This window comes from Caretta caretta, chromosome 28, assembly GCF_965140235.1.
Source record: "Caretta caretta isolate rCarCar2 chromosome 28, rCarCar1.hap1, whole genome shotgun sequence".
Taxonomy (NCBI): domain Eukaryota; kingdom Metazoa; phylum Chordata; order Testudines; family Cheloniidae; genus Caretta; species Caretta caretta.
In genome coordinates this window covers 1,390,100-1,522,052 of record NC_134233.1, presented here as the reverse complement: position 1 = coordinate 1,522,052, position 131,953 = coordinate 1,390,100, and the positions used below count along the sequence as shown (strand labels likewise).

General features: G+C 67.5%; 9 protein-coding genes across 18 annotated transcripts in view; 5 read left to right on the top strand and 4 right to left on the bottom strand.

Moving 5' to 3' along the window:
- EPHB4 (EPH receptor B4) overlaps positions 1–708 on the top strand; it is a 22,772-nt gene extending 22,064 nt beyond the window's left edge. Inside the window, exon 18 of the mRNA XM_048833604.2 lies at positions 1–708. This exon is cut by the window's left edge and continues 516 nt beyond it. The gene's annotated coding sequence lies outside the window, so the exon portion shown is untranslated.
- A 26,267-nt stretch (positions 709–26,975) lies between these two features.
- ACTL6B (actin like 6B) lies at positions 26,976–36,123 on the bottom strand. 3 transcript variants are annotated; one of them, XM_075124061.1, is made up of 15 exons: positions 35,751–35,922; positions 35,475–35,522; positions 35,015–35,091; positions 34,723–34,888; positions 33,774–33,874; positions 32,750–32,847; positions 32,298–32,392; positions 31,766–31,872; positions 31,479–31,568; positions 31,178–31,239; positions 30,861–30,975; positions 30,353–30,433; positions 29,981–30,076; positions 28,123–28,209; positions 26,976–27,743 (listed from the first exon to the last, which is right to left on the bottom strand). In XM_075124061.1, exons 1-15 carry the CDS (start codon positions 35,905–35,907, stop codon positions 27,663–27,665), a joined length of 1,461 nt encoding a protein of 486 aa, XP_074980162.1. In that variant the 5' UTR covers positions 35,908–35,922; the 3' UTR covers positions 26,976–27,662. The 3 variants fall into 3 exon arrangements, with proteins under 3 accessions (XP_074980162.1, XP_048689587.1, XP_074980163.1); XM_048833630.2 differs by lacking the exons at positions 35,475–35,522; positions 35,751–35,922 and adding an exon at positions 35,968–36,123; XM_075124062.1 differs by lacking the exon at positions 35,475–35,522.
- Positions 36,124–38,376: 2,253 nt separating this feature from the next.
- GNB2 (G protein subunit beta 2) lies at positions 38,377–44,573 on the top strand. Of its 2 annotated transcripts, XM_048833628.2 has the most exons (10): positions 38,377–38,754; positions 39,362–39,434; positions 40,004–40,042; positions 40,152–40,258; positions 40,663–40,726; positions 42,054–42,216; positions 42,374–42,440; positions 42,631–42,832; positions 43,298–43,514; positions 44,331–44,573. In XM_048833628.2, the coding sequence occupies exons 2-10, from the start codon at positions 39,378–39,380 to the stop codon at positions 44,435–44,437; spliced, it is 1,023 nt and encodes a 340-aa protein (XP_048689585.1). In that variant the 5' UTR covers positions 38,377–38,754; positions 39,362–39,377; the 3' UTR covers positions 44,438–44,573. The 2 variants fall into 2 exon arrangements, with proteins under 2 accessions (XP_048689585.1, XP_048689586.1); XM_048833629.2 differs by lacking the exon at positions 39,362–39,434 and having other exon boundaries at positions 38,382–38,754.
- Positions 44,574–46,199: 1,626 nt separating this feature from the next.
- Positions 46,200–71,801, bottom strand: GIGYF1 (GRB10 interacting GYF protein 1). Its single transcript, XM_075124057.1, is given in 29 exon segments — positions 46,200–49,688; positions 50,114–50,255; positions 50,335–50,498; positions 50,714–50,871; positions 51,070–51,221; positions 51,549–51,704; positions 52,112–52,240; positions 52,959–53,041; positions 53,120–53,220; positions 53,466–53,570; positions 53,946–54,061; positions 54,558–54,724; positions 55,981–56,140; positions 56,614–56,759; positions 57,423–57,570; positions 57,572–57,618; positions 57,727–57,850; positions 58,391–58,612; positions 58,932–58,973; positions 58,975–59,143; positions 59,534–59,581; positions 59,675–59,783; positions 59,998–60,109; positions 60,412–60,507; positions 61,916–62,045; positions 62,442–62,521; positions 62,636–62,692; positions 63,101–63,275; positions 71,741–71,801. Coding segments are annotated over 26 exon segments (3,114 nt in total). The 5' UTR covers positions 62,477–62,521; positions 62,636–62,692; positions 63,101–63,275; positions 71,741–71,801; the 3' UTR covers positions 46,200–49,635.
- A 1,747-nt stretch (positions 71,802–73,548) lies between these two features.
- LOC125628562 (chloride channel protein ClC-Kb) lies at positions 73,549–87,803 on the bottom strand. The gene is given in 22 exon segments (XM_075124045.1): positions 73,549–73,636; positions 74,923–75,027; positions 76,220–76,267; positions 76,525–76,577; positions 76,728–76,773; positions 78,008–78,136; positions 78,273–78,406; positions 78,924–79,033; positions 79,035–79,138; positions 79,693–79,803; positions 80,247–80,316; positions 80,533–80,712; positions 81,386–81,470; positions 82,057–82,137; positions 82,377–82,461; positions 83,371–83,496; positions 83,874–83,952; positions 84,083–84,160; positions 84,434–84,573; positions 85,720–85,848; positions 86,098–86,226; positions 86,585–87,803. Coding segments are annotated over 19 exon segments (2,013 nt in total). The 5' UTR covers positions 86,760–87,803; the 3' UTR covers positions 73,549–73,636; positions 74,923–75,027; positions 76,220–76,267; positions 76,525–76,555.
- Positions 87,804–88,497: 694 nt separating this feature from the next.
- On the top strand, positions 88,498–90,987 carry POP7 (POP7 ribonuclease P/MRP subunit). Its single transcript, XM_048833643.2, has 2 exons — positions 88,498–88,606; positions 89,273–90,987. The coding sequence occupies exons 1-2, from the start codon at positions 88,530–88,532 to the stop codon at positions 89,667–89,669; spliced, it is 474 nt and encodes a 157-aa protein (XP_048689600.1). The 5' UTR covers positions 88,498–88,529; the 3' UTR covers positions 89,670–90,987.
- A 2,063-nt stretch (positions 90,988–93,050) lies between these two features.
- On the top strand, positions 93,051–100,439 carry EPO (erythropoietin). 2 transcript variants are annotated; one of them, XM_075124044.1, is made up of 5 exons: positions 93,051–93,810; positions 97,130–97,260; positions 97,525–97,611; positions 97,760–97,924; positions 99,161–100,439. In XM_075124044.1, exons 1-5 carry the CDS (start codon positions 93,798–93,800, stop codon positions 99,299–99,301), a joined length of 537 nt encoding a protein of 178 aa, XP_074980145.1. In that variant the 5' UTR covers positions 93,051–93,797; the 3' UTR covers positions 99,302–100,439. The 2 variants fall into 2 exon arrangements, with proteins under 2 accessions (XP_074980145.1, XP_048689597.2); XM_048833640.2 differs by lacking the exon at positions 93,051–93,810 and having other exon boundaries at positions 95,285–97,260.
- Positions 100,440–103,248: 2,809 nt separating this feature from the next.
- On the top strand, positions 103,249–118,267 carry TFR2 (transferrin receptor 2). Of its 4 annotated transcripts, XM_048833605.2 has the most exons (19): positions 103,249–103,504; positions 106,386–106,435; positions 106,605–106,818; positions 107,176–107,371; positions 107,808–107,948; positions 108,088–108,199; positions 108,672–108,794; positions 109,556–109,672; positions 110,198–110,337; positions 110,543–110,715; positions 110,999–111,118; positions 111,454–111,536; positions 111,934–111,997; positions 113,103–113,170; positions 113,427–113,503; positions 115,990–116,074; positions 116,175–116,402; positions 117,091–117,231; positions 117,406–118,267. In XM_048833605.2, the coding sequence occupies exons 1-19, from the start codon at positions 103,264–103,266 to the stop codon at positions 117,646–117,648; spliced, it is 2,616 nt and encodes an 871-aa protein (XP_048689562.1). In that variant the 5' UTR covers positions 103,249–103,263; the 3' UTR covers positions 117,649–118,267. The 4 variants fall into 4 exon arrangements, with proteins under 4 accessions (XP_048689562.1, XP_048689563.1, XP_048689564.1 ...); XM_048833606.2 differs by lacking the exon at positions 117,091–117,231; XM_048833607.2 differs by lacking the exon at positions 106,386–106,435 and having other exon boundaries at positions 103,442–103,504.
- Positions 118,268–119,135: 868 nt separating this feature from the next.
- LOC125628531 (phosphatidylinositol 4,5-bisphosphate 3-kinase catalytic subunit alpha isoform) overlaps positions 119,136–131,953 on the bottom strand; it is a 20,694-nt gene continuing 7,876 nt past the window's right edge. The window contains exons 6-22 of one of the 3 annotated variants that reach the window (XM_075124042.1): positions 131,544–131,786; positions 131,241–131,326; positions 130,984–131,089; positions 130,603–130,706; positions 129,291–129,425; positions 128,996–129,120; positions 128,438–128,519; positions 128,124–128,288; positions 127,824–127,927; positions 127,531–127,702; positions 122,700–122,806; positions 122,390–122,511; positions 121,188–121,266; positions 120,822–120,992; positions 120,570–120,687; positions 120,294–120,445; positions 119,136–119,640 (exon numbers count right to left, since the gene is read on the bottom strand). In XM_075124042.1, coding sequence (XP_074980143.1) covers positions 119,355–119,640; positions 120,294–120,445; positions 120,570–120,687; positions 120,822–120,992; positions 121,188–121,266; positions 122,390–122,511; positions 122,700–122,806; positions 127,531–127,702; positions 127,824–127,927; positions 128,124–128,288; positions 128,438–128,519; positions 128,996–129,120; positions 129,291–129,425; positions 130,603–130,706; positions 130,984–131,089; positions 131,241–131,326; positions 131,544–131,786 — 2,357 coding nt within the window. In that variant the 3' untranslated portion in view covers positions 119,136–119,354. Of the gene's footprint in view, positions 119,641–120,293; positions 120,446–120,569; positions 120,688–120,821; positions 120,993–121,187; positions 121,267–122,389; positions 122,512–122,699; positions 122,807–127,530; positions 127,703–127,823; positions 127,928–128,123; positions 128,289–128,437; positions 128,520–128,995; positions 129,121–129,290; positions 129,426–130,602; positions 130,756–130,983; positions 131,090–131,240; positions 131,327–131,543; positions 131,787–131,953 lie in introns of all 3 variants that reach the window. The other 2 variants (XM_075124041.1, XM_075124043.1) reach the window with 2 other exon arrangements.

The window sequence follows — 131,953 nt, the reverse complement described above, 5'->3', positions numbered from 1 at the left end:
GGGTGACCAAGATGGCTGGTCTCCAAAGCCAGGCAACCAAGAATCCAAGATGTCTGCTCTATGGTCGGTCTCCAAGATGGCCGCCCCAGGAGCAAGATGACCGCCCTTTCGCCGGAAGCGCCCCCCCCCAACCCCCGGCACCTACTTGAATCTCTAGGCCCCTCCCCCACCATTGGGGGGCCTATAAACTTGGGATGGCCCCCCCCATTAAGCCAAAGAGTGACTATGGACAACGGTGATGTCATGGCTGCCCAGTGATGTCATAGACTGGGGACGGCCAGAACGGCGGGTGATGTCATCTCCCCAGGGACTGCCTCGTGATGTCATCAGGAGCGGCTCTGATGTCACAGTCAGGATCCTGCCGGGCGATGTTATCGATCTGCATCGGGAGCCCGGTGATGTCATCGTTTGGGGGCCCGTGAGGTCATCGCCGCAGGACATTGAGGGACGCTGGGGGGGGGCTGCTTTGTGAGGTCATCACTGGGCGCCGGGCTTTCACCTTCATATTGAAGGCGAATTTAACGGGGGGCGGGGGATTGTTGTGATTCGCTGTTGAACCAAAGTTCGGGGTGGGGGGAAATTGGGGGGGTAGGTAATTTCCAGGCTCCCTCCCACAGAGCTGGGACAGTGTGTGGGGTATCGGAATCCCACCCGCCCGAGCTGACGTGGATTTGGGGTCCCCACCCAAAATAAAGTGGGATTCACTCAGCTCTCTAAGGAAGTGGAATGAGGTAACACCTGGGGGGGGGGTCTATTTCACGTGGGGGCGGGGCTTCAGAGGGGGCGGGGCCTGGTCCAGCCCCGCCCTCTCGCGTGGGGCTGCTGGGTTTTAGGCGTGGATTGGTTCGGGGGCCACAGTGCGATCGGCGAGACACTAAACTCCGCCTCTGGGAGCCAGGACTCCTGGGTTCTCTCCCTGGCTCTGGGAGGAGAGTGGGGGCTGGTGGGTCAGAGCAGGGGGACTGGGAGCCAGGACTCCTGGGTTCTATCCACGGCTCTGGGAGGAGAGTGGGGGCTGGTGGGTCAGAGCAAGGGAGACTGGGAGCCAGGACTCCTGGGTTCTATCCACGGCTCTGGGAGGAGAGTGGGGGTGGTGGGTCAGAGCAGGGGGGGCTGGGAGCCAGGACTCCTGGGTTCTCTCCCTGGCTCTGGGAGGAGAGTGGGGTGGTGGGTCAGAGCAGGGGGGGCTGGGAGCCAGGACTCCTGGGTTCTATCCACGGCTCTGGGAGGAGAGTGGGGGCTGGTGGGTCAGAGCAGGGGGGGCTGGGAGCCAGGACTCCTGGGTTCTATCCACGGCTCTGGGAGGAGAATGGGGGTGGTGGGTGAGAGCAGGGGGGCTGGGAGCCAGGACTCCTGGGTTCTCTCCCCAGCTCTGGGAGGGGAGTGGGGACTGGTGGGTTAGAGCAGGGGGGGCTGGGAGCCAGGACTCCTGGGTTCTCTCCCCAGCTCTGGGAGGGCAGTGGGGGCCGGTGGGTCAGATCGGGGGGGCTGGGAGCCAGGACTCCTGGGTTCTCTCCCCGGCTCTGGGAGGGGGGTGGGGTTTTTTCACCAGCTGCTGTTTATGTGACCCCCAGCAGCCAGGGCAGGAACAGGAAACGGGGGGGGGGGGGGGAAGGTGCCACCCAGGCCAAGCCCCACCCTGTGGACAATGGACAATCTGACCCATGGACTCACCCCTGCCAGAGCCGGGGAGAGAACCCAGGAGTCCTGGCTCCCAGCCCTCCCCCGCCCCTGCCTGCTGTATTCATTCCTTACGGAGTCCGTGCCAGATGTTCCCCCATTTGCAGATTTGGGGGGCGGGGGGGGCGGGGAGTTCATCTTTAAAAGGGAAAGTTTGTGGAGTTGTAGCTAAGAATGTAAATAGAGGGGCCCAGCTAGCAGGGGGCTGCTGGTCGGGAGGGGGGGCGCCGGCAGAGCTGGGGGGGCAGGGGGCTGGGGGTCGGGAGTGAGGGGCGCCGGCGGAGCTGGGGGGGCAGGGCTGGGCTGGCAGGGGCAGGGGCTGCTGGTCGGGAGGGGGGGGGCCGGCAGAGCTGGGGGGGCAGGGCTGGGCTGGCAGGGGCAGGGGCTGCTGGTCGGGAGGGGGGGGGGCCGGCAGAGCTGGGGGGGCAGGGGGCTGGGGGTCGGGAGTGAGGGGCGCCGGCGGAGCTGTGGGGGCGGGGCTGGGGGGGCAGGGGGCTGGGGGTCGGGAGTGAGGGGCGCCGGCGAAGCTGAGGGGGCCGGGGGTCGGGAGTTAGGGGCGCTGGGGGGGCGGGGCTGGGGGTCGGGAGTGAGGGGCGCCGGCGGAGCTGGGGGGCGGGGCTGGGGGTCGGGAGTGAGGGGCGCCGGACCCCATCCGTTGCCCCGTCCCAGAAGAGGGGCCCGCTACCTTTGACCCGCCCTGGTTTGGCACCGACCCCCCCAGATACCCCAGTACCCCCCCCGCCCCCTTTCCCGGAGCCGCAGCCCCGCCTTCCAGGGGAGAGTCCCCGCTGCTGAGCCCCCACCCTGCTCCCTGCCCCACAGTACCCCCTAGCGCCACCCTGGGGTGCCATCAGCTTCTCCCCCTTCGGGGGCCCCTGCCAGCGGGGCCCCCCCCCCGACTCTGGACAACAGCCCCGGCTCCACCCCGTCCCATCCCCCCTCCTGTACATTGTCACTGCCTCAGTTTCCCCACCCCCAGGGGCAGCCTCAGGGCACTCTGAGCTCCCCGCCCTGCCCCAGAGCATGGAACCCCACCAGCTCCCCCGGGCTCCGGCTGCCCCTGTCCCCCCTACCCGAACTTTCCCATCTCGGGGTGTCTCCAAGACCCCCCCCCCGCTCCCCGCTCGAGGTCTCTGTGGATTTAGGGCCTGGCCCCAGCTGCTGAGGGCCCTGCTAGGACTGGGCTAACTGCGGGGAGAGTTTGGCTACCACCGGCCAGCCTGGGTTCCCTCCATGGCTCTGGGAGGGGAGTGGGGGCTGGGGGGTTAGAGTGGGGGGGGGGCTGGAAGCCAGGACGCCTGGGTTCTCTCCCCGGCTCTGGGAGGGGAGTGGGGGCTGGGGGGTTAGAGCAGAGGGGGCTGGGAGCCAGGACTCCTGGGTTCTCTCCCCGGCTCAGGGAGGGGAGTAGGGGCTGGTGGTTAGAGCGGGGGGGGGGGGGCTGGGAGCCAGGACGCCTGGGTTCTCTCCCCGGCTCCGGGAGGGCAGTGGGGGCTGGGGGTGAGAGCAGGGGGGGCCCCCCCTGCTCTAACCCCCCAGCCCCCCCCTCCCCTCCCAGAGCCGGGGAGAGAACCCAGGCGTCCGAAGCAGGGAACTCTGGGGCTGGGGTAACGGGGGTTGTGGGTTGCCCCCCATCCCGTAGCACAGCGCCCCCTAGCGCCGCCCTGGGGCCAGCCCCGCCTGCCTCCCTGAAATAGAGCAACAGCGCCGCCTGGTGGCCCTTCTCTGGTACTGCACATAAATGGTTCAACAACCGAGTGGGGCCAGGAGCCAGGACTCCTGGGTTCTCTCCCCGGCTCTGGGAGGGGAGTGGGGGCCGGTGGGTGAGAGCGGGGGGGCTGGGAGTCAGGACTCCTGGGTTCTCTCCCTGGCTCCGGAAAGGGACTGGGGGCTCGTGGTTTAATGCGGGGGGGGGGCTGGGAACCAGGACGCCTGGGTTCTCTCTCTGGCGGTTTCTCTCCCAGAACTAAAAGCCCCTTTAATATAAATGAAGGAAAATCCACATTTTGGGGGGGGGGGTATTTATTAGTTTTAGGTGCGAATCAGAGATGCGGCAGGAACCTCTCGCTTGGTGGCTGAGGGGTCCCCTTGTCTCTACGTTCCCCAAGTCGGGGTGGGGGTGGGGGATAGACCAGGAATTCTTGGCCCCCCCCTCAAAAACCAGAGCTGGCGGGGGGGCTGTGTTACAAATCCAGGCATGTCGCCTTCAGGACCGGGCCCTGGTGTCGCTTCAATGGGCTGCGTTGGGCCGGGGGGGTGGAAACCTAGGAGAGAAGGCGAAGAGATGTGGGGGTGAGTTCGTGGGGTATGGGGGGGTGAAGTTACAGGGTGGGGGGGCAGCATCCCTAACTGGCGGAGAAACAGCTGAGCAAAGCTACACTTCAGTGTCAGGATACCATTAACCTGTGGAACTACCAGCCACTTGATTCTGTGGGCTAGGAGAGGCTGAGATTGGACGGGTGAGGTGATGGGGCTGAGGGTGGCATTATAGGGGGATAAGGGCTTGCCGTGCCCCCCCCCATAAGAGAGCAACTAGCTGAGCATAGCTAAAGTCAAGTCAAAGCTAGGGCGTCATTAACCTGTGGAACTAGCCGCCACCGGGGACAGACGGGCTGGTGAATCGGTGGAACTACCCGCCACCAGGCGCGGCCGGCCTGGCATTAACCTATGGAATTACCCACCACCGGGCGCAGCTGGGCTGGTGTTAACCTGTGAAACTACCTGCCATCGGGTGTGGCTGGGCTGGCATTAACCTGTGGAATGCCATGCCTCTGGATTCCACAGGGATGACACCGTCTCGGAAGGGGTGAGTAGGAAAAGGTGAGGTTGGGGGCTATGGGGAGATGGAGGGGAGTTATAGGAGGGTCTTGGGGGCAGAGCTTCCAGGCGTACAGCCGTCGTTACAGGCCACTCACTGGCCAGGCAGTGTCAACCTGTGGAACTCCCCGCCACTAGATGCCGCAGTCTCCTACCTCGGGCATTAGCACCCCAGCCCGCTGAGGGTCCCGATTCGCTCCAGCTTCATCCCGAAGCAGCCCTGGGGCGCCGGCGCCTTCTTGGTCCGGCCCCGAAACTTCCTCTGGCCGTTCATGAAGTCGGCAAAGAAGCGGGCCCAGGCGGGGTTGAGGGAGGGGGGCTCGGGGCTGTCGTGCAGGGGGCGGATCCCCGCCTGGGGGAAGTGGGGACTGGGGGGTACAGGGACGTCGGCAGAGAGCGGGCGGGGGAGGGCTTCGCCCCCGAAGTCACCCAGAGTCTGGGGGTGAAGAAATAGGGGACCCCATTAAAGAAACATGGCACAGACACAGGGCCCCCCCCATTATATCCCAGCCCCCAGGTGCCCCGGCACAGAGACATGGCCCGAGCTCTGGGAGGGGAGTGGGGGCTAGTGGTTAGAGGAGTGGGGGCTGGGAGCCAGGACTCCTGGGTTCCCTCCCCGGCTCTGGGAGGAGAGTCGGGGGCTGGGGGGTGAGAGCGGGGCGGGGGCTGTGAGCCAGGACTCCTGGGTTCTCTCCCCGGCTCTGGGAGGGGAGCGGGGGCTGGTGGGTGGCTTAGATCAGGGGGGGCTGGGAGACAGGACTCCTGGGTTCTCTCCCGGCTCTGGGAGGGGAGTGGGGGCTAGTGGTTAGAGGAGTGGGGGCTGGGAGCCAGGACTCCTGGGTTCCCTCCCCGGCTCTGGGAGGGGAGTGGGGGCTGGTGGGTTAGAGCAGGGCAGCTGGGAGCCAGGACTCCTGGGTTCTCTCCCCGGCTCTGGGAGGGCAGTGGGGGCTGGTGGTTAGAGAATGGGGGGCCAGAAGCCAGGACTCCTCCCTAGCCCGGTACCTACCTTGGGGTGCCAGAGGGGGGCCGGTGAGGCGAACCGGGGGAGGAGGAGGAGGAAGAGCAGGGTGGATGAAGGCTGCATGGTCCCCACGGTGTGTGAAGGGGGGCGTCGAACCCTGGGCCGTCCCTGCGAGTGGTGGGGCTGGGGGGTCCGGCCGGGTGTCTGGGTCCCACTGGCTTCTCCTCCTCCCCGGCCCCGAGTGTATAAGGGGCCCCGAGGTGGTGACGTGCCCCCCCGGCCACTCCCTCCTGGGATACATCACCCGGGGCAACAGATCCTGGCCCCCGCTGGAGCAGGAGGGGGCGGTGGGAATGGGGGACGCAGGCCGGGGGGCTTTTGTGCAGGGTTGTCGGGGTGACGAGTTACTGGGGGGGGGAGAGTGGGACTCTGGAAACAGACAGATGCCCCTCACTTCCGACTCGCAGCCCCTGCCCCCCAGCCCTGCCCCCCACCAGCCCTGCCAGTGCCCCCCACTCCCAACCCGCAGCCCCTTGCCAGCCCAGCCCTGCTGGTGCCCCTCACTCCCGACCCGCAGCCCCTGCCCCCCCAGCCCTGGGCTGCCCCCCATCCCCCTGTGTATTATTTCCCATCTTCTCCAAGCCAAGACGGTTTCGTGACCTTTTGCCCGGAGCCCTGGGCTCCTCGCCCCCCCATCCCCCCCTTTAAATCCATCACACGGGGTAACCTGGTGTGGGGCCGGAAAACATCCGGGGGGCAGAACAGGGCCAGACCCGGCGTCACTCCGCCAGCAGGTTGCCCCAGAGACCAGCCGGTGGCCCGCAGGGAATGCGGCTTCCAGCCGCTCTGGGCTGGGACGGGTTGGGGGGCTGGCTGGCTCGGGGGTGGGGGGCAGGGAATGGAGTACGGGGCCTGTCCCCTGTTGTGGGGGTGCTGGCCTCTAACAGGATGTTAGAGATCAGGCTTGGAGTTCGAGACAGGAAGTGGTTCTGGGAGTTGTCCTAAAATCCTCCCCCCCCCCCGCCACCTGGCTCTTAATTAATGGCCTAATCCTTGGATTAACGAGCCCAGGGGGCTAATTAAGACACGGGGGGGATTAGGGCTGCTCAGGCCAGGTCCAGAGCCTGCAGCCCAGCTGGGGACGAGCTGGGCCATTGTGTGGGGGGCAGCTGTGGGGGGGTCCAGGGGCTGCTTCCTCCCAGCAGGAGGCCCCGCTGAGCCAAGACCAGCAGGGAAGGGTGGCTGCCATGGGCTGGGAAGGGGGTGGAAGCACAGCTGAGCCTCGGAGAAATGGGGGGGGGGCAAGGAGAGCCCCACATGGGGAGCTGCGAGCCAGGACTCCTGGGTTCTCTCCCCAGCCCTGGGAGGGGAGCGGGGGCTGGTGAGTTAGAGCAGTGGGGGCTGGGAGCCAGGACTCCTGGGTTCTCTCCCTGGCTCGGGCAGGGGAATGGGGTGCAGAGGGAGGCAGGGGGAAGCCCGGACTCCAGGGTTCCTGCGCCCGGCGAGCCAACGGGACGTGAGGTGCTGACGGAGGCAGCTGGCGAAGGCGCTGGGAGGCCGCGACCCGTCCCCCCCACCCCCAAACAGGCTAAAATAAAAACACTCCTGCCCCCCACTCCACCCCATGACCGAGCTGGGGGGGGGGCGACGCAGGGAGACAAAGAAGCGAAGATTCCTGCCCCCCGCGCGGGGTTCCCCGGCCAACCCCCTATTCACCAGCCACCAGGCTGACGTCAGAGGGGAAAGGCTCCGGGGCTGGCACCCCCCCCCAGAGATGGCCATTCGGGGCTGGCTCCGGGCCTGACCCACTGCTCAGCCCTGATTTAGGGCCGATGCTTGCTGGAAAGAGCGTTGGAGAAAGATGGGAGACAAAGGGACCTCCCCCCCTCCCGATTTAACCCACCAGCCCCCACGTCCCTCCCAGCGTCAGGGAGAAAACCCAGGAGTCTTGGCTCCCAGCCCCCCTGCTCTAACCCACCAGCCCCCACTCCCCTCCCGGAGCCGGGGAGAGAACCCAGGAGTCCTGGCTCGCAGTGGGGTGTCTGGAGTCGAGAGGGGGGCGGACACAAGAATCGATCCCAGCCAGTTGAAGTGTAAATTTATTCTCCTGCCTTGAACATGGCCCAGCCCTCAGGACAGACGGGGCCGGGGGACCCCGGGGAAAGAACCCAGGAGTCCGGTCTCAGGAGGTGCCCGTCGCCACTGGCGGGGAGGGGGGCGGGAAACAAGTAGCGGGCGGGGGCAGGGGGCCGGGGGAGGGCTGTGGCGTGCAGAGAAAACGACACAGGATCGTTTCCGGGGACAAGACAAGACCCCACGTTCGTTATCATGACGTAATTTGATTTATGACCGATAACTAATACCTGTGTGTGTAGCCCCCCCCCCACAGCCCCCCGCCCACCCACCCCCCAAATATTCTGCAGCTGTTGTATAGTTACCAGCCCTGCCTGGAGCTTGGGGGGGTCGGAGCTTATGGTGGGGACCCGGCCAGGAAAGCCGGACACGAGGAAGGGGCCCTGGTGGGCGTGCACCGGTGCCCTGCCATGTTGGCAGCAGAATGTTACTGTGACGGAGCGGGACTGTTCTTAGAGTTTCCTCTGAATAGTGTGGGGGTGCCTCAGTTTCCCCTAGGCAGTTCTTAAGTCTCTAGGGTGTGTGATCCTTGCAGAGCCCTAGAGGGCAGGTGTGTGCAGGGGTCTGGACACAGAGAATGGCCGACACCCTGTTTCCTGGCCAGGGATGGCCTGGGCCCTTCCCCCCTGCAAGGTGAGAGCTAAAGGGTTGGAGAACAAAGGAATCAGGTGACCTCCTGGCCGGGGACAGGGACAAAGCCCAGGGGAGGGGGGGCTGGGGGGAGTTTCAGTTTGGGGCTGGCTGGGACATGGAGTGAAGGGCAGACGTGGTTGTCTGGCTCACTGCCCCCAAAATGGACCCGGCTGAGGGGTCCCGGTCTCTGCACCTACAAGCTCTGTGTTAGACCATGTCCCTGTCGCCTAATAAACCTTCTGTGTTACTGGCTGGCTGAGAGTCACGTCTGACTGCGGAGTTGGGGGGCAGGACCCTCTGGCTTCCCCAGGACCCCGCCTGGGTGGACTCGCTGGGGGAAGCGCACGGAGAGGCAGAGGAGGCTGGAGGCTCCGGGGTCAGACCCAGGAAGGTGGAGCCGGGGGATCTGTGTGTCCTGCAGACAGGCTGCTCACAGAAAGGCGACTGCCCCAGAGTCCTGCCTGGCTTCATGGGGAGCAGGTCCAGAGCATCGCCCACGGACGCCGTGACAGTTACCCCCCCCCCAAAAAATCTGCCTTCGCACACCCCCCCCTTCCTGTCAGCGCTGGGTCTTTGCTGTGTCATGGGTTCGGCGGGACTGATCCCCCCTCCAGGGCGGACCTGGCTTCCAGCCGGGGTGTGACGAAGTGGGACTGTTCTTAATGTTTCCTCTGAATAGTGTGGGGGTGCCTCAGTTTCCCCCAGGCAGTTCTTAAGTATCTAGGGGGTGGAGTAAGGGTGTATGATCATTGCAGAGCCCTAGAGGGCATGTGTGTGCAGGAGTCTGGACACAGAGAATGGCCGACACCCTGTTTCCTGGCCACGGATGGCCTGGGCCCTTCCCCCCCTGCAAGGTGAGAGCTGAAGGGTTGGAGAACAAAGGAATCAGGTGACCACCTGGCCCGGGAAAGGAACAAAGCCCAGAGGAGGAGGGGCTGGAGGGAGTTTCAGTTTGGGGCTGGCTGGGACATGGAGTGAAGTGCAGACGTGGTTGTCTGGCTCACTACCCCCCAAAATGGACCCAGCTGAGGGGTCCCGTTCTCTGCACCTGCAAGCTCTGTGTTAGACCATGTTCCTGTCGTCTAATAAACCTTCTGTTTTACTGGCTGGCTGAGAGTCACGTCTGACTGCGAAGTTGGGGTGCAGGACCCTCTGGCTTCCCCAGGAGCCCCGCCTGAGCGGACTCGCTGTGGGAAGCGCACGGAGGGGCAGAGGATGCTGAATGCTCCGAGGTCAGACCCAGGAAGGTGGAAGCTGTGTGAGCTGTGTGTCCTGAAGACAGGCTGCTCACAGAAAGGCGACTGCCCCAGAGTCCTGACTGGCTTCATGGGGAGCAGTTCCAGAGCATCGCCCAGGGACTCCGTGACAACTGGTGGCAGCGGTGGGATGTACTGCACCCCGTGGATGGCGCTTCCTGCAGTAAGTGACTGGGGAGCAGTAACACGAAGGGGGATTGCCGAGGACTAGGCCTGCTGAAGGCTCAGAGAGGAGCGGTTTCGGGGGGCGGTTAACCCCTGGGAGTGTGTGACCAGCGAGAAGGACTGTGCAGTAGCAGGGTTCCCCTGGGGATTGCAGCAAGCAGTCCAAGGGGCGGAGGAGTCTGCAGCTCGACCCTGGCAAAGAGGTGGTGACCTCGAGAAGGGCTGGCACACTAGGGGTTCTCCCTGGAAACCGTGGGGAGCTGAGAACACACGGGCCTGTGAGTCCACAACAACTTGGGAGGAGCGGAGTGATGGCCTGTCACCGTCTCCTTAAGAAGGACATTGTAACCCTGTGCAAAAAGAGAGGGTTGAGCGTTGGAAAGTTCACCAAAGCAGAGTTAATCGTGCAGCTGGAGGAGGATGACCGCTCTAAGGAACAGATTCCTGACCCCAACTGGGGCTATAGCAGGATCTGGGAGCAGCTGGAGTGGGAGCCAGGCATCGCCAAGACTCCTGTCCCCGACCAGACGAGGGTCTTCACGATCGGGTTCCCCATCGGGGGATCGAGACGGACGGGATTGGAGCGGAGTCTGAGAGAGCAAGAGGACCGTGGGAGACAGCGAGAGCCCGAGAAAGAGCTGCAGAAGCAGCAGCAGCATGAACTGGCGGTGGTGGGGCGGAGAGGCCGAGGGGACCTCCCCGGGGTGAGTGGGGATAGATCCCGGGGGGCCAGTTCCGCAGGGAACCTCGAGACTAAATTGCTGCCCCTAGTTAAGGGGGGGGGGTGTGGATGCCCACCTCACTGCCTTTGAGCAGGCTGGAGATCTGAACCAGGGGGACCCTGCGGAAAACCCCGGTGTCTAGCTCCCTTGCTGGGTCCCAAGGCCACAGACTCCATCAGCCAGATGGTTGGGGATGTGGACAGGCTCCCACTCCTGACCCCAACCTATATGTCTGTGTGGAGTCTCCTGGGGTCGGGCCCCTCAGACCCCCAGTGGGAGCGGAAGGGGATGGTCAATGGGGAGACATTCCTGGGGTGGCGAGATCCTGGGACAGAGAGAACTGGTGTCAGGCCCTGGGTGGTGCAGCCTCAGAGGCTGAGGGCCTGTGTGAGCTGGGTGAGGGTCCCAGGGACGAAGCCCCTCGCCCTGCCTATGGCCCAGATCCCTGTGCAGACCCAGGAGGGGTGGGGCTGGCTGGTCGTTGGGGTGCCCCAGGACACCAGCTGCGAGACCCTGTTGTGGGGTGACTGTGTCTCTTTGGGACAGGATCCAGGCCCTGTTCCTGTAACTGCCGAGGGTTTGAATTTGAATCCAGGGAACCAATCGGTGGAGAGGGAAATGGTCAGTGAAAATGCAGATGACCTGGCTGGCAGCAGGGAGGAGCCGCTAGGCTCAGGCTACCTGCCTGCCTGTAACCAGACCCCTGGGGCTGGGTGGGACAGAGAGATGCTCCCCGCCCCCTTGCACACCGGAGAGGGGGGCTCAGGGGGCTCAGGCTGGTGCTGATGCAGTGAGGAAAGCAGCGAGCTCGCTGCCTACCCCCACTTGGACAGCAAGGGCAGCGCTGAGCACAGTGGGAGCTGAGACCCCAGCTGAGTGGGGGGAGACACAGGCAGGGCAGGGGATCTGTGGGGAGTGGCAAGGTGCTTGGTAAGGGAAGTTTGGATGAGCCTAGGCAGCCTTGTGAGCTGATGGCTGTGTCCAGTCAGCAGGGTGGGAAGGCGAGGAGAGTGGAAGATGAGTGTCCCTGGACCTTACCTGTTAGCTGGGTGGAGAATTGGGACAGTGAAGGAAATGGGTCTCTGTCTGTCAGGGGTATTGACTTGCCTATGGAGGGAGCTACCCTGATCTCCAAGCAGTTGTCTGTGACCAGCCTTGTGTGCTGGGACAAGGGGAAAGAGATCCCAAGCTGTGTGTCTGGTAAAGGAGAAAGTGTGTCCGGCTCTTCTTGGTCTGTGGAGCAGACAGAAGGGGCCTTTCAGCCTGTGATGGTTGAGGGTCATGCAGTTGTCTCAGAGCTGGTTCTGGACTCAGCTAAAGCCCAGGAAGGGAAGGGTCCTAAGTTTCTGTCTGCTCGGGAGAATGGCCCTGTAACTAGGTCGCATCCAGTTAGGGTCTATGTAAAATCCCAGAGCCCAGACAATTCTGGTGCTTGTATTTTGCCTGTTGCTCCTGTGTTGTTGGAAAGGGTGGAGCAACTCTGTCTAATCAGGGTGAGATCCTAGCCAGGGCACAAGGAGAGCAGAAAGGTGATTTGATCGTGTTACCTACTGAGGGTGTGGAAACCTGTAGCAAGGAGGAAAAGATTCCTGAACTTGTGTGTGGCAAAGGGAAGGAGAATGCTTCTAACCTTTTATCTAGGAAGTCTGTAAGTTTGCCTGAAAGGGGATTGTGTAGGAATCCGCCTGATGGGCCAGAGGTGATTCTGGATGTAAGGGAGACCCAGAAAGAGTCTGTTGTTGCTCAGGAAAGTGCTCCCCTAGAGCAAGCCCTAGGTAAAGAGGGTAAGAGCAGAATTTCTGTGAAGGGTGAATTGTTGCATAGAAAAGCCCTTGGGAAAGGAATCCTCATGGAGTCTTTGCAAGCAGTTTACTGCAACTGAAGGGTGTGAAAGTGATTTAATCAAGAAAGTTTCAGTTCCTAACAGCCAGAAATTTTCTGTTGTGAATGGATCCACTGACTTTGCTGTTGAAAGATCCAGTGTGGAGAGCTTTGAGAAGGTCTCAGATGGAGTGCAAGCTGTTAAGAAAGGTATACCGTCCTATAACCAAGTGGCTGTGTTTGGCCAGCTTGTTGGGGAGACAAGGTTGTTGAGAAAGGTATGTCTCCATGCTAGTTCTGTAAGTGAACAGTATGTGGCCCAGGTCAAGATGGTGGCCCTTAACCAAGAGAGCCCGAATTGCAGCCCTCCAGACTGGAGCTCTGGGAGAAAACCCAATCCCAGTTTGACCCCCTGGGTTTTTGGGGTGGCCAAAGGGCATGGGCTGCAGAAACCTTCCCACATGCAGCCTGCTAGTGCTATCGACCACCCCCGACCTAAGGGAGGGCGTGAAACTGGAAGGGCCTGGTGTAACTCCTACCAAGGAATGGGAGAGATGCTGGGGCATCCATGGGAACGTTGGTGGCTTCGAACTTCCCCAGGTCACCGGGTAAAGTGACCCCGCTCAGTTCGATCTCGAAGGAGGGAGAGATGTGACGAAGTGGGACTGTTCTTAATGTTTCCTCTGAATAGTGTGGGGGTGCCTCAGTTTCCCCCAGGCAGTTCTTAAGTATCTAGGGGGTGGAGTAAGGGTGTATGATCATTGCAGAGCCCTAGAGGGCATGTGTGTGCAGGGGTCTGGACACAGAGAATGGCCGACACCCTGTTTCCTGGCCACGGATGGCCTGGGCCCTTCCCCCCCTGCAAGGTGAGAGCTGAAGGGTTGGAGAACAAAGGAATCAGGTGACCACCTGGCCCGGGAAAGGAACAAAGCCCAGAGGAGGAGGGGCTGGAGGGAGTTTCAGTTTGGGGCTGGCTGGGACATGGAGTGAAGGGCAGACGGGGTTGTCTGGCTCACTACCCCCCAAAATGGACCCAGCTGAGGGGTCCCGTTCTCTGCACCTGCAAGCTCTGTGTTAGACCATGTTCCTGTCGTCTAATAAACCTTCTGTTTTACTGGCTGGCTGAGAGTCACGTCTGACTGCGAAGTTGGGGTGCAGGACCCTCTGGCTTCCCCAGGAGCCCCGCCTGAGCGGACTCGCTGTGGGAAGCGCACGGAGGGGCAGAGGATGCTGAATGCTCCGAGGTCAGACCCAGGAAGGTGGAAGCTGTGTGAGCTGTGTGTCCTGAAGACAGGCTGCTCACAGAAAGGCGACTGCCCCAGAGTCCTGACTGGCTTCATGGGGAGCAGTTCCAGAGCATCGCCCAGGGACTCCGTGACACGGGGACCCAGCCTTGAGGGGGCTTCAATTGCACTTTTGTGCTTTCCGGGGTGGACTTGATTTCATCCGGCCGGGCTGGGGCTGGTGGGTGATGCCGTCCTCCAGACGGGGCCTCGTTCACACCCCTCACCCACCCGACGCCAGTTACCGCAGGGCTTGCAAAGCGGGGTGAGCCTGTTAAAATGGGGTTTGAGCTGCCCTGCGGAGAAGGGCGGGGACCGGCACCCGGGGACCAGACATTGCAATGGTGAAACAGTGCCCGGGTCCTCGATTTAAGCAGCAAATTGCCAGTGAAACTCAATTACCCAGTACCCGGGCGTACCCCGTTTTATGAATGAATGCGGTTTCATTCATAAACTTAACTTAGGAAGTTTATGAATAAAGTGAACAATGAAAAACAATTTCGTGGATCGGCAACCGGGGACTAGACGTTGCAATGGTGAAACAGTGCCCGGGTCAGCGATTTAAGCAGCAATCGGATTGCCAGTGAAACTCATTTAGCCAGATCTCGGGGTACCCGGTTTTATGAATGAATGCAGTTTCATTCATAACTTTACTTGGGAAGTTTTATGAATAAAGTGAACAATGAAAAACAATTTTGTGGATCGGCTCTGCAAGAACCCAGGCGTCTGGCCTCAGGAGGGGCCCCTCGCCCCTGGGGGGAAATGAGTGGCCATGGGGGCTGCAGATCTCGGGTGCCGCCAGCCCCGCGCCGGCCCCTCATCACGGGGGTATCGGGCTGAGGCGTCACGGGACAGGGGCAGGCCTCAGAACCGGGTGATTTGATCCTTAGTGCCGCAGTTCGCGGGGTCCCCCTGGCCTAGAGGAGCGAGAGAGAAACAGAGTCACTGACAGACCCCTCGCCCGGCGCTGAGATGCGGCCACCTCCGGGGCGGAGCGGCTGGTGACCCGGGGACCCCTCGCCCGGCGCTGAGATGCGCCCACCTCTGGGGCAGGGCGGCTGGTGACCCGGGGACCCCTCGCCCAGCGCTGAGATGCGCCCACCTCTGGGGCGGGGCGGCTGCTGACCCAGGGACCCCACCCCCATGGATATAGCCAGGACTTTCCCACACAGATCATCAGCCAGAGCCCCAAACTTTTTGGTCTGGGAATTTCCTTAGTTTTTATTCTGGAAATTGAACCCAGGCACCCGGGCTCCCAGGCCCCACTCACCTCCCAGAGATGGAGAGAGAACCCAGGAGTCCTGGCTCCCTGCGCCCCCTGCTCTGACCCACCAGCCCCTGCTCCCCTCCCAGAGCCCGGGAGAGAACCCAGGAGTCCGGGCTCCCAGCGCCCCCTGTTCTAACCCGTCAGCCCCCCACTCCTCTCCCAGAGCTGGGGGGAGAACCCAGGTGTCCTGGCTCCCAGCCCCGCCCCCCGGCTCTAACCCACCAGCCCCCCCTCCCAGAGCCGGGGAGAGAACCCAGGAGTCCTGGCCCCCCGTCTCTGCCCCACTCACCCGGGGCTGCTGGCCGAGGTGCCGTTGGGCGTGAGATTCTCGTCAGCGCTCTGTCCGTTGTAGTTCCCTGGAAGGGGAGGTAGGACGGAGGCATGAGGCCGGGATGGGACCCAGGCATCCGGGTGCCATTGGGGGGCACCAGGGGACCCAGGCATCCGGGGACCGGGGGAGCCAGGCATCTGAGCGCGATGGGGGAGAACCCGGGGACTCAGGCGTCCGAGCGGGACGGGGTGCACCAGGGGACCCAGGCATCAGGGGACCCAGGCATCCGGGCCGCACTCACTGCAGAGCCCGTAGAGCCGCCCGGCGTAGGATGAAGGCACCTGCACCTCAACCCGCCGGGTCCCGTCGTGCCGAACCCGCAGCCCGACGTCCGTCTGCAGCAGGGCGTAGGCACCGTTCACCCGCACCCCGAGCCGGCCCCCGGCCAGGGCCACCGGCAGGGTCACCCGCTGCCCGTCCACCTAGGGAGAGAGAGAGGGGCCGGGGCGGGAGTGAGGGGCACCGGCAGAGCTGGGGGGAGCCCACGGGGATGTGGGGCGGGACCGGGGGGGGATCTCACCGTCACTCAGCGCCCCTTGAGCAGCGCCACCCGGTGGCCGAACACCTCCACAGCCGCAGCGCGGACATAGGAGACCCGGGTGCTGGCCCCCCGGTGCTCGTTGGTGGCCTCGACGGAGAAGCCGGGGAGCCCGGTGCTGGCGTTGCACGTCTGGGTCAGGGTGTAGCTGCAGGTGCCCATGAAGTGGAAGAGCCGCCCATCGAAGGTGGTGTCGTGAGGGTCCCCCGCCGCCACGCAGACCCCCCAGCCTGCGGGAACCAGCTGTTACTTGCAGCGGCCACAGCCCCCCCACCCCAGAAGTGGCTGCATCTCGGCGCCGGGCAAGGGGTCCCCATGTCACCAGCCGCCCTGCCCCAGAGGTGGCTCCATCTTAGCACCAGGCGAGGGGTCCCCATGTCACCAGCCGCCCCGCCCCAGAGGTGGCCGCATCTCGGCGCTGGGCGAGGGGTCCCCATATAACCAGCTGCCCCGCCCCAGAGGTGGCCGCATCTCGGCGCTGGGCGAGGGGTCCCCATATAACCAGCTGCCCCGCCCCAGAGGTGGCCGCATCTCGGCGCTGGGCGAGGGGTCCCCATATAACCAGCTGCCCCGCCCCAGAGGTGGCCGCATCTCGGCGCTGGGCGAGGGGTCCCCATATAACCAGCTGCCCCGCCCCAGAGGTGGCCGCATCTCGGCGCTGGGCGAGGGGTCCCCATATAACCAGCTGCCCCGCCCCAGAGGTGGCCGCATCTCGGCACCGGGCGAGGGGTCCCCGTGTCACCAGTTGTGACGTTATGAGTGCAATAAACCATCTCATTGAAAGGTGACAGGACCAGAAAGAGTTAATGGACTCACAGATTGATGTGACCCGTGGCCCGCACTGTAAAGACTAATTAGGCTAATTAGGAAGGGATGTAAAGAAACCGGGAAAAATGCAGCCGGCATTGTCAGAGAGAGAAGGGGCGTTGTGTGGGGAGCGAACGAGTGGTGTCTATTCCTAACGCATCTAGTGTCTAGTCCCATGGCTCGGATTCAGAGACCACAAAAGGAAGATGAACATTTTGGGACTGTGGTCTCTCGGTCTCGCTGGAGGTCGTGGTCACCGGGATCTGAACTGTTAATGGATCAATGACCCTGTGCTAATTGCCAGGACGGAGCGGATCGTTTTCTCAGGCCAAGAGGCCGCTGGGCCCGTCTAAAAACCACCGGGGCGCGACCCGTCTTCCTCTCCGATGGGCTTTGGGTCTCCAGAAGGGGAAACCCGGAGCCGTAAGGATGGAGATGCCGGGAATCACCCCGAATATGGACCGGGACGTCGCACGCGAGGTGAATCTGTCGTCACCGGGACATGCGTCACGCGGAAAGGTCTCTTGCAGGGTGTGCTGAGCGTGGTCATCGCAGTTGTCTACATGTCTTGGAGCCGAATCTGGGGTCGTAAACTATAAAAATGGGCCATTAATGGTGGCTTGGGAGCTTGATGGCTCCCGTTAACCGGGACAATGGGTTGCAAATGGTTCTGTTCACTCACAAGGCCTCCTGTGAGCCAGGCCGGGAAGATCGGGGGGGTGGGGGGTCCTCCCAGGACACGTGACCAATGCGGTCCTAAGTGCAGGACCCTGCACTATTCCTTCCCCACCCCCACCTTCCCCTCCCCCCACCCAGCCTCCACCCCCACCTTCCCCTCCTCCACCCAGCCTCCATCCTCCCACCCCCACCTTCCCCTCCCCCACCCAACCCCCTTGCCCCACCCTCACCTTCCTCACCCCATCCAGCCTCCACCCCTCTCCACCCCCTTCCCCTCCCCACCCAGCCCACCTTCCCCCCTGCAGCCCCCACCACGCAGCCCCCCAGGCCACATGCATCAGGGTTAGGTGCTGGATGGAATATGCCCCCCCTGCTCACCTTAAAGGGCTGCTCGGGGGGGGGGGGCGCTCAGGGTGACGGCCCCCCTCAGCCAGGCCGAGCTCTGCAGTCCCGTCCGGTTCCACTGGGGGGCGCCGTAGCCGGCGGGGCCCCGGGGCAGCACCGCGAGCCAGGACCCCGCGACATCCCCGTACATAGTAGAGGAACTCCAGGCAGACGACCGAGGCCCCCGCCAGCTCCGGACTGCGCAGCTCCACCGCCCCCGGGGCCCGGGCCACCGGGGTGACATAAAACCCTGCTGGGGTGGGGCGAGAAACTCCTCTTAGCCAGGGACCCCTCGCCCGGCACCGAGATGCGGCCACCTCTGGGGCGGGGCGGCTGGTGACACAGGGACCCCTCGCCCGGCGCTGAGATGCGGCCACCTCTGGGGCGGGGCGGCTGGTGACACAGGGACCCCTCGCCCGGCGCTGAGATGCGGCCACCTCTGGGGCGGGGCAGCTGGTGACACAGGGACCCCCCCGCCCGGCACCGAGACGCGGCCGCCTCTGGGGCGGGGCGGCCGGTTAGGCAGGTCTCCCACCAGCCCCACCTTTCTTACCTCTCTCGGGGGTCCCTCCCGGGGGCCCGGGGCTCTCCCCTGGAGCCAGGCCCTGGGTTCTCATCCAGTCTCCGGCATCGGGCCGGGTCCAGCGGCAGAAGGGGTGTCCGTTGTCATCAAAATCGCACTGTACCAGCTCGCCTGGCCGGGGGGTGAGGAGAGGGATGTGAGACCCACACGGACCTCCGGCCTCCCTCTGCCACCCACCAGGGCCCTGGGGAACAGACCCCCCCCCCACCATCTACTTATGGACAGAGAGGGAGGCTAAAAGCCAGAGGTTATGGGTTTGGGCAGGTGACGGGGCTTAGGGGGTGATGGGGGGCGGGCCAGGCTGGATGGCGGCCCGTGGGTCTGACACTCACCGACTCCAGCTGGAGGGTCGCGGGACGAATCCACCCTGCACAAAACACATGGGAATGGGGTACAGAACTGGGCCCTCCTAACCCCCTGAGCCGGGGGGAGAACCCAGGAGTGCTGGCTCCCAGCCCCCCCTGCTCTGACCACCAGCCCCAACTCCCCTCCCAGAGCCAGGGAGAGAACCCAGGAGTCCTGGCTCCCTGCCCCCGCCCCAGCTGTACCCCACCAAACCCTCCAGGCCAGATCTGAGGAGAAACCCTCCAAGGAAAGAAAGTGCCATGAAAAACCCCCAGCGTCGATCGGGCCCAATTTTCTCCCTGCTACTCTCCCAGGCATGGGGTGGGACTGACCCCCCCCACGGCAGGGTGACCAGGTGTCAAGTGTGAAACACGGGGGCTGTTTCTTCCCCTGGGGGGGTCGCGGTTGAGTCGCGGACCCAAGACCAAGCCCCTAAGAGCGGGCCGGTCCCTGTAACAACTGGACATCTGGTCCGGGACTGGGAAATGCTCCAGAAGCCGGAGAGGCCAGAAAAAAAGAGAAACCCCGAAAATAATGGGGGGGGGGGGTTGAACCCTCCCTGCGTTGACTGGTATGAAGGGAACATTTCTAGGCCCCGGTCACGGCTCCTTCTCGGCCAATATCTTGCATCACTCCTAAGCGGGGCGCCCCAGGGAGCTGGGCCGAGAGGCAAATGCGGCCGGACCACCCGCGCGGGGGAGAAAAAACACCCCCCGAAGAGCTCCCCGCGGGAGCATCGGCGGGCGGAAAAAAGGGGAAGGGCGCGGAAGAAGGAGGCAGCCATCGAACGTCAGGGCGGCGGGAGAGAAATGCCTGCAAACGGCAAGGCGCCGGTTCAAAAACCGCCCCGAAGAGAGGCTCAGATTCAGGGGCACACTTTGGGAGGCCCAGAAGCAACTAGGAAAAGACACAAAAGCTAACGGCAAAAGTAACCCCCCCTCTTCACACACACCCCAATTTGTGTGTCCTCTGCAAATTGTATCACTCCCACTCCCCTCCCTCTCTCTCCCAGAGAGAACCCAGGCATCCTGGCTCCCAGCCCTCCTGCTCTGACCCACCAGCCCCCACTGCCCTCCCAGAGCCGGGGAGAGAACCCAGGAGTCCGGGCTCTCAGAACTCACCATGCCACAGCAGCGCCCCCCAGGGCCCAGGAGGAGGCAGAGCCGGTACCTGCCCCCCAGGCTCATGGTGGATGGATTCACGGACGTTTAGGCTGAACCAGTGGTTCCCACGGGCATACCCCTGCCCCCCGCCTGCCCCTTTTCTGCCCCACCCTGCACCCCACCCCTGCCCCGTGCCTCACCCCACCCCACCAGGGATCCACGCACTTATCTTTGTTATGCAACTGGTTTTCATTACCCCTCTGCCCCACACGCCCTGGAGACGTCGACTGACCTTGCACTGCCCCCTCCCTCGCACTCACCTCGAGTCGTGTCCCAGGACTCCTGGGTTCTCTCCCCAGCTTGGGGAGGGGAGTGGGGGCTGGTGGGTTAGAGGGGGGGGCTCGGAGCCAGGACTCCTGGGTTCTCTCCCTGGCTCTGGGAGGGGAGTAGGGGCTAGTGGTTAGAGCAGGGGGGAGCTGGGAGCCAGGACTCCTGGGTTCTCTCCTGGGCTCTGGGAGGGGAGTGGGGGCTAGTGATCAGGACTACTGGGTTCTCTCCCCGAATGATTTAGCCGTTGGTGTTAATTTTTAATGAAGGGGAATTTGCCCGCTCTGGGGCGGCAGCCAGATGCGTGCGGCTGACAGGATGTGCAGAGTTCAGGGCGGCTGGCAGGGTTCCCCGGGTGAATGGAAGCAGGACTCTCCCCCGACTCCCCTGGGGCCTGCGGGACTCCCTGCCACTGGACCTCCTGGCTTGTGGTCTTCGTTACTTCTACTGCCCTGACGGCCAGCAGCCATAGTCCCCTTTCCAGCCAGGTAGATCGGGACCCCGACGTGCCACCGGCCCCTGCTCCGCAGCCATGCCATAGACCAAGGGCAGGAAGGGAAACTGAGGCACGGGGGCAGGGGAGAGGAGATCCTACAGGGGTCAAGCTGAGTCATGGAACCCAGGCGTCCGGAAAGCCAGCCCCGGGGATGTCACAAACGTTAATGCCCTTCTGCCCCGGGTGTTTTGATTCTGTTGTCATAGCAGCCCTGGCTGCCGGCATCAAACGAAGCTGATAATGAGCTAGGGACCTAGGCCATAAAGCGAGCTCCAGCCATGCCGGGTCCTGGGGCCCCGGCCCGAAGCCGCGTGGAGACGCTGCCGGAGTCTGCAGAGAGCCTGAGCCGGTCGCTCGGAGAGGTGTGAACCGCCCTGGGGGTCACCGGCGGGGAGACGCTGCCGGAGTCTGCAGAGAGCCTGAGCCGGTCGCTCGGAGAGGTGTGAACCGCCCTGGGGGTCACCGGTGCGGAGACGCTGCCGGAGTCTGCAGAGAGCCTGAGCCGGTCGCTCGGAGAGGTGTGAACCGCCCTGGGGGTCACCGGCGGGGAGACGCTGCCGGAGTCTGCAGGGAGCCTGAGCCGGTCGCTCGGAGAGGTGTGAACCGCCCTGGGGGTCACCGGCGGGGAGACGCTGCCGGAGTCTGCAGGGAGCCTGAGCCGGTCGCTCGGAGAGGTGTGAACCGCCCTGGGGGTCACCGGCGGGGAGACGCTGCCGGAGTCTGCAGGGAGCCTGAGCCGGTCGCTCGGAGAGGTGTGAACCGCCCTGGGGGTCACCGGCGGGGAGACGCTGCCGGAGTCTGCAGGGAGCCTGAGCCGGTCGCTCGGAGAGGTGTGAACCGCCCTGGGGGTCACCGGCGGGGAGACGCTGCCGGAGTCTGCAGAGAGCCTGAGCCGTTCGCTCAGAGAGGTGTGAACCGCCCTGGGGGTCACCGGCGGGGAGACGCTGCCGGAGTCTGCAGAGAGCCTGAGCCGGTCGCTCGGAGAGGTGTGAACCGCCCTGGGGGTCACCGGCGGGGAGACGCTGCCGGAGTCGGCAGAGAGCCTGAGCCGGTCGCTCGGAGAGGTGTGAACCGCCCTGGGGGTCACCGGTGGGGAGACGCTGCCGGAGGCTGCAGAGAGCCTGAGCCGGTCGCTCGGAGAGGTGTGAACCGCCCTGGGGGTCACCGGCGGGAAGACGCTGCCGGAGTCTGCAGAGAGCCTGAGCCGGTCGCTCGGAGAGGTGTGAACCGCCCTGGGGGTCACCGGTGCGGAGACGCTGCCGGAGTCTGCAGAGAGCCTGAGCCGGTCGCTCGGAGAGGTGTGAACCGCCCTGGGGGTCACCGGCGGGGAGACGCTGCCGGAGTCTGCAAAGAGCCTGAGCCGGTCGCTCGGAGAGGTGTGAACTGCCCTGGGGGTCACTGGCGGGGAGACGCTGCCGGAGTCTGCAGGGAGCCTGAGCCGGTCGCTCGGAGAGGTGTGAACCGCCCTGGGGGTCACCGGCGGGGAGACGCTGCCGGAGTCTGCAGGGAGCCTGAGCCGGTCGCTCGGAGAGGTGTGAACCGCCCTGGGGGTCACCGGTGCGGAGACGCTGCCGGACTCTGCAGAGAGCCTGAGCCGGTCGCTCGGAGAGGTGTGAACCGCCCTGGGGGTCACCGGCGGGGAGACGCTGCCGGACTCTGCAGAGAGCCTGAGCCGGTCGCTCGGAGAGGTGTGAACCGCCCTGGGGGTCACCGGCGGGGAGACGCTGCCGGAGTCTGCAGGGAGCCTGAGCCGGTCGCTCGGAGAGGTGTGAACCGCCCTGGGGGTCACCGGTGCGGAGACGCTGCCGGAGTCTGCAGAGAGCCTGAGCCGGTCGCTCGGAGAGGTGTGAACCGCCCTGGGGGTCACCGGCAGGGAGACGCTGCCGGAGTCTGCAGGGAGCCTGAGCCGGTCGCTCGGAGAGGTGTGAACCACCCTGGGGGTCACCGGCGGGGAGACGCTGCCGGAGTCTGCAGGGAGCCTGAGCCGGTCGCTCGGAGAGGTGTGAACCGCCCTGGGGGTCACCGGCGGGGAGACGCTGCCGGAGGCTGCAGAGAGCCTGAGCCGGTCGCTCGGAGAGGTGTGAACCGCCCTGGGGGTCACCGGCGGGGAGACGCTGCCGGAGTCTGCAGGGAGCCTGAGCCGGTTGCTCGGAGAGGTGTGTACTGCCCTGGGGGTCACCGGCGGGGAGACGCTGCCGGAGTCTGCAGAGAGCCTGAGCCGGTCGCTCGGAGAGGTGTGAACCGCCCTGGGGGTCACCGGCGGGGAGACGCTGCCGGAGTCTGCAGAGAGCCTGAGCCGGTCGCTCGGAGAGGTGTGAACCGCCCTGGGGGTCACCGGCGGGGAGACGCTGCCGGAGTCTGCAGAGAGCCTGAGCCGGTCGCTCGGAGAGGTGTGAACCGCCCTGGGGGTCACCGGCGGGGAGACGCTGCCAGAGTCTGCAGAGAGCCTGAGCCGGTCGCTCGGAGAGGTGTGAACCGCCCTGGGGGTCACCGGCGGGGAGACGCTGCCGGAGTCTGCAGGGACCCTGAGCCGGTCGCTCGGAGAGGTGTGAACCGCCCTGGGGGTCACCGGCGGGGAGACGCTGCCGGAGTCTGCAGAGAGCCTGAGCCGGTCGCTCGGAGAGGTGTGAACCGCCCTGGGGGTCACCGGCGGGGAGACGCTGCCGGAGTCTGCAGGGACCCTGAGCCGGTCGCTCGGAGAGGTGTGAACCGCCCTGGGGGTCACCGGCGGGGAGACGCTGCCGGAGTCTGCAGGGAGCCTGAGCCGGTCGCTCGGAGAGGTGTGAACCGCCCTGGGGGTCACCGGCGGGGAGACGCTGCCGGAGTCTGCAGGGACCCTGAGCCGGTCGCTCGGAGAGGTGTGAACCGCCCTGGGGGTCACCGGCGGGGAGACGCTGCCGGAGTCTGCAGAGAGCCTGAGCCGGTCGCTCGGAGAGGTGTGAACCGCCCTGGGGGTCACCGGCGGGGAGACGCTGCCGGAGTCTGCAGAGAGCCTGAGCCGGTCGCTCGGAGAGGTGTGAACCGCCCTGGGGGTCACCGGCGGGGAGACGCTGCCGGAGTCTGCAGGGAGCCTGAGCCGGTCGCTCGGAGAGGTGTGAACCGCCCTGGGGGTCACCGGCGGGGAGACGCTGCCGGAGTCTGCAGGGAGCCTGAGCCGGTCGCTCGGAGAGGTGTGAACCGCCCTGGGGGTCACCGGCGGGGAGACGCTGCCGGAGTCTGCAGGGAGCCTGAGCCGGTCGCTCGGAGAGGTGTGAACCGCCCTGGGGGTCACCGGCGGGGAGACGCTGCCGGAGTCTGCAGGGACCCTGAGCCGGTCGCTCGGAGAGGTGTGAACCGCCCTGGGGGTCACCGGCGGGGAGACGCTGCCGGAGTCTGCAGGGAGCCTGAGCCGGTCGCTCGGAGAGGTGTGAACCGCCCTGGGGGTCACCGGCGGGGAGACGCTGCCGGAGTCTGCAGGGAGCCTGAGCCGGTTGCTCGGAGAGGTGTGTACTGCCCTGGGGGTCACCGGCGGGGAGACGCTGCCGGAGTCTGCAGGGAGCCTGAGCCGGTCGCTCGGAGAGGTGTGAACCGCCCTGGGGGTCACCGGCGGGAAGACGCTTCCGGAGTCTGCAGAGAGCCTGAGCCGGTCGCTCGGAGAGGTGTGAACCGCCCTGGGGGTCACCGGCGGGGAGACGCTGCCGGAGTCTGCAGGGAGCCTGAGCCGTTCGCTCGGAGAGGTGTGAACCGCCCTGGGGGTCACCGGCGGGGAGACGCTGCCGGAGTCTGCAGGGAGCCTGAGCCGGTCGCTCGGAGAGGTGTGAACCGCCCTGGGGGTCACCGGCGGGGAGACGCTGCCGGAGTCTGCAGAGAGCCTGAGCCGGTCGCTCGGAGAGGTGTGAACCGCCCTGGGGGTCACCGGCGGGAAGACGCTGCCGGAGTCTGCAGGGAGCCTGAGCCGGTCGCTCGGAGAGGTGTGAACCGCCCTGGGGGTCACCGGCGGGGAGACGCTGCCGGAGTCTGCAGGGACCCTGAGCCGGTCGCTCGGAGAGGTGTGAACCGCCCTGGGGGTCACCGGCGGGAAGACGCTTCCGGAGTCTGCAGAGAGCCTGAGCCGGTCGCTCGGAGAGGTGTGAACCGCCCTGGGGGTCACCGGCGGGGAGACGCTGCCGGAGTCTGCAGGGAGCCTGAGCCGTTCGCTCGGAGAGGTGTGAACCGCCCTGGGGGTCACCGGCGGGGAGACGCTGCCGGAGTCTGCAGGGAGCCTGAGCCGGTCGCTCGGAGAGGTGTGAACCGCCCTGGGGGTCACCGGCGGGGAGACGCTGCCGGAGTCTGCAGAGAGCCTGAGCCGGTCGCTCGGAGAGGTGTGAACCGCCCTGGGGGTCACCGGCGGGAAGACGCTGCCGGAGTCTGCAGGGAGCCTGAGCCGGTCGCTCGGAGAGGTGTGAACCGCCCTGGGGGTCACCAGCGGGGAGACGCTGCCGGAGTCTGCAGGGACCCTGAGCCGGTCGCTCGGAGAGGTGTGAACCGCCCTGGGGGTCACCGGCGGGAAGACGCTGCCGGAGTCTGCAGAGAGCCTGAGCCGGTCGCTCGGAGAGGTGTGAACCGCCCTGGGGGTCACCGGCGGGAAGACGCTGCCGGAGTCTGCAGGGAGCCTGAGCCGGTCGCTCGGAGAGGTGTGAACCGCCCTGGGGGTCACCAGCGGGGAGACGCTGCCGGAGTCTGCAGAGAGCCTGAGCCGGTCGCTCGGAGAGGTGTGAACCGCCCTGGGGGTCACCGGCGGGAAGACGCTGCCGGAGTCTGCAGAGAGCCTGAGCCGGTCGCTCGGAGAGGTGTGAACCGCCCTGGGGGTCACCGGCGGGGAGACGCTGCCGGAGTCTGCAGAGAGCCTGAGCCGGTCGCTCGGAGAGGTGTGAACCGCCCTGGGGGTCACCGGCGGGGAGACGCTGCCGGAGTCTGCAGGGAGCCTGAGCCGGTCGCTCGGAGAGGTGTGAACCGCCCTGGGGGTCACCGGCGGGGAGACGCTGCCGGAGTCTGCAGAGAGCCTGAGCCGGTCGCTCGGAGAGGTGTGTACTGCCCTGGGGGTCACCGGCGGGGAGACGCTTCCGGAGTCTGCAGGGAGCCTGAGCCGGTCGCTCGGAGAGGTGTGAACCGCCCTGGGGGTCACCGGCGGGGAGACGCTGCCGGAGTCTGCAGGGAGCCTGAGCCGGTCGCTCGGAGAGGTGTGAACCGCCCTGGGGGTCACCGGTGCGGAGACGCTGCCGGAGTCTGCAGAGAGCCTGAGCCGGTCGCTCGGAGAGGTGTGAACCGCCCTGGGGGTCACCGGCAGGGAGACGCTGCCGGAGTCTGCAGGGAGCCTGAGCCGGTCGCTCGGAGAGGTGTGAACCACCCTGGGGGTCACCGGCGGGGAGACGCTGCCGGAGTCTGCAGGGAGCCTGAGCCGGTCGCTCGGAGAGGTGTGAACCGCCCTGGGGGTCACCGGCGGGGAGACGCTGCCGGAGGCTGCAGAGAGCCTGAGCCGGTCGCTCGGAGAGGTGTGAACCGCCCTGGGGGTCACCGGCGGGGAGACGCTGCCGGAGGCTGCAGAGAGCCTGAGCCGGTCGCTCGGAGAGGTGTGAACCGCCCTGGGGGTCACCGGCGGGGAGACGCTGCCGGAGTCTGCAGGGAGCCTGAGCCGGTTGCTCGGAGAGGTGTGAACCGCCCTGGGGGTCACCGGCGGGGAGACGCTGCCGGAGTCTGCAGAGAGCCTGAGCCGGTCGCTCGGAGAGGTGTGAACCGCCCTGGGGGTCACCGGCGGGGAGACGCTGCCGGAGTCTGCAGGGAGCCTGAGCCGGTCGCTCGGAGAGGTGTGAACCGCCCTGGGGGTCACCGGCGGGGAGACGCTGCCGGAGTCTGCAGAGAGCCTGAGCCGGTCGCTCGGAGAGGTGTGAACCGCCCTGGGGGTCACCGGCGGGGAGACGCTGCCGGAGTCTGCAGGGAGCCTGAGCCGGTCGCTCAGTGAATACCCGACATCCTGCACCCCAGCTTGGGGGGCTACCCAAGTGGGGTAGGGGCTGTGTGTGGGTCAGGGAGCAAAGAGCTCAACCCCATGGGGCGGAGGCGGGCGAGGTGAATCCTTGGAAAGGGGCAGGCAGGTTAATGGCCCCCCGCCGGGGTGGGGCAGGCGAATATGTCCGCTCTGCAGGGTGAATGTCCGGGGAACCCCCGGCAGGAGATAAGCTGGGTGGGGACGGTGGGGCGGGGGAGCCAGGGCAGGGCGAACCCGCCCCACCCAGACCCAAAGGTCAGAGCCACCCGTGGGGCAGAAAGTGCAAACCCAGCACCTAGCAACAGCCCCCGCCAGCCCCATCTGGGCTAGTGCCCCAAAGAGGGGAAAGCCCCGGGGGTCATTCCCTGCCCCAAGCAAGCCAGACCCCCACCCTGGGGCCGGATTGGATGCTCTCCACAGACTGGGAGGGGAGTGGGGGCTGGCGGGTTAGAGCAGGGGGGGCTAGGAGCCAGGACTCCTGGGTTCTCTCCACAGCACTGGGAGTGGAGTGGGGGCTGGTGGGTTAGAGCAGGGGGGCTGGGAGCCAGGACTCCTGGGTTCTCTCCACAGCACTGGGAGGGGATTGGGGTCTGGGAGCCCGGACGCCTGGGTTCCTTTCCCAGCATTACGAAGACACTGGACGGTTTTCTCCTTTTCGGACGTTTATTGCGGGCCGTTGTCTAGACGCCACGTTCGCACCCATGAAAATGAACCAAGCCAATTAACGAAGCACGTAATGAGCTAGCGATGGGCACCGGGGGGGGGGGGGGACATGGCACAGCGAATGGGGGGCTGTGACTCGGAGAGGAGGGGAGCAGGGAAAGAATTGTGGGGGACTCTGTTCTCCCTCTGACCCACAGGGGGCGCCCCCTGTCATGGGCCACCCCAGAGTCTGAACTCAAGCCCCTCTGCCACTAACAGCCCCCCCCACCCCACACCCACCCCATCCCTGTGCTTTGCTTTAGCCCCTGCATATAAGGGAATTAGAAAAGGGGGGGGAGGGGGGGAGCCCGGACTCCTGGGTTCTCTCCCTGGCTCTGGGAGGGGAGCGGGGGCTGGTGGGTTAGAGCAGGGGGGCTGGGATCCAGGACTCCTGGGTTCTTTCCCCGGCTCTGGGAGGGGAGCGGAGGGGGTAATGATGAAAAGACATGGGATAAGGACGGGGGGGGGGGGGCTTGGACCCTCCCCCAGCTTCCCCCAGCCAAAGGTCTTGTGACCATAATGGTGAGAGCTTGGGGACAGGAAGAAGGGTGGGGTGGGGTGGGGGAGGGGACCCTGGGGGCAGGTGCCCGCGGGAACCCCAGCCCCACTGCCAGGGGGCGCCGGCTGCATCAGGGGCATTTCCGCTCCACGCACTGCTTCCCGCCCTCCTCGTACTCCTGCTTGGAGATCCACATCTGCTGGAAGGTGCCCTGGGGAGAAGAGACCAGGATAGAACCCAGGCGTCCGGGCTCCCAGCCCCCACCCCCTGCTCTGACCCACCAGCCCCTGCTCCCCTCCCAGAGCTGGGGAGAGAACCCAGGCATCCTGGCTCCCAGCCCCCACCCCCTGCTCTGACCCACCAGCCCCCACTCCCCTCCCGGAGCCGGGGAGAGAACCCAGGCATCCGGGCTCCCAGCTCCCCCCCCCCTGTTCTGACCCACCAGCCCCCCCTGCCCTCCCAGAGCCGGGGAGAGAACCCAGGCATCCTGGCTCCCAGCCCCCCCCCCCACTCTGAGCCACCAGCCCCCCCTCCCCTCCCGGAGCTGGGGAGAGAACCCAGGCGTCCTGCCCCCCCGCGGGATCACTCACTAGCGAGGCGAGGATGGACCCCCCGATCCAGGGGCTGAATCTCCGCTCCATGGTGCTGTTGCTGGCGATGAGTTTGAGGCGCATGCTCTGGGGGGACAGAGGGGGGCGGTGGGGAGCGGCCCCCGTGGGACCGGCCAGTAGGGGGCAGCGTTGTGCACACCCCCCTCCCCCCACAACCCCTCCACACACCCCCCACAGACCCAAACAGCCCCTCCGCACACACCCCCCACAGACCCCCAACAGCCCTTCCACACAGACACCCCACAGCCCCTCTACACCCCCGCACAGCCCCCCACAACCCCTCCGCACACACCCCCACAGCCCCCACAACCCCTCTACACAGACACCCCACAGCCCCTCTACACCCCCCCACAGCCCCCCACAACCCCTCTGCACACACACCCACAGCCCCCCACAACCCCTCCACACAGACACCCCACAGCCCCTCTACACCCCCCCACAGCCCCCCACAACCCCTCCGCACACACCCCCACAGCCCCCCACAACCCCTCCACACAGACACCCCACAGCCCCTCTACACCCCCCCACAGCCCCCCACAACCCCTCCGCACACCCCCCCCACAGCCCCTCCACACAGACACCCCACAGCCCCTCTACACCCCCCCACAGCCCCCCACAACCCCTCCGCACACACCCCCACAGCCCCCCACAACCCCTCCACACAGACACCCCACAGCCCCTCTACACCCCCCCACAGCCCCCCACAACCCCTCCGCACACACCCCCACAGCCCCCCACAACCCCTCCACACAGACACCCCACAGCCCCTCTACACCCCCCCCACACCCCCCCACAACCCCTCCGCACACACCCCCCACAACCCCTCCACACAGACACCCCACAGCCCCTCTACACCCCCGCACAGCCCCCCACAACCCCTTCGCATACACCCCCCACAACCCCTCCACACAGACACCCCACAGCCCCTCTACACTCCCCCACAGTCCCCCACAACCCCTCCGCACACACACCCCACAACCCCCCTGTGACGAAGTGGGACTGTTCTTAATGTTTCCTCTGAATAGTGTGGGGGTGCCTCAGTTTCCCCTAGGCAGTTCGTAAGTATCTAGGGGGTGGGATAAGGGTGTATGATCCTTGCAGAGCCCTAGAGGGCAGGTGTGTGCAGGGGTCTGGACACAGACAATGGCCGACACCCTGTTTCCTGGCCACGGATGGCCTGGGCCCTTCCCCCCTGCAAGGTGAGAGCTGAAGGGTTGGAGAACAAAGGAATCCGGTGACCACCTGGCCCGGGAAAGGGACAAAGCCCAGAGGAGGGGGGGGCTGGAGGGGTTTTCAGTTTGGGGCTGGCTGGGACATGGAGTGAAGGGCAGACGGGGTTGTCTGGCTCACTGCCCCCCAAAATGGACCTGGCTGAGGGGTCCTGTTCTCTGCACCTGCAAGCTCTGTGTCAGACCATGTTCCTGTCGTCTAATAAACCTTCTGTGTTACTGAGAGTGGCTTACTGTGGCTTACTTACTGTGGCTGAGAGTCCCGTCTGACTGCGGAGTTGGGGGGCAGGACCCTCTGGCTTCCCCAGGAGCCCACCTGGGCGGACTCGCTGGGGGAAGCGCACGGAGGGGCAGGGGGGCTGGAGGCTCCGGGGTCAGACCCAGGAAGGTGGAGCCGGGGGAGCTGTGTGTCCTGCAGACAGGCTGCTCCCCGAGAGGAGACTCCCCCAGAGTCCTGCCTGGCTTCATGGGGAGCAGGTCCAGAGCATCGCCCGGGGACCCCGGGACACCCCCACAACCCCTCCACACACACACACAGACCACAACCCCAAGAATCCCTGTACACACACACAGAGCGGAGGGAGCATTGCACACGTGCACACACTCACGGGGGGCGTTTTCTGCGACAGCTCGCGGTTCAGCCGGTCGGTGAATCCCTGGAGCAGGGTGTTGCCCCCGGTCACAATGACGCTGCCGTAGAGACCCTGAGAATCACCGGGAGACGGTTAGTCCCGGGCCCCCCTCGTCCTTGGGCCCCCCTCGCCCCTGCGCCCCCCTCACCCGGCGTCCCCCACCACGGGCCCATCTACCCCGGCGTCCCCCACCACGGGCCCATCTACCCCGGCGTCCTGCCTGCTGACCAGATCACCCTCCCCACAGGCCCAGCCAAGGGACTCCAGTTGCAGGGAGTCCCACAGGGCCCAAGGGCCCAGCCCCACACCCCACGGGGTGGGAGGAAGAGCGAGGGGGGGGCCACGCACCGGCCTGATGTCGATATCACACATGCCGATGCTGGTGGTCACCACGTGCCCGACGCCCAGCATGGTGTTACCAGAGAGACCCTGGAGAAGGGGACAGAATCGGGGGAGGGGCAAGCATTAATGGGGGGCCCTTCTGCCCTGCCCCCGGACTCCCCCTTCCCGCAATATCACACCACCATCTCCTCCCAACCCCCAGCCTCACCCTGGACAAAGTGGGGAAACTGAGGCAAGGAACGATTAAAAAAAGACAGGGGTTCTGGGAATGGGGGCTGGTGGGTTAGAGCAGGGGGGCTGGGAGCCAGGACTCCTGGGTTCCCTCCCCGGCTCCGGGAGGGGAGTGGGGGCTGGGGGGTCAGACGTGGGGGGGCTGGGAGCCAGGACTCCTGGGTTCTCTCCCCAGCTCTGGAAAGGGAGTGGGGGCTGCGGGGTCGGAATGGGGGAGCTGGGAGCCAGGACTCCTGGGTTCCCTCCTGGCTCTGGCTGGGGCGGGACTGGGGGGGTGACCCACCTTGACGTTGGAGGGGTCGAAGAGCCCCTCGGGGATGCGCAGCCGCTCAGCCCCGTAGTCCGTGTTGTACCCGTTGGGCATCTCGTAGTGTACGGTGGGCATCTGGGCAGCCACCCTGCGGGGGGGGGGCAGAGGAGGGGCAGTGTCCCCCGCCACTTTCAGGGGGGAGGGGGCTTCCCCCCATGGCCCCACTCCAACAGACTCCCCCCACCCTGAGTGCCCAGCCCCCCTCCCTCTGGCAAAGCCCTGCCCCCCCTCCTCCCACCACCGTGCCAGCAGCTTCCCCCCCAGTGCGCCCCCCACCCCGCAGCACTCACTGCTCGTCATATGGGGAGTCAGAGACCTGTAGCACTGAGGCCTGAAAATCCTGGATCACCTCCTGGGGGGGGGGAAGAGTATATGGGGGTCAGTGATTTGGGGAGAGAACCCAGGAGTCCAGGCTCCCAGCCCCCCCTGCTCTGACTCACCAGCCCCCACTCCCCTCCCAGAGCCGGGGAGAGAACCCAGGCGTCCTGGCTCCCAGCCCCCCCTGCTCTAACCCACCAGCCCCCACTGCCCTGCCAGAGACAGGGAGAGAACCCAGGCGCCCGGCCCCCAGCCCCGCCCCCCCCAGCTCACATTGCAGGTGTAGTTGTGCCAGGACTTGGAGACCTGGGGCAGCTTCTCCTTCTTCTTCCAGTTGGGGGGGGCCCCCTCACGCACGGGGTCCTGGGGGGGCGGCAGAAAGATGGGGCAGGGGGGAGCCGTGAACCATTCCCCTCCCAGACCCCCTCCCTCCCCCCAATTCCCCCCAGCCCCTCCCGCATCAACCCCCGCCTCCCCTCACCTCCCCCCCCTTCCTGGATTCCTGTTTTCCCCCCCAGCCCGCCGTCCCCCCCCCACAAGGGACCCCCCCCCCTCCGCACCTTGGCAGCGATCATGTAGGGGGGCACGATCTCAATGTTCATCTCCTGGAAGAGCTCCCGGCACTGCATGGAGATGAAATCCCCGGCCAGCGGCGACTTCACAATCCCTGGAACCCCCCCCCCCAGAGCCGGGAATGAACCCAGGAGTCCTGGCTCCCAGCCCCCCCTGCTCTAACCTACCCGCCCCCACTGCCCTACCAGAGCCGGGGAGAGAACCCAGGCGTCCTGGCTCCCAGCGCCCCCTGCTCTAACCCACCAGCCCCCACTGCCCTACCAGAGCCGGGGAGAGAACCCAGGAGTCCTGGCTCCCAGGCCCCCCTGCTCTAACCCACCAGCCCCCACTCCCCTCCCAGAGCCGGGGAGAGAACCCAGGAGTCCTGGCTCCCAACCCCCCCTGCTCTAACCTACCCGCCCCCACTGCCCTACCAGAGCCAGGGAGAGAACGCAGGAGTCCTGGCTCCTAGCCCCCCCGACTCTAACCCACCAGCCCCGTGAGCCGGGCAGAGGACCCAGACGTCCGGGCGGTGCCCACCTTGCTGCAGGATGTACCCGTCGTGCACGGGGATGGCCGTGGTGTGGGTGGCCCCGCTGTCCAGCACCAGCCCCGTGCTGCGCCCATTGGCAAAGCTGGCAGGGGGGGTCAAGGGGGCAAGATTGTTCCTGGCTCTGTGGAACTCCCTGCCGCAGGAGCAGGGCGACCGCCTCGGAGCGGCTCTCTGCCCCCCTCCCCGCTGCCTGTGCCCTACACGGCCCAAGGTGCCCGCGGCCGGACCCCATGCCAGGATCCCCCCTTTTCCTCCCAGCCCCCCAAATCTTCCCTACAGCCCCCCAGTCCCTGCCCAGCTCCCCCCATCGCAGCCCCCGACATGTCCTCTCCAGCCTGCCAGCCCCATCCCAGCCCCCCAGATCCTTCCCAGCCCTCCCCCACATGTCCTTTCCACTTCTCCAGCCCCCCAGATCCCTGCCCCGGCCCGCCCAGGATACGCGGTGAGCACGGCGGTCTTGCAGAGGAAGAAGGCCGGGATGGCGTAATGCTCGAACATCAGCTCGGTCAGCTTCTCCCGCTTGGCCCGGGTGTTCCACTGCGGGGAGAGAGACCGGCGGTGGGGGCGCTGGGGGGCCAGGGCGGGATATCGGGGGGCAAGGGGGGGATGTAATGGCAGGGGGCAGGGGGGTGATGTGATGCCGGGGGGCATGGGGTGGATCGGGGTGATGGTGTGCAGGGGGGGTGAGATGATGTCGGGGGGGCGCGGGGTGGATCAGGGTGATGGGGTGCAGGGGGGTGGATGGGGGGTGATGTTGGGGGTGTGGGGGGTGATGTGATGTCAGGGTGCAAGGGAGTGGATCGGGGTGATGTCAGGGTGCAGGGGGGTGACATGATGTCTGGGGGCATGGGGTGGATCAGGGTGATGTCGGGGTGCAGGGGGGTGATGTGATGTCAGGGGGTGCAGGGTGGATCGGGATGATGTCGGGGTGCGGGTGGTGATGTGATGCTGGGGTGCAAGGGAGTGGATCAGGGTGATGTCGGGGTGCAGGGGGATGGATCAGGGTGATGTCGGGGTGCAGGGGGTGACGTGATGTCGGGGGCATGGGGTGGATCAGGGGGATGTCAGGGTGCAGGGGGGTGACATGATGTTGGGGCATACGGGGTGGATCAGAGGTGATGGGGTGCAGGGGGTGACCTGATGGGGGACACGGGGTGGACCAGAGGTGATGTCGGGGTGCAGGGGGTGACGTGAGGGGGCACAGGGGGTGGATCAGGGCTGATGTCCGGGTGCAGGGGGCGGATCGGGGGGGATGTGATGACACAGGGGGGTGATGTGATGTCAGGGGCATGGGGTGGACCAGAGGTGATGTCGGGGTGCAGGGGGTGACGTGATGGGGCACAGGGGGTGGATCAGGGTTGATGTCCGGATGCAGGAGGATGTCGGGGCACAGGGGGCGGATCGGGGGGATGTGACAGCACGGGGGGGGTGACGTGATATTGGGGGGCATGTGGGGGACCTACCGGTGCCTCGGACATGAGCACGGGGTGCAGGCCGGGCTCCGACTTGACGTGTTTGCCATAGGTGTGGTCCAGGATGGCCTGGAAACAATCCCAGTCCTCGACTGGGGGGACAGCAGCGTGGGGGGGGGGGCGAGGGTACAACACGGGGAGGGGGAGGGAGAGATATGGGGGTGGGGCTCGGTTAAGGTGGCACCAACCTGCTTCCCTCCAGCTCCCCTGCACCACGTGGGGCCACCCGTGGGGGTGGGGAAGCCATTGGGGGGGTGCTCATGGCAGGGGGTCCAGAAGCCATGGAGGGGCATGGCGGGGGGCAGGGTGGGGTCCCGTGGTGGGGGATCCTGTGGCAGAGAGGTAGCAGGGACCTGTGACGGGGGGGCCGTGGCACGGGGGTAGCAGGGGCCCGTGACAGGGGGGACCGTGGCACGGGGGTAGCGGGGGGTCATGACGGGGGGGCCGTGGCACGGGGGTAGCGGGGGGTCATGAAAGGGCGGACCGTGGCACGGGGGTAGCGGGGGCCCGTGACGGGGGGGGCGTGGCACGGGCGTAGCGGGGGGTCATGACGGGGGGGCATGGCACGGGGGTAGCGGGGGCCTGTGGCAGGGGGTCCAGAAGCCATGGAGGGGCATGGCGGGGGGCAGGGTGGGGTCCCGTGGTGGGGGATCCTGTGGCAGGGAGGTAGCAGGGACCCGTGACGGGGCGGACCGTGGCAAGGGGGTAGCGGGGGCCCGTGGCGGGGGGTAGTGGGGGGTCGGGACGGGGGGCCCGTGGCGGGGGGGCAGCAGGGGCCCATGGCAGGGTGGGCCGTGGCAGCGGGGGTCGTGACGGGGTAGGCCGTGGCGGAGGGGCAGCGGGGGCCCGTGGCGGGGGGTAGTGGGGGGTCGGGACGGGGGGCAGCGGGGGCCCGGGGCGGGGGGCACGGGGGGGGGGGCCCCGGGGGCCAGACCCTCACTCATGCCGTTCTTCAGGGGCGACAGGACCTCGGTGTTCTCCCGCGGGACGTGCAGCGAGTTGGTGTCGATGTAATAAACCTTCCCCGGCTTCTTCTCCTTCTCCCCGTCCAGCTCCAGCGCCGCGTCCTCGGGGGCCAGCAGCCCCACCGTGGTGGGGAAATCCGCCTGCAACGGGGGCGGGGGGTGAGCCAGGGGGGCTGTCCCCTCCGGGGGGCCCCGGCTCCCACCCGGCCCCGGGGCAGGTTGAGGGGGCTTCCAGGGACCCCCAGCGTGGGGGGCCTCCGGACGTACCTTGGGGCAGTCTTCTCCGGCGTAGCCAGCTCGGACCGAGAACGAGCCGATGTCAAAGACGAGCGCCCCCACCTCATCTGGGACAGAGAGAGAGACACTCGGCACCCGCCACCGGTGCGCCCACCTCTGGGGGACCCCTCGCCCGGCGCCGAGACGCGCCCACCTCTGGGGTGGGGCAGCCGGGGACCCGGGGACCCCTCGCCCGGCGCCGAGACGCGCCCACCTCTGGGGGACCCCTCGCCCGGCGCCGAGACGCGCCCACCTCTGGGGTGGGGCAGCCGGGGACCTGGGGACCCCTCGCCCGGCGCCGAGACGCGCCCACCTCTGGGGGACCCCTCGCCCGGCGCCGAGACGCGCCCACCTCTGGGGTGGGGCAGCCGGGGACCTGGGGACCCCTCGCCCGGCGCCGAGACGCGCCCACCTCTGGGGGACCCCTCGCCCGGCGCCGAGACGCGCCCACCTCTGGGGTGACCCGGGGACCCCTCGCCCGGCGCCGAGACGCGCCCACCTCTGGGGTGACACGGGGACCCCTCGCCCGGCGCCGAGATGCGCCCACCTCTGGGGTGGGGCAGCCGGGGACCCGGGGACCCCTCGCCCGGCGCCGAGATGCGGCCACCTCTGGGGCGGGGCGGCCGGGGACCTGGGGACCCCTCGCCCGGCGCCGAGACGCGCCCACCTCTGGGGCGGGGCGGCCGGGGACCCGGGGACCCCTCGCCCGGCGCCGAGACGCGCCCACCTCTGGGGCGGGGCAGCCGGGGACCCGGGGACCCCTCGCCCGGCGCCGAGATGCGGCCACCTCTGGGGCGGGGCGGCTGCAAGTGTTCGATGACCCAGATCCAGCTGACCCCCCCCAACCCCTCCCCCTGCAGCACGGCGCCCCCTGGGGGCTGCATGCTGCTGCTGTGATTTATGCCTGGAAATAAAGGGGGGGGACATTAAAGGGGGCCCCTTACCTCCTCCATAGACCCCCCCACTCATCCTGCCTCCGCTGCGCCCCCTGCCCCGTGCGGCTCCTGCGGGGGGAGGGTCCCGGGTGCCGGGGCGGAGGGGGTGTGGGGGGGGAGGGGCGATTCAGCACCCAGGCGGCGGGACAGCGACCGTGGATGGGGGGGGCCCGATCTGTAGAGAGGGGGTGAGGGGGAGCTTTCGTCCCCGCCAATCAGAGGCCTCACCCCCCTCCCCAAGCAGCCCCTGATTGGTCAATCGCAGAGACAATAAGTGACAATCTGGGGCTTTCTTAAAGGGGCAGGGATGGACGGCGGGCGGGAGGGGGGCGGAGAATTAGTGTCGGGGGAGGGATTTTTTTAGCGTGGGGGGTCGGGTCTCAGGTAACAATCTCCCCCTGCTATGGGTTTGCCCTTCCCCTCCCAGAGCCGGGGAGAGAACCCAGGCGTCCGGGCTCCCAGCCCCCCTGCTCTAACTCACCAGCCCCCACTCCCCTCCCAGAGCCAGGGAAAGAACCCAGGAGTCCTGGCTCACAGCCCCCCTGCTATAACCCACCAGCCCCCTCCTTCTATTCATTAAAATTATCTAAACATCCCTCCCCAACCCCCTCTATCCATCCCCCATCCCACCCCCCACACCCCTCTATCCATCCCCCTCCATCCGCCCGTCCCGTCCCCCACCCCCCGTCTATGCGTTCCCCTCTGTCCGCCCATCCCACCCCCTCTATCTCCCGAGCCCTTTATACCCCCCCCCCACTTTTCATACCTGTCTCCCTATTCAGTCCTACCTCCTCTCCCCCCACTTCCATACCCTGGATTATTTCAAACCAGAAAAATCCTAAATTCCTCTAGACGGGGGGCAGATACCGAGCTGGTGGGTGTAGGAATTTAACAGTGGGAGCCAGGACTCCTGGGTTCTCTCCCTGGCTCTGGGAGGGGAGTGGGGGCTGGTGGGTGAGAGCAGGGGGAGCTGGGAGCCAGGACTCCTGGGTTCTCTCTAGATCTGTCCCTGTGGTTTGCACTGTCAGTGTCAGCCCCGGGGGGGGGGGGGTGTATGTGCGGGAGAATTGACCAGGGACATGCCCCCCCCCCCCACATTTGGTAGCAGCAGCAGCTGGCGGTGGATGGGCAGGGGAGGGGTCCCCCAATTCCCCCCCCCCGCCATTGGCTGCGATCACCGCGCGGTCACCCAGCTGCACCGGGCTGCTGCTCCGGCTCCGTCCGCCCCCACCCCGCCCTGCCACCGCGCGGGGAGTAACGGGGGGGCTACTCCCCCCGGCCAGCAGGAGCTGCTGCGACCCCCCCCCAGGACCCCAGTGTGTGTGGGGGGGACTGCACCAGGTAACCCGCCCCTTCTCTTGCTGGGGAGATAGATGTGAGATGCTTGCTAGGATGGGGGGAGCGTGGGTGGAGTCGGGTGAGGGGCTGGGAGCCAGGACTCCTGGGTTCTCCCCCCAGTTCAGAGAGGGGAGCGGGGTCTGGGGGGTTAGAGCAGGGGGGCTGGGAGCCAGGACTCCTGGGTTCTCTCCCCAGTTCAGAGAGGGGAGCGGAGGCTGGGGGGTTAGAGCAGGGGGGGCTGGGAGCCAGGACTCCTGGGTTCTCTCCCTGGCCCTGGGATGTGGAAAGTTCCTTGGTGAAAAGGTGCCCAAGTGAGTGGCTGGGACGCGAGCATTTCAGGGACTTGGTATAGCCCAGCTCCCCCTGCCGTTTTCGATGGTGTAGTCGGAGCCCACGCACGCCCCCTTCGCCGTTGGTACAACCCACTTTCCGGGATGGTATCTTCCATCCATCCTTACCCTCCCCCGCTTTTTGGAGTTGGTCTCACCCTGCCCACCCCCGGAAGTGAATTGGTATCTCCCTTGTCTACTTCCTTCCCTCCGCACCTCTGCAAGATGGTCTCTCCCTTCCCCCCAGGAAAAGAGATGTCTCCTATCCATGGTACCCCCCCCCCCCACGTCTGTGAGATAATCCTGCCCTGCCCGCTCAGAAAGCGACTTAGTATCTCCCACCCTTAGGTTTCCCTCGCACCACCCTATCTGTGAGATCTCACCCCGTTTCCCCAGAGAGTTGGTATCTGCCATTGTCTGCCTTCCCCCATTTGGGCATTGGTATCACCCTGCACCCCCAGGAATTGAGTTGGTTTCTCCTATTCCTAGCCATCCCCCCCCGCTAAATGGTCTTGCCTCTGCTCCCCGGAAATTAGTTGGTATCTACCAAAGCAAGCCCCGCCCCTTATTGTATCCCCCCCTTCCCAGGAAGTGACTTGGTATCTGCCATTGCAAGCCTCGCTCAACCCAAGGAGTGAGTTGGTATCTCCCATGGCAAGCTCCACCCTGTATGGTAGATGGTTGTCACCCTGTCCCCGGGAAGTGTGTTGGTATGTGCCATTGAGAGGCCCCGCCCATATGGTGGCTTATGTCACCCTCACCCCCGCAAGTGAGTTGGTATCTCCCATCGGAACCCTGGGTAGCTGGTCTCACTCGGCCTTGGAGGAAGTGACTTGGTATCGCCCATCGCAAGGTCCAGATGGTATCGTCTTAGCCCCCCAGGAAGTGAGGTGGTCCCGCCCACACAGTGATTCCCCCCGCACGCGGGGCACTTGGTCTGTCCCGGGCTCTGGGCGCGGTCGCCGGCAGCCGCATCACCGGGGCGGGCAGGCGGCGAACGGGCGGGGGGGGTGGATCCCTCCGCCGCTGAGTTCCGGCCCGCGCAGCGAGACCAGGCCCGAGCGGATCCTTCCGCCCAGGGGAGCGGCCCGGAAACGAGTCCCCCGGCCCCGGAACGAGGCTGCGCCAGGTACGGGGGGGGGGGACCCCCCAGCCCAGCGGTGCCCCGCACTCCCGACCTGCAGCCCCTGCGAGCGCAGCTGGGGGGGGGCTCGGACGCCTGGGTTCTCTGCCCGGCTTCGGGGGGGGGGCTCGGACGCCTGGGTTCTCTGCCCGGCTTCGGGGGGGGGGCTCGGACGCCTGGGTTCTCTGCCCGGCTTCGGGGGGGGGGCTCGGACGCCTGGGTTCTCTGCCCGGATTCTGGGGAGGGGGGGGACCTCGGACGCCTGGGTTCTCTGCCCGGATTCTGGGGGGGGGGGGGGGGGGAGACCTCGGACGCCTGGGTTCTCTGCCCGGCTTCGGGGGGGGGCCTCGGACGCCTGGGTTCTCTGCCCGGCTTCGGGGGGGGGCCTCGGACGCCTGGGTTCTCTGCCCGGCTTCGGGGGGGGGCCTCGGACGCCTGGGTTCTCTGCCCGGCTTCGGGGGGGGCCTCGGACGCCTGGGTTCTCTGCCCGGCTTCGGGGGGGGCCTCGGACGCCTGGGTTCTCTGCCCGGCTTCGGGGGGGGGGGGAACCTCGGACGCCTGGGTTCTCTGCCCGGCAGGTCCGGGCTCCTGCTAACCCCCCCACCCCCCGCAGGGTCCCGGCCGCGGCCATGAGCGAGCTGGAGCAGCTGCGGCAGGAGGCGGAGCAGCTGCGCATCCAGATCCGGGTGAGTGGGGGGGGGCAGAGCCCCCCCCGAGCGCGGAACCCAGGAGTCCTGGCCCCCAGCCCCTCCCCCGCCCCCTCTCCCCTGCGCTTGTGGCTGTTTGTGTTGGTGGCAGGGCTGGGGGGGGGGGACAGCGCCCCTTGCTGTCTGCATGGGGGGGGAGCCAGGACGCCTGGGTTCTCCCCCCCCCCCGGCTCGGGGAGGGGGGGGGCTGGGAGCCAGGACGCCTGGGTTCTCCCCCCCCCCCCCGGCTCGGGGAGGGGAGGGGGGGGCTGGGAGCCAGGACGCCTGGGTTCTCCCTCTCCCCCCGGCTCGGGGAGGGGGGGGGGGGGGCTGGGAGCCAGGATGCCTGGGTTCTCCCCCCCCCCCGGCTCGGGGAGGGGAGGGGAGGGGGCTGGGAGCCAGGATGCCTGGGTTCTCCCTCTCCCCCCGGCTCGGGGAGGGGAGGGGAGGGGAGGGGGGGGGGCTGGGAGCCAGGATGCCTGGGTTCTCTCCCCCCCCCCCCCCCCGGCTCGGGGAGGGGAGTGGGTTTGGGCGGTTCGGATTTTAACCCGATGTCCGTCCCCCCCCAGGACGCGAGGAAGGCATGTGGCGACTCCACTCTGAGCCAGGTGAGCCGTGCTGGGCTGTGGCCTCGGCCCCCTTGCTGGGGTCCCTCCCTGCCCCTCCCCCGTCACTCCGCCCCTCACCTGTCTCCCCCCCCCCCCCCCCCCCCCCCAGATCACGGCCGGGATGGACCCCGTGGGGCGGATCCAGATGCGGACGCGACGTACCCTCCGCGGCCACCTGGCGAAAATCTACGCCATGCACTGGGGCACCGACTCCAGGTGAGAGCTCGCCCGGACGCGGCCACCTCTGGGGCGGGGCGGCCGGGGACCCCGGGGCCCCCCCGCCCGGACGCGGCCACCTCTGGGGCGGGCTTCAGTTGTTTTAGGCCCTCAAGCAATCGAGGATCTTTTATCCCATTGGCCGGGATCAGCTTTGGTTTTGATTGGCCCGGACTCCGGGGTTCCCATCCCATTCCTGGGCCTGGGGAAGGCTGGAAGTGGAGTCTCCTAAATTAGAAGCATCTGGGTTCATATCTGCTCAGGGGGACCAGCCCTGCCGGGGCGGGGGGAAGAACCCCCCTGCTGAGCCCCCACAGCACCCCCTGGGGCAGTGGGGCCAGCCTGCCTGCGGGGGGGCAGGCCTCTGGGCCCCGCTGCGCTCACATGGGGTCTCTCCCCCCTAGGCTGCTGGTGAGCGCCTCGCAGGATGGGAAACTCATCATCTGGGACAGTTACACCACGAATAAGGTGAGGGGGGGGCAGGCCGGACCCCCCGGGAGAGGGGGGGAGGGGGCTCAGGGGGGGCAGCCGCTCGTTCACTCACCGGCACGGCACCTCCTGCTGGCCGGTCCGGGAGTCCGATCGAGTCCAGAACTTGAAGCCTCCTGCTGGCCGGTGTCTCGCCTGCCCCAGGGCCCCTTTCCATGGGGTGCTGCCCCAGTAGGACCCCCCCCCCGGATCTCCCCTCCCAGGGGAACCCCCAAAGCCCACCTTGCTTCAGTGGCGACGGCCGGTGGTCCTCCAGCCCCCTTTCCGTGGGGCAGACGCAGACTGTGATGGCCACTCATCACTGGCAAGGGGGTCAGACCAGCTGCCTCTGCCTATCCCCGGGCTGCCCCTCTGCGCCCCCAGAACCCCCCTTAGGCCTTAAACAAGGCCTGAGCCAGGCCAGGCCAGAGCCTCCCTTTGCCCTTCCCCAGCCAGGCCCTTCCCGCTCCTTGGCTGGAGTGAGCCGCACCCGGCTCCTCCCCGAGCCCCTTTCACTAGGGCCAGGTGTGGCCTGGTTAGGGCGTGGCCCCACCTATGGGTACTTCCCCCAATCAGCCCAGCCGTCCTCCACCGGGGCAGATGGGCCCGGGGGGAGGGGAGGGAAGCTGGACGGATGGCGGGGTGCTGGGGCAGATGGGCTGGGGTGGGGGAGCTGGACGGATGGCGGGGTGCCGGGGCAGATGGGCTGGGGTGGGGGGAGCTGGACGGATGGCGGGGTGCCGGGGCAGATGGGCTGGGGTGGGGGAGCTGGACGGATGGCGGGGTGCCGGGGCAGATGGGCTGGGGTGGGGGGAGCTGGACGGATGGCGGGGTGCCGGGGCAGATGGGCTGGGGTGGGGGGAGCTGGACGGATGGCGGGGTGCCGGGGCAGATGGGCTGGGGTGGGGGGAGCTGGACGGATGGCGGGGTGCCGGGGCAGATGGGCTGGGGTGGGGGAGCTGGACGGATGGCGGGGTGCCGGGGCAGATGGGCTGGGGTGTGGGGAGCTGGACGGATGGCGGGATGCCGGGGCTGATGGGCTGGGGTGGGGGGAGCTGGACGGATGGCGGGGTGCCGGGGCAGATGGGCTGGGGTGGGGGAGCTGGACGGATGGCGGGGTGCCGGGGCAGATGGGCTGGGGTGGGGGGGAGCTGGACGGATGGCGGGGTGCCGGGGCAGATGGGCTGGGGTGGGGGGAGCTGGACGGATGGCGGGATGCCGGGGCAGATGGGCCCGGCGGGGGGCAGCCGGGATGCCGGGGCAGATGGGCCCGGCGGGGGGCAGCCGGGATGCCGGGGCAGATGGGCCCACCTTTCCCTCCCCCCAGGTCCACGCCATCCCGCTGCGCTCCTCCTGGGTCATGACCTGCGCCTACGCCCCGTCGGGGAACTACGTGGCTTGCGGGGGCCTGGACAACATCTGCTCCATCTACAGCCTGAAAACCCGGGAGGGGAACGTGCGTGTGAGCCGGGAGCTGCCGGGCCACACGGGTGAGCGCCCGGGCGCCGGGGTGTACTCCCGCCTGGGGGAGGGGACGTGGGGTCTGGTGGTTACAGCGCGGGGGCTGGGAGCCCGGACGCCTGGGTTCCCGGCCCGGCCGGCGCCCCGGCCCCGAGCTGATCAGCATCTTGCCGTCCCCCCCGAAAGGTTACCTGTCCTGCTGCCGATTCCTTGATGACAATCAGATCATCACCAGCTCCGGGGACACGACCTGGTGAGTGCCCCCCTGAGCTGTGGGCCCCCTCCCTCCTCTGGGGAAGGGTGGGGCTGGTATAGGGGGCAGGGCTCGGGGGGGGGGGCCCAGAGGGTTGTGGAGTGGGGGGCGGAGCCAGTGGGATGGGGCGGGGCTGGGGCCCGGAGGGGCGGGGCCAGCGGCCGTCCCAGCCTCTCCCCCGCCCCCCCAGCGCGCTGTGGGACATCGAGACGGGGCAGCAGACGACGACGTTCGGGGGGCACAGCGGGGACGTGATGAGCCTGTCGCTGGCCCCCGACGCCCGGAGCTTCGTGTCCGGAGCCTGCGACGCTTCCATCAAGCTGTGGGACGTGCGGGACAGTATGTGCCGGCAGACGTTCACCGGGCACGAGTCGGACATCAACGCCGTGTGTGTGAGTGCCGGGGCCCCCCCGCGGGCCCCCCGACCCCCCTCCACCACCTCCCCCCGCACGCGGACGTTCACGGGGCACGAGTCGACATCAACGCCGTGTGTGTGTGTGTCCATGGGACCCCTCAGACCCCCCAGTGTGTGTGTGTGACCCCTGCTCCCCCAGCCCCCCCCATATGCACCGAGCTTCACATAACCCCCCCCAGCGCCCCCCATGGGACGCACACCCCCCCCCGCAGCATCCCACCCAATTTAGAAATCCCACCCATCTCGGGGGAGATGGTCTCCTGGGTTCTCTCCCCAGCTCTGGGAGGGGAAGGGGGGCTGGTGGTTAGAGCAGGGGGGGCTGGGAGCCCGGACGCCTGGGTTCTCTCCCCGGCTCTGGGAGGGGAACGGGGGCTGGTGGTTAGAGCAGGGGGGGCTGGGAGCCCGGACGCCTGGGTTCCCTGACGCCCCCCTCCCCGCCCAGTTCTTCCCCAACGGGAACGCCTTCACCACGGGCTCGGACGACGCCACCTGCCGGCTCTTCGACCTGCGGGCCGACCAGGAGCTCATGCTCTACTCCCACGACAACATCATCTGCGGCATCACCTCGGTGGCGTTCTCCAAGAGCGGGCGCCTCCTGCTGGCCGGCTACGACGACTTCAACTGCAACATCTGGGACGCCATGAAGGGCGACCGCGCAGGTCAGCGCTGGCAGGCAGGACGCCTGGGTTCTCTCCCTGGCCACTGGGAGGGGAGTGGGGGCTGGTGGGTTAGAGCAGGGGGGGCTGGGAGCCCGGACGCCTGGGTTCTCTCCCTGGCTCTGGGAGGGGAGTGGGGGCTGGTGGTTAGAGCAGGGGGGCTGGGAGCCGGGACGCCTGGGTTCTCTCCCCGGCTCTGGGAGGGGAGTGGGGGCTGGTGGTTAGAGCAGGGGGGGCTGGGAGCCAGGACTCCTGGGTTCTCTCCCTGGCTCTGGGAGGGGAGTGGGGGCTGGTGGTTAGAGCAGGGGGGCTGGGAGCCGGGACGCCTGGGTTCTCTCCCCAGCCACTGGGAGGGGAGTGGGGGCTGGTGGTTAGAGCAGGGGGGGCTGGGAGGCGGGACGCCTGGGTTCTCTCCCCGGCTCTGGGAGGGGAGTGGGGGCTGGTGGTTAGAGCAGGGGGGCTGGGAGCCGGGACGCCTGGGTTCTCTCCCCAGCCACTGGGAGGGGAGTGGGGGCTGGTGGTTAGAGCAGGGGGGGCTGGGAGCCGGGACGCCTGGGTTCTCTCCCCAGCCACTGGGAGGGGAGTGGGGGCTGGTGGTTAGAGCAGGGGGGGCTGGGAGGCGGGACGCCTGGGTTCTCTCCCTGGCTCTGGGAGGGGAGTGGGGGCTGGTGGTTAGAGCAGGGGGGCTGGGAGCCGGGATGCCTGGGTTCTCTCCCCAGCCACTGGGAGGGGGGGGGCTGGGGGGTGAGAGTAGGGCGGGCTGGGAGCCAGGATGCCTGGGTTCTCAGGGGCTGGCCTCACCCCTGTCTCCTCCCGCAGGGGTCCTGGCCGGCCACGACAACCGCGTGAGCTGCCTGGGGGTGACGGATGACGGGATGGCCGTAGCCACCGGCTCCTGGGACAGCTTCCTGAAAATCTGGAACTAGCCCCTTTCTGCCCCACACCCTGGGGGCGTGTCTGCCACTGGCCCCACCCACAGCAGGGAGTGGGCGTGGCTTTAGCCCCTCTGGGCCCCTCCCCTTTTAATTTCTGCCAATTTTTTTTTCTTCTTCTGATTGAAAGGAAGGAAAAACGGCCTGCTGAGTGGGCGGGGCCTGTGTCCAGCAGTGACCTTTGACCTGGGGGTGGGGCATGAGATGATTGACAGCTGGGGCAGGGTCCTGTCTGCTGTAGGGCAGAGGAGGGGAGGGTTACACCCCATTTATCCTGCCCCCTCGTACACCCTCCCCCATGTTCCCAAGGCTCTCCGGGGGAGGAGTGGCTGATCTGCCCTGCCCACTGTGCGTGGCTCCTCCCCCAGATGGGGGGGTGCACCCCAGGCTCCTGTAGCCCCTCCCACCCACCTGGGTGGGGGTGGGGGGAGAGAGCAGGCTACCGGGGTAGATGGGCCCTTGACTCTGAGTCTAAGGAGGGGCAAAGTTAGACATGGTGGGGCCTCCTGTCCTGCCCCCCTAGGGCCTTCTCTCTCACCCTGTTGGCTGGGGAGGGGGGGCGGGGGCTGTTCTTCGCTGGGGTGTTTGTAGCCGGCTCCCGGCACCGTGTAAAACCGTAAACCGACCAAAACCAACAACCTGCCTCCCTGTTGTTACTGGGGGTCGGGGCGGAGGGTTAGAGCAGGGGGGGCTGGGAGCCAGGACGCCTGGGTTCTCTCCATGGCTTGGGGGGAGAACAACTGTGGGGTTAAATGCCCCTAGTCACCTTGCACCCCCCTGCCCTGAAAGGGGTGGGGCTTGTAACTCTCCACTCCCCTCCCCCTTTCCCTGTTCTTTAGGGGGAGGTCCCTGCTCCTGCCCCAGAGATCATTATATTATGGGGTGGGGTTGCCAGGTGTCCAGTCAGCTGCAGTAACTGGCCTCTGCCACTGGGGGGAGGCACGAGCAGAGTGGCTGCCCCCCAGTCCCCCCACAGCAACTCGCATTAAGGGGGAGGGAATCACCAGCCCAGCGGCTTGGTGCTGGGGAAAGAACCCAGGAGTCCGGGTCCCTGGAGCCTGGTGTCCTTGCCCAGCTGGGGGCGGGGGAGACCCCAGGCGTATGGCTGTGTGGGGGCAGGGAATGAACCCAGGCATCCTGATTTCAGCCCCTCCCCCTCCCCCGCTGGCAAAGCACATTCAGGGATGGGCCGGTGGCTACCCTGTGCCCCCCAAGTCCTTGGGGTGGGGGGGTTTACACCGCACTACGCCTGCCTGCCAGAGACCAGTGGAAATCTGTACCCAGTTTGTCACTAAGAGCATTGGGGGGCGGGGGGGGAAGAACCCCGGAGTCCTGGCTGTCAGCCCCCTCTGGAGAGGGGCTAGGGAAAGCCCCCCATCCTCCTACTAATACTTAGCAAGGGAGGCAGACATAGTGGCAGCCACTCTAGCACCTGGGGAAACTGAGGCAGGCTCCCCCTTTCCTGCTGTGGACCTCGCTCCCTTAAATACCAGCACAGTTGGGGTGGTGTAAACAGATTTCAGAGATGCTCATGCCACCATCGGGGCGGGGCCAGACAGCCCCCCACTTCAGGGGGGTCCCCTTCAAGGCACCGGTGCATATGCAGCCCTTGCCTCCATCCCCTGGGCACTGGTTTTTGCTGGCAAAGGCTTCCCCCCCGCCTTTCTTGGGGGGGGGGTTAAATACCCCTCCAAGTTTCTGTACCCCCCCCAAACCGGGGGTGGAGACGGCAGAAGAAAGAGACCGGCTCGCGGGGGCAGGGGCGGGGAATATCTACAAACTTTAATTCCACGCGGGCGAGACACACACACAAGAACCAGGGGGTTCCTCCCCCTGGCTTGACCCCGCCGGGCGGCTTGAGAAATCCCCGGGGGGGGGGTCCCCGCGAGTCCAGCGGGCGGATGCACGTTGGCACAGCTCGCCGCCCGGCCCCCCCCCCCCGGCGGGTGGAAAGCGACCGAGTTCAGTTCGTTATTGCTAGATAGAAAACCCACGTCCGGCCCGGCCCGGGGGCTGGCCACCGGGCTAATACTGCCCCGGCCTCAGTTTCCCTTTTCTTCGGAAAAAAACCCCAAACACCCAATGTGGAGATAAGGCAAATTTTGCAGGAACCCGTGCGGTTGGGGAAACGCCCCCGCGGTGGATAGAAAACGTCCTGCCGGCGGCCGGTCTCCACCGTGGGGCCAGAGGAGACGGTTCAGCTCGACCCCTGTAGAGTCAGATTGCTCGGGGGTTGGGGGGGTGTAAATGCCCCCCCACCCTGCTGGATAGCCGGGGGAGAAGCGAACCAAGGAGACAGCCCTTAGCTGGAAAGGTCCGAGAGCGACGAATCACCGAATACATTCTTGTGGCAAATTCAAACACGACCGGGGGCGCGGTGAGAGCTGGTCGCCCCCCACCTGAGCCCAGTCCAGGGGGGCGGCCCAGGACTGAGGTTAGCCGGAGATCCCGGGGCGTCAGATTGTCCCCCGCTGCCCCATGTGTCCCAAGGGGTGCTCCCAGCCGGATCCGGGAAACCATCAGCTCATTGGTTCCCCCCGGGACCCTCGCTGGCCCGAGGTGGAGATTCAGTCGCCCCCCCGGCGCCGCGGGGGCTCTGTGACACAGCAAACAGGGGTGGGGGGTAAATCCTTTGCCGGCCTATTGCACGCTGACCGCGCGGAGGCCACTACAGGCCAATACTGACTGAAGGGGGCAAAGGGGGTGAAAAACCAGATCAGGTCACATCCAAATCTTGTGTCCTTTGATCCATTGACCGAGCGAAGGAGAGGTGGGGGAAGGAGGCAGGGTGACCCCCTATTCCCGCTAACACAGTAACCATGGAACCTCACAGTATTTGTTGTAGGGCCTACCAAAACCAAGGAGGTCCCGGACCAAAAAGAAAAAAGAAACCAACCCCAACTTTCGACATACATCTCAAAAATAAAAAAAACAAGTGTCTTTGCCATTTGGTCGATTGAAAAATTCATAAACCACAAACGTTAAAAAACAAACGGAAACCCAATGGGCTGGGGGGGGGGGTAACCCCAAAAGCTGCACTGGTTTGAAAAAAAACAAAACAACACAACACCAACAATCCAGAGGCGGGGGGAGGAAGAACACCCGTCAGAAACTGTAAGTCTGGCCGTTCGGCGGGACGTCTTCCACGCGGGGTTCCTGGCTCGCCGCAAACGGGGAAAAGCTTCATGGCGTCTCGCGCAAAGGCTGGGAGAACGTCCCTCCTCCCGCACACTGATTTCCAACGGGATGACTTGTGAGGGGCGGGGGGGGAAGGGGGAATAAAATAAAAACGTCTCCTTGGGAAGATTTCAACGACTCTGAAAGGTACCCTGTGTAGTGGCAACCGTCCCGTGAGACACGAGGCCCCAGAGACGGGCTGTAAACAAAGAAACAACAGATCCATACGCGCAATTAAAAAAAAAAAAAAAAAAAATATTCAAGCCCAAATAAAAAACGAGAAAACAAACGAACCAACAGTTTCTCCCTCCCCTCCAAAATCTGTACAGCTGCATTATTGAGAGAGAAATGTCTCACCTCTCCGGGTGGGGATCGGTCACAGAAAACCCAACTGTGTCTCCGTTTTTAAAAAATATCTCTCTCTCTCTCTCTACCTCGAGAGAGCGTGACCGGAGCTTTATTTACTTGGGTCTAAGCCGCAGCCCCAGCCGGGTGCTGGGAGGGGCTGGCGGATTTCGTCTTTCCAATTCTTGTCCAAAGATACATTCATCAATGAGTGTGGGGCGGGGTCAAGCCCCCCCAGCCGCCGCACGCACAAAAATGCTCCTCCGTCAAAAAACAAACAAAAAAAACAAAAAGAAAACCAAACCAACCAACAAACCCCTGCCCCAACCAAGGGCCATTGGGATGGGGGCGCACATCTAACGGGGCGCGGGAAAGGCTAAATAAACGAGATGCCCAGAGAGCTTAATAAAAAAAAAGGGGCCTCGCAACCCCCCCAAAAAACAATGGGCAGAAGAAATCATCTTCCTATCAGCTGGGCAGCGTAATGCCCAGCGGGGTAGAGGGGAGGCTGGCTTCATGGGGCGGAGCTTGTGGGGAAAAATCCAGCTGGGGAGGCGGAGCTTGTAGAAGAAATCCAGCCAGGGAGGCGGAGCTTGATGCAGGGAGGTTGCAGGGCCTGGAAGCTTGCAGGAAGCGAGGCGAGGCGTCCGGGCGGCCCGTAACGGGGGAGCTCCGAGGCGTCCGGGCGGCCCGTAACAGGGGAGCTCCGAGGCGTCCGGGCGGCCCGTAACAGGGGAGCTCCGAGGCGTCCGGGCGGCCCGTAACAGGGGACAGGAACTGGCAGGAAGCCAGGAGAGCTTTGCCGGTTAGAAGCTCGCCCTGAGCCAGGTGAGTGGCGGGAGCTCGCGGGAAGAGCACCCGGCTCCAGGGACCGGAGTCGGCTGCCGTCATTAGCGTTGCCGTTCTGCCCCACTCCTCCCGGGCACCACGAGGGAACCAACGGGAGGGGCAAGTCGGTTGTTTCACGGTTGTGCAACTTTCAAAAAAAGAAACAAACAAAAAAAAACGCAAGGTCTCTTCCAAAAAGAGAAAAACGAACATGGCGAGAGCAAACCTCCCGTGTCAAGCTGTGTATATAGCGATATTTACATCCGGCCCCGCAGCGCGAGACACCAGGCCAGCTCGCGACAAGCGGGCCGGGCAGTAAGTGCATTTCTTCAAGTTTTGCTATTTTTGTGGGTTTTTTTGTTTTGTGTTTTTTTTAAATGAAATCTTCTCTTTTCCCCTTCTCGAATTTTCACGTCTCTCCTCGTCCTGTGTGAAAATAACAGTGTTTCCTAGAGCGATTTTTGTTTTGTTTTTAAAGTTTCTTTATAAAAATTTCCTCCAGAATCAACAAAAAAATCCATTTTTTTCCTTTTTTTTTTTATCAGTTCTTTGTAAAAAGTCTCGATAAAGTGCATCAGCGGGTTGCATTTTAAGGTGCTTCGTGTGTTGGAGAAAGAAGTGCTCACACATACTCCTCGTCCGAAGGCGGGTCGCCGGCGCCCCCTGATCCGAGCGCGCGCGCCGCCCCACCCCCCCCGCCAGCCCCAGTGCCCCCCGCTCGCCAGGGGGCGGGGCGGAGGAAAGGGGAGGGCGCAGCACGGCCGCCTCGTCCTTTCGCAGTGCACATTCAGGTAAGACTGAATCGGTTAAGAAGGCAGCAGAGTTCCTATTGCTACGAGACCTCAGTAGTCGTCAATGCTTTCCACCTCGCCTGACGGGCCGTGCAGCGAATAGCCTGGGGGCAGAGCGGGGCACGAAGGGTTAATCGGCTGCGCAGCCCCCCCGGCTCTCACCCACCAGGCCCCCGCCCCTCCCAGAGCCGGGGAGAGAACCCAGGAGTCCTGGCTCCCAGCCCCCCCTGCTCTCACCCACCAGCCCCCACCCCCCTTCCCAAGCCAGAGAGAGAACCCAGGAGTCCTGGCTCCCAGCCCCCCCTGCTCTCACCCACCAGCCCCCACCCCCCTTCCCAAGCCAGGGAGAGAACCCAGGAGTCCTGGCTCCCAGCCCCCGCTGCTCTCACCCACCAGCCCCCACCCCCCTTCCCAAGCCAGGGAGAGAACCCAGGAGTCCTGGCTCCCAGCCCCCCCTGCTCTCACCCACCAGCCCCCACTCCCCTCCCAGAGCCGGGGAGAGAACCCAGGCGTCCAGGCCCCACCCTACCCAGGATGCTGGGGTCAGCGTGCAGCATGACCGGTCTCCTCTTGATCTTCACCGGCTGGCTGCCCTCGAAGGGCGGCTGTTTGGTGCCGTGGTTGGCCGGGAACGGGGAGGGCAGGTTGCTGGAGCTGAGCCAGGAGGCTTCCTGGTGGGAAGGGGGGAGGGATTAGTGCGGCGCCCCGCCCCTTGCCCCTCCCCCCCAGCAAGGGGAGAGCGCCCCCTACCTGCTGCTGCTGGCGTTGCTGGCTGGCTTTCTGCTTGGCGCGGCGCTCCAGGAACTGCTTGGCAAACTCTTTGGCTTCCGGGGTGTCGCCCAGGTAGGAGCGGATGAAGTCGTGCACGTCGTAGGGGGACTCCACCTCCTTCAGGAACGCCACCACCGTGGGGACTGCAGGGGGGGAAGGTGGGGGGGGTCAAAGAGAGCCAGCCCCCGTCGCCCCCCCCTCCCCAAGCACCCACCCACAAGGCCGAGGAGAGGCCTGCGAGCTGCGGAAAACAGGCAGGGAGTGGGGAAACTGAGGCAGAATGCAGGGAAACTGAGGCAGAAGGCTCCCAGCACCCCTCAGGGGCACAAGGAAGCCAGGCGTCCGGGTGCCGGCGTACCGTCGAGGTTGCTGCAGCTGTTCAGGACGTGCAGCATCTGCTCGCACCACTGTGTGAAGCCGTCCTGGGGCTTGTGGATCCCCTGCAGCAGCTTGAGCAGCTTCTCCTCCTCGTCCGTCTTCTTCCGGCTCTGCCGGCCCGGCCCCCCGTAGCTGTCCCTGTGGGGGGGGAGGGGTGTCAGAGAGAGCCACAGGCCCATCCCTGTGCCCCTCCTGCCCGCCCCGCAGCCCCTGCCCCCCCAGCTCTTCCGGTGCCCCTCACTCCCGACCCGCAGTCCCTGCCAGCCCAGTCCCCCCCGGCGGTGCCCCTCACTCCCGACCCACAGCCCCTGCCCCGCCCCCAGCCCATGGGCTCACCCGAGGGAGGGGCTGCTGCGGCTGCTCTTCAGGCCCAGGCTCCTCACATTCTTGACGCCCTCGTCCCACGGGCTGCTCTTCTCATGGCTGCTCCACAGCTGGCTGGAGTCGGCGCCCCACTGCGAGGGGCTGTTCATGCCGAGCCCCCCGTGCTGGGAAGGGAAAGCCAGGTCACCGCAACCGGGGCTGGGACGCGCCCACCTCTGGGGCGGGGCGGCAGGTGACCCGGGGACCCCTCGCCCGGCCCCGAGACGCAGCCACCTCTGGGGCAGGGCGGCTGGTTGCAGAGGGGATGGGACACTTCTCCTGGGTGGCGCGGGGTGGCGCCAAGCCTGGCTTGGGGCAGGACATGGCCGGGGCAAGGCCAGGGCAGAGCCTGGGGGTGTGGCCTGGCTGGGGGCGGGGCCAGGGCAGATCACAGGGGCGGGGCCTGGCTGGGGGCGGGGCCTGGCTGGATCACAGGGGCGGGGGCCACTCACCGCTCTCTGCTGCACCCGCTGCTGCTTCTGCAGCTGCCGCTCGCTCTCCTGCAGCTCCAGCAGGGCCTTCATGCCCCCGGGGGGCTTGGCCAGGCCCCCCCAGGGCGCCACGCTCTGCGCCTGCAGCAGCTTCAGCACCAGCTCCTGCTGCCGGCACTGCGGGGAGCAGGGGCGTTACCGGGGGACGGCCCAGAGCCCCCCCAGCCCAGAGCGGCGGTTCGTGACCCACGGCCGCCCCCAGGAGAACAAAGTGGGGATCTGGGGACCCTGGGGGGGAGGGGGCAATGGCCCCCCTCAGACACCCGGGGTCTCTACCTTTCATGGGAGCCCCACAACCCCTCTGGGGAGCAGATCAGGGCCCCTAAAACACAAGGGTAAACTGAGGCCCAAAGGCGCGCTAAAGGAGAAAGAACCCAGGAGTCCAGGCTCCGAGCCCCCCGCCCCGCTCTAACCCACCAGGCCCCATTCCCCTGTCAGAGCCGGGGAGAGAACCCAGGAGTCCTGCCCCAGAGCCGGGGAGAGGAGGCGGGGCGGGGGTCCGTGGGGGTCAGGGGGGCCTTGACCTGTTTGCGCCGATACAGCTCCTCCTCCTCGCGCCGCTTCTGCTCCTCCTGGCGCCGCTTCTCTTCGCGCCGCTTGCGTTCCTCCTCCTCCCGCTTAGCCCTGAGCTCCGCATCGCGCCGCTCCTGGAGCTGCGGCACCGGGGGGCAGGGCGGGTCAGGGGGCCCCGGCTGGCAGAGAGCCCCCCACGCCACCCACCCAGCTGCCAGGGACTCGGGCAGCGCTGAGATCCCACGTAGCCCCTCTGCCGAACGGCAGCCAACCCCGCTGCTGTAACCCCTCCCAGAGCCGGGGAGAGAACCCAGGAGTCCTGGCTCCCAGCCCCCCCTGCTCTAACCCCCCAGCCCCTGCTCCCCTCCCAGAGCCGGGGCGAGAACCCAGGAGTCCTAGCTCCCAGGCCCCCCTGCTCTAATGCCCCAGCCCCCACTCCCCTCCCAGAGCCGGGGAGAGAACCCAGGAGTCCTGGCTCCCAGCCCCCCCTGCTCTAACCCCCCAGCCCCTGCTCCCCTCCCAGAGCCGGGGCGAGAACCCAGGAGTCCTAGCTCCCAGGCCCCCCTGCTCTAATGCCCCAGCCCCCACTCCCCTCCCAGAGCCGGGGCGAGAACCCAGGAGTCCTAGCTCCCAGGCCCCCCTGCTCTAACGCCCCAGCCCCCGCTCCCCTCCCAGAGCCGGGGCGAGAACCCAGGAGTCCTGGCTCCCAGGCCCCCCTGCTCTAACGCCCCAGCCCCCACTCCCCTCCCAGAGCCGGGGCGAGAACCCAGGAGTCCGGGCTCCCCGCCCCCCTGCTCTAACCCACCAGGCCCCACTGCCCTCTCAGAGAACCCAGGCGTCCTGGGGCCCGGCACTTACTTTCTGTTGCAGTTGCAGTTGTTCTAGGATTGGACCCTGAGTTGAAGAAGTAATTGGTATATCCCATAGACTGGCCTCACCGCCTGCGGGAGAGGCGGGAGCGTCAGGCCCGGTGCGGCGCCCCCCGCTGGAGCCCCCCGGAGCTGCGCCGCCCCCCTTACCTGCGGGCTGTGAGGCTGAGGTATGCGTGTCCCACAGGGACCCTGTGTCTGGCACGGACATGGATCGGTTCATCGCCGGGATCAGGTTCTGCTCCCCAGCTCTGCAAGGCAAGGGGGGCCCCTGCTCAGCGCTGAGCTCGCCCCCCCACAGCGCCCCCGGGAGGAGAGAGAGCCTCCGCCACCCCCAGGGCCTCTCCTGTGGGGTAAGGCAGCTACTAGAGCCAGGGAGAACCCAGGAGTCCTGGCCAGTCAGACAATGTGCAAGTCCCCCTCTCCACCCCCCAGATGGCAGCAGGAGAGTGGGAGTCGGAGTGCGGGGAAGTGGGGGGCCAGGGGGGTCACTCACCGGGGTTTCAGAGCCTGCAGCTGCTGCAGGAAAGCCGTGAGCTGCTGCTGGGTCAGGTCCCCGGCCGCCAGCTTCTGCTGCAGCGCGCACTGGGCAAACTGCGGCCTGCGGGACGAGAGCGGCCGGGGAGTCATGGCCGGCCCCCGCCAGGGCCCCTCAGTCCCGGACCCGCGCCCCGCCCGCGGCAGGAGGGGGACGGTGACGGGGGGGACGGCCCCGGGCCCCGCCCGCGGCAGGAGGGGACGGTGACGGGGGAACGGACCCGCGTCCCGCGCCCAGCCCGCGGCAGGAGGGGACGGACGGGGGACGGCCCCGCGTCCAGCCCGCGGCAGGAGGGGACGGACGGGGGACGGACCCGCGTCCAGCCCGCGGCAGGAGGGGACGGGGGATGGTGACGGGGACCGCTCCGCGCCCAGCCCACAGCAGGAGGGGACAGGGGACCGCCCCGCGCCCAGCCCCTCCGAGGCGCCGGGACCGTACCTGTCTGGCAGGTACCTGTTGACGAGCTGCAGGAACTGCTGATGCTGAAGCTGGTGGTAGAGGGCGGCCGCGGCCAGCTCCTGCTGCTTCTTCAGCCGCTCCTGGTCCAAGTTCCCCTGGGGGCAAGCGGCAGAGACAGGCTGTGGGGCCAGTTTCAGACCTGGATGCGGGGTGGGGGGGCTCTGATCTCAGGGGCCTGTGACTCCGGGACATCTCGCTTCAACCTCCGGCCATTGGACGCTAACTAAGGATTGTGGGGGGCAAAATAAAGAGCTGGGGGGCCCCCCAAAAGGTAGATGGGGGGCCGAAGGAGACACCCTGCCACCCTTGGCTGCGGAGAGGAGCTGGGTATGTTTCGGTTTACACGGCACCAGTCGCTCCCCATCTCCCTGGCCTTGCAGGACAAACCGATTCGGGTCCCCCCCGGGGCTGGGCCGAACAGGTTCTCCCCGCCTGGCCTGGGGGCTGGAGGCGGCTCTGGGATTCAGGGTGGGCGGCTGCCGAGAGCGGCAGGCTGGGCTTTCGGGGAGCTGGGGGGTCCCCCCAGGCGAGCCTGGCCCCGGGCTGGTTCGGGGACAGGGGGCGGACCCCGTCCCGGGGGGCTCGGCTCACCAGCAGCGGGGGCGGCGACGGGCCCGGAGCGAAAGGCACTCTTCCCCACATCTTGATCACCTCGCCCAGCGGCTGGAAGCCCTCGTCACAGCCTCGCTTCACCAGCAGCGACATGGTGAAATAGCCGGCCTGGAACCACTCCGCCATCTCCTGCGTGGTGAAGGGCCCTGCGGGGAGCAGAGAAACAAGGATGCTTATGCAGGGACCCCTCGCCCGGCGCCGAGATGCGGCCACCTCCAGGGCGGGGCGGCTGGTGAGACAGGGACCCCTTGCCTGGCGCCGAGATGCGGCCACTTCCGGGGCGGGGCGGCTGGTGAGACAGGGACCCCTCGCCCGGCGCCGAGATGCAGCCACCTCCGGGGCAGGGCGGCGGGTGACACAGGGACCCCTCGCCCGGCGCCGAGATGCGGCCACCTCCGGGGCAGGGCGGCGGGTGAGACAGGGACCCCTCGCCCGGCGCTGAGATGCGGCCACCTCTGGGGCGGGGCGGCTGGTGACACAGGGACCCCTCGCCCGGCGCCGAGATGCGGCCACCTCCGGGGCAGGGCGGCTGGTGAGACAGGGACCCCTTGCCTGGCACCGAGACGCGGCCACCTCCGGGGCAGGGCGGCGGGTGACACAGGGACCCCTTGCCTGGCGCCGAGATGCGGCCACCTCTGGGGCAGGGCGGCGGGTGACACAGGGACCCCTCGCCCGGCGCCGAGAGGCGGCCACCTCTGGGGCAGGGCGGCGGGTGACACAGGGACCCCTTGCCTGGCGCCGAGATGCGGCCACCTCTGGGGCAGGGCGGCGGGTGACACAGGGACCCCTCGCCCGGCGCCGAGAGGCGGCCACCTCTGGGGCAGGGCGGCTGGTGAGACAGGGACCCCTCGCCTGGCGCTGAGATGCGGCCACCTCTGGGGCGGGGCGGCGGGTGACACAGGGACCCCTTGCCTGGCGCCGAGATGCGGCCACCTCTGGGGCAGGGCGGCGGGTGACACAGGGACCCCTTGCCTGGCGCCGAGATGCGGCCACCTCTGGGGCAGGGCGGCGGGTGACACAGGGACCCCTCGCCCGGCGCCGAGAGGCGGCCACCTCTGGGGCAGGGCGGCTGGTGAGACAGGGACCCCTCGCCTGGCGCTGAGATGCGGCCACCTCTGGGGCGGGGCGGCTGGTGACCCGGGGACCCTCGCCCAGCGCCGAGATGCGGCCACCTCTGGGGCGGGGCGGCTGGTGACCCGGGGACCCTCGCCCAGCGCCGAGATGCGGCCACCTCTGGGGCGGGGCGGCTGGTTAACAGCAGCACTGCCAGGGGGCAGACAGGGAGTTCCTGGCCAGGAATCAGCTGCCCCGCTGCCGTACGGAATCGAGAAGGGGCAGGGGGCATCTTGCAGCTCCGGGGACAGGAACCCCAGAGGAACTCCCTGCTGTGACCCCCCCACACCTTGGATCTCCCCCTGGGGGTCCTTGTAGAACCACTTCATGGCGGCCTCGTGGGAGAGGGGCAGGGCGGCAGCCGTGTTGCGAGGCTCCTGGATGGCCTGGGTGAAGCGCTCCTCGTCCATGGAGCTCTCCTGGAGCGCGGCAACCATCTTCTCGGCTTCCTGGGGAGGGGGGACTGAGGTGAGACCAGGCCCTGGCCACCCCCAAACCCGGGGGCACAGCAGGGCAGCGGGGAGGGCAGATTGGGAGCAGCACAGACATCACCTTGAGCTGGGGGCAGGAGGGTTCCTCTCTCTTCCCCACAGCACAGACCAGGAGTGGGGGGGGGGGGGGGGGGGGGGGGGGGGGGGGGGGGGGGAGGAGAGAACGCAGGAGTCCTGGCTGCCAGCCCCCCCTGCTCTAACCCACCAGCCCCTGCTCCCCTCCCAGAGTCGGGGGGAGAACCCAGGATTCCTGGCTCCCAGCCCCCCCTCCCTCTGCTCTAACCCACCATCCCCTGCTCCCCTCCCAGAGCCAGGGAAAGAACCCAGGAGTCCGGGCTCCCAGCCCCCCCTCCCTCTGCTCTAACCCACCAGCCCCTGCTCCCCTTCCAGAGCCGGGGAGAGAACCCAGGTGTCCGGGCTCCCCCACTCACCTGCTGAAGATGTTTCATCCCATCTTCGTCCTCGGTGTCCCCGATGGAGAACTCAGTAGCAGCATTGGGGGTGGAGGAAGGGGCGGGGAGGGTGGAGACCGCGCCCGGGCTGAGCTGAGACGGGAGGCCCAGGACGCCTGGGTCCCCTGGGGAAGGAGGGAGGGAAGGGGTCACTACATGGATCCATTACCCCTTCCCCCACCCCCCCCCCTCCATAATGCCACCCCCTGTTTTTAGAGGGGTCCTAAGATAGGCCACGACCCAGCCTTGGTAGCCTTCATGATGGCTCTGGGAGCTGTCATTTCAGGCTCGCCGCAGACAGGCAGTCGGACAGTCTCTGCTAAAATCAGCAGGACTGAGATGAGACGTTAGTAGGTTTCAGAGTGAACACCCTTCATTAAGACGCATAGGAAGCTATTGTTTCAGGCTCTCAGCAGGCTCAGGCAGCGTTTTAGCTCTCGAGAAGCATTGCAAGGGGGTGTTAAGGTAGGTGGATGGTTTCCACTGAGGTTAGCAGGAGAGGCCTGGACCATCAGTAGGTTCCAGAGTGAACGTCCCATTGAGTGGGGCCGGGATCTTTTCTGCCAGGCTCTCAGCAGACTCCAGCAGCGCCCACTTCCAAAGGGGACAATGAAGACACTAGCTGTGAAAATGTCTTGGCCCCCTTGGCCCTCAAGGAAGAAATGCATTCTGGGATGGGGGAGAAAACCACCACCAGCCCACGCCTGTGGGGGCAGGATCGTACCAAGTCTAATAGGCTCAGGCCACCAGCGGGGGAACCCACCCCCATCCCCCCGCCCACTTGGTACCTTCCGCAGCAGGCTTTGGCTCCTTGTCGCAGGTGCCAAGGGGCGCGGCGGGGTCCGAGCCCCCCAGCAGGGTGCTCTCACATTCACTAGTGGCAGTGGCAACAGTAGCAGCAAAGGGGGGGCCCGACAGCCAGGGGGCGCCGGGCGGGGGAACATCGCTTCTCCTCCGGGGCCGTCGAGGGATCCTTCCGGGCCTCTGGAGAGACAGAAAGAGAGAACGGGTTACCACCTGGGGGGCTGCCCCGAACCCCCCGACCCCCTCACAGCCAGGTGGAGTGGGGTCCCCCCCACGAGCCCCCCTTACCTTTCTCAGGGGCCTCCTTCGAGCCAGGCTCCGCGTCCTCCTTCCCCTCCGACCTCTCCTCATCTTCCTGCAACGGATGGAAGTCGAACACCTGCTCCTCAGGGATTGGCTCCTTGGGGCTCTTCTGTCAGAGAGGAGGAGGGGTTCAGGGGTCAGAGGTCAAGCCAGGACCCCCAAGCACATAGCGGTGGGGAAGCATCCCACCCCAAATCATGTCAATCTGATCACCGTTCTGCCCACTCCCCAGCCCAACCGACAGCAGGAGCTACCCCAAAGGACAGGGCTCAGGGGCAGGACTCCTGGGTTCTCTCCCCGGCTCCGGGAGGGGAGTGGGGGCTGGTGGGTTAGAGCAGCGGGGCTGGGAGCCAGGACTCCTGGGTTCTCTCCCTGGCTCCGGGAGGGGAGTGGGGTCTGGTGGGTTAGAGCAGGGGGGCTGGGAGCCAGGACTCCTGGGTTCTCTCCCCGGCTCCGGGAGGGGAGTGGGGTCTGGTGGGTTAGAGCAGGGGGGCTGGGTTCTCTCCCCGGCTCCGGGAGGGGAGTGGGGTCTGGTGGGTTAGAGCAGGGGGGCTGGGTTCTCTCCCCGGCTCCGGGAGGGGAGTGGGGTCTGGTGGGTTAGAGCAGCGGGGCTGGGAGCCAGGACTCCTGGGTCCCCCCCGCCCGGTACCTTGAGGGGCATGAAGGCGCCGGAGGAGTCGAAGGTGCCCATCTCCTCGTCCTCGTCGTCCATGCACCACTCGGGCAGCCCGTCCTTGTCGTCCTCGAAGCTGTCACTGCCCCGGTGCCGCCGCCCGCCCCGGTCCTCCTCCCGCTCCCGGAAGTCGAAGTCGAACTTGCGCCGCCGGCCCTCGGGATGCTCCCGCCAGCCGGCCGAGCGGGGGGGCGCCGTCTGCGGGGGGCGGGGGGTTACTCGCTCAGCAGGGGGGAGCTGGGCTGCCACGAGGGGTGCTCCCAGCCCCACCCAAAACCTCAGAACAGGGACAGGACCTCCCATGCCCTGCCCCCAGACTGTCCTATGGCCCCTCCTACCACCCATCATGGGTGGGGTCCCCCACAGGCCCCGCCCCCAGCCTGTCCCTATGGCCCCTCCTACCACCCCATCATGGGTGGGGTCCCCCACAGGCCCCCCCCCCAGCCTGCCCCACCCACAATCCCCAGAGTCCATCCCCCCCCCCCCCCCCCCGGGCAGCTTCCCCAGCAGGCCTCACCTGGGCTGGCCGACGCCAGCGCTCGCTCTCGCGCCGGGCCCCCGCTCAGCCGCCAGCTGCCCCCAGCGGCCGCCCCAGCGGGGGTGGGCCCGGCACCCCCCCCCACCTCTTCCTCCTCCTCCTGCTCCTCCCGCAGCGTCCGCCAGTTGTTGCTGTCCGAGCGGGCATAGTCCTTGCGGGGGGGCAGGGCCCCCTCCTCGAAGGGAGCCGGGCTGGGGGGGGGCGGAGGGGGAGAGGCAATCAGTGGGGGGGCCCGAGTCACATGTCCCCCCCCACATCCCAACCACCAGGGGGTCAGCCCCGCCTACAGGGCAGCTGCTAAGGAAAGGGGGAGCCTCTCCCCCCCAGTAGAGCACCTGGAAGAAGGGTAGCTCCCTGTGGGGGACAGAGCCCCCTCTTCCTCAAGGTGTCTGGGTGTTCCCAGTAGATGGCCCCCCCCAATTCTCAGGTATGACTGTGGGGACCCCCTCTTCCTGTGAATATCTCTGTAGGATCCCCGACAGACAGCCCCCCCCCCTCGGTCCAGTCCCTCGGGTCCCCCAGGGTGTCCCCCCCAGACAGACCGGGCTGTTACAGCCCCCCCCAGCCAGGCAACCAGGAACCACCTACTTCCATCCCGCCGGGTTGGCTTCTCGAACCGCCGCTCGCCCCTGCCGGAGAGAGAAGGGGAGAGGTCAGAGCCTGGCCCCCTAATCCCCACGGGCCCCCCAAGCCCGCGCCCCCCCCCCCCCCACCGCACTCACCTGTCATCCCAGCTTTGGCTGCGGTGGATCTCCCGGGCCCCGCGCCCAAACGCCCCCTCCGGTTCCTCCGGACTTCTTTGGTAAAACCCGCTCTCGCCTCGGCCCCGGCCTGCGGGGAGAGAGCGCTGAGACCCCGGCCTGCCAACGGGGGGCTTCCCTGGGCCAGCCCTGCCCCACTCCCAGGGTCCCGCCAGGAACAGCCCCCACCGGTCCCCATGCACCCCCAGGGCATGGGCCCCCCTTTGTCGGATCCCATTATCCCCGCATCCCCATCCCCCCCACCAGATCCTGGTGCCCAGACCCCCAATTCTCCCCCTAGATACCTCGGCTCCGGGTACTGCCCCTCCCCCGGGAGACTCCAGTGGGAGCGACTCCGCCTCCTTTTCCCATCAGCCTCAGCACCGCCATGCTGTTCACAGACATGGAGAAATTCCTCTGTAACAGAGCCGGGGGGCGGGGGGTTAGCACCCAGACATCACTCCAGCCTGGCAGATCGGGGGGCCAGACCCCTGCCCTGTTCCCCGCCCCCCCCGAGCCAGCCAGTGGGGTGGATGGGAGCCGGCGCCCCAAGAGGGAAAAGGCCCCATGTCCCATCCCCAGGACTGCCCCTGGGGATCTCGGTCGTAAGGGGTTCCCTTGTCTCTGCAGACCCCCCCCGATCTCTGTTGGGGGGGTGGTCTGTGCAGCCCCTGGCACAAGCAGAGGGTGTCCCCAAGGTGCTCCCCCCGCCCCTCTACCTGCTCCTCCTCCGTTAGTGGGACCAGGGCCAGCGGCTGCAGCGGCTCTTCCTGGAGAATGGCAGCGAATTCCTTATCCTGGAGCTCCTCTGGGACCTGGGCGGGGATGGAGAGAGCAGCTGGGGGGGTGCGGCTGGGAGCAAACCTCCCCTGCCCCCCCCCCTGCAAAAACAGCAGGGTCAACCCCTCTCTGGTGGCCTCCCCCACCCCCAAAGCCAGGGCTTTCACTTGGGGCGCACACCCCCCAGTGAATCTCGAAGGGGAGCCCCAGAGTCACACCAGGCTTGCCCTGTGGATGATCTGAACTCGGACCCCAACAGCCCTTATCCCAACCGATTAGGGGTCACCCCATTGGGCAGCCAGAACCCTGCCCCCTGGTCACCTGACATGCCATGGGCCGGCCATGGTTTGTTTTACGCCTAGGGGAATTTGGCGCCACTGCGCATGTGCAGAATTTCTGTCCTCCGCGGAGTTCTTTGATTCCCCGCAGAAGGAAGCAAAGGGAAGACACAAGAGTGGTCATGTGACCCCCCCCCAACAGTATGTTTCGGGGGGCCCAGGGCAGGCGGCAGAGAGGCAAATCACTGTGGGGCGGGGGCAGGACTGGGAGTACCTGGCTGCTAGCTCCTACCCTGCGCCAGCTCAGCTGCTCCTCCCAGCTGGGCTGGGGAGGACGGGACTTCCTCTTTCCCTGCACGGCTTCTGGCGCCAGGTCAGACCCACCCCAGATTTCTCCCCTGGCTGCAGGAAGCTCTGCAAACTCCCCACCCCCCACTTCCTGCACCCATCGCTCCTCAGCTGCAGGAGGAAGGATCCCTGTACAGGGAGCTGCTTCCCCTTCTGCCCATCCCCCGTCATCCCCAAACCCACTGAGCCTCACCAGCCCCCTGCACTCAGAAACCTGCCCCCGACGAGCCCCACTCCCCCACTATCTGAACCCCCACTAAACCCCCCACTCCTGGACCCCCCCTCCGTTGAGCCCCAACTACCTTCACCTGCACCCCCCTGCAGAGTCCCATTACCAGAGCACCCACAAGCCCCTGTGCACCCAGATACCCCCACACACGGATCCCCCACTGAGCCACCTGCACCCAGACTGCCCCACACAGAACCCTCTCAACCCCCACCTGGATCCCTCCACACTCGGCTCCTGCCTTGCTGAGCCTGCCTGCCCGCAGCTGGCCCGGAGGGGCAGGGCCCTGGGGTGTTTCTGGGGCCGTCCCGGTCCGTGCGCCGTGTCAGGTTTGGGTGCAACCTCACCACTGAGTCAGTGTCCCGGGGGGGGCAGAAGCTGCAGGGGGATCTCCCATCTCTGTGCAACCAGTGGCCTGTGCTCCCCACTGCCAGGCTGGAGCCTCCACATTTATTTGGCATGGACTGGGCTTTGGCTACCTGCCTTGGCTGGCACCTTAAAGGCAGGGGAGGCCGGGGGGGGAGGGGGGTTTACAAAGCCCTTTCACAATCCCAGCCCCGGTAGCCCCCCACCAGCCGGGCACACACGCACCTTGTTCTCTTTGACATAAAGTGCTAGCATCTCTTCTCTGCCGTAGCGATACTCAGCGAGCTTGTACTTTGGCATGGCAGGAGAGGGCGGGGGGGAAGCCACGCTCCCCCCACTGGACAGCGCGCGGAGCCTGGGGGGGCGGGACAGACAGACAGTCAGCGACAGGGCCGGGCCAGGCTCCACACGCACATGGCTGCGTACACAGAGCGAGGCCATAAGGGCGTCTGGCCAGCTAGGAGCCTTCAAGCAGGGCTTTAGGGTTAACTTAGAATGAGTTAGAGCAGGGGGAGATGGAAGCCAGGACTCCTGGGTTCTCTGCCTGGCTCTGGGAGGGGAGTGGGGGCTGGTGGGTTAGAGTAGGGGGAGCTGGGAGCCAGGACTCCTGGGTTCTCTCCCAGTTTGGGGAACAGGGTCTAGTGGGTGCATTATCAACTTATTTGCCCCGAAGTTAAGGCACAACCAGTGTTTGTGGCTCTCCCTGGGCCCTGCCCCCCAGCTCCCCCGATCCCCAGTTCCCTGTGCTCACCATTCCGGTCCAAAATTGAGCGTCTCGGCGGCCATCGCCCTCTGTGTGTGCGTTGAGTTTAGCTTCTGTTGTCCTATGACCTGCACAGCGAGGAAGGAAACCGGGCGATGAAAGGCGGGCGCCCCCATCCCATCACTCTGGGCTCCCTGCCCCCCCACCCCAACCTCTCACAGCCCCCCATCCCCCTTCCTTACCTGCTGGCTACAGCCCCACGCCCCTCACCGTGGGAGGCTGGGCCCACGGCAGCGAACCTGCAGCCAGAAGACAGAACCCAAGGGGGGGCAGGGTTAGGATCAAGGACTATCCCCCCACTCCTCATTTCACATTTCCCCCATCCCACTGTCTCCCCCTACCCAGGCCTTCCCAGTGCAGATCAGCTGCGGGTGGGGGGCTAAGAAGGGGTGAGGCCCCCCCGCCCCCGAGGGGGAGTTCTGGATGGGAAAAGGTAGGGGCGGCTCTTGGCCGCTCTCCAAAACACCGGTCCATTTCAGATATCTACCATTACCTAAGAGATAAATAATTCTAGCCTATCCCCCCACCCCTCAAAGCTTCCATATGCCTCCCCCAGGAACCAGCTCCATGGTCTACGTGATTACAGCAGGGGAGCTGGGAGCCAGGACTCCTGGGTTCTCTCCCTCCACACCCGAAGCGTTTCTCACCAAGACGGCAGCGGCTTGCTGGTCCGAGCGCGCTGGGGGATTTCCGAGAGGAAGGGGTGGGGGATCTGTGGGCACCCGTCTCTCCGGGTCGCTTGTGGAGCAAGGGGGCTGATGAGGCTTTTGGGCCGTTCTCCCCCCACGACAGAATCGGAAGCCGGATTCACATTGGGAAGAGCTGCTGGGGAAAGAGGGGAAGCGTTAGTCCACACGGTGATGGATTCGGGGGGGCCCACCACTGGCTTCAGACCCCTGTATCCTGCAGAGCGTAGCCCCCAGCATGTGGGGTGGAGGTAATTCTCCAGTAAAGGGCATAGGACACACAGTGGAACAATTCCCATCACAGCCACTGGAGGGCACAAGAACATAGAGCTTCCATTGCACTGTCCTTTATGCAGGATGTAAGGCAAAGGGAACCCAGGACCCCCTACTCTAAGCCACCAGAGCCAGGGATAGAACCCAGGAGTCCTGACCCTCCACGCCCCCGCTCTAACCCACCAGACCCCAAACCAGAGCTGGGACTAGAACCCAGGACTCCTGACTCTGAGCACCCGCATCAGCATGTGGCAGGGAGATCCACAGGCTCTTTGGGGCCAGAATACCATCTGAAGCCTGACAGGTTCCACGTCAGCCTGCCCCTGGTGCCAGCAGAGACCCAGCTGGGCCTGGGCCGGAACGGCTGCAGGCCAGGCAGCCCAGCCAGAGGCGGGAAGGTGTTGGGGGGAGAAAGAGAAGGTTGCATAACACCCATGTCAAGATTGTGGGAAACCACAAAGAGCAGAGCGGCCAATCCTCTGGCAGGGCCACCGTCGAGAGCTAACGGACAAACGCCAAACCATGGGGCGCTTAGGCAGACCCGGGGAGAGAACCCAGAAGTCCTGGCCCCCAGCCCCCCCTGCTCTAGCCCACCAGTCCCCACTGCCCTCCCCAAGCCGGGGAGAGAACCCAGGAGTCCTGGCTCCCAGCATCCCTGCTCCAACTACACTTCGCTCCATCACTCACAAACAGCAGTTTCCCGGCCCTTCGGCCGAGGCCTTTCGGAGGCAAAGACCCCGGAGCTAGAACCTGACAGGAAACTGCCGCAGCATTTCCAGCCCGGGCACCCCTCCCAACCGCAGGCCTGTGGGGAGTGTTACCAGCTGGGGGTTTGTATCACAGCCAGGCGTATGCGAGACCTCAGCGAGGGGCCCCACCCCGGCACCACGCAGAGCCGCCAGGCCAATATCGGGGCAGCTATGAAACAGAGATAAGAATCCTGCCTTTGCCTCCTTTGACTGGGGACAGGGCCTGTCTCTTGCCGTGTGTCTGGGCAGCGCCCGGCACGACGGGGCCCTGATCTCAGCTAGGGCAGGGCCTGTCTCTCAGCCTGTGTCTGGGCAGCGCCCGGCCTCACGGGGATTTGATTGGCTCGGAGGACACAGAAATAATCCCACAGCAGGGGCATTCATGAGAATCGGATCCTGGCCAGGAGGCCAATTTCCGATCCACGTCTGGCTAAGATGCGAATAAAGCAGATCACCGTGCTGAGCTCGCTCCACGCTACGCTGTGTTCCCAGTGACCGCTAAGCCGTATCAGACCATCCAAGTTGTATCAACTTCATTTCCCCAGCGAGATTTCAGACTTGTCAACCCAAAGCGAGCGGCGGTCTGACTCTTTCCAGGAAGATATTCTCCCAGGCACACTGAAGTTACCCGTGTTCAGCTCCAGCTCATCCAGCCCCGAAAGCCCCCTCTGACATTTACACAAGTTTAACAAAAAGATTGTAATCTCCTGGGGGCAGAGACCTGGCATGATCGGGGCCCCAGTCCCTGACGTTATCTGTGATACAGTCCCCAGAAACTTGTCCCAGTGAGAGGTTGAACCAGCTCCTTCTACAAAACGTGAAGATAGATACCCCCGTCATCCCTCCCCAGCTCCAACCACTAGACCCCACTCCCATCCCACAGCTGGAGAGAGAACCCAGGAGTCCTGGCTCCCAGCACCTCCTGTTCTGACCCACCAGCCCCCACTCCCCTCCCAGAGCTGGGAATAGAACCCAGGAGTCCTGCCTCCCCACCCCAACCCAGTATGTCCCCCTCTCCATCTCGGGACAAGCTACAAAATATACAGCTGAGGTTGTGAAAAGCGAGCGACGATTTTGGGCCCCCCGACTTGTCTGATTTTCAGGGGATCAGTGCCTCAGTGCTCCAATTCCCACCCCCATGCCCATGTCTCAAGTCTGAAACCTGCCCCCAGAAAAAAAAACAAAACAAAACAAAAAAAAAACCAAACATTCAGTCCCCAAAAATCACCAGGTGGCTTTTGGGGAATCTTTGACATTTACCAGCTGCCTTAAATTCATGGAGACGTCAAATGCCCCAGTCACAACTACGTGGGTGAAACCAGACTACGCTCTCCAATGAACTCACAGCAAAACACGAGAAAGGGCACCACCAGCCAGCCATCACCCCACGTCTGACAGCCCGGTCCCCTTCGGAAGGCATGCCCGGGCACTTGAGTGGAGTTATGAATTTGACACTAAAAACTCATAACCTCAGACACGGGTTTTATGGCTCAATTTCAATTTCTCGCACCCCCTGCCGCTGGCTAACCCTTAATCCCCCACTCCATTTTAAGTGGTCTCCCACAACGTGGGTTAACCACTTTTGTGCAACGATCTACCCCAAAACTCAGATTGAGCTCAGACTCTCCGGTTTCCTTCCCGGCCCAAAGTTGATCCGATAAAAGAAAGTCCAATCAAAGACACTATCTCACTCACCTTGTCACCCCTGCCCCCCACCCCAGGCCTTGGTAAATATTCATAGGTCACTCCCATCAGCAACAGCCCAGTGGGCATGTCTCAAGAGCTACCAGAGGGTAGCTGGCTACTGTCTTACACTACTTTGATTGGGAGTTTTCCCGGCACAATGTTTTTGTCGTGGCTGCATCCAGCAGCCTGATGTGGGCAGTTCAAGGAAGAGCACCTCCAGCACCCGGCCTTCCCTCTCCATCCCCACAGCCCGGTCTCTCTCTCTGCATCCCTTCACCGGCTCCCGTTTCTCCGTGGCGTGAAACATCGGCTACGTGTCTTTCCTTTCCGGTCCGATCCCCTGCAACCCGTCAGCTCGCTGACGCTCAGCCTGGCGCGTCCCATCAGCCTCCATTGCTCACTGGTTCAACTTCCAAAGGAGCCTCTTCACCTTTTCTACCACAGCCCCCTCACGCCCACCTTGAAGCTCTCTTTGGTCATGACGCTTACCAAAAAACCCTCAATGGCGCTGTTCCAACACTGTCCCGTTGTTTCCATGTACCTGCTATCTCTTGTCTTATCCTTCCACTGCAAGCTCTTTGGGACAGGGGCTGTCTTTTGGTTGTTTGCACTACATCCGGCACAGTGGTACAAGACCAGGGCTCTATTATGCAGCAGATTCGTAGATCACAACCAACTCGGCCGGCTTTGGAATCATCTAGCCCAGAGATACAGGAGAAACTTGGAGTTACGAACCAACAGGTCAACCACACACCTCGTTTGGAACTGGAAGTACACAATCAGGCAGTAGCAGAGACCCCAAATAAAAGGCAAATACAGGACAGTTCTGTGTTAAACTACTAAAAAAATACAGGGGAAGTTTAAAAGCAGATTTGACAACGTAAGGAAATTGTGCGCTTGTTTCATTTAAATTAAGATGGTTAAAAGCGGAATTTTTCTTCTGCGCACTAAAGTTTCAAAGCTGCATGAAGGCACTGGTCCGTGGTAAACTTTTAAGAACAATCGGAACGTTTTGTTCAGAGTTACGAACAACCTCCATTCCCCGAGTCATTCGTAATGCCGAGGTTCTCCTGTCCTCAGACCTCAGGAGCCAAATTAGTGAGCCACATTACCCAAACGAGCCACAGCAGTGCGACCATATAATTTCATTTACTACAGTGCTGGAGGTTCATATTTAACCAGTATGACAGGGAAATCATTTTTACACATTATTCTCACAGCAAATGAGCATGACCAAGTATTATTTTATCAACTACCTTTGAACAACAACACAGTAAAAGAATCCTGATGTGATATAATTATTAATCAATCACATGCTGCAAAGAGGAGACTCATTAAAAAGCCACTTGCAGCTCACGAGCCTCAGCTGGAATCTCACTGATTTAGTCTGACCACCTGGGTGACGCTGCCCGGAGAATTAATTTCTGCTTGAGCAGAGTTTTAGTAAAAATGTCCGAGGTGGCCACACAAACCAGGTAGCGATCCCAAGTCTAGCAAGACCTAAAGGCTGCCTAACCTCTAAGCTACCGGCAGCTCTTTAAAGTTAAAGCGCAAATCTAAAAACAACCCTGACTCCGTGTTCTATGTACGTGAGCTTGGAAGGATTGGATTTTTATCAGTAAATGTTGGTAAACATCCATTTCACCAGACACACGCAAACCCGAGGAAAAAAGTATTTCCACTGATAACAGAAATGTACAGAGTGGCAAAGTAAGAAAAATGCTGCTTGAAACCTTATGAGAATTTGTCTGTTTTGACACACAACGTCAACAATGTGTTCTAACGGTTAGAAACCTCTAACTTTTTGAATCTCAACATCTACTGTCATTAAATAACGATTTAATAATTTCCCCTCAACTGTGAATTAAAAACAATAAAAATATTTTACAATGCCCTAATATAAAAATCAATATTATCCATCAAAATTAAAAAATAAAGTAAAACTTGAATTCTGCTAAACCTATACAAACAGCAAACGGTACAGACGAAGAGCACAGATTGGAATAGGTTCTGGGAAAGCAGATACACATTCAAATATACACAGTAGTTAATACACAGGCTTGGATTTTTTTAAATAATTTTGATGGATGGTTTATTTTTAAGCATTAGTTTGATTCTCAATTTCAATTTGCACAGTTGTGCAAAATGCTGTGGTTTTATCGATTTAACTGTTCACATTTGCAGGAAATTCAGAGGGGCCAGTCAGTCATCATTTAATTACCGCAGAGGGAGATTCAAAAAGTTAAAGCTTTAGAACCATTAAAAAACATCGTTAACGCCACACGTCAAAACAGACGTCAATTTCACAGGAAACACCCAACCCCTGGAAAAAATATTTCCATGGATAATTGAAATTCAGGGACAAAGTAAGAAAAATGCTGCTTGAAAACTTCTTAGTTTGATTTAAGGATAAGTTCTGAAGCTGCATTATTCTGACTTTGCTGGTCTGGAAATGTTCATTATCCATGGAAATATTTTTCCCATGGGTTGCGTGCGTCCCGTGAAATAGACAATTCTGCTATTTATAATAGAAATCTAACCTTCCAAGCCTATTAATAATAGCGCACGACCCTCTCGGCACATTTAAAAGAAATAACAAGCCTTAACACCGATCTGTATCCCTAGCCCAACTCAAACGCTCAGTTCACACAAGCATTCATAAGAACAGCCAGACTGGGTCAGACCAAAGGTCCGTCTAGCCCAGTATCCAGTGCCAGGTGCCCCAGAGGGAATGGACAGAACAGGGAATCATCCAGTGATCCGTCCCTTGTCACCCATTCCCAGCTCCTGGCAAACAGAGGCTAGGGACACCATCCCCGCCCATCCTGGCTAATAGCCACTGATCGACCTGTCCTCCAGGAACTTATCTAGTTCTTTTTTGAACCCTGTTATAGTCTTGGCCTTCACAACATCCTCTGGCGAGGAGTTCCACAGGTTGACTGGTCGTTGTGTGAAAAAATACTTCCTTTTGTTTTAAACCTGCTGACTATTCATTTAATTGGGTGACCCCGATGAAGTGGGCTGTAGCCCATGAAAGCTTATGCTCAAATAAACTTGTTCGTCTCTAAGGTGCCACAAGTCCTCCGTTTCTTTTTCCCTAGTTCTTGTGTTATGAGGAGTAAATAACACGTCCTTCTTTACTTTCTCTGCACCAGTTATGATTTTATAGACCTCAGTCATATCCATACCTGTGCTCCAAACACAACCTTCACTTTATCCCATCTCCGCTTCCCCCCACACCTGCCCCATCCAGCTCCCTCCCCCGTAACCAAACCCACCCCACTGTGGCAGTACCAGGACATTTTCAGGCATCACTTTGTTGACTCTGCCTACGTCTGTCTGCTCTCAAAGCAGAGACCATCTACTACTTGGTGTTTGTACAGCACCTTGCGCAAGGGAGTACCTAGGACCAAGAGCAGGACCCTCTGAATAAAGACTTATTACAACACATTTCCACCACCAGAGCTAACTCACGGACGCAGTTATAACAGACGCACCTCACTCCAACTCCACAAAGCATCGCGGACAGATGAACTTTCAGATATCTTAAAGCTGGAAGGGGTCATTACTTTGTCTCATCCAACCGGCCGCATAGCATGGATCAGAGAACATTCACCCCAGGAATCCTGCACCGAACCCCCAATTTCTGCTTTTGAGACGCGGAGCGTATCTTTTAAAAAGACACCCCCGATCCTGATTCAGACTCCAGGAGGTGGGTCACTGGGTCAGTTGCTCCAGTGGGTTAAATTTCCCTCCCCGGTGCAAACCCACAACTTGGTTTTAGTCTGAATTTGTCCCCTTGGAAAGATTTCTCCCCACATTAGAGCCCGGGATCAAGTCACCTCTGAACCATCTCTTGGATAAGCCTGAGCCCAGCCCCGACTTGGATTTAAAAATTTGCGGCCTCTCTGAGGGCAGCGAGATGACAACACTAAAATGGGGCTCCCGGAGCTGGGAGACCGAGCGCGAAGGTCCAACCCCGGCACTGGTGCAGACTCCTGGGGGCCATGTCTCGATTCCCCCGGCTGCACAGAGAGGGAACAGACCTAGCAGACCACAGTTACTCTCTTAGGCTGGCAGTTTTCAGCTGCCCCACTGGGGTCTGGTGGTTACCCCCCGCCCCCTTGACCGTGCGTTACTAGGAGACAAACAGACGCGACGGCAGCAAAGGCGGCGTGAGCACAAGACTTCACACCGGCCAGGACTTCATCTGCCTTTCAAACCAACCGGACCTCAGGACTCTTCTGGCACAGATTTGTACAGCGCCCGGCTCAGAGGAAGCAGCAGGACTGCACTGGGACTCAGGACCCCTGGGTTCGCTCCCCGGCAGCGCTGCCATCACCAATTGCGTGACCGCTTTCCCATCACCCTGCCTCAGTTTCCCCCCGTTATCGAGCACCACCGTGGCACGGAGGCTGCCCGCCCCCGCCGCTGGCGTGGTGGGCGTAGCTAGATGGACAAAGGCATGAGGGACCATTGCAAACATCTAGTCCGAGCCGCTGCACACCCAAGGCAGAGAACTGCCCTGGAGCAGGGCTTTTAGGAAAACCGCCCTTGCTGACGGGGAACCCGCCCAATCCCGGGTCCGTCGTCCCAACGGTTTGTTACCCGCCCTGTCAGAAACGTACCCCTTATTTCCAACGTGACTTTCCCCGCCAAGAACGACCGCTCACCTGCCCCCGTCCACACGGACAGACGGACGCTTCTTTGCCATCTTTCATTCCCTCCCACAGCACCCACACCAGTGGCCCGTCGGGGGTGTCTGTGCGGCCCCCGGCACAATGGGGACCCCCCGCTCTCAATCAGGCAGGGGGGTGTCTGTGCGGCCCCCGGCACAACGGGGACCCCCCGCTCTCAATCGGGCAGGGGGGTGTCTGTGCGGCCCCCGGCACAACGGGGACCCCCCGCTCTCAATCGGGCAGGGGGGTGTCTGTGCGGCCCCCGGCACAACGGGGACCCCCCGCTCTCAATCGGGCAGGGGGGTGTCTGTGCGGCCCCCGGCACAATGTGGGGGGGCCCAGAAATTCACCCAGTTTCAAGGAGACACATCGAGTCAGAAAGGCCGAGGCCGGCCCAGCAGCTGCACCAGAGGGGCAGAGAGCTCCCGACGACCCAGCCCACACCCTCCCCCCGGGATGTGGGGGCCCCCGCCCCCCCCGGCCCGGGGGTAGCTAGAGAACGACCCGGCGGCCGCAGCCCGGGAAGGGGGTGGGGGGGCTGGACAGCAAGAAACAAGGGGGCTGCAGAGGCGCCCGCACCCAGCCCGTCTCCCAGCCCCCGGTTCGTGCAGCCGCTCAGGCAAGTGGGGTGACCAGACAAAACCCACGGGGGGGGGGGGGGGGCCTTATCCAGGGAGGGGGAGGGGACGGGCACAGCACGCGGGGGCAGGGCGGGAGAAAAGGGGGCTCCTGGGCAGAACAACCCCCCTCCCCGGCACTTTTGCCCCGAGCGGGGGGGGGGGGGGGGGCTGCATGTGCCCAAACCACCCCCCCCGCCAGCCAGCGACTCGCCCCCTGCTCCCCCCCCGCACCCGCCCAGGGGGGAGGGTTCAGTGTGAGGATGGGGGGGAGGGGGGGTCCCCACACTCCCCCCCCCGGGCCCTGCATGGGAAGGGGGCTGGGATTCTGCCCCGGGGGGGCACATAGGGAGCAGAGCCCCCCCATAGCCGGGAGGGGGGGCGGGAGGCGTTTCTGGGAGGGGGGGGCGGGGAGGGAAGCTGGGGGGGGGCTCCCCCCCTCAGGGCCGGGCAGGGAGGGGGAGGGGCTGTTGGGAAAATGGGGCGCCCCCCCCCCGGAATCTCCATGGCTGCGGGGCCCGGGGGGGGCGGGGCCCAGGCCCGGGGGGGGGGGTCCCGCGGGTGGGGGGAGGGGCGGGGGGACACCCCGGGTCTCACCGCGGCGCCCGGCTCGGGGGGGGCGGGGCCTGGCGGGGGGCGGGGCCGGGGGGGGCCCTGGCCGCGGGGGGAGGCTCCGGGTCTCTCGCCGCTTCCGCCGCCGCCGCCGCCGCCTCCTCCTCTCGCCGCTTGTTTGTGTTTGTACCAAGATGGCGGCGCTGCGCCGCGTCACGTGACGGGGGAGCCCGGGGACCGCGGAGGGAGGCCGCGAGCGGGGGGAGGGGGGGGGGGGAGGGACGGGGTGTCACGTGACGGGGGGGAAGGAAACCGCCGCCCGGCTCGCGTGATGCAGGCGCGCGCGCGTCCCCAAAGCGAGGCTGCGGCAGGAGGGGGCGGGGCCGCCCTCCCAACCCCAACCGCCGCCCCGGACGCGGCGCGCGCCTGCGCCCCAGCGCGTGGGGCGGCCCCCTCACCCGCGCCGCTAGCATCACGTGACGGGGCACGGCCCTCGCGCGCGAGCCGCCTGTCCCGCCCGCTCCTCACAGGGGGCTCGGGTCACGTGACACCTCCCCCCACCACACGCACACAAAATGGTGGTTCGCGCCTCCTTGGGTGCGCGAGACCACAACGTCCCGGCCCCAGCCGGATGACGTCACCGCCTAGCCTGGTGGGGCCATTGTCACACTGTGATGTCACCCCCCGGCCCTGTGATGTCACTGTTGTGTCATCGCCAGGACCTGGGATGTCAGCCTGGCCCGCTGACGCACCGTTCTGTCAGCGCCTCGTCCTGTGACGTCACCGCCTGGGTCTGTGACATCACTGCGCTGCACTGTGGCGTCATCGCTTGGCCCTGTGATGTCACCACGTGGTCCCGTGACGTCACCGTCCCACACTGTTGTGTCATTGCCTGGCCCTGTGATGTCACCATCTCTGGTGTTGCCATTGTGTCAGGCAGCAAGGCCATTACATCAGCAGATGATGTCCTCGCACGGCCCTGTGATGTCATAGTGTCACTCCATAATGTCAGGGAATTGAGCTGTTCCTCCGGCCGCAATAACCCCTCGTGGCCCCCCATGATGCCATCAAAATGACACGATGGCGCGGTGTGAGGCCCTGATGTCACCACGCTGTCATTAGGTTCCTCAGCGACAACGCGCCCTTACATCTTCTGCCATGATGTCACCCCATGCAGCAGCGATGTCATTGGAACACAAAATGATGGCACCGGCCAGCCTTCTGACCAAGGACAGCCCCCAGCATGTCATGATGTCACAGCACAATGCCATGAGGTCATCGCCTCAGCCCACAGCACCATTGTGTGCCCTATGATGTCACTGGGGAACAACGTGACTTCCCATGATGCACCGGTGACTTGGCATGTCACACAAGGATGTCACAAGCTAAGGCTATGATGTCATAATCCTATATCCAGGCACCATGACAACCACGTGTTTCACCACGAGAACCCAGGCCCCTGCTCTGACCCAGGGGTGGGTGCATCTCCAGCCCCCCACCAGCCCCCACTCCCCTCCCAGAGCCCGGGAGAGAACCCAAGCGTCCTGGCTCCCAGCCCCCCCTGCTCCAACCCACCAGACCCCTAGAAAGATGGGAGTGGGGAATAAAAGAGAGACAAAAAAATGTAACCCGGTCTTTATTGGGTGATTGGGGGGGCGTTCTTCGGGGGGGCAGCACCTGAAAACGGGGGGTTAATAATTTAGGGGTCACTGGGGGGCTATTGGAGCTGGGACACGGGGAGGACAAGAGAGAAAAGATGGGGACCAAGGTGCTGTGGGGGGCTTTCTCTCCCCTGCCCCTGCTCCGGGTTTGGGGTTAGGCTGGATGCTTCGATTCCCGCTAGGCTGAGGCTCCGTTGGGGTCCCCCTCGCGTTGCCCCCCGTCATGGGGCCGGCGCCTGGCAAAGGTGCCCTTGACCGATCCCTCCACGGCGGCTTTGAGCTGTTGGGGGGCAGAGACAGCGCGTCAGGGACACCCCCGCCCCCAAACCTCTGAGCCCGCCACCCGGCCCCAATTTCACCCGTGACCCCCACCTCCTTCCTCAACTTCCCTGAACCCCAAAGATCCCCCTGCGACCCCAAAATACTCCCTGACCCCGGATTCCCCAGGATCTCCCCACATGCCCCCTCTTGACCCCACTGTGACCCCCATGCCTTCCCACCCCCACATATGATCCCATGACCCCCCCATCTCCTCATGACCCCACGAGCTCCCTGCCCCACCCACAACCTCTCTGATCTGCTTGATCTCCCGTGTACCCCAACCCACACCCCCCATCTCCCCTTCCACCGCCCCCCATCTGCCCCCCACCCTACCTCTCGGAGGCTCACCACCCCGACCAGCCGGCCCACGTTGGTGACATAGGCTGTCCGCAGGCCCAGCAAGTTGAACAGATCATAGCACTGGGGGGGGAACGGGGGGGTCAGACGTCAAAACAAGGGGGGGCGGATATTGCGGGGAGCAATATCCGCCCCCCTTGAATCAAGGTTGTGGCTCAGGAGTCGGGGCATAGCAAGGGGGGCCCACAGCAATGTGGGGGGGGGCATTAGCTGGACTTGGGGGGGCATGGGTCATAATTATATGCAAATGAGCCACACCCCATTGCATAAGCCAATTGATGTGCAATGGTCTTGTTCCCCCATTACATATGCAAACGTATGGAAACCAGGCCTGCAAATGAGCCGGCCCTGCTAATTGCATATTTAAATTCATCTGCAACTCCTCCCAGCCTAACTGCCTATGCAAATTGCCCTACCAGCCCCTCCGCCCCTAATTGCACGTGCAAATTGATGTGCCAAGGCCTCTCACTCTAATTGCACATGCAAATTCACCCAAATCCCCTCCCACCGTCATTGCTTATGCAAATCCCTATCACCATGTATAAGCACTTACCCTGAGCTAATGCAAATGAGCTGCCAGCAGATTTGCATACAAAATTTAACCTCCCCAAACGTTAATTGCTCTGCGTCGAGTGTGCAGCCGATGCCAGGGACGGCCCTATTTGCATATGCAAATGCCTGCCAATCAGAGCTCTGCTCAAGCCCGCTCCAGCCATTCCCCACCCACCCAGACTCGGGTCCTGGCAGGTCCGGGCTGCAGATTGCCGGCTCCCAGAATCCCTTGCGCCACCTCTGGGCTGCAAAGCATGCTGGGAGGGCAGAGCGGGGGGCCAGGGCGCGATATTGGGGGGACCCCCCCCGCACCCCGAGGCCGCCGGCAGCACCCACCTGGTAGAGGGTCTCGTTCTCCAGCAGGCGGTAGGGGGCTGGGTCGATGGGCAGCTCCTCCAGCCGGACCGGCTCCTGCAGCTGCTGGCACTCCCAGTCCTCCACCTGCAGCCGGGCAAAGCATCCTGGGAAATATCCCGCCGGCTCCGCCCTCCCCCGGGTCCTCCCAGAATCCCTTGCACCTGCTCCCGCCAAGCAGCCGGGGCAAAGCATCCTGGGAAATATCCTCCCCGGCTCCAGCCCCCTTCCCCGGGGTCCTCCCAGAATCCTTTGCACCAGCCCCTGCCAAGCAGCTGGGGCAAAGCATCCTGGGAAATATCCTCCCCAGCTCTAGCCCCCTCCCCCGGGGTCCTCCCAGAATCCCTTGCACCTGCTCCCGCCAAGCAGCTGGGGCAAAGCATCCTGGGAAATATCCTCCCCAGCTCCAGCCCCCTCCCCCGGGGTCCTCCCAGAATCCCTTGCACCTGCTCCCGCCAAGCAGCCGGGGCAAAGCATCCTGGGAAATATCCCCCTGGCTCCAGCCCCCTTCCCTGCGGTCCTCCCAGAATCCTTTGCACCAGCCCCCGCCAAGCAGCCGGGGCAAAGCATCCTGGGAAATATCCCCCCGGCTCCAGCCCCCTTCCCCGCGGTCCTCCCAGAATCCTTTGCACCAGCCCCTGCCAAGCAGCCGGGGCAAAGCATCCTGGGAAATATCCTCCGCAGCTCCAGCCCCCTCCCCCGGGGTCCTCCCAGAATCCTTTGCACCAGCCCCCACCAAGCAGCTGGGGCAAAGCATCCTGGGAAATATCCTCCCCAGCTCCAGCCCCCTCCCCCGGGGTCCTCCCAGAATCCCTTGCACCTGCTCCCGCCAAGCAGCCGGGGCAAAGCATCCTGGGAAATATCCTCCCCAGCTCCAGCCCCCTCCCCCGGGGTCCTCCCAGAATCCCTTGCACCTGCTCCCGCCAAGCAGCCGGGGCAAAGCATCCTGGGAAATATCCCCCCGGCTCCAGCCCCCTTCCCCGCGGTCCTCCCAGAATCCTTTGCACCAGCCCCCGCCAAACAGCCGGGGCAAAGCATCCTGGGAACACTCGAAGACGCATATGAACCCCGATAGTCTGGGGGGGCCAGTCTGAACCCCGATAGTCTGGGCCACCCGCAAGTCTGACATGTGATAGTCTGGGGCTGGGGGGGAGATTTGAGCCTCCCCCACCTCTTCAATCGCCCTGCAGACTCGGGGAGGGCTGGGGGAGGGTCACGTCCCCCCGACCTGGGTACCCGGGGGGGTCCCCACGGACAGGCAGCCCCGCCCTCGACATACCAAGTGATGCACGTCCTTCATCTTGACAGACAGTTGGGTGCCTCGCTCCTGCGGGGGGGGGGGACACGGATCAGCACCCGCAGCATCCCCATGGGGGGGGCATGACAGCCCTTCCGAGCCCCCCAGTCCTCCCCTGCTGCACTCCATGGGCCTCCCTTTAACTGACCCCCACTCCCAGCCCCTGCCCCATGCATCTACCAATGGGCCCCCCCTGCTCCCCCCTGCTTCCCCCCCATCAATGCATCCTCCCAGCCCCCACTGTATCCTCCCAAACGGGGGGCCCCCCTTCCCTGCCCCCCCAGCACCTCCTCTTTTGATGTCTCCCCGTCGCCCGGCTCAGCAGAAACTCTCGGTGTTTCTGGAAAAGGGAGAGACACACGGGGTGGGGGCAGGTCAGATCACCCCCCTCCCCGCCTCTGACTCTCCCCCACCATCCCAAACCGTCCCCCCCAGACTCCATGTGCCCCCCCTGCCCTGCAAACCCCCCCCCAACCCCCGTCCTGCTCACCTGGCTTCTCCTCTGGGGTTCCTGAAGCGCCGCCTGCACCCAGCAGCTGCAAGGGAAACAGTCACAGAGTCAAACCGCGGCTGCTCGCCCAGCGCTGAGATGCGCCCACCTCTGGGGCGGGGCGGCTGGGGACACGGGGACCCCTCGCCTGGCGCCGAGACGCGCCCACCTCTGGGGCGGGGCGGCGGGTTTCACGGAAGCCCCTCGCCCAGCGCTGAGATGCGGCCACCTCTGGGGCGGGGCGGCGGGTTTCACGGGGGCCCCTCGCCCGGCGCTGAGATGCGGCCACCTCTGGGGTGGGGCGGCTGGTGACACGGGGACCCCTCGCCCGGCGCCGAGATGCGCCCACCTCTGGGGCGGGGCGGCTGGGGACACGGGGGCCCCTTGCCCGGCGCCGAGATGCGCCCACCTCTGGGGCGGGGCGGCTGGGGACAGGGGGGCCCCTCGCCCGGCGCCGAGATGCGCCCACCTCTGGGGCGGGGCGGCCGGGGACACGGGGACCCCCTGCCCGGCGCTGAGATGCGCCCACCTCTGGGGTGGGACGGCTGGTGACCGGGGACCCCTCGCCCGGCGCCGAGACGTGCCCACCTCTGGGGCGGGGCGGCGGGTTTCACAGAAGCCCCTCGCCCAGCGCTGAGATGCGGCCACCTCTGGGGCGGGGCGGCGGGTTTCATGGGGACCCCCTGCCCGGCACTGAGATGCGCCCACCTCTGGGGCGGGGCGGCTGGGGACACGGGGACCCCTCGCCTGGCGCCGAGACGCGCCCACCTCTGGGGCGGGGCGGCGGGTTTCACGGAAGCCCCTCGCCCAGCGCTGAGATGCGGCCACCTCTGGGGCGGGGCGGCGGGTTTCACGGGGACCCCCTGCCCAGCACTGAGATGCGCCCACCTCTGGGGCGGGGCGGCTGGTGACCGGGGACCCCTTGCCCGGTGCCGAGACGCGCCCACCTCTGGGGCGGGGCGGCGGGTTTCACGGGGGCCCCTCGCCCGGCGCCGAGATGCGCCCACCTCTGGGGCGGGGCGGCTGGTGACCGGGGACCCCTCGCCCGGCGCCGTGATGCGCCCACCTCTGGGGCGGGGCGGCTGGTGACCGGGGGACCCCTCGCCCGGCGCCGTGATGCGCCCACCTCTGGGGCGGGGCGGCTGGTGACCGGGGACCCCCTCGCCCGGCGCCGTGATGCGCCCACCTCTGGGGCGGGGCGGCTGGTGACCGGGGACCCCTCGCCCGGCGCCGTGATGCGCCCACCTCTGGGGCGGGGCGGCGGGGCAGGCGTTACTCACGGGCTGTGTGGGGCCCGCTCGCCTCGGACCGCCAGAGCAGATGCTGGAATCGCTTCTCCGCGCTCAGCTGCTCCGACAGCAGCTTGGCGAGATGCTTCCGCCGGATGGAGCCCAGCAAGATCCTGGACTCTGCAGACAAGCCGGGGGGGGCGGGGGGGGGCGTTAATGGGGCCCGGGGCCTGTCCCCTCTAGGGGGCGCCGGCTCCCCTCCGGCCCCCGGGCGGGGACTGGCTGCCTCGGAGGGTGCAGGGGGGGCCACACTGACCTTGGGAGTCCACGAGGGGGAACTGTTTGAGGCTGGAGGCCTTGAGCAGCCCCCTCACGTCCTTGTACCTGCAGCCCCGGGGCAGGAATTGGAGATCGGTGACCATGAAATCCTCCGCGTAGATGTCGTGGGCCCTGGGTGTGAGGCGGGACCGGGGGTTGAAGCCAGAGGGAGAACCCAGGAGTCCTGGCTCCCAGCCCCCCCTGCTCTAACCCACCAGCCCCCCCCTCCCCTCCCAGAACCAGGGAGAGAACCCAGGAGTCCTAGCTCCCAGCCCCCTGCTCTAACCCACCAGACCCCACTCCCCTCCCTGAACCAGGGAGAGAACCCAGGAGTCCTGGCTCCCAGCCCCCCTGCTCTAACCCACCAGCCCCCCCTCCCCTCCCAGAACCAGGGAGAGAACCCAGGAGTCCTGGCCCCCAGCCCTCCCTGCTCTAACCCACCAGACCCCACTCCCCTCCCAGAGCCGGGAGAGAACCCAGGCGTCCTGGCCCCCAGCCCTCCCTGCTCTAACCCACCAGACCCCACTCCCCTCCCAACACTGGGGGAAGAACTCAGGAGTCCTGGCTCCCAGTCCTAACCACTAGACCCTACTCCCCTCCCAGAGCCGGGGGGAGAACCCAGGCGTCCTGGCTCCCTGCCCGGGCGCACCCGCTCCGGCCCACGCCCAGCTTGGGCAGGTAGGGCAGCTGCTTGGCGATGATGATGCCGTCGAAGAAGGAGGCCTGGAGCCGCTGGCTGAGCCCGTTGGCCACCAGCACGCGATGAGCAGAGCGGCAGGACGTGGGACATCTGCCCCGTCAGCTCGAACACCAGCAGGGCCGTCGACAGCGTGTGGGTCACCGCGCCCGAGTAGGCCGCCGCGCCTGGGGGGGCGGGGTGGGGGGGGTGAGCCCTCAGAGCCCCCCAGAGCCCTAACGCCGCCCGCCGAGCCCCCCTGCGAGGAAGTGGGGACGCCCCAGGGGCCTGACTGGCTTCGTAGGGAGCCGTTCCAGAGCATGGCCCCGGGGACGCCGGTGACCGCTGGTGTGAGCGGTGGGATCCGACGGCGCCCCGGGGACAAACAGAGCATCCGGCAGTAAGCCGCGAAACGAAAGGGGGATTAACGAGGACCCGGCGTGCTGAGGGCTCAGAAGGGGGCGGTTAACCCCGGGGAGGGTGTGAGCAGGGATCCCCCTGGGGGCCGCGGGGAGGGGGCTCGGCCCTGGGAGAGAGGTGGTGACCCGGGGGAAGGGAACCGTGGGGAGCCGAGAGCACCCAGGCCCGGTCGTCCACAAAACGTGAAGAACATTCGCACTTTGTCACACCCCCTGCCGAGGTCCCCTGCCCCCTGCCGAGCCCCCCCCCCGGTGTCCCCACCGAGCCCCCCCTGCCTCCCGCCACGCCCCCCCCCCCCGGTGCCCCCGACAGCAGCTCATACCGGCCAGGGCGTAGGCCGCGGGGCCGATGGCGATGCGGATCCCGTCGGAGACGATCCCCTCGGGGAAAACCTTGGCCATGATCTCCCCATAGAGCCGGCCCAGCCCCGCGCCTGTGGGCACAGAGCCCCCCCCACCCCCCGGAGGTTAGACGGGGACCCCCGGCCAGACCCCCCACTCCCCTGACCGAGCCCATCCTGGGATATGGGCAGGGCTGGGAGGCCGGACGCCTGGGTTCTCTCCCCAGATCTGGGAGGGGAGTGGGGGCTTGTGGGTCAGAGCGGGGGGGGGGGCTGGGAGCCAGGACTCCTGGGTTCTCTCCCCAGCTGCTGGGAGGTGAGTGGGGGCTGGTGAGTTAGAGCGGAGGATGGGCTGGGTGCCCGGACGCCTGGGTTCTCTCCCCAGCCGCTGGGAGGGGAGCGGGGGCTGGTGGGTTAGAGCAGGAGGGGCTGGGGGGCAGGACTCCTGGGTTCTCTCCCTGGCTCTGGGAGGGGAGTGGGGGCTGGGGGGGTTAGAGCGGGGGATGGGCTGGGAGCCCGGACGCCTGGGTTCTCACCGTAGACGAAGACGGGCAGGAAGTAGCCGGCGGGGACGACCATGGTGGTGGCCAGAAGCAGCATGAAGAACTGGGGGGAGGGATGAGCGAATGAAACAGCCCCCCCTTGCCCCCCCTCCCCCTCCACTCCAGCCCCCCCCCCAACACGTAGTCCCCCAGGGCCAGCCAGACACCAGGGGGCGCCAGATACCAGAGGCACCCCCCTGCCCCCGGTGATGCCCCACAACGCCTCTCGTGCCCCCCTCCCCCGTCTCGGGAGCCCCCCATCCCCCCCCCGGCCCCCCACCTTGGCGAGCAGGAAGAAGCTGAGCATCTCCAGGGAGGAGAGCTGCGGGTGGGTCCATTGGAGCCAGGGGTCCCCGTAGGAGGGGTGGGGGGGCTGGCGGGAGGCATTGAGCCCCCCCAGCTCCGCCCGCCCCCAGGTGCAGTTGTTGAAGAAAGTCTCCAGCAGCTCCTTCATCGTCAGCTGGGGGGGGACAAAGGGGGGGTGAGACGGGGAAGCGGGGGGGGATCCCAGCCGGGGGGGAGAAAGGGGGGGTGAGACGGGGAAGTGGGGGGGGATCCCAGCCGGGGGCGGAGAAAGGGAGGGTGAGACGGGGAAGTGGGGGGATCCCAGCCGGGGGGGGGAGAAAGGGGGGGTGAGACGGGGAAGTGGGGGGGGATCCCAGCCGGGGGCGGAGAAAGGGAGGGTGAGACGGGGAAGCGGGGGGATCCCAGCCGGGGGGGGGAGAAAGGGGGGGTGAGACGGGGAAGCGGGGGGATCCCAGCCGGGGGCGGAGAAAGGGGGGGTGACATGGGGAAGTGGGGGGGGATCCCAGCCGGGGGCGGAGAAAGGGGGGGTGAGACGGGGAAGTGGGGGGGATCCCAGCCGGGGGCGGAGAAAGGGGGGGTGAGACGGGGAAGTGGGGGGGGATCCCAGCCGGGGGCGGAGAAAGGGGGGGTGACATGGGGAAGTGGGGGGGGATCCCAGCCGGGGGGGGAGAAAGGGGGGGTGACATGGGGAAGTGGGGGGGATCCCAGCCGGGGGGGGAGAAAGGGGGGGGTGACATGGGGAAGTGGGGGGGATCCCAGCCGGGGGGGGAGAAAGGGGGGGGGAGACGGGGAAGTGGGGGGGATCCCAGCCGGGGGGGGTTACTCACCCGCGCCCCCAGGTACTGCCCCAGCCCGTGGGGGAAGGTGACGCTCGCCAGCACCAGGGAGACCAGCCCCGCGTGGAGGATTTCGCTGCCGGGGGGGGGGGGAGAAAACGGGGTAGACGGTAAATGAAAGGGGGGGTGAAGGGGGAGCAAGGGGAGACGGGGGGCAGGGCGGGGGTGGGGCCTGGCACTGGGAGATAGGGGGCTGGGGGAGGCAGGGGGGCAATGGGGGCAGATGGGAGCAGGACGGGGGAGGGGTCTGGCACTGGGGAAATATAGGGGGGCTGTGGCGGGGGCTGAGCTGATGATGGGGGGGCTGGGGGGGAGATGGGGGCAGGGCAGAGGAGGGGCTTGGCACGGGGGGGCTGGGGGGGAGATGGGGGCAGGGCAGAGGAGGGGCCTGGCACGGGGGGGCTGGGGGGGAGATGGGGGCAGGGCAGAGGAGGGGCTTGGCACGGGGGGGCTGGGGGGGCGATGGGGGGCAGGGCAGAGGAGGGGCCTGGCACGGGGGGGCTGGGGGGGCGATGGGGGCAGGGCAGAGGAGGGGCCTGGCACGGGGGGCTGGGGGGAGATGGGGGCAGGGCAGAGGAGGGGCCTGGCACGGGGGGCTGGGGGGGAGCTGGGGGCACCCCGGGGGCGGGGGGAGGGTTTGGGGGGCTCCGGGGGGCACTCACCCGCGGCGCAGCCGGGGCAGGAGCGGCAGGAGGCTGCGGTGGCAGAAGAGGAAGACGCAGCAGAGAGCCCCGCACAGCGCCCTGCGGGGACACGCGTCAGGGCGAACCCCGGCGTCCGGGCCCGCGCCTCCCCACCGCACCCCCTCCCGGAGCCGGGAGAGAACCCAGGCGTCCTGGCCCCCAGCCCTCTGCCAACCTCTGTCCCCTGGGCAGGGGCGGGGCCTGGCCGGCTGGGGCGGGGCCTAGCCAGAGGGGGCGGGGCCTGGCCAGCTGGGGGCGGGGCCTGGCCGGCTGGGGATATCGGGGTCCCCCCCACTCACCCCAGCAGGGCGAACGAGAGCAGCTCGGGCAGGTCGAAGGGGAACTCGACGCGCCAGCTGGTGCTGAAGAGCACGGCCACCGTCTCTGGGGGGGGCACCGGGGGGCCACGGTTAGTCTGGGGGTGCTGGGTCCCCCCGTCTTCCCAGCCCGGCCCCTCGCCCGGCCCTCAGCCCCCAAAGCCCTGTGATCCGGCCCCCCTGCCCCCTCCCCCGTACCCCATTTCTCCAGCCCCCCAAAAACCCTCTGACCCCAGATCTCCCCCCGTACCCCATTTCTCCAGCCCCCCCAAACCCTCTCTCTCCCCAGATCTCCCCCGCCCCCCAGTTCTCCAGCCCCCCACAACCCTCTCCCCCGGATCTACCCCGCCCCCCAGTTCTCCAGCCCCTCGCAACCCTCTCCCCCGGATCTCCCCTGCCCCCCAGTTCTCCAGCCCCCCAAAACCTCTCCCCCCGGATCTCCCCCTCCCCTATACACCAGTTCTCCAGCCCCCCACAACCCTCTCCCCCGGATCTCCCCTGCCCCCAATTCTCCAGCCCCCCACAACCCTCTCCCCCGGATCTCCCCTGCCCCCCAGTTCTCCAGCCCCCAACCCTCTCCCCGGATCCCCCCGCCCCCCAGTTCTCCAGCCCCCCCCAACGCTCTCCCCCGGATCCCCCCGCCCCCCAGTTCTCCAGCCCCCCCCAACGCTCTCCCCCGGATCCCCCCGCCCCCCAGTTCTCCAGCCCCCCCCAACGCTCTCCCCCGGATCCCCCCGCCCCCCAGTTCTCCAGCCCCCCCAACGCTCTCCCCCGGATCCCCCCGCCCCCCAGTTCTCCAGCCCCCCCAACGCTCTCCCCCGGATCCCCCCGCCCCCCAGTTCTCCAGCCCCCCCCAACGCTCTCCCCCGGATCCCCCCGCCCCCCAGTTCTCCAGCCCCCCCAACGCTCTCCCCCGGATCCCCCCGCCCCCCAGTTCTCCAGCCCCCCCAACGCTCTCCCCCGGATCCCCCCGTACCGCTCTCCCCGTGGAGCAGGGGCAGCAGGCGGAAGCCGAGGGCCGCGCAGGTGGCAGAGAAGAAGCCGCGCCAATAATCCCGCAGGGCGAAGTGCGTCCCAGTCGCCTCCACGGAGAACAGCACCCCTGGGGGGCAGGGGGGGCAGCTGGGATCCGGCCCCCCCTGGCCCGGCCCTGAGCCCCCCGCGCGCCCCCACACGCACCTCCCGCCTGCCCTTCTCCGGCCCCCCCAGGCGTCCCCGAGCCCCCCACGTACCCCCAGACCTCCCCACGGGTCCCCCAGGCGTCCCCGAGCCCCCCACGTACCCCCAGACCTCCCCACGCACCCCCCGGGTCCCCCAGGCGTCCCCGAGCCCCCCACGTACCCCCAGACCTCCCCACGCGCCCCCCGGGTCCCCCAGGCATCCCCGAGCCCCCCACGTATCCCCAGACCTCCCCATGCGCCCCCCGGGTCCCCCATGTGCCCTCCTCAGCCCCCCCATGAGCGCTTTGGGGTCACTCACCTCCCACGGGGGCCACGAAGCAGCAGGCCACCCCCACGGCCGCCCCAGCCACCAACATCTCGTACTTGCGGGCCGGGTTCTGGGGGGCAGAGATGGGGGGTGAGAGGCAGGTGGGGGGCTGGGGGCAGGGCGGGAGGTGGGGGAGAGGCCAGGGGAGGGGTTGGGGGTCAGGGGAAATTTGGGGGGGCCAGGGACCCCCCCGGACTCACCTCCTTGGTGCCGGCAACTCGCACCATCACCCGGCCCAGCTGGGTGGCCAGGATCGTGGCCATGTGAACAAAGGGGCCCTGGGGAGAGAACCGGGGTCACGCAGCTCCCGCCAGATCCCCCCCAATCCCCAGCCCCCCGATCCCCCTAACACACCCAGCCCCCACCTCCCAGATCCACAACCCCCCAATCCCCCACCCCCAGAGACCCCAGCCCCCCAATTCCTCCAGCCCCTGACCACCAGACATCCCCCCAGAGACCCCTCTCCCCCAGCTCCCCGCAGACACCCTGTCCCCCCAATTCCTCCCAACACACCCAGCTGCCCCCCGTCCCCCCAGATCCCCCCCACTCACCACTTTGCCCAGGAAGATGGTGCTGCCGGCCCCCAGGGTGCAGATCACCCCCACCAGCTTGGCCAGGCCGGTTCGCAGGGTGAAGAACTCGCTCAGCACGACCCCCCGGAGCGTCACCTTCAGCTCGGGGATCCCGGAGCCTGGGGGGGGACGCGTCAGAGCCCCCCACGGCCCCGGAGACCCCGTGTTCACCCCCCCACAGCCCCAGGGATGGGGGACCCTGCATTCACTCCCCCCCACGGTCCCAGGGATGGGGGACCCCACATTCACCACCCACGGCCCTGGGGACCCCACGTTCACACCCCCCATGGCCCCAGGGATCGGGGACCCCACGTTCACTCCCCTTATGGCCCCAGAGATCGGGGACCCCGCGTTCACAGCCCCCCATAGCCCAGGGATCAGGGACCCCGCGTTCACAGCCCCCCACCGCCCCAGGGATGGGGGAACCCACATTCACAGCCCCCCACAGTCCCAGGGATGGGGGACCCCACGTTCACCACCCACGGCCCTGGGGACCCCACGTTCACACCCCCCCATGGCCCCAGGGATCGGGGACCCCACGCTCACAGCCCCCTATGACCCGGGGATGGGGGACCCCGCATTCAGCCCCCCCACGGCCCCAGGGATGGCGGACCCCACGTTCACACCCCCCCACAGCCCCGGGGACCCCACGTTCACACACCCCCCCACGGCCCCAGGGATCGGGGACCCCACGTTCACTCCCCTTATGGCCCCAGAGATCGGGGACCCCGCGTTCACAGCCCCCCATAGCCCAGGGATCAGGGACCCCACGTTCACAGCCCCCCACCGCCCCAGGGATGGGGGAACCCACATTCACAGCCCCCCACAGTCCCAGGGATGGGGGACCCCACGTTCACCACCCACGGCCCTGGGGACCCCACGTTCACACCCCCCCATGGCCCCAGGGATCGGGGACCCCACGCTCACAGCCCCCTATGACCCGGGGATGGGGGACCCCGCATTCAGCCCCCCCACGGCCCCAGGGATGGCGGACCCCACGTTCACACCCCCCCACAGCCCCGGGGACCCCACGTTCACACCCCCCCCCACGGCCCCAGGGATCGGGGACCCCACGTTCACTCCCCTTATGGCCCCAGAGATCGGGGACCCCGCGTTCACAGCCCCCCATAGCCCAGGGATCAGGGACCCCACGTTCACAGCCCCCCACAGCCCCAGGGATGGGGGACCCCGCATTCAGAGCCCCCCCAATGCCCCCGTCCCTGGGACCTTGGGGCTGCGGTGGGGTTGGGGGGCCCGGGCCCTACCGGCAGCCTGCGGCGAGATGTACTTGGCGACTCCGGCCGCGACCGTCATGAACCCCGTGTGGTAGAGGACCCAGGAGAAATACTGCAGGGCACGATACCCCTCCAGCGTGTCATACACCCACAGGTTGGCTGGGGGGCAAGGGGGGGGGTCAGTGCCGGACCCCAGGGCCAGGACCCCCCCCGCGCCCCCCAGCGCCGTACGGGGGGCTCTATGGAGCACCCGGGATCTGGGGCGGGGGGTCGAATGCAGGGAGGGTTCAGCGGCTCACAGGGGACCCCAAATCATGTCCCCCTCATGCTGCCCCTGCCAGCGATTCCCCCGGCCCTGGGGCCCCGCGGGATGGGGGGGCTGGGGATCGGAGGGGGGTCGGGGGGCACCTCGCTGGAACTTGGAGATGACGACGTCGAGGCCGAAGCTGATGGTCGCCATGCAGATGCCCAGGAGGAAGAGGAAGATCCAGTCCTCGCCCAGCTTCAGGATCGGGGAGCGGACGGACAGACCCAGCGCTGCCAGAGAGACGGACGGAGGCTGCCCCACACTCCCGACCCGCAGCCCCCGGCCCTGCCGGTGCCCCTCACTCCCGACCCGCAGCCCCTGCCAGCCCAGCCCCGCCCCCCCGGCCCTGCCGGTGCCCCTCACTCCTGACCCGCAGCCCCCCAAGCCCAGCCGGTGCCCCTCACTCCCGACCTGCAGCCCCTGCCAGCCCAGCCCCGCCCCCCCGGCCCTGCCGGTGCCCCTCACTCCCGACCTGCAGCCCCCGGCCCCGCCGGTGCCCCTCACTCCCGACCCGCAGCCCCCTGCCAGCCCAGCCCTGCCCCCCCAGCTCTGCCGGTGCCCCTCACTCCCTACCCGCGGCCCCCTTACGTTTCAGAGCCTGTATCACTCTTTGCACAACCTTGCACCCCCGTGGCCGCTGGTCCCTGCCAAACAGCTTCTGGTACGTCTCCCCGAGCAGCTCACTGTCCAGGTGCCGCCCCTGGGGCCCCGGCCCCCCAAACCCCTCCTTGGCCTCCCCCTTTCTCGAGTTGCACAGCCCCATGGCCCTGCCTGGCTCCAGTGGCTGGCACCCACCCCCTCTCCCTAGGGTTTATAGCCCCATCAGCCCTGCCCCACCCTGCGGGGAGCGGAACCAGCTGCCTGGAGCCAGGGACACCGGTCTGGGCCGGGCGAAGCCAGGCGGGGGGGAGGACAGAAAGAGAGAGTGTGCGGAGATTAGAGGGTGGGTGTGGGGACAGACAGACAGATAGATGGGGTGGATGGGGATAGATAGATAGAGGGGGTGGATGGGGATAGATAGATAGATAGAGGAGTGGGTGGGGATAGATAGACAGAGGGGGGCGATGGATGGCCAGAGGCCTGTGTCTAGGGACATACAGTGTCACTGTAGCCATGTGGGGCCCAGGGTGAGGTTAGATCTTTTCCTGGGGATGGACAGACAGACAGAGGCAGATTCTCTGCCAAGGCCAGCGGCTCCGATCTGGCCCCAGGGCCGGGCACTGGCCGGCTCTGCTCCGGGCAGCGAGGTGGGGGGGTGAGGGAGTTAGTGGGTAGTACCTGAGCTTTGCAAAGCTTCAGGGCATCCCCCTCCCCAGTCCCACTCTGCTGTTGTGGCAACAAACCCAGGAGAAGGGCCCCCAGCTGTCTGGCGCCTGTGGGAGACACCTCTCCCTGGGGCACCTGGTACCAGAGCGGCGTGGGAGCCAGGACTCCTGGGTTCTCTCCCTGGCTCTGGGTTATGGATTAACAGGGGGGCAGGCGAAGGGCTGGTCTGGGTCCAAGGCGACCTTTGACTCCCTGGGAGCAAAGGCATCCTCAACAGGTGGAAAAATAAACTGGGCATGAAACTTCCAGGTGGCTCTGTCCTCATGGGGGGGTTTGGAAACTGCCCCCCCTCCCCACCACTTTATAGGGTGGAAAGAATGTCAAGCCCCCCACCCCCGCCCCGGAATTCGGGGGGGATGGACGGGGGGGATGGACAGACAGTCCCTGCCCGGGGCTGGGGGGGGGGGTGTGGAATAGTCCAGAGAGGGACCCGGGGGGCGGGGGCTTCATTCCCTTCCTGAGCTTTTCCCCCAGGGGCCCCTTTCTCCTGCCTCCCCAGAGCCCCATCTCCCCCACCCCCTGCCCCCCATGTCTCCCAAACCCCCTGTGGCCCATCTCCCCTCAACCTGCTGGGCCCCTAATCCCTGGGGCTCCCCCTCCCTCTGGGGCCCCCTCTCCCCCATAGCCCCCCATTTCCCCCAGGCTTCTCCCCCTAACCTCCCTTGTCCCCATCTCCCTCTAAACTCCCAGGCTCCCCCATTCTCCTGTAACCCCCCAGGGCCCCATCTCTCCTCTTAGCTCACCCTACTCCCTTCCAGGGCCCCCCCATCTCCCCCTAAACCCTGGACTCTTCCCCTCTGCTCCCTCAGGGGCCCCACGTCTCCCCTAACCCCCCGGGATTCCCCCTCCACCCCTCAACCTCTGGGGCCCCCATCTCCCGTAACCCCTGGGATCCCCGCTCCACCCCCCAACCTCTGGGCCCCCCATCTCCCCTAACCCCCCGGGATTCCCCCTCCACCCCCCAACCTCTGGGCCCCCCATCTCCCCTAACCCTCCCGTGGAGCCCCGTCCCCTTAACCCATCCACGCGCGCTCCCGGCGGGTTGTATGAACGTTCCACGCGCGCTCCGGGCGGGGCGGGGGGTTTGTATGAACGTTCCACGCGCGCTCCCGGCGGGTTGTATGAACGTTCCACGCGCGCTCCGGGCGGGGTGGGGGGTTTGTATGAACGTTCCACGCGCGCTCCCGGCGGGTTGTATGAACGTTCCATGCGCGCGCAGGGCCGGGGTGGAGGCGGAAGCGGAAGCGGAAGCGGCGGCTCGGCCTGCGCTGGGGACACGGGGAGGTGAGTGGGGGGCCGCCCCAGGGGACCCTGAGTGGGGGCGGGGTGTCATTCGGGGCGCTGTGGGGTGAGGGGGAGAGTTGGGGGCAGTAGGGGAGGGGAGGGGGGCCGCATGGGGCTGTGACTCTGGTTGGGGGTGGGTAGGTGGGGGGCAGGGGGATGACTGGAGGGGCGGTTCGGGAGGAGCTGGCGATGCTCTGGGGGGGCAGGGGAACGGGGGGCTGGAGGACTGGAGGGGGATTCTAGGGGGCTGGCGATGCTCTGGGGGACGTCTGGCCGGGGGGCGCTGCAGGAGGGTCGGGGGGGCTGGAGGGGGATTCTAGGGGGCTGGCGATGCTCTGGGAGAGTTGGAGGGGGCAGGCGATGCTCTGGAGGGGGATTCTAGGGGGCTGGCGATGCTCTGGGGGACGTCTGGCCGGGGGGTGCTGCAGGAGGGTCGGGGGGGCTGGAGGGGGATTCTAGGGGGCTGGCGATGCTCTGGAGGGGGATTCTAGGGGGCTGGCGATGCCCTGGGGGGGGCCTGGGGGACGTCGGGACCGGGGAGAGGTGGGGGGAGCTGCGAGGGGAGGGCTGGTGGGCGCGGCGCACAGGAGGCTGGATTCGGGGGGGCCCCGGGGCGGGGAACGTGGGGGCAGGCGGCCCTGGACTCCCCTCTCTCTCCCCCCCCAGACCCATGGCGGAGCCGGCGCCCCCCACGGCAGAGCTGGCCCTGCGGCGCCGCCTGCCCCCCCGGCTGCCCCGGCGCCCGGGCGACGTCTACGTCAACATGAAGACGGACTTCAAGGCCCAGCTGAGCCGGTGCCAGAAGCTCCTGGGCCCGGCGGGCGGCTGCGCCGAGATCTGCATCCACGGCCTGGGCCTGGCCATCAACCGGGCCATCAACATCGCGCTGCAGCTCCAGGCGGCCGGCGCCGGTGGCCTGCGGCTGGCCGCCAACACCTCCACCGTGGAGCTGGCCGACGGGCTGGAGCCCCAGGGCGACGAGGACGGGCGCCCGCCGCTGGCCCGGGCCCGCAACAACTCCGCCATCCACATCCGGGTGTGCCGGGCCTCGCCCCCGCCCTGAGGGAGCCGAGCCGGGGCGCGGAGCCTGGCCCCCCCTCCCGGCACGGAGCCTGCTCCCCGAAAGCCCTGCCCCGGCGCAGAGCCGGGCCCCAGAGCCTGGCCCCCTCCCGGCACGGAGCCTGCTCCCCGAAAGCCCTGCCCCGGCGCAGAGCCGGGCCCCAGAGCCTGGCCCCCTCCCGGCACGGAGCCTGCTCCCCGAAAGCCCTGCCCTGGCGCAGAGCCAGGCCCCAGAGCCTGGCCCCCTCCCGGCACGGAGCCTGCTCCCCGAAAGCCCTGCCCTAGCACGGAGCCGGGCCCCGGAGCCTGGCCCCCTCCCGGCACGGAGCCTGCTCCCCGAAAGCCCTGCCCCGGCGCAGAGCCAGGCCCCAGAGCCTGGCCCCCTCCCGGCACGGAGCCTGCTCCCCGAAAGCCCTGCCCCGGCGCAGAGCTGGGCCCCAGAGCCTGGCCCCCTCCCGGCACGGAGCCTGCTCCCCGAAAGCCCTGCCCCAGCACGGAGCCGGGCCCCGGAGCCTGGCCCCCTCCCGGCACGGAGCCTGCTCCCCGAAAGCCCTGCCCCAGCACAGAGCCGGGCCCCGGAGCCTGGCCCCCTCCCGGCACGGAGCCTGCTCCCCGAAAGCCCTGCCCTAGCACGGAGCCGGGCCCCGGAGCCTGGCCCCCTCCCGGCACGGAGCCTGCTCCCTGAAAGCCCTGCCCCAGCGCAGAGCCAGGCCCCAGAGCCTGGCCCCCTCCCGGCACGGAGCCTGCTCCCCGAAAGCCCTGCCCCAGCGCAGGGCCGGGCCCCAGAGCCTGGGCCCCAGAGCCTGGCCCCCTCCCGGCATGGAGCCTGCTCCCCGAAAGCCCTGCCCCGGCGCAGGGCCGGGCCCCAGAGCCTGGTCCCCAGAGCTTGGCCCCCTCCCGGTGCTCAGCCTGCTCCCCGAAAGCCCTGCTCCAGTGCCCCGGGACAGAGCCCCAGCACACAGATGCCCCTGGAGCCTGCCCCCACTGGCACAGAGCCGCCCCCACATCCTCCCCACTGGCATGGAGCCGCCCCCACGCCAACCTGTCTGGCTACATTCATATGGGGGGGGGAATCTTTAATCCCTTTCTGGACCACCCGCCACCACCCATCCACTCCCCTCCTCCCCACACCCAACCAAGACTGAATGCCTCCCCGAATTGGATGCCGGAGCCCGAGGGGATGCAGATTGTGGGGGGCACAGATTCTGACTTTGGGGTGTTGCGGGAGGCTGGGGAAAGCCGCCCCCATCCTTGCAGGGACCTGCCTCATGGCCTACATCTGTTGAACAATAAAAGCGACCAGGGTCTTGGTCAGCACTGGACTTGGGCCCCCGTGTGACATCACTTGGGGGGCACTGGCTGGCTCAGGGGGGCAGGGAACGGGGCCCGGGGCCTGTCCCTGCTGGTGGCCGGCAGCTCCAGGACCTCCCGCGGGGGGCCAGACCCTTCCTACCCAGGTCCGGTTCCTGGTACCAGCCTCGCCGCTTCATTCCCTGTGAAACCAGCCTCTAAACCCAGATCCCCCATGGCGGGGCATAAACCTGGGGGTCCGGATAGCAGCTCGCTGTAACCAGCCGCCCCGCCCCAGAGGTGGCCGCATCTCGGCGCCGGCCGAGGGGTCCCCGTATAAACCCCCAAGACAGGCAATGAGGTGGAAATTCCCAGAGTAAGAATCTAGATACAGTGACAGAGCTGAGCATAGAACCCAGGCGTCCTGGCTCCCAGCCCCCCCTGCTCTAACCCGCCAGCCTCCCCTCCCAGAGCTGGGGAGAGAACCCAGGCGTCCGGGCTCCCAGCCCTGACCCCGCCCGTCGCTGGCTGCGCGTGTCAGACACCTGGGCCAGAGGCAGAGCCCGCTCGGGGGGCAGGCTGAGTTTGGCAGCCCATGTGGGGCTGAGGGCCCCATGCCCAGCACTGGGTTGTGTGGAGCACCTGGCAGAGCTGGGATTGGGAGCCTGCATGATACTAGCGGGGGCTGGGTGGGGGGCAGGCGTCAGAGGGGGCCTGGATGGGGGGTTGGACTGGGGACAGAAGGGGGCGGGGCGGGAGGCAGGAGACATGGGAAAGCTGGGCCAGGGGGGCTTTCTCGGAGTCAGAAGGGGACTGGGTGGGGGGCCCGGCAGGGTCACTCGGGGGCTGGGCAGGGCACACGGGAGCTGGGTGGGCGACCCGTGGGGTCAGAGTGGGGCTCGGTAGGTAGGGGATAAGGGGGGTCCCAGCAGAGGCCATGGGGGGGCTGGGCCAGAGGTCACGGGGTCAGGGGATTTGGGGGCCTGGCAGAAGCCACGGGGGGCTGGCAGGGGACCCTGGGGGCCCAGCAGAGGGCATGGGGAGGCCAGGCAGGGCCGGTGCCCGCCCGCTCTGCCCTTTCCCCTGCTGCCCCCCGGTTGATGAGTGACCGGCCCTGGCGCCGGGGCCCGGCTCTGTTTGCCGAAGGCTACGGGGTCGATGGCCCTGGCAGCCCCACTCCCTGCAGCCCGGCACGTCTGCCCCGCTGTTATCCTTGGCCCAGGCCCAGCGTGGGTCAGCGGCCTGCAGCCGCCGGGGTGGGGGTCCTGCCACTGCCTCCCCCCACCCCACAAGGGGGGCTGGGAGCCAGGACTCCTGGGTTCTCTCCAGCATGGGGAGCAGGGTCCAGGGGTGGTGGATCCCTGCCTCCTGAAAGGCTCAGAGCGGGCCCCCCGCAGGGCTTTGGGCAGGGGGCAGCTGGATGGGGGGGCTCTCCAGGGGTCGCTCTCCCCAGCCAAGCCGTTCCACCTCCCTAAATATCCCCAGGCGTTCCCGTCCCGTCGGGAATGTCCCATCCTGTCCTAAGCTGGTACGCGCTGCTCTGAGCCCACTAGCCCTCCGCCCCACCCCAGAGGTGGGCACGTCTCCGCGCCGGGCGAGGGGTCCCCCTGTCACCGGCCGCCCCGCCCCAGAGGTGGGCGCATCTCAGCGCTGGGCGAGGGGTCACCGGCCGCCCCGCCCCAGAGGTGGCCGCATCTCAGCCCCGGGCGAGGGGTCACCGGCCGCCCCGCCCCAGAGGTGGGCGCATCTCAACGCCGGGCGAGGTGTCCCCGGGTCACCCGCCGCCCCGCCCCAGAGGTGGCTGCATCTCAGCGCCGGGTGAGGGCTCACGCGCCCCACTGGTGTGACAGACGCCTGGAGCCGCTGGCCAGCGTCAGCGTCTCGCAGACAATCAGGGCCCCATTGTTAGCGGCTTCCTCCCGCGCGGAGAGGATGGAAAATGAAGCGCTCGGTCCCTGCGGCTTCTCCAGGCAGCCCGACGCCTCTGCAGCCTGAACCCGGGTCGGAGACGCTCCCCTGGGGGGGATGGACGCACATGGGCCCCTGCGGGGACCCCCCAGCCCCGGCCTACGTGTAGCCTTCCAGGTCTGGAACCAGGGCCTGAGAGTGCGCGGTCGTGAACCCAGGAGTCCTGCCTCCCAGCCCCACTGCCCTCCCAGAGCCAGGGAGAGAACCCAGGAGTCCTGGCTCCCAGCCCCCCTGCTCTAACCACCAGACCCCAATCTCCACACAGAGGGCTGGGAGCCCGGACTCCTGGGTTCCATCCCCCGCTCTTCCAAACCCCACCCCACCTCCTGACGCCCGGGTGGGACTGACAGCTGCCACTCCAAGGCCCGGGGGGGCGGGGGGTGGGCTGGGCCCTTGGCCGCCCCTTGCGCCTGGCGACCTCGGGCCGCGAACCTGTCATGGCCTCATGGCGCCGGGCCAGGAGCCGACGTGCGGCCGCCCGCATGGCCCTTTCCTCGAAGACGCGGCCTCCGGCGCGGGCCTGAGGAAACCCCCCAGCTTCCGGCCCTTCCCCCCCACCCCCAGCCCGGGCTCTAAAGCGCCCGGCTCCGGTCGTGGCCCCCCGGCACATTCCTGCAGCCGGACAGGCTCCTGCGACCTCGGGAAGCAGAGTTCGGATGAAACATTAACTCCCAGCTTCGCTGCCGGCTCTGTGGAGGCACGGAGCAGCGGGGAGCCAGCTGGGGGCTGGGGGGCGCTTGGCTGGGGGCCGGATCCAGGCAGGCGATGCCCCCTCCGGAGTAGCCGGGACGTCTGGGGCCCGCGGCCTCGTGGATTGCACGCCGGGATGGGAGCCCGGGGCCCCCACTAGGCCGTGAGGCGATGCAGACTGGATATGGGGAGCTCTGGTGAGTCGCTCTGCCCCGGACGCCGGGGTCCTGTCCCACGGCGAGGGAGAGGGGGAGGAGGGGTCTCGTTCGCTGGAGGCTCACTAAAGATGCACCCCCACCCCAGAAATGGGGAACAGCCCCGAACCCCAGCTCCCTGAGCCAGCCGGGACCCCCCTCCCCCCATTCTGCAGCTGGATAGGAGGCGGCGCCCCCTAGTGGGGACCGGCCCCATGCCCCATTCCCCGCTGGCCCACCTCACTCACTTTGGATCAGGCTCCAGGGTGCAAGGACTAACATGGTCGGGTTCGGGGTCTGGGATACAGAGCCAGGGGGAGAACCCAGGAGTCCTGGCTCCCAGCCCCCCCAGCTCTAACCACCAGCCCCCACTCCCCTCCCACAGCCGGGGAGAGAACCCAGGAGTCTTGGCTGCCAGACCCCTTGCTCTAACCTACCAGACCCCATTCCTCACCTGGAGCCAGGGAGAGAACCCAGGAGTCCTGGCTGCCAGCCCCCCTGCTCTAACCCACCAGACCCCCCTCCCGTCCTACAGTCGGGGTGAGAACCCAGGAGTTCTGATTCACCCTACATACCCCCGTGTGTAGATCTGTGGGATGCAATGGGGGGGGAGGGGCTGTGAGGCAGGGTTGGGGGTGTGTGGATGGAGACAGATGGATGGAAAGAGGTGGGGGGCCACGCGGACCGTGTAGCTCTATGGGAGAATGCCAGGGGGCCCGCGCCCCTGACCCACAACCGGGGCCCCACTCCGGGTAGCCTCCTGTGGGGGGTCCAGCCGCAGAGCCAGGGGTGCCCGGTGGCTGGCGCCGGTTTGATGAGCAGAAGCTCTCTGAAGAGCGGCCAAGGCAGGAGCGTTTCAGGCACGTCTCCAGAAGTCACCCAGTCTGGCCGCTGGCGTAGGCTCAGGACCCTTCCTGGCAGCGCCGGCTGGGGAAACCGTGTCAGGAGGGTTCATGGCGCAAGCTCGGCACCGGGCTGCCAGGGAAAGCAACCAGGTGATTTGGGCTGAAGCCGAGAGACCGGGGTTGGGGGGGCTGCCCGGGAGCTCCCTAGGACGAGAGGCCGACGAGTTCCAGCTCCGAGCGCCGGACCCGAAGCCTCCTTTGCCTCTGACCGATCTGAAACCGAAGCTGAAACTGGCGTCTTCCTGTGGCCGGTGGCCGAGGATGGGGAGCTCCTGGAAGGAGCGCGGGAGACCGGCTCGGCGGTTCGGGGACCGCGGCCGATGAGGGGAAGTTGAAAGAATCGGGCGTGTGAAGTCTAGCAGAGAGACAGCTGGTGCGGGGGGGTGGGTTTGGTGATCAGCTCTCCTCCACCAGGGTAGGATGGGAAGGCCCGGGATGTTTTTAAGACCAGGTTGGGGCACAGACCCCCTCCCTGGGACAAGCAAGGGTCGTTTATGCGACGAAGTGGGAACGTTTGGGTGAAGCCGGCCCGTGCCTCAGTTTCCCTCCTGTACGCTACACGGCGACCAAGAGACACAGGCGGGCAGGACAAACAGAGCCGCTGAGGACCTGGCCAAAACCGACTCGGCTCAACGCAAGGGGGGCCCCAGAGAGACGCCTCTGTGGCCTGGCTCCAGGGGCTGGGGGGCGGGACTGACAAAACCCTGGCAGAAATTGGGGGGAGGGGTGGGCCCACGCGTCGCCTCGGCATGGGGGCCTGCGTGACCCAGGGAGTCCGAGCCGATGGTCGCAGCGGTTCCCTGTCCACCTGGACCGAGCCACGCCGGGGAGGCCCAAACCGGCCACCAACAACCGCCGCCCCGGACTTTGCTGCCAAATTAGCTGGCTGCCAAATCAAGAGGCGGACACTTGGGGTGGGAAAATACCCGGCCCACGGCACAGACGCGAGGACGTCCATCCATCCTCCCGCCCGCGGCCGTACCGGAAGGCAGTGGCAACGTGCGGTCGACCCAAGGCAGCTCGTGGCGACCCGACTCTGGAAGCGTCGACCCATACATTTCGTTCTCGGCGCTCCCCCGCCCCCTGTCCGAGCAGCGTAGACGCGCAGCCGAGGAAGCTAATTCGACCCCCGGGCCCTGCTGATGCCGCACGGCTCCCGGCAACGGCGACCGGCTGTCGGGAGCCGTCCCACCGTGCCCCCTGCAGGAATCACGTTGCGGAGACGGCATTACTGCATGTCGACGTAAGGTAGGTCAGCCTCACGTGGTAGCATAGACGTGGCCCAAGACAGTCGCTGACTTCTCCATGGGCATCAAGTTCTCTCCAAAGCCTACATCACGAGAAGACCTCTTGGCACCTTAATTATGGCTAATATTTGTCTTGTCTTTGAGGGCCAAACCCAACAACCAAGAGAAAGCAGCAGGATGCGGTAAGATTTCCGGCCTTATGCGGGAACCGGTTGCGTTGGGAGAACGGTGGAAGACGCCAACGGGAAAACCGAGCGACGAGACCAACGGGGATGACCAGAGGCAAGCCTACCATGAGCGCCACGAAGAGTTGGAAGATCTAGGAAGCAGAGTGAGGAACCAGTCTTGGGGGAGGTCGGTTGCGTTGGCGAAGAGGGACGCTAAAGGTTTTATCAGGAGAAACCTCACCCACCTACTGGAGAGCCGCTTCGAGGTCCATCTGAGCTTGAATCAAGAGTGAAGGCCGTCTTCACTAGGATTGTCCAAGTCTATGCTGCCGCCGAGAGCCATCGATGCTCATGACCGCACGGGAAAAGATTTGCTCCTTTGGAAGGGCACCAAAAGCGTCCTCAAAAAGCCCACCACTCGCGGAAAGAAAGCGCATGATGGAGGAGCCCGGGAACTCCTCCTCTTGGGACGATACAATCAACGCAGGACTGGAAAGACAAGGAGCCAGGCCCGTAATGAAAGGAGATTGGCTCCGGGTATGGATGTTTGCTCCAAATCAAGTGTGGAGAATTTTTAACTCACGTTCATTTGTCTGAATTCGCTCTCCCCCCCACCCCGCCCCCGGTCACGGTACCGCCACCGATCGGCTCCTCGGGAATTTCCAAGCCGCTGGTTCAGTGAGGCCCGATGGAAGGTCTCCTCCCTGCCTCACGGGGGGCAGGAGCTGGAAAGGGGGGATGCAGGGATTTGCACCATGACCGCGGGGAGCTGGTGGAAGTAGCGGGCGGGTGGAAGTAGCACGTAGACGGGTGTGGGGGACCGGACGGACAGACGGGAGGATGGGCGTGTGTGGGGTTCGGTGGATGGATGGATGGAGGGAGGGAGGGGTGGAAGGAGGGAGTGTGTAGGGATGGAGGCTGGGATGGAGGAGTGTGGGGGGATGGATGGAGGGATGGATGGAGGGAGGGGTCCCTCTGTCTCACAACCGTCTCCCCCACCCAGGGCTCTGTGCTTTGCCGTTGTTACTGCTGGGACTCGCTGCACTAACTTGCCCCTCCCCGCTGCACCCCATTTGCGATGCTCGAGTCATGGAGAAATTCATCAAGGAGGCCAGAGACACTGAGAACGCCATGGTACGTTCCCACCCACGTCAGCCCCAAGGGAGGGGTCCCCGGGTCACCCGCCCCCCTGCCCCAGAGGTGGCCGCGTCTCGGTGCCGGGCGAGGAGTCCCCGGCTCCCCGGCCGCCCCGCCCCAGAGGTGGCCGCATCTCAGCGCCGGGCCAGGGGTCCCCGGGTCACCCGCCGCCCCGCCCCAGAGGTGGCCGCTTCCCGGCGCCGGGCGAGGGGTCCCCGAAGAACCAGCTCCATGGTGTCAGGCGGTTTGGTCTCGTTACAGGAAGGTTGTACAAATTCTTGCAACTTATCAGAAGTTCTCACGGTGCCCGACACGAAAGTTAATTTTAACGAGTGGAAGAAAATGGACGTGAGTCTGAACGGGGTTGGGGGAGGTCTGAGCCAGGAGGGGGCTGGGGGTCTGATCTGGGGGGAGCTGGGTTGGGGGGACAGGGGGTCTAATCTGGGGGTGCTGGGCTGGGGGAGCCCGGGGATCTGACCCTGCCCTCCCTCCCCAGAGGCAGACGCAGGCGGCGGAGGTGTGGGGGGGGCAGGCCCTACTCTCGGCCGCCGTGCTCCGGGCCCGGGACCTGGTCCCCGACCCGTCCCTGAGCCAGCAGCTGGGCCGCACCTACAGCAACCTGCGCAGCGTCACCCAGATCCTGCGCAGCCACAACGCCCAGGTGAGGGGCACCGGGGGGCAAGGGGGGTGAACAGAATGACGGGCGGATGCTGCGGGTGACTGGACAGATGGATGGACGGTCGGACGGATGGAAGGATGGACGGACGGCTGGAGGGATGGACGGGCAGATGAACAAATGGATGGATGGACGGATGAATGTGTGGATGGATGGACGGTCGGATGTGTGGATGGATGGACGGACGGACAGATGAACAAATAGATGGATGGATGGATGGATGGAGGGACGGACGGATGAACAAATGGATGGATGGACAGATGGAGGGATGGATGGATGAATGTGTGGATGGAGGGATGGACGGATGGATGTGTGGATGGATGGATGGAGGGACGGACGGATGTGCGGATGGATGGAGGGACGGATGGATGTGTGGATGGACGGATGAATGTGTGGATGGAGGGATGGATGAATGTGTGGATGGAGGGACGGACGGATGTGCGGATGGATGGACGGACGGATGGATGTGTGCATGGATGGATGAATGTGTGGATGGAGGGACGGACAGATGTGTGCATGGATGGACGGACGGATGGATGGATGGAGGGACGGACGGATGAACAAATGGATGGATGGACAGATGGAGGGATGGATGGATGAATGTGTGGATGGAGGGATGGACGGATGGATGTGTGGATGGATGGATGGAGGGACGGACGGATGTGCGGATGGATGGAGGGACGGATGGATGTGTGGATGGATGGATGAATGTGTGGATGGAGGGACGGACGGATGGATGTGTGGATGGATGGATGGAGGGACGGACAGATGTGTGCATGGATGGACGGACGGATGGATGGATGGAGGGACGGACGGATGAACAAATGGATGGATGGACAGATGGATGGATGAATGTGTGGATGGAGGGATGGACGGATGGATGTGTGGATGGATGGATGGATGGATGGATGGATGTGTGGATGGAGGGATGGACGGATGTGCGGATGGATGGACAGATGGATGGATGAATGTGTGGATGGAGGGATGGACGGATGGATGTGTGGATGGATGGACGGATGGATGGATGGATGGATGTGTGGATGGAGGGACGGACGGATGTGCGGATGGATGGACGGATGGATGTGTGGATGGAGGAATGGATGGACGGACAGACAGATGAATTTGTGGAGTGGGAAGAAACACTGTGGGGGGATGGGTGGACAGAGGGGTAAATGTTTCCCATAAAAGTGACCCCTCTAAGCGCCCCCCCATCTCCCCTAGGTGGAGCCGGCCCTGCCCCCAGCCCCGCCCCCCACCCTCGGCATCCAGACTCTGGCCAAACTCCTCAGCGTCCACTCCAACTTCCTGCGGGGGCGGGTCAAGCTGTTCCTGACGGACGCCTGCCGGCCCGACACCAGGTGAGGGGCTCCCGCCCAGCCCCGACCACCACAGCACTCCGCCCTCTCCCCCCCTCAGAACCTTCCTGGCGGCAGATGATTGACAGCCACCAATCATCCGCCCACCGGACAGCCGACATGGAGCCTCAGGAAAATCTCACTCAGTGACTGACAGCTGTCAATCATCCCAGAATCCTGGCTTACAGCAAGGAAGAGGGGGGTTTAAACTTTGATGGGTGACTGACAGCTGTCAATCAGCCCCCAAACCAGACTGCCTGGACTGTCGCCATGACATCAGAGGAGAAATACGAGGATGACTGACAGCTGTCCATCAGCCCTGGCACGGCTCGACGCACCGACTGGATCCCCCCGACACCCAGCGGGAAATTACATCAGTGGAACTGACAGCTGTCTGTCTCTGAAGACTAGTATCCGGGGGTGGGGTGGGCAGGTGAGGAGTCCGTGCATAACCAGCCGCCCCGCCCCAGAGGTGGCCGCATCTCAGCGCCGGGCGAGGGGTCCCTGTGTCACCAGCCGCCCCACCCCAGAGGTGGCCGCATCTCAGCGCCGGGCGAGGGGTCCCCGTGTTACCAGCCGCCCCGCCCCACAGGTGGCCACATCTCGGCGCCGGGCGAGGGGTCCCTGGGGCGCCCGCCGCCCCGCCCCAAAGGTGGCCGCATCTCACTGCCGGGCGAGGGGTCCCCGGGTCACCAGCCGCCCCACCCCAGAGGTGGCCGCATCTCACTGCCGGGCGAGGAGTCCCCGTGTCACCAGCCGCCCCGCCCCAGAGGTGGCCGCATCTCGGCGCCAGGCGAGGGGTCCCCGTGTCACCAGCCGCCCCGCCCCAGAGGTGGCCGCATCTCAGCGCCGGGCGAGGGGTCCCCGTGTCACCAGCCGCCCCGCCCCAGAGGTGGCCGCATCTCGGCACCGGGCGAGGGGGCCCCATGTGACCCGACGCCCCGCCCCAGAGGTGGCCGCATCGCAGGGCCACTGGAGAAGGGGGACTGGGCTCGCTGACGGCTGACGATCCCCCGGACGCGTAGGGAGCCTGGACACACAAATCTCTCAGCACTGTTTGAAACAGCGACACGGCCAGAGACTCGGAGGCCGACGCGGCGGGGGCCACAGAGTTTATATTTGATGTTAAGTTAAGGTGGAAACTATTTCGTGTCTGTCTCGTCTCTGCTAAGGGAGGGAGAGGCTGGGGTAGAGGGGCCTGTCCCGTCTGTGGGGACGCCTGCTCCCCTCCAGCCCCAGGCCGGGGAGTGGCTGGCTCGGGGGGGCGGGGAATCGGGCCCGGGGCCCGTTAGCAAGGCAGCAAGATGGACTTGGGAACGAACTGGCAGGACTCCTGGGTTCTCTCCCCGGCTCTGGGAGGGGAGCGGGAGCTGGTGGTTTGGAGAGGGGGGCTGGGAGCCAGGACTCCTGGGTTCTCTCCCATGGTATCACCCATTGAGCCCTACTTGCCCTCCTGGGTGTCCCTGTGTTTGGCAAAAGATGGTTTCAATCCCCCCCCCCCCCAGACACACACATAGGATCAAAGCTAAGAACTTGGGGGCAGCGGTAGGATTTGGGGGGGGCGGGGCTAGAAACGGCCAAGACTCTGGGTGTGACTCGTTTGCTGCCCTGAACGATGCAGGTCACCCCTGGACATTCGCAAGCCGGGGGAGGGAAACCGGACCGGAGCAGCCCCACCCTCCATGGAAAGCGTTAAGTGGGGAGGGGGGAGGCGGAAGACCTGGGGGGGGGGCGGCCCTCCCCTCCCCCCATCCTCAGGCGAGGGAGGGGTAATTCGGGGCAAGGAATGAAAACTGGGGTTGGGGGTGGGGGGCTTTGAAAGGGGTTAAAATCCATCCGTACAGGGTGTGTGGATGGACGAAGGTGCCTCCCCCATGGATCCCCCCCGAGCACCGCACCCCCTAGCGCCCCGAACCCGCCTGCCGGGGGAGAGCGCCCCCTGCCGAGCCCCCCGCCCCACTCCCTGCCCCCCAGCACCCCCTAGTGCCGCCCTGGGGCCAGCCCCACCTGCCCGGGGAGAGCGCCCCCTGCCGAACCCCCCGCCCCACTCCCTGACCCCCAGCACCCCCTAGTGCCGCCCTGGGGCCAGCCCCGCCTGCCGGGGGAGAGCGCCCCCTGCCGAGCCCCCTGCCCCGCTCCCTGCCCCCCAGCACCCCCTAGTGCCGCCCTGGGGCCAGCCCCGCCTGCCCGGGGAGAGCGCCCCCTGCCGAGCCCCCCGTCCCGCTCCCTGCCCCCCAGCACCCCCTAGTGCCGCCCTGGGGCCAGCCCCGCCTGCCCGGGGAGAGCGCCCCCTGCCGAGCCCCCCGCCCCGCTCCCTGCCCCCCAGCACCCCCTAGTGCCGCCCTGGGGCCAGCCCCGCCTGCCCGGGGAGAGCGCCCCCTGCCGAACCCCCCGCCCAACTCCCTGCCCCCCAGCACCCCCTAGTGCCGCCCTGGGGCCAGCCCCGCCTGCCCGGGGAGAGCGCCCCCTGCTGAGCCCCCCGCCCCGCTCCCTGCCCCCCATCACCCCCTAGTGCCGCCCTGGGGCCAGCCCCGCCTGCCAGGGGAGAGCGCCCCCTGCCGAGCCCCCCGCCCCACTCCCTGCCCCCCAGCACCCCCTAGTGCCGCCGTGGGGCCAGCCCCGCCTGCCCGGGGAGAGCGCCCCCTGCCGAACCCCCCGCCCCCCTCCCTGCCCCCCAGTGTCCCCTAGTGCCGCCCTGGGGCCAGCCCCGCCTGCCCGGGGAGAGCGCCCCCTGCCGAGCCCCCCGCCCCACTCCCTGCCCCACAGCGCCCCCTAGTGCCGCCGTGGGGCCAGCCCCGCCTGCCCGGGGAGAGCGCCCCCTGCCGAACCCCCCGCCCCCCTCCCTGCCCCCCAGTGTCCCCTAGTGCCGCCCTGGGGCCAGCCCCGCCTGCCCGGGGAGAGCGCCCCCTGCCGAGCCCCCCGCCCCACTCCCTGCCCCACAGCGCCCCCTAGTGCCGCCGTGGGGCCAGCCCCGCGTGCCGGGGGAGAGCGCCCCCCGCCCCGCCCCCTGCCGAGCCCCCCTCCCTGCCCCCCAGCGCCCCCTAGCGCCACACGGGGGCTTCAGGCCCGTCGGGATCCAGCCCCTGTTTGTTTTTCACAAGGCAGAGCCTTGATAAGACCCCAGACTTGGTGGCACCTGGGGGGGGTGGGGGGGGGGTCAGGGTCAGCCAGGAAACCCTCGCCCTGGTCTCAGGCCCCGCCCCTCTTAACCCTTTCCCGTCTGAGCAGTGACAATCGGAGAGGGCAAAGTACCAGTCCAAAAGGGGAGGGGTGTTTAAAACAAACTGCCCCCCCCACACACCCCAGAGGTGGCCGCATCTCAGCGCCGGGTGAGGAGTCCCCGGGTCACCGGCCGCCCCGCCCCAGAGGTGGCCGCATCTCAGCGCCGGGTGAGGGGTCCCCGGGTCACCGGCCGCCCCGCCCCAGAGGTGGCCGCGTCTCAGCGCCGGGTGAGGGGTCCCCGGGTCACCGGCCGCCCCGCCCCAGAGGTGTCCGCGTCTCAGTGCCGGGTGAGGGGTCCCCGGGTCACCGGCCGCCCCGCCCCAGAGGTGTCCGCGTCTCAGTGCCGGGTGAGGGGTCCCCGGGTCACCGGCCGCCCCGCCCCAGAGGTGTCCGCGTCTCAGTGCCGGGTGAGGGGTCCCCGGGTCACCGGCCGCCCCGCCCCAGAGGTGTCCGCGTCTCAGTGCCGGGTGAGGGGTCCCCGGGTCACCGGCCGCCCCGCCCCAGAGGTGGGCGCGTCTCAGTGCCGGGTGAGGGGTCCCCGGGTCACCGGCCGCCTCGCCCCAGAGGTGGGCGCATCTCTGCCGTTGGGGTAGCATGAGGCGACTTTATTCCATGCTCTGATGCACCCCACAGGCCATTGACACCCAGAAACAACCCATTCCCTGGCCCCCTGAGCCAGCCAGTCCCCGCCCTGGGGCCGGGTGGGACCCGGCGCCCCATTCCCTGCCCCCTTGAGCCAGCCTGCTGATGGGGTTACAGCAGCCCCTAGGCTCAGTCAGCAGTGGGGCTGTGAGGGGAAGGCCCCCCGCCCCGTTCCCTGCAGCACGGGGCCCCCTGGCACCGCCCTGGCCCAGGCAGGGCGGGGGGGGCTGCGAGTGGGTCCCGGCGGGGGAGGAGGGCTGGGTGTCACTGGCGGGTGGGTGGGAGCCCGGGTTTGTATCAGACACAAACAGCAGCTTGTCAGTTCCCAGCACCCGGCACCGGCTCCGTGAGTGTCCCTGGGGGGGGAAGGGAGACGGTGGGGGGGGTGTCCTGAGAGAACCCCATAAACCCCCCACAGCGGCCTGGCCGAGCCCAGCCAGGGGGGAAACCCCTTTTACAGGGAGTTCTGATTTTCAGGGGGCTGCGGGGCGGGAGTGGGGGGCACTGGCAGAGCTGGGGGGGCAGGGCTGGGCTGGCAGGGGGCTGTGGGTCGGGAGTGAGGGGCACTGGCAGGGCTGGGGGGGCAGGGCTGGGAAGGGCAGGGGCTGCGGGTCGGGAGTGAGGGGCGCCAGCAGGGCTGGGGGGGGCAGGGCTGGGCTAGCAGGGGGCTGTGGGTCGGGAGTGAGGGGCACTGGCAGGGCTGGGGGGGCAGGGCTGGGAAGGGCAGGGGCTGCGGGTCGGGAGTGAGGGGCGCTGGGGGGGCAGGGCTGGGAAGGGCAGGGGCTGCGGGTCGGGAGTGAGGGGCGCCGGCAGGGCTGGGGGGGGCAGGGCTGGGAAGGGCAGGGGCTGCGGGTCGGGAGTGAGGGGCGCCGGCAGGGCTGGGGGGGGCAGGGCTGGGAAGGGCAGGGGCTGCGGGTCGGGAGTGAGGGGCGCCGGCAGGGCTGGGGGGGGCAGGGCTGGGAAGGGCAGGGGCTGCGGGTTGGGAGTGAGGGGCGCCGGCAGGGCTGGGGGGGGCAGGGCTGGGAAGGGCAGGGGCTGCGGGTCGGGAGTGAGGGGCGCTGGCAGGGCTGGGGGGGGCAGGGCTGGGAAGGGCATGGGCTGCGGGTCGGGAGTGAGGGGCGCTGGGGGGGCAGAGCTGGGAAGGGCATGGGCTGCAGGTCGGGAGTGAGGGGCGCCGGCAGGGCTGGGGGGGGCAGGGCTGGGAAGGGCAGGGGCTGCGGGTCGGGAGTGAGGGGCACCGGCAGGGCTGGTGGGGGCAGGGCTGGGAAGGGCAGGGGCTGCGGGTCGGGAGTGAGGGGCGCCGGCAGGGCTGGGGGGGGCAGGGCTGGGAAGGGCAGGGGCTGCGGGTCGGGAGTGAGGGGCGCTGGCAGGGCTGGGGGGGGCAGGGCTGGGAAGGGCAGGGGCTGCAGGTTGGGAGTGAGGGGCGCCGGCAGGGCTGGGGGGGCAGGGCTGGGAAGGGCAGGGGCTGCGGGTCGGGAGTGAGGGGCGCCGGCAGGGCTGGGGGGGGCAGGGCTGGGAAGGGCAGGGGCTGCGGGTCGGGAGTGAGGGGCGCCGGCAGGGCTGGGGGGGCAGGGCTGGGAAGGGCAGGGGCTGCGGGTCGGGAGTGAGGGGCGCCGGCAGGGCTGGGGGGGCAGGGCTGGGAAGGGCAGGGGCTGCGGGTCGGGAGTGAGGGGCGCCGGCAGGGCTGGGGGGGGCAGGGCTGGGAAGGGCAGGGGCTGCGGGTTGGGAGTGAGGGGCGCCGGCAGGGCTGGGGGGGGCAGGGCTGGGAAGGGCAGGGGCTGCGGGTCGGGAGTGAGGGGCGCCGGCAGGGCTGGGGGGGGCAGGGCTGGGAAGGGCAGGGGCTGCGGGTCGGGAGTGAGGGGCGCTGGGAGGGCAGGGCTGGGAAGGGCAGGGGCTGCGGGTCGGGAGTGAGGGGCGCCGGCAGGGCTGGGGGGGGCAGGGCTGGGAAGGGCAGGGGCTGTGGGTCGGGAGTGAGGGGCGCCGGCGGGAATGGGGGGGGCTGGTGTGTACGTGACTCTGGGGGACGCGGTATCAGCTCCCAGCTGCGCCCCCCGCCCCCACCCCCGGCTCTTATCACCCCAGCCAGGCTCCGGCCCTTCCCAGCTCCGAGGGCCCTGAGCCGGCAGCCTCGGCCTGGGACCTCCTGCCCCAGCTTCCCCTCCCCTGGGGGGGGCAGAGATTGTCGAGTGCCCCCCACCAATCCCAGGTGCCCTCCCCCCCCATCGCCCCCCACTCCCATCAGCTCCTCCCCCAGCTCATGTGGTGGGGCGGGGGCTGGCCCCTGCTCTCCCCCATAGTGACCCCAGCAGGCTGGCGCCAGCCGGGCCAATCGATCGACCACATCAGCCTTTGAACCCGGGCTAACGGGAAAAACAAACCATCCTCCCGCCCCGCAGCCCGGCCCCCGCAGCCCCTACCAGCCCATTCCTGCCCCCCTCCAGCCCTGCCGGTGCCCCCCACTCCCAACCCGCAGCCCCTGCTAGCCCGGCCCTGCCCCCCAGCTCCGCCGGTGCCCCTCACCCCCGACCCGCAGCCCCCTGGCAGGCCAGCCCTGCCCGATGTGACGGAGCGGGACTGTTCTTAATGTTTCCTCTGAATAGTGTGGGGGTGCCTCAGTTTCCCCTGTGCAGCACGAAGCCAGGCAGGACTCTGGGGCAGTCTCCTCTCTGGGAAGGACACACAGCTCACCTGGCTTCCCCCTTCCTGGGTCTGACCCCGGAGCCTCCAGCCTCCTCTGCCCCTCCGTGCGCTTCCCCCAGCGAGTCCGTCCAGGCAGGGTCCTGGGGCGGCCAGAGGGTCCTGCCCCCCAACTCCGCAGTCAGACGGGACTCTCAGCCAGCCAGTAACACAGAAGGTTTATTAGACGACAGGGACATGGTCTAACACAGAGCTTGTAGGTGCAGAGAACAGGACCCCTCAGCCGGGTCCATTTTGGGGGCAGTGAGCCAGACAACCCCGTCTGCACTTCACTCCATGTCCCAGCCAGCCCCAAACTGAAAACCCCCTCCAGCCCCCCACCACGTATCCCACCCCCCAGATACTTAAGAACTGCCTAGGGGAAACTGAGGGACCCCCACACTATTCAGAGGAAACATTAAGAACAGTCCCGCTTCGTCACAGCCCCTCACTCCTGACCCACAGCCCCCTGCTGTTCTGTGGGGGGCAGGTAAAGGGGAACCCTCCTGGCTTCTCCCTGATCAGCCCCCGGGGCCTGTCTCTCTCCCCAGGACGCGAAAAGGCTGCAATGGAGACGCTGAGGTTCCTGCTCCGCCGTGCGGTAGGGCCTGGGTTCGAATCCTCTCCCCGCTCCCCAGGGTCTGGGAGAGACCCCTACGGTGCATGCCCCCTGGCGCCCCTCACTCCCGACCCGCAGCCCCCCCAGCCCCGCCGGTGCCCCTCACTCCTGACCCCAGCCCCGCCCACCCTGATGCCCGTCTCCCCCGCAGGGCGGCGAGCGGCCCGGCCGACGCTCCTACACCATTTACCGGAACATGGAGGGGCCGGGCGGGGAGGGGGCCGGGGGCCTGGAGCTGAAGGTGGCCGAGGGGGAGGAGCAGACGCTGGCCGGGGACATGGCCGCCCTGGTGACCCCCGGCCCGCGGGACCGGACCAAGGCCCTGACCTATCTGGTGCTCAGCGCCCTGCTCATCTTCACTGTGGGTAAGCCCCGCCCCCTGCCCGACAGCCCCGCCCCTGTCCCAAGAGCCCCGCCCCCTGGTCCAAAAGCCCCGCCCTCTGACCTGAGAGCTCTGTCTCCTGGCCCGACAGCCCCGCCCCCTGGCCTGAGAGCCCTGCCCCTGCTTGACTGTCCCGCCCCCTGGCCCGGAGCTCCGCCCTCTGGCCTGACAGCTCCGCCCCCTGAGCTCACAGCCCTACCCCCTGACCCCGTGCCCCGCCTCCCTGATGGACAGCCCCGCCCCTTCACAGATAGCCCCGCCTCCTGCCCGATAGCCCTGCCCCCCTCCCCTCCTCATGTCCGTGCCCCCCATGCCCACGCTCCGTCTCCCCCCCGTGCAGCCTTCCTGCTGGGCTACGTGGCCCTGCGGGGCAGCTGCCCGTCGTGCGCGGGGCTGCGGGGCGACCTGCTGGCCGTGGTGAGCGACGAGGGGGCGGCCGAGGAGTCGCCGGTCCCGGGGCCCCCCCTCTACTGGGCCGACCTGAAGGAAATGTTCCAGAAATACCTGCGGGAGGACAGCATCGAGAGCACCATCCGGTGAGCCCCCCCACATCCCCCCGCCCCCCCCCCAGAGAGCCCCCTCCCCACGGGGACCCCATGGTCCCGCAGATCCTCCCACCGGGCCCCCCTATTCCACAGAGACCCCTCCCATGCCACAGAGCCCCCCCACGGGGACACCCCCTGCCCCATCAAGAAGCCCGCCCCATGGATCCCCACCCCAACCCCTAGAGACACCCCTCACCCCTACCGAGCACAGGGTCCCCCCTTCTCTGAGCCCCCCCCCACAGAGACCCCAAATCCCCTACCCTGAAACTCAGCCCCCCCGCACCATCCCTCCTCAGAGACACCCCCCTCCGCCTTCAAAAACACCGGGGACCCCCTCCCCAATTCGCTAGAGGGGCGGAGGTTGGGGGGGGATTGCCTGTCCCCAGCTTCCCCCTGAGCCCTCCCCTCTTCTCTCCCCCCCCCGCAGGTGGGTGAGCGAGGGCCCCCACCCCCCGGGCTCGCCCCGCATGGACGCCCTGACCCACAAGGTGCTGGAGAGTTTCACCTCGTACGGGCTGGACCGAGCCTGGACCGACACCCACTACGTGGGCCTGCAGCGCCCGGACAGGTCTGACCGGGGCGGGGGCTGGGGGGCAACGGGGGGCAGAAGAGGGGACCCGTGGGGGAGGGGAGATGAGGCTCCCGGGGGAAAAGGGGGGGGCCAGGCTGGCTGGGCTCTGACCCCCCCCCCATTGTCCCCCCCCCAGGGTGAACCCCAACTTCCTGCACCAGCTGGACCCGCAGGGAAATGTCCTGGAGAAACTGCCTCTGGAGGACCCCGAGATTTACTGCCCCTACAGCGCCCCCGGCAACGCCACGGTAACGGCCCCCGGCAACGCCCCGCCTCCCCCGGGCACTGCCCCTACGGCGCCCCGGCAACGCCACCGTAATGGCCCCCGGCAACGCCCCGCCTCCCCCGGGCACTGCCCCTACGGCGCCCCTGGCAACGCCACGGTAACGGCCCCCGGCGACGCCCCGCCTCCCCCGGGCACTGCCCCTACGGCGCCCCGGCAACGCCACCGTAATGGCCCCCGGCAACGCCCCGCCTCCCCCGGGCACTGCCCCTACGGCGCCCCTGGCAATGCCACGGTAACGGCCCCCGGCGACGCCCCGCCTCCCCCGGGCACTGCCCCTACGGCTCCCACGGCAACGCCACGGTAACACCTCTGCTCCCCTCCTCCCATCCTGCCCCCCATCCCCACTCTGGAGCCTCCCCAGCCCTCTCTCTGCTCCTGGGGGTGCTGGTTTTGGGCGTGTCCCCCCTGCCACTCAACCCCATCTTTCTCCCCAGGGGGGGCTGGTCTACGCTAACTACGGGCGCCAGGAGGATTTCGATGTCCTGGGACAGCAGGGAGTGAACCCCCAGGGCCACCTGGTCATCGTCAGGGTGGGTCAGATCAGCTTCGCAGAGAAGGTGAGCCCGGACACCTGGGTTCCCTCCCCGGCTCTGGGAGGGGAGCGGGGGCTGGTGGGTTGGACACAGAGGGCAGGAGTTGGGAGCCAGGACTCCTGGGTTCTCTCCCCAGCTCTGGGAGGGGAGTGGGGGCTGGTGGGTTAGAGCAGTGGGGGCTGGGAGCCAGGACTCCTGGGTTCTCTCCCCAGCTCTGGGAGGGCAGTGGGGGCTGGTGGGTTAGAGACAGAGGGCGGGAGTTGGGAGCCAGGACTCCTGGGTTCTCTCCCCGGCTCTGGGAGGGGAGTGGGGGCTGGTGGGTTAGAGACAGAGGGCGGGAGTTGGGAGCCAGGACTCCTGGGTTCTCTCCCCAGCTCTGGGAGGGCAGTGGGGGCTGGTGGGTTAGAGACAGAGGGCGGGAGTTGGGAGCCAGGACTCCTGGGTTCTCTCCCCAGCTCTGGGAGGGCAGTGGGGGCTGGTGGGTTAGAGACAGAGGGCGGGAGTTGGGAGCCAGGACTCCTGGGTTCTCTCCCCAGCTCTGGGAGGGCAGTGGGGGCTGGTGGGTTAGAGACAGAGGGCGGGAGTTGGGAGCCAGGACTCCTGGGTTCTCTCCCCAGCTCTGGGAGGGGAGTGGGGGCTGGCGGGTTAGAGACAGAGGGCGGGAGTTGGGAGCCAGGACTCCTGGGTTCTCTCCCCGGCTCTGGGAGGGGAGTGGGGGCTGGCGGGTTAGAGACAGAGGGCGGGAGTTGGGAGCCCGGACTCCTGGGTTCTCTCCTCTCCTCCAGGTGGCGAATGCAGACGCTGCCCAGGCCCGGGGGGTGCTGATCTACCCTGACCCCTGGGACATCCCCCAGGATCTGCGCAAAGCGGGGCTGTCCCAGGACCGGGCGGTTTACGGACACGTGAGTGCCGGAGCAGAGGGAGGGGCTGAGTGGGGAGGGGTCTGCACGGGATGGAAGGGGAGCAGGGACCCAGGAGGGGGGACATCGATCCCCGGAGCGACTGAATCAGGCCCCGATGCATAACGAATTGCAGCAGTGTGACACATAATTAATGCCCGTCCAGGCATTTGCGCCACACGGATCCCGTCCCGCTAACGATCTCTCTCTCTCTCTCTAACGAGACGACCGGCCCCCGTCCAGCGTGCTCCCGCCCCGGCGCCGGGACCGCAGGGAGCTCGGACATGAGCCCGGGTTTCGATCGAACGAAAGCGCTTCAAAACTGGCTACCTGATAGATCTCCGGACGTACCTGGAGCCGGTCGCGCTCTGCGGCGGGTGGGGGGTCGGGTCCCGGGGGGGCGCTCTTTCCCCGTCTCTCGCCACGACCTGGAAGCAAACGGGTCGAGCTCAGTGGGGCAGGGAGCAGGTGGGGCGGGCGAAGCCTCCGTCCCTCACCCGCTGTCTCTGCCCCCCCCCCCCCCGGCAGGTTCACATGGGGACCGGCGACCCCTACACCCCCGGCTTCCCCTCCTTCAACCACACCCAGTTCCCCCCCATCCAGTCCTCGGGGCTGCCCCGCATCCCGGCCCACCCCATCAGCGCCAGCACGGCCGCCCGCCTCCTCAGGTAAGGGGGGGAGCCAGGACGCCTGGGTTCTCTCCCCGGCTCTGGGAGGGGAGCGGGGGCTGGGAGCCAGGACGCCTGGGTTCTCTCCTCGGCTCTGGGAGGGGAGTGGGAGCTGGGGGGTTAGAGCAGGGGGGGCTGGGAGCCAGGACTCCTGGGTTCTCTCCTTGGCTCTGGGAGGGTCTGACCCTCTCCTCCCCCGCCCCAGTAAGCTGACAGGGCTGGCTGCCCCACGGGACTGGAAGGGCCGCCTGGCCGAGATCCCGTATCGCCTTGGCCCCGGGGACCCAGGCTTCCGGTTGCACCTCCAGGTGAACAATGTCAAGACTTCGACCATGATCAGTAACGTCTTCGGCTCCTTCGAGGGGCGATTTGAACCGGGTGAGGCCGGGGAGGGGACGGGGCGCGGGGGGCTCTGTGGGGTCGGGGGGAGAACAGGGGGGAGAACTGAGGTGGGGGGGACAGGAAGTGGGCTGGGCTGGGGGGCCTGGGTGTGTGGGTTGTAGTGGGGCAGAGAGAGAGAGATGGGGGGCTGAGCCTGTGGGGGAGCTGTGTGGGGACGGGGGCTGGGCCTGGGGGGAGGCATGCGGGACGGGGGCGGCCGGGGCTGTCGAGGGCAGGGGGGCGTTCCTTTCCCCCTAACCTCGGCTCCCTCGCCCCACAGATCACTACGTGATCATCGGGGCCCAGCGGGACTCTCTGGGCCCAGGGGCGGCCGGGTCGGGCGTCGGCACGGCCCTGCTGCTGGAGTTAGCCCGGACCTTCTCCGCCATGGTGCACAACGGTAAGGGGGCAGGGGGCGGGGCTGTCACCAGGTGGGGCAGGGGGCGGAGCTAGCTGAGGGGGCGGGGCTGTCACCAGGTGGGGCAGAGGGCGGGGCCGGCCCCACACGGGAACACCCCTCCCCTGTCATACCCACCCGGGCCATCAGGTGGGGACCTCGCTCCCCCAAAGAGCAGAGAGGGGAATATTCATCTGCCTGTCTAAAAAGATGGCCGCCTTAAAGGAGTGCAATAAAAGTTCCCGGGGCCCTCAGGACTCCTGGGTTCTCAGGGTGCGGGGGAGGGGGCCAGCTCCTGCCCCCCACCCCCACCCACTTCAGTCGATTTCCCTTCCCAGGCTTCCAGCTCCGACGCACTTTGCTCTTCGCCAGCTGGGACGCAGAGGACTTCGGGCAGGTCGGCTCCACCGAATGGCTAGAGGTAACCCGGACACCTGGGTCCCTGCTGGGGGGCTGGGGGAGGGGCTTCTACCTACAGGGGCTTACCAGTCCCGTCCCCTCCCCCCCAGCCAAAATACAGCTCTGGGAGGGGAGTGGGGGCCAGTGGGTTGGAGCAGGGGGGGCTGGGAGCCAGGACTCCTGGGTTCTCTCCCCAGCTCTGGGAGAGGAGGGGGGGCTGGTGGGATGGGGCGGGGCTGGGAGCCAGGACTCCTGGGTTCCTTCCCCGGCTGTCAGGAGTCAGAAGGCTCTGGGCTCCCCCTGGTGGTTCGATGCAGGAATAGCAGCTACCATGACTGATGAGATCGGGGGGGGGGGTGGGCTGCTGACTTGGGACCCCCCCCACAACTTACCCCCCCCAAACCTCCCATCCTGACCAGGGGTATCTCAGCATGCTGCACCTCAAAGCCGTGGCCTACATCAGCCTGGACAACGCTGTGCTAGGTACGTGACTGGGGGCCCGGACTCCTGGGTTCTCTGCCGCGCTCTGGGAGGGGAGTGGGGGCTGGTGGGTTAAGTTGTCCCGGGGTCCCCGGGCGATGCTCTGGGACTGCTCCCCGCGAAGCCAGGCAGGACTCTGGGGGAGTCTCCTCTCGGGGAGCAGCCTGTCTGCAGGACACACAGCTCCCCCGGCTCCACCTTCCTGGGTCTGACCCCAGAGCCTCCAGCCCCCCTGCCCCTCCGTGCGCTTCCCCCAGCGAGTCCACCCAGGCGGGGTCCTGGGGAAGCCAGAGGGTCCTGCACCCCAACTCCGCAGTCAGACGGGACTCTCAGCCAGCCAGTAACACAGAAGGTTTATTAGACGACAGGAACATGGTCTAACACAGAGCTTGTAGGTGCAGAGACCGGGACCCCTCAGCCGGGTCCATTTTGGGGGCAGTGAGCCAGACAACCCCGTCTGCACTTCACTCCATGTCCCAGCCAGCCCCCAACTGAAACTCCCTCCAGCCCCCCCTCCTCTGGGCTTTGTCCCTTTCCGGGCCAGGAGGTCACCGGATTCCTTTGTTCTCCAACCCTTCAGCTCTCACCTTGCAGGGGGGGAAGGGCCCAGGCCATCCGTGGCCAGGAAACAGGGTGTCGGCCATTCTCTGTGTCCAGACCCCTGCACACACCTGCCCTCTAGGGCTCTGCAATGATCATACACCCTTACTCCACCCCCTAGATACTTAAGAACTGCCTAGGGGAAACTGAGGCACCCCCACACTATTCAGAGGAAACATTAAGAACAGTCCCACTTCGTCACAGGGCTCGTGGGTTAGAGCAGCGGGGCTGGGAGCCAGGACTCCTGGGTTCTCTCCCCGGCCCTGGGAGAGGAGTGGAGGCTAGTGAGTTAGAGGAGGCACTGTCTGCCTCAGTTTCCCCCTCTCTATTATAGACCTAACTCTATGAAGGTCCATGGGAGGCAGTGACTCCAAGGTTGGGGCTCATCCCTCAGGGGATGGGGAGAGGGGCATGTCACCCCCCCAAAGTGGGGTGGAAATCGAGGTTCCACCACTGGACCCCCTGCCCCCCACCTTGACCGGTTTCTCTCCCCTCTGCTGACCGTCAGGAGATGACAAATTCCACGCCAAGACCAGCCCCTTGCTGACGAGCCTGATCGAGAACATCCTCAAACAGGTGAGGGGCACCCCTGGATGCCTGGGTTCTCTCCCTGGCTCGGGGAGGGGAGTGGGGGCTGGTGGTTAGAGCAGGGGGGCTGGGAGTCAGAGGTGAGAGCTCAGGGAAGGATCATTTAGGGTTAGAGGTGAAGGGTTAAAGGTCAGGGGTCTAGGAATGGTGGGGTCTGCAGGGTCACAGGCCATATTGGCCTCTCTGAGGGTGGAAGGTCGGGGGTTAGAGTTCAAAGGTCACCTGTGACTCCTCCCTCCGCCAGGTCGACAGCCCGAACCGCAGCGGCCAGAGTCTCTACGAGCAGGTGACGTTCCCGGATCGGCGCTGGGCCAGCGAGGTGTAAGTGGGGCGCGACCCCCAGGGCAATGGTGACCCTTCACCTCTGACCTGTCACCTCTGCCCCTGCCCTTACCCAGCGGTGACCCTTCACCTCTGACCCTTCACCTCCAACCCCTGTCCTTCCGTGCACTGACATTGCCCAGCAGTGACCCTTCACCTCTGACCTTTCACCTCTGCCCCTGCCCTTAGCCAGCGGTGACCCTTCACCTCTGACCTGTCACCTCTGCCCCTGCCCTTACCCAGCGGTGACCCTTCACCTCTGACCAGTTGTCACGGAGTCCCTGGGCGATGCTCTGGAACTGCTCCCCATGAAGCCAGGCAGGACTCTGGGGCAGTCGCCTTTCTGTGAGCAGCCTGTCTTCAGGACACACAGCTCACACAGCTTCCACCTTCCTGGGTCTGACCTCGGAGCCTTCAGCCTCCTCTGCCCCTCCGTGCGCTTCCCACAGCGAGTCCGCCCAGGCGGGGTCCTGGGGAAGCCAGAGGGTCCTGCACCCCAACTTCGCAGTCAGACGTGACTCTCAGCCAGCCAGTAAAACAGAAGGTTTATTAGACGACAGGAACATGGTCTAACACAGAGCTTGTAGGTGCAGAGAACAGGACCCCTCAGCTGGGTCCATTTTGGGGGGCAGTGAGCCAGACAACCCCGTCTGCCCTTCACTCCATGTCCCAGCCAGCCCCCAACTGAGACCCCCTCCAGCCCCTCCTCCTCTGGGCTTTGTTCCTTTCCGGGCCAGGAGGTCACCTGATTCCTTTGTTCTCCAACCCTTCAGCTCTCACCTTGCAGGGGGGAAGGGCCAGGCCATCCGTGGCCAGGAAACAGGGTGTCGGCCCTTCTCTGTGTCCAGACCCCTGCACACACCTGCCCTCTAGGGCTCTGCAATGATCATACACCCTTATCCCACCCCCTAGATACTTAAGAACTGCCTGGGGGAAACTGAGGCACCCCCACACTATTCAGAGGAAACATTAAGAACAGTCCCACTTCGTCACACCTGTCACCTCTGCCCCTGCCCTTACCCAGCGGTGACCCTTCACCTCTGACCTGTCACCTCTGCCCCTGCCCTTACCCAGCGGTGACCCTTCACCTCTGACCTGTCACCTCTGCCCCTGCCCTTACCCAGCGGTGACCCTTCACCTCTGACCTGTCACCTCTGTCCCTGCCCTTACCCAGCGGTGACCCTTCACCTCTGACCTGTCACCTCTGTCCCTGCCCTTACCCAGCGGTGACCCTTCACCTCTGACCCGTCACCTCCAACCCCTGTCCTTCCGTCCACTGACATTGCCCAGCAGTGACCCTTCACCTCTGACCTGTCACCTCTGACCCTGCCCTTACCCAGCGGTGACCCTTCACCTCTGACCTGTCACCTCTGTCCCTGCCCTTACCCAGCGGTGACCCTTCACCTCTGACCCGTCACCTCCAACCCCTGTCCTTCCGTCCACTGACATTGCCCAGCAGTGACCCTTCACCTCTGACCTGTCACCTCTGACCCTGCCCTTACCCAGCGGTGACCCTTCACCTGTGACTCTTCACCTCTCACCCCTGTCCTTCCATGCACTGACCTTACCCAATGGTGACCCTTCACCTCTGACCTTAAATACTCTCTACCTTTGCTGACCCTTCCCCTTTGACTCTGGCCCCGCCCCCTTTTCACGCTGACCCCGCCCCGTAGCCTCTGACCCCCGTCACGGTGCAGGTCTCACCCCGCTGGCGCCTCCTGCTGGTCGCTCCGGGGATTGGCCCGGCCCGTCATCTGCCCCTCTCCACGGCTTCGGCCCCACGTCACTGCCCCCTTCGGGACGCTGCCCCCCGGCTGTGCCCCCCACTTCCCTCTTACCCCCCTTCCGGGGGTCCCGGGCCGTGCCGGAGGGTCCAGCCACAGCCCAAAGTCTGGCTCCTCCCTGGCCGTGCCGGGGGGCAGGGCCCCCCGCTACTCCGGGTCCCCTGAGCCCACCCAGCACGGCTCTGGCCCCGGCGCGACCCCTGGGAGCTGGCCCACCCTCGGCTGGGCTGCCCCCAGCAGCTGCCTCCCGCCTGGCTCCTAACGAGCCTGGCCCTAATTAGCTGCAGGTTTCCCCAGCTGCTTCTGCCCCACCCCCGGCTGGCGTGGACCACCTGCCCCACTGCACCCCCACATCTCAGCTTAGCCCTGGCCACGCGTGCCCCTTAACCTCTGACCCCCCCAATCTGGCCAGGACTACCTCGCCCCTGCTGACCCCTAATCCCCCCAGCCCCTGACCCGCTCTGATCCCCTCCCACCCCGTGCTCCAGCCAGCCCCATACACTGGGTGGGGGGGAATCTCTTGCCTGCCCCAGATCTTGCTGCCGCCCCCCGAAATCCTGAGCTGTTTGGGACTGGGAGTCCCTGATGTCAGAGCCCCCTGGGGAAGGTTTGTGAGGGGGGGCAGCCCTGGGTGGGACAATGGGGGAACCCCCAGCGCCCCCCCCTTCTCCCGGACTCTGAACCTGCCTCTTGCCCCCCCAGGATCCAGCCCCTCGCCATGGAGAGCAGCGCCTACCCCTTCACCGCCTTCGCGGGGGTCCCGGCCGTGGAGTTCTCCTTCGTCGAGGTGAGAGACCCCCACGCCCCTCGCTCCCGACCCCCAGCCCCCCGCTGGTGCCCCCCACTCCTGACCCCCAGCCCCCCCGGTCTTACCCTCTGCCCCGCAGGACGCCCGCCCCTACCCGTTCCTGCACACCCAGGACGACACCTACGAGAACCTGAACGGGATGCTCTTCGGGCGGCTGCCGGCCGTGGCCAAGTCGGTGGCCGAGGTGGTGGGGCAGCTGCTGATCCGCCTGACCCACGACCACCTGCTGCCCCTGGACTTCGGCGCCTACGGGGACGTCCTGCTGCAGCACATCGCGGAGCTCAACCCCTACAGCAGCGAGCTCAAGGTACGGCCTCGGGGGGGGGGGGGGTCCAGCCCCCCAGGGGGATCCGGGCCTGCCCACCGATCGCCCCGGCTCTGGGAGGGGAGGGGGTCTGGCGGGATAGAGCAGGGGGGATGGGGAGCCAGGACTCCTGGGTTCTCTCCCTGGCTCTGGGAGGGGAGTGGGGGCTGGGAGCCAGGACTCCTGGGTTCTCACCCTGGCTCTGGGAGGGGAGTGGGGGCTGGGAGCCAGGACTCCTGGGTTCTCTCCCTGGCTTTGGGAGGGGAGCGGGGGCTGGGGGGTTAGAGCAGAGGGGGCTGGGAGCCAGGACTCCTGGGTTCTCTCCCTGGCTCAGGGTGGGGAGTGGGGGCTGGTGGGTTAGATCGGGGGGCTGGGAGCCCGGACTCCTGGGTTCTCTCCCCGGCTCTGGGAGGGGAGTGGGGGCTGGGGGGTTAAAGCAGGGGGGGCTGGGAGCCAGGACTCCTGGGTTCTCTGCCCGGCTCTGGGAGGGGAGTGGGGGCTGGGGGGTTAAAGCAGGGGGGGCTGGGAGCCCGGACTCCTGGGTTCTCTCCCCGGCTCTGGGCGGGGCGTGGGGGCACACGTCCGGGAGCGCAGGACGCGGGGCTGGGGGGGTCGGAAGGCCGCCGGGAGGGCTGCAGGCTGGGTTGCCTCTCTCCCCGCCCCCACTGAGCCCCCCGCCCCGGCCCCCCAGAGCCGCGGCCTGACCCTGCAGTGGATGTACTCGGCCCGGGGCGACTACACGCGGGCGGCCGAGAAGCTGCGACGGGACATCTACAGCTCGGAGGAGCGGGACGAGCGACTCAACCGGCTGCACAACGTCCGCATCATGCGGGTGAGCCGCGGGGGCCCTGCATCGTCCCCCCCCCACCCCCCCCGGTGCATGCGCCCTTCTGCTGCGCGGACGCCTGCGATTACCCCTCGCCTGCCCCCCTGCAGCACCCCTGCTGCACGGGGGGGGGTCCAGACTCTGCTAACGGCCCCCCCTTCCTCTCGCCCCCCCCCCCAGGTGGAGTTCTACTTCCTGTCCCCCTACGTGGCGGCCACGGAGACCCCCTTCCGGCACGTGCTGCACGGGCGGGGGCCCCACACGCTGCGGGCGCTGCTGGACCACCTGCGGCTGCTGCGGGCGGCCCCCGGGCGCTTCGACGAGGGGCATTTCCGGCGCCAGCTGGCCCTGGCCACCTGGACCCTGCAGGGGGCGGCCAACGCCCTGAGCGGGGAGGTCTGGGACGTGGACATCAACTTCTGAGCCCCCCCCCCCCCCACCGGGTCCTCACCCCACCTTTGCACCTAGCCCCCCACCCCCAGAGGGGCCCGGCCTTTCGCCTCCCCGCCCCAGAGCCGCACCCAAGGGTCACCCCTTTCTCTGAGCCCCCCAACCCTGCTGCCCCCCCGTTAATTTATCAGTGGCAGGGCCCACTATAAATGGTTTCGTTTATTGCTACGCGATAGATTTAACCCTTTGTTGGAAGCACCAGCTTCTATACCCCCCCCCCCCCCCGTTACCCATGGACATTCAGCATCCCCAGGAACCAATCACGGGCCGGCTCCCCACCGCAGTCCCCGTCCCCCCCCAGCACCCCCCAAAAAATCCATCCCCAGAGTGACGGGGCTGCAGCCTCTGGCGTCAGGACTCCTGGGTTCTCTCCCCGGCTCTGGGAGGGGAGTGGGGGCTGGGGGGTTAGAGCAGGGGGGGGCTGGGAGCCAGGACTCCTGGGTTCGCTCCTGACCTCTCTGCCTAGCCTATCTATGTGTCTGATTTCCCCCGCCCTAATGTGTGGGGGGGTCCCCCTCAGACCAGTCCAGCTGGGCAGGTGTCGCCCCTCCCACCCCTGGAGCCGGAAAGCTGAATAAAAATGGATGCTACAGCTCCCTGTGTCTATTTCCAGGGGACCCTGAACCCCCCCTCCAGATTTCTCTTGCACAGGGGGGGCGGGGAATGGGGCACGGCCCCTGGCCCCACGGGTACCAGCCCCCCCGTGCAGAGCCCCCCCCCCCATCCCCCACAGTTCAGGGCCAGTTCGGGCTTTTTAAAAAATTGTATTTTTGCAACAAGAACAAAAAAATTCTCCAGGCAAAAATTTCAAGTATCTGCCCCACCCCCAGCAGATTGGGGGGGGGGGGGGCAGGATTCAAGTATCAGAGCGGGCGGGGTCTGGGTGCTCAGGTGCACTGGAGGATTTTGGGGGAGGGGGACCCAAGCTCTTTCGCCCTCAAAAAGGGAGTTAAATCCCCCTTGACTGTCCCCCCGAAAGACCAAGGGGGTCAGAGGTCAAGGGGGCAGGACTCCCCTCCAGCCCCTGCAACCAGCAGGAATCTCCGGGGGACGGTTCACCCCCTCTTTGCCCCGCCCCCTCAGTGCAGTCCCGCCCACAGGGGGAGGGGCTTAAGGCTCTCCGGCTTCTGCCCTCCCCCCTGAGGGGAGGGGCACAATGCATTTGACCCCACCCCTCACTTCCTCCTGTGAAAAGGATGGAGCTGGAAGGCCCCCTTCCCCTGGGCACACCCAGAAGGGGCGGGACTCACCCCAGGCCCCGCCCAAGGGGGAGGGGCTTAAGTGCTTGGCCGCACCCTCTGCCCCTAGCAGGCGTGAGTGTCTACGCCCACCCCGCCCAAGGATGGGAGGGGCTGATGGGTCCTCCTCCCGGGGGAGGAGCAACAGAGCCCAGGCAAGAAGGGCGGGGCCTGTGCTCCTGGGAGACACCCCCCCCAAGTGGGAGACACCCTGCCCCCCGGTGTCGCTGACAGCCCACCCCCCTCCAGCATGGGCGGGGCTCAGGGACCTGGCTCCGCCCCGGCCTCAGCCACACGCCCAAGAAGCGAGGGTTGGGTGGCGGGTGGGGCATGAGCCCCCAGGAAGGGCGGGGCCCCGAGCCGTGGGGGCGGGGCCCCGAGCTGCGGGGGCGGGGCCCCGAGCCGAGGGGGCGGGGCCCCGAGCCGAGGGGGCGGGGCCCCTCAGTCGTGCCCGGCCTCGCTGAGGGGCATGTGGCGGATGGTGTGGAAGATCCAGTCCATCTTGGTGGTCCAGCCGCCGTGGTGGGCTTCGTTCATCTGCTTGGTGAAGTACTCGAGCGCCTCCGGCTCCGACTTGTCGAGCGCCAGCGTCTTGCGCAGGTAGGCGATGTCGTCGAAGGACTGCAGCTCCGGCAGCCCCGAGCTCAGCATCAGCGAGAACAGGCTGATCAGCAGGTTGGCGTGGTGCCGGATGGCCAGGTAGGCCGTGTAGCACATCTCCTGGAACCTGCCGGGGCCCAGCCGGGGGTCAGGACGCCTGGGTTCTCCCCCCGGCGCTGGGAGGGCAGGGGGGGCTGGGAGCCAGGACGCCTGGGTTCGCTCCCAGCGCTGGGAGGGGAGCGGGGGCAGGTGGGTGAGAGCAGGGGGACTGGGAGCCAGGACTCCTGGGTTCTCTCCGGATCTGGGAAGGGAGCGGGGGGCAGGTGGGTCAGAGCAGGGGGGCCTGGGAGTCAGGGCACCTGAGTTCGCTCCCGGCACTGGGAGGGCAGGGAGCCAGGATGCCTGGGTTCTCTCCCGGCGCTGGGAGGGCAGTGGGGATAGGTGGGTTTGAGCTGGGGGGCTGGGAGCCAGGACGCCTGGGTTCTCTCCCGGCGCTGGGAGGGCAGTGGGGATAGGTGGGTTCGAGCGGGGGGGCTGGGAGCCAGGACGCCTGGGTTCTCTCCCGGCTCTGGGAGGGCAGTGGGGGCTGGTGGGTTCGAGCAGGAGGGCTGGGAGCTAGGATGCCTAGGTTCTCTCCCAGGTGCTGGGAGGGCAGTGGGGGCTGGTGGGTTCAAGCGGGGGGGCTGGGAGCCAGGACGCCTGGGTTCTCTCCCGGCTCTGGGAGGGCAGTGGGGGCTGGTGGGTTCGAGCAGGGGGGCTGGGAGCAGGAGGGGGCCTCACCTCTCGAACTCCTTGGTCTTGGTGCACTCCGGCACCCCTTTGCTGATGACGAGGAGGAAGTCCTGGGTGAGGACGAAGGGAACCCGCTCCCGCTTGTAGCCGAACTTCTTCTTCTTGTGGTCCAGGAAGTGGCCGAAGTCGATATGGAAGAGCTGGGAGAATGAGTCAGAGGATGGACGGGGCGCGGGGCCTGTGCCCTCTGGGGGGCGCCGGCTCCCCTCCGGCCCTGGGGGGGGCCTGGCTGGCTCCGGGGGGCGGGGAAGGGGGAGGTCTCACCTGCCCGTCGTCCTTCACCATGATGTTGCTGTTGTGACGGTCGCCGATGCCCAGAACGAAGGTGGCCACGCAGTACCCGGCGCACGAGCGGGTGAACAGGTCGATGGCCGCGTCGTAACTGAACCAGAGCACCAGGGGTGAATCAGCCCCCCCGGCCCGCCTCTGCCCAGCGCCCTGCCCCACGGCCCCCGCCTCCCGCCGGCCCCCCAAGCCCCGCGGCCGGAGCCCCGACCCCAGCGGACCCGGCCTGACCTGTCCCCCTTGTTCTTGTCCTTCAGCCAGTGGTGCAGGGTGTGGCTGTTAAACTGCAGCGCCCCCTTCAGGCCGCCCTTGCACTGGATCTGCATGATGGTGTGGGAGCTCTTCACCACCTCGATCAGCCCCACGCAGTCCCCGATGGACAGGCAGCCGTAGGGCAGCATCCTGGGGGGGGCAGGAGGGAGGATGAGACAGGGACCGCCTCGCCCGGCGCGGAGATGCGGCCACCTCTGGGGCGGGGCGGCCGGTGACCCGGGGACCCCTCGCCCGGCGCGGAGACGCCCACCTCCCCCATTGAGCCCCCCACAATTCCCGACTCCCCCCCCAGCGGAGCAGGGACGCGGGTTCCCCCTCCAGTACCGAAGGTCCAGTCCTTGGTTCTGCCACATGTTCTCCATGATCCGGATAATCTGCAGCGTCAGCATGTCCTGCCGGAGGTCTACAGCCAGAGACGGACAGACGGACTGCAGCAGCGCCCCTCACTCCCGACCTGCAGCCCCTGCCCCCCCAGCCCGGCCGGTGCCCCTCACTCCCGACCCCCAGCCCCTGCCCCCCCAGCCCGGCCGGTGCCCCTCACTCCCGACCCCCAGCCCCTGCCCCCCCAGCCCGGCCGGTGCCCCTCACTCCCGACCCCCAGCCCCTGCCCGCCCAGCCCTGCCGGTGCCCCTCACTCCCGACCCCCAGCCCCTGCCAGCCCAGCCCTGCCCCCCCAGCCCTGCCGGTGCCCCTCACTCCCGACCCCCAGCCCCTGCCAGCCCAGCCCTGCCGGTGCCCCTCACTCCCGACCCCCAGCCCCTGCCAGCCCAGCCCTGCCCCCCCAGCCCTGCCGGTGCCCCTCACTCCCGACCCCCAGCCCCTGCCCCCCCAGCCCGGCCGGTGCCCCTCACTCCCGACCCCCAGCCCCTGCCAGCCCAGCCCTGCCGGTGCCCCTCACTCCCGACCCCCAGCCCCTGCCAGCCCAGCCCTGCCCCCCCAGCCCTGCCGGTGCCCCTCACTCCCGACCCCCAGCCCCTGCCCCCCCAGCCCGGCCGGTGCCCCTCACTCCCGACCCCCAGCCCCTGCCAGCCCAGCCCTGCCGGTGCCCCTCACTCCCGACCCCCAGCCCCTGCCAGCCCAGCCCTGCCCCCCCAGCCCTGCCGGTGCTCCTCACTCCCGACCCCCAGCCCCTGCCCCCCCAGCCCGGCCGGTGCCCCTCACTCCCGACCCCCAGCCCCTGCCAGCCCAGCCCTGCCCCCCCAGCCCTGCCAGTGCCCCTCACTCCCGACCCGCAGCCCCTGCCCCCCCAGCCCGGCCGGCGCCCCTCACTCCCGACCCCCAGCCCCTGCCAGCCCAGCCCTGCCGGTGCCCCTCACTCCCGACCACCAGCCCCTGCCAGCCCAGCCCTGCCCCCCCAGCCCTGCCGGTGCCCCTCACTCCCGACCCCCAGCCCCTGCCAGCCCAGCCCTGCCCCCCCCAGCCCTGCCGGTGCCCCTCACTCCCGACCCCCAGCCCCTGCCAGCCCAGCCCTGCCCCCCCTCAGCCCTGCCAGCGCCCCTCACTCCCGACCCGCAGCCCCCCCTCACCATCCCCGTTCTTGAAGATGATCTCATGGTTGGTGAAGAGCAGCTCTGACATGATGTCCGGATTCTCCCAGTTCAGCCAGAGCGGCCGCTTGGCCGACGACATGATCCTGCATTCGTCCAGCCTGGAAGGGTAGGGGGGACCTGTCAGGGAGAGAACCCAGGAGTCCAGGCTCCCAGCCCCTCCCCGCCCAGCTCTAACCCACCAGCCCCCACTCGCCTCCCAGAGCTGGGGGGAGAACCCAGGAGTCCGGGCTCCCAGCCCCCCTGGCCCTGAGCTGGGGATGGGACCCAGGAGTCCTGTGGGCCTCACCGGACATTGCCCAGCTGGTGGACGGGGTTCAGGGGGCAGACGAAGCCCTGCAGAGCTTCCATGTAATCCGGGCGTCTCATCTGCTCCACCAGGAACTTCATCTGCATCTGGGGGAGATGGGGGGGTCAATTACTGGGGGCAGGTAAGAACCCAGGGCACAGCCCCACTCCTCCCCCACACCGGGGCAGGGGGGAGCTCCAGGATCCTGCTGGGGCGGGGACGGGGTCACAGATCTGCCTAGGGGGGAGGGGCAAGGAGGCAGATACAGGGCTCTGGTGGGGGGGAGCTGTGGGTCGGGAACGAGGGGGGCTGCCCGGGAGCGAGGGGCGCCGGCCGGGCTGGGGGTCGGGAGCGAGGGGCGCGGGCTGGGCCGGGGGTCGGGAGCGAGGGGCGCGGGCTGGGGGTCGGGAGCGAGGGGCGCGGGCCGGGGGTCGGGAGCGAGGGGCGTGGGCCGGGCCGGGCGGCCGGGGGTCGGGAGCGAGGGGCGCGGGCTGGGGGTCGGGAGCGAGGGCCGGGGGTCGGGAGCGAGGGGCGCGGGCCGGGCGGCCGGGGGTCGGGAGCGAGGGCCGGGGGTCGGGAGCGAGGGGCGCGGGCCGGGCCGGGCGGCCGGGGGTCGGGAGCGAGGGGCGCGGGCCGGGGGTCGGGAGCGAGGGGCGCGGGCCGGGGGCCGGGAGCGAGGGGCGCGGGCCGGGGGTCGGGAGCGAGGGGCGCGGGCTGGGCCGGGCGGCCGGGGGTCGGGAGCGAGGGGCGCGGGCCGGGGGTCGGGAGCGAGGGGCGCGGGCCGGGCCGGGCGGCCGGGGGTCGGGAGCGAGGGGCGCGGGCCGGGGGCCGGGAGCGAGGGGCGCGGGCCGGGGGCCGGGAGCGAGGGGCGCGGGCCGGGGGCTGGGAGCGAGGGGCGCGGGCCGGGGGTCGGGAGCGAGGGGCGCGGGCCGGGGGTCGGGTGGCCGGGAGCGAGGGGCGCGGGCTGGGCCGGGCGGCCGGGGGTCGGGAGCGAGGGGCGCGGGCCGGGGGTCGGGAGCGAGGGGCGCGGGCCGGGGGTCGGGAGCGAGGGGCGCGGGCCGGGGGTCGGGAGCGAGGGGCGCGGGCCGGGCAGCTAGGAGTCGGGAGCGAGGGGCGCGGGCCGGGGGTCGGGAGCGAGGGGCGCGGGCCGGGCAGCTAGGAGTCGGGAGCGAGGGGCGCGGGCCGGGGGTCGGGAGCGAGGGGCGCGGGCCGGGCCGGGCGGCCGGGGGTCGGGAGCGAGGGGCGCGGGCCGGGGGTCGGGAGCGAGGGGCGCGGGCCGGGCCGGGCGGCCGGGGGTCGGGAGCGAGGGGCGCGGGCCGGGGGTCGGGAGCGAGGGGCGCGGGCCGGGGGTCGGGAGCGAGGGCTGGGCCGGGCGGCCGGGGGTCGGGAGCGAGGGGTGCGGGCTGGGCCGGGCGTCGGGAGCGAGGGGCGCGGGCTGGGCTGGGAGCGAGGGCGCGGGCCGGGCGGCTGGGAGTCGGGAGCGAGGGGCGCGGGCCGGGGGTCGGGAGCGAGGGGCGCGGGCCGGGGGTCGGGAGCGAGGGGCGCGGGCCGGGCCGGGCGGCCGGGGGTCGGGAGCGAGGGGCGCGGGCCGGGCCGGGCGGCCGGGGGTCGGGAGCGAGGGGCGCGGGCCGGGCCGGGCGGCCGGGGGTCGGGAGCGAGGGGCGCGGGCCGGGCCGGGCGGCCGGGGGTCGGGAGCGAGGGGCGCGGGCCGGGGGTCGGGAGCGAGGGGCGCGGGCCGGGCGTCGGGAGCGAGGGGCGCGGGCCGGGGGTCGGGAGCGAGGGGCGCGGGCCGGGCGGCCGGGGGTCGGGAGCGAGGGGTGCGGGCTGGGCTGGGAGCGAGGGCGCGGGCCGGGCGGCTGGGAGTCGGGAGCGAGGGGCGCGGGCTGGGCTGGGCGGCCGGGGGTCGGGAGCGAGGGGCGCGGGCCGGGGGTCGGGAGCGAGGGGCGCGGGCCGGGCCGGGCGGCCGGGGGTCGGGAGCGAGGGGCGCGGGCCGGGGGTCGGGAGCGAGGGGCGCGGGCCGGGGGTCGGGAGCGAGGGGCGCGGGCCGGGGGTCGGGAGCGAGGGGCGCGGGCCGGGCCGGGCGGCCGGGGGTCGGGAGCGAGGGGCGCGGGCCGGGGGTCGGGAGCGAGGGGCGCGGGCCGGGGGTCGGGAGTGAGGGGCGCGGGCCGGGCCGGGCGGCCGGGGGTCGGGAGCGAGGGGCGCGGGCCGGGAGCGAGGGGCGCGGGCCGGGGGTCGGGAGCGAGGGGCGCGGGCCGGGGGTCGGGAGCGAGGGGCGCGGGCCGGGGGTCGGGAGCGAGGGCTGGGCCGGGCGGCCGGGGGTCGGGAGCGAGGGGTGCGGGCTGGGCTGGGAGCGAGGGCGCGGGCCGGGCGGCTGGGAGTCGGGAGCGAGGGGCGCGGGCCGGGCCGGGCGGCCGGGGGTCGGGAGCGAGGGGCGCGGGCCGGGCCGGGCGGCCGGGGGTCGGGAGCGAGGGGCGCGGGCCGGGGGTCGGGAGCGAGGGGCGCGGGCCGGGGGTCGGGAGCGAGGGGCGCGGGCCGGGGGTCGGGAGCGAGGGGCGCGGGCCGGGCGGCCGGGGGTCGGGAGCGAGGGGTGCGGGCTGGGCCGGGCGTCGGGAGCGAGGGGCGCGGGCTGGGCTGGGAGCGAGGGCGCGGGCCGGGCGGCTGGGAGTCGGGAGCGAGGGGCGCGGGCTGGGCTGGGCGGCCGGGGGTCGGGAGCGAGGGGCGCGGGCCGGGGGTCGGGAGCGAGGGGCGCGGGCCGGGCCGGGCGGCCGGGGGTCGGGAGCGAGGGGCGCGGGCCGGGGGTCGGGAGCGAGGGGCGCGGGCCGGGGGTCGGGAGCGAGGGGCGCGGGCCGGGCCGGGCGGCCGGGGGTCGGGAGCGAGGGGCGCGGGCCGGGGGTCGGGAGCGAGGGGCGCGGGCCGGGGGTCGGGAGTGAGGGGCGCGGGCCGGGCCGGGCGGCCGGGGGTCGGGAGCGAGGGGCGCGGGCCGGGAGCGAGGGGCGCGGGCCGGGGGTCGGGAGCGAGGGGCGCGGGCCGGGGGTCGGGAGCGAGGGGCGCGGGCCGGGGGTCGGGAGCGAGGGCTGGGCCGGGCGGCCGGGGGTCGGGAGCGAGGGGTGCGGGCTGGGCTGGGAGCGAGGGCGCGGGCCGGGCGGCTGGGAGTCGGGAGCGAGGGGCGCGGGCCGGGCCGGGCGGCCGGGGGTCGGGAGCGAGGGGCGCGGGCCGGGCCGGGCGGCCGGGGGTCGGGAGCGAGGGGCGCGGGCCGGGGGTCGGGAGCGAGGGGCGCGGGCCGGGGGTCGGGAGCGAGGGGCGCGGGCCGGGGGTCGGGAGCGAGGGGCGCGGGCCGGGCGGCCGGGGGTCGGGAGCGAGGGGTGCGGGCTGGGCCGGGCGTCGGGAGCGAGGGGCGCGGGCTGGGCTGGGAGCGAGGGCGCGGGCCGGGCGGCTGGGAGTCGGGAGCGAGGGGCGCGGGCTGGGCTGGGCGGCCGGGGGTCGGGAGCGAGGGGCGCGGGCCGGGGGTCGGGAGCGAGGGGCGCGGGCCGGGCCGGGCGGCCGGGGGTCGGGAGCGAGGGGCGCGGGCCGGGGGTCGGGAGCGAGGGGCGCGGGCCGGGGGTCGGGAGCGAGGGGCGCGGGCCGGGCCGGGCGGCCGGGGGTCGGGAGCGAGGGGCGCGGGCCGGGGGTCGGGAGCGAGGGGCGCGGGCCGGGGGTCGGGAGTGAGGGGCGCGGGCCGGGCCGGGCGGCCGGGGGTCGGGAGCGAGGGGCGCGGGCCGGGAGCGAGGGGCGCGGGCCGGGGGTCGGGAGCGAGGGGCGCGGGCCGGGGGTCGGGAGCGAGGGGCGCGGGCCGGGGGTCGGGAGCGAGGGCTGGGCCGGGCGGCCGGGGGTCGGGAGCGAGGGGTGCGGGCTGGGCTGGGAGCGAGGGCGCGGGCCGGGCGGCTGGGAGTCGGGAGCGAGGGGCGCGGGCTGGGCCGGGCGGCCGGGAGCGAGGGGTGCGGGCTGGGCTGGGAGCGAGGGCGCGGGCCGGGCGGCTGGGAGTCGGGAGCGAGGGGCGCGGGCCGGGGGTCGGGAGCGAGGGGCGCGGGCCGGGGGTCGGGAGCGAGGGGCGCGGGCTGGGCCGGGCGGCCGGGGGTCGGGAGCGAGGGGCGCGGGCCGGGGGTCGGGAGCGAGGGGCGCGGGCCGGGGGTCGGGAGCGAGGGGCGCGGGCTGGGCCGGGCGGCCGGGGGTCGGGAGCGAGGGGCGCGGGCCGGGGGTCGGGAGCGAGGGGCGCGGGCCGGGCCGGGCGGCCGGGGGTCGGGAGCGAGGGGCGCGGGCCGGGGGTCGGGAGCGAGGGGCGCGGGCCGGGGGTCGGGAGCGAGGGGCGCGGGCCGGGCGGCCGGGGGTCGGGAGCGAGGGCCGGGGGTCGGGAGCGAGGGGCGCGGGCCGGGCCGGGCGGCCGGGGGTCGGGAGCGAGGGGCGCGGGCCGGGGGTCGGGAGCGAGGGGCGCGGGCCGGGCCGGGCGGCCGGGGGTCGGGAGCGAGGGGCGCGGGCCGGGGGTCGGGAGCGAGGGGCGCGGGCCGGGGGTCGGGAGCGAGGGGCGCGGGCCGGGCCGGGCGGCCGGGGGTCGGGAGCGAGGGGCGCAGGCCGGGGGTCGGGAGCGAGGGGCGCGGGCCGGGGGTCGGGAGCGAGGGGCGCGGGCCGGGCCGGGCGGCCGGGGGTCGGGAGCGAGGGGCGCGGGCCGGGGGTCGGGAGCGAGGGGCGCGGGCCGGGCCGGGCGGCCGGGGGTCGGGAGCGAGGGGCGCGGGCCGGGGGTCGGGAGCGAGGGGCGCGGGCCGGGGGTCGGGAGCGAGGGGCGCGGGCCGGGCGGTACCTTCGGGGTCTCGTCTCTCTTCTCCTGCCGCAGGGTGTCCGTCAGGTTGACGAGTTTCTCCATCGCCTCCACCTGCCGGTTGAGGTGTCTCAGGTACATCCCGCAGCCCCGGCAGAACGCCTCCAGCATCAGCCCGAACCGCCGGCTCACCGTCCTGCTGTGCATCTCTGACCTGCGGGGGGCGGCCCAGGCACGTCGGCCCTCGCTCCCGACCCGCAGCCCCCCGCCCAGCCCTGCCCCCCAGCCCCGGTCGGGAAGGGGGTCCCCGTTTCAGGGGGGCGGCGCCCACTCACTTGAGGTGCCAGAAGTAGAAGTGGCCGACGCGCTGGTTGGTCAAAGCCCTCCGGAGCAGGAACCGGGCCAGCGGGTTGTCCAGGTACTGCTCGTACTTCAGGACCTGCCAGGGAGGCGGAGAGACGGGCTCAGCCCGCACGCACCCTTCCCGGCCCGCTGGGGGCGCTGGGGCTGCAGGGAGCAGGGCCGGGGCGACAGGCGGGGGGACGGGAGCGCGGCCGGGGGTCGCCAGGGGGTGGGGGACGGGGGGCGCGGCAGGAGGTGGGGGACGGGGGCCCGGGCGGGGGGCGCGGCAGGACCTGGACCAGCTGGATGAGGTACTGGCTCAGCTTGTCGTCCGTCAGCCCCTGGACCAGGCACCGGAGGGCGAACTCCCGCACCCGGGGGTCGGGGAAGTTACAGTCCAGCAGCTCCATGGCCAGCTCCGGCTCGATGAGGGGCCATTCCCGCAGCAGGCAGTACATCTGCGGGGCAGAGACAGGCTGGCGGGGCCGGCGGGACTCCCTGCCACCGCGTGCAGAGAGCCCCAACCCGCTCCCGCCCGTCCCCCGGGGCTCGGAGCCGGCCAGGAGGGGACACCGGGCGGCGGGGGGGTGGGGGGGGGTCCAGGTACCTGAGCCACCTCGTCCCGCGAATTCCACTTGACGGACAGCAGCAGCTTGGGCAGCGTCTCTGGGATGTTCACGCAGTAATGGCTGCAACAAGAGCCGGGGGGCTGAGGTTGTGTCCCCAACCCCCTGCTCAGCCCCCCTCTGCATAGGGGCGAGAACCCAGGAGTCCTGGCTCCCAGCCCCCCCTGCTCTAACCCACCAGGCCCCACTCTCCTCCCAGAGCCGGGGAGAGAACCCAGGCGTCCTGGCTCCCAGCCCCCCCTGCTCTGACCCACCAGCCCCCACTCCCCTCCCAGAGTCAGGGAGAGAACCCAGGCGTCCTGGCTCCCAGCCCCCCCTGCTCTAACCCACCAGGCCCCACTCCCCTCCCAGAGCCGGGCAGAGAACCCAGGCGTCCTGGCTCCCAGCCCCCCCCTGCTCTGACCCACCAGCCCCCACTCCCCTCCCAGAGCTGGGCAGAGAACCCAGGAGTCCTGGCTCCCAGCCCCCCTGCTCTAACCCACCAGCCCCCACTCCCCTCCCAGAGCCGGGGAGAGAACCCAGGCGTCCGGGCTGCCTACCGGTGCCTCCAGAGGAAGTCTTTCTCCTGCTCGGTGATCTCCGACAGGGGGTCGCGGTGGCAGATGCTGCGGAGATGCTCCAGTTCGTTCTCCAGCAGGCTGCTGTCCCGGGCCAGGCGGTTGCTCTGCAGGGAAATGGGGTGGGGGGTCCCCCCAAAACATCGAGTGTGCTCAGCCGCCTCCCCCTAGAGGGGACAGGCCCTGTGCCCCATTCCCTTCCCCCCGGGCCAGCCAGTCCGCGCCCTGGGGCTGGGTGGGAGCCAGCGCCCCCCAGAGGGGAAGGGTCCCCCCTTACCAGTCCCGTGAGGCAGCAGTTGAGGCCCAGCTCCCGCGACATGCTCCGGTTCGCGTGATCCTCGATTTGCGCCTCGTCGGCGAACTTCACCGCGTGGCTGAACCCGGTGAACTCGAGCTCCAGGCAGGGGGTCTCCTGGTGGGGTGAGTGGGGGGGGGAAAGGGGGTCAGAACCCTAAGCACCCCCAACCCCATCCAAAGGGGACTCCCCACCCCCGGCAAAGCACCCCCAAGTCACCCCAAAAACAATGTGCTCAGACCCTTTCAATTTATGTAGGCCCTACAATAACACACAAGAGGGCCACACAGATCTATTATTGTAGCACCTACATAGATCTCCCTGTGATGTGGTCTCGTTGTCATCGTAGGGCTCCGCCATCCTGGGCAGATTATGCTGGCCCTGTGTATTTACGTAGGTCCTACCTTAACAGCCAAAACATACCGGCCCTGTGTATTTACGTAGGTCCTACCTTAACAGCCAAAACATACCGGCCCTGTGTATTTACGTAGGCCCTACCTTAACAGCCAAAACATACCGGCCCTGTGTATTTACGTAGGCCCTACCTTAACAGCCAAAACATACCGGCCCTGTGTATTTACGTAGGTCCTACCTTAACAGCCAAAATATACCGGCCCTGTGTATTTACGTAGGTCCTACCTTAACAGCCAAAATATACCGGCCCTGTGTATTTACGTAGGTCCTACCTTAACAGCCAAAACATACTGGCCCTGTGTATTTACGTAGGCCCTACCTTAACAGCCAAAACATACCGGCCCTGTGTATTTACATAGGTCCTACCTTAACAGCCAAAACATACCGGCCCTGTGTATTTACGTAGGCCCTACCTTAACAGCCAAAACATACTGGCCCTGTGTATTTACGTAGGTCCTACCTTAACAGCCAAAACATACCGGCCCTGTGTATTTACGTAGGCCCTACTGTGATTCTGTCCGGGAGACAGCACCACTGAGGCTTGTTTACGGTTTCACAGCAGGTGTCTCTGAGCACTTAGGCTGACCATTTTGGCCTGGTGCGTTTTGAGTAGGCCCTACCATAACCGCCAGCTGCGGGCGGAGAGAAGTTGGCTGCAATACCGCTAACCACCACGAGAGGGAGCAAATTGGGCTTCCGGCTGCAGACAGGCGAGGGGGGGGTTAATAGCCAGATACCCCACTGCGGGACGGGGCCCGGGGCCGGGCTGGTTGGGGGCTGCGGGTCGGGAGTGAGGGGCACCGGCGGAGCTAGGGGCCCAGGGCCGGGTGGGCTGGGAGTGAGGGGCACCGGCCAAGCAGGGGGGCAGGAAGACACTCACTTTGTTAGGGTTCGAGCCCCCCACACCAATGGGGTTCAGTAAGTCCTCCAGGCCGTGGGGCACCGGCCACAGGTTCAGCGCCATCTTCCCAGCCACCAAGGTATCTTTGTAATCAAAGAGATTGACGTTCCCCCACGCCAGGGGGCAGTGTTCCTGCCAGGGGGCGGGACAGAGACCATGGGGGGGTCACAGCCAGCCTGACCCCCATTCCCCGCCCCCCTGAGCCAGCCAGTCCCCGCCCTGGGGCCGGGTGGGAGCCGGCACCCCCTAGAGGGGACAGCCCCTGTGCCCCATTCCCCGCCCCCCTGAGCCAGCCAGTCCCTACCCTGGGGCCGGCGCCCCCCCAGATGGGGCAGGCCCCTGCCCCATTCCCCCCCACACCTCTTTCGCCCCCTTGCGGCCCTTGACGGAGCAGATGGAGAGGCAGAGGCGGGCAGCACGGGGCAGGTCGGCGAGGTAGATGTCGTACGAGAGCCATTCGTTCCACCTGGGGAGAGGGACACAGGTTGAGCTCCACACCGACGGACACGGGGGGAGAGCCCCCCAGCCCGCTCCCAGCCACCCCACAACGGGGCTGGAGCCAGGGCTGAGTGCGGAGGGAGAGCACCCCCTGCCGGCCCCCCCCCCAGCCCCTCTACCTGGGGTTGGAGCAGGGAACGCGCTGGGTGTTGACATTGTCGCAGAGGGGCTCCCCGCCGTGGTAAATCCCCGTCCGGACGTAGATCTGGGAAATGGGAGAGAAGGAGCCATCATGCCAGGGGACCCAGGAGTCCTGGCTCCCAGCCCCAACCCCCCGCTCTAACCCACCAGCCTCCACTGCCCTCCCAGAGCCAGGGAGGGCACGCAGGAGTCCTGACTCCCAGCCCCCCCTGCTCTAACCCACCAGCCCCCACTCCCCTCCCAGAGCTGGGGAGAGAACCCAGGCGTCCGGCCCCCCTCGCCTTGTCGATGTCGCGGACGTTGACGTTGACGTAGGTCGCACACAGCACGCGGATGCTCAGCAAGCTGGGGACGGACCAGAGGGAGGTGGCGGGCAGGTCCCCATTGGCATGGGCGCCGGGGCCGGCCCGGCGGGCGTAGGAGGGCAGCAGGAAGACGTTGGCCGGCAGCTGGCTGTACAGACTCTCCTTGGACATGAGCATGAGGTGGGGCAGGCGCCCCACGGCGATGCAGTTCCTCATGTACTGGGGCAGAGAGAGAGAGAGCGAGAGCATGTTCCCACCTCGTACCCGCTGAGCGGCCGGGGGAGGCCGAGCGGGGCCCCGGGCCCCGGCCCTCACCTCGTACTGGCTGGGAGGCCGGGGGAGGCCGAGCGGGGCCCCGGCCCTCACCTCGTACTGGCTGAGCGGCC

Excerpts from the sequence above, each read along its gene's own strand:
- ACTL6B (XM_075124061.1), bottom strand. The coding sequence starts at position 35,907 with ATGCAGCCCCCAGGGGGCGCCGTGCTGCAGGGGGAGGGGTTGGGGGGG. Across the intron at positions 31,873-32,297 it reads CGGGTACATCCTGCAGCAAG|GGATTGTGAAGTCGCCGCTG; the intron begins GTGGGCACCGCC and ends GGGGGGTTCCAG. Across the intron at positions 31,240-31,478 it reads GGCACAACTACACCTGCAAT|GAGGTGATCCAGGATTTTCA; the intron begins GTGAGCTGGGGG and ends CCCCCCCCCCAG.
- TFR2 (XM_048833605.2), top strand. The coding sequence starts at position 103,264 with ATGGGGTTACAGCAGCCCCTAGGCTCAGTCAGCAGTGGGGCTGTGAGG. Across the intron at positions 108,200-108,671 it reads GCGCCCCCGGCAACGCCACG|GGGGGGCTGGTCTACGCTAA; the intron begins GTAACGGCCCCC and ends CTTTCTCCCCAG. Across the intron at positions 110,716-110,998 it reads CGAGGGGCGATTTGAACCGG|ATCACTACGTGATCATCGGG; the intron begins GTGAGGCCGGGG and ends CTCGCCCCACAG.
- EPO (XM_048833640.2), top strand. The coding sequence starts at position 97,072 with ATGGAGGGATGGATGGAGGGAGGGGTCCCTCTGTCTCACAACCGTCTC. Across the intron at positions 97,261-97,524 it reads GAGACACTGAGAACGCCATG|GAAGGTTGTACAAATTCTTG; the intron begins GTACGTTCCCAC and ends GTCTCGTTACAG. Across the intron at positions 97,612-97,759 it reads ACGAGTGGAAGAAAATGGAC|AGGCAGACGCAGGCGGCGGA; the intron begins GTGAGTCTGAAC and ends CTCCCTCCCCAG.
- GNB2 (XM_048833628.2), top strand. The coding sequence starts at position 39,378 with ATGAGCGAGCTGGAGCAGCTGCGGCAGGAGGCGGAGCAGCTGCGCATC. Across the intron at positions 39,435-40,003 it reads AGCTGCGCATCCAGATCCGG|GACGCGAGGAAGGCATGTGG; the intron begins GTGAGTGGGGGG and ends GTCCCCCCCCAG. Across the intron at positions 42,217-42,373 it reads GGAGCTGCCGGGCCACACGG|GTTACCTGTCCTGCTGCCGA; the intron begins GTGAGCGCCCGG and ends CCCCCCCGAAAG.
- POP7 (XM_048833643.2), top strand. The coding sequence starts at position 88,530 with ATGCGCGCGCAGGGCCGGGGTGGAGGCGGAAGCGGAAGCGGAAGCGGC. Across the intron at positions 88,607-89,272 it reads TGCGCTGGGGACACGGGGAG|ACCCATGGCGGAGCCGGCGC; the intron begins GTGAGTGGGGGG and ends CTCCCCCCCCAG.